We start from the raw sequence: 144179 nt of genomic DNA on the forward strand, positions 1-144179 counted from the left end.
CAGGGGAATGGCCATAATAAAAAAATCAAGAAACAGTAGATGTTGGCATGGATGTGGCTATCAGGGAACATTGCTACACTGCTGGTGGGAATGTAAACTAGTACAGCCACTATGGAAAACAGTGTGGAGATCCCTTAATGAACTAAAAGTAGAACTACCATTTGATCCAGCAATCCCACTACTGGGTATCTACCCAGAGGAAAAGAGGTCATTATTTGAAAAATATACTTGCACACACATGCTTATAGCAGCACAATTCACAATTGCAAAATCGTAGAACCAACCCAAATGTCCATCAGTCGAGTGGATAAAGAAACTGTTATATATATATATACACACACACACATATATATACACACACACATATATACACACACACACACACACATATATATATATATATGATGGAATACTACTCAGCCATAAAAAGGAATGAATTAACAACACTTGCAGTGACCTGGATGAGATTGGAGACTATTATTCTAAGTGAAGTAACTGAGGATTGGAAACCCAAACATCATATGTTCTCACTGATATGTGGGAGCTAAGCTATGAGAACACAAAGGCATAAAAATGATACAACGGACTTTGGAGACTCAAGGGGAAGAGTGGGAGGGGGTCGAGGGATAAAAGACAACAAATATGGTGCAGTGTATACTGCTCAGGTGATGGATGCACCAAAATCTCACAAATCACCACTAAAGAACTTACTCATGTAACCAAATAGCACCTGTACCCCAATAACTTATGGAAAAATAAACTAACAAAAATAAAAATAAATAAACATGACAAAATTATCAATTTTACCATATAAAGATCATTTTAAAAGTTGAATTATGCTCTAAAAGATTAACTGTAATGAGAGGTATCAGCAAGTCCTCTATTACCAGAAAATCATCCTGACATTGCTAAACTCCCTTTAGAAGGATGTGTACGAATACTTTGGAATTTCCTGACATGATTCCCTTTGGGGAATAAGGGAAAGGTCCCTGGAAGCACTTGAGGATATCGCTATGAAGTGACAAACCCCCTGGGGCTTCCTGGTCCATTGAAAGGCAGCTGTGAATGAGAACTAGAGGGGTGAGCACTGGGAACTGAACCTGGGCGGACTTTCTTGGCTAGATTAGGCATGGCCTAAAGACCCCTGGGAAGCCCGTGCAGGAGTCTTGGTTAGTATTGCATCATCACCTAAAGCGCTACTGCCCTGTTCTGTGTGGAACTCATTCCAACAGCGCCACCGTGTGATTGCAAGAAGCAGACGCAAGAGTGAACCGAGAAGGTTCATGCGCTATGGCCGCTTGGATGTGGAAGCCGTTAACCCTTTGGGGACTGCATTGAGCCTTAAAGTTGTTGGACGATTCCAGAAGTAGGGAAGAGCTTACAGGCAGGAGATTCTGGACTTCTGCTAATTATTCATATGGGTATACACAAAATTGTTAGGAAAAATAAGAGAGATAACAGTGCGTGTACCTTGAATTTGTGAAGCATTTTCTATTGGATGTTATTATCACAAATAGCACAGCTGTACGGTAATTTTACACTTTATATATCTCTATAGTTGAACTTATATGGGAATTTGTATTCGTTTTCTGTTGCTACCGCAACCTTAGTGGTTTCAACAACACAAACTTATTACCTTACAGTTCGGTACGTCAGAACTGACATGGGTCTCACCAGGCTAAAATCAAGTCATTGGCGGGACTGTTCCTTTCTGGAAACCCTAGTGGAGAACACACTTCCTTGTTCATTTGAATTTCTGATATAATTCAGTTTCTTGTATTGTGGAACTGAGATGGTTTCTGGCCGTCGGCTGAGAGTTATTCCCAGAGTCTAGAGGTCACACACATTTTTATATTTTTTATTTTATTTTTGAGACTGAGTCTCCTCTATCGCCCAGGCTAGAGTGCAGTGGCACAATCTCGGTTCACTGCAACCTCCGCCTCAGCAATTCTCGTGCCTCAGCCTCCCAAATTACAGGCGCCTACCACCATGCCCGGCTAATTTTTGTATTTTTAGTGGAGACAAGGTTTCACCATGTTGGCCAGGCTGGTCTAGAACTCCTGACCTCAAGTGATCCGCCCGCCTCGGCCTCCCAAAGTTCTGGGATCACAGGAGTTAGCTACGGCACCCGGCCCACATTTCTTCCTCTGCCTCAAAGTCGCAGTGTTGCGTCCAGTCCTACTCACATAGAATCTCTCTTACCTCTTATACCCTGTTTCCACTTTTAAGGATTCATGTGATTAGATTCTAGACCCTCCCAGATAAACCAGGATAATGTCTCCATCTCAAGGTCCTTAACCTTGATCATATTTGCAAAGTTTTTGACATGTTAGGTAATATATTCACAGGGGATTAAGTTGGGGACATCTTTGGGAGTCCATTATTCTCCTTATTTTGAGGTTTTTTTAATATTTAAAAATATAGTCTTTAAAAAAAAACTCCAGTGAACAAATGTTTATTTAGAAGGATTTTTACAGACAAGAGTCTTACTTTCAAAAAGCAGAGGAACCACTTTTATATTTTTATTTTTTATATGTAAAAATATAGTCTTTGTTGGAGAGTACATGGAGAAAAGGGAAACTTGCACGCTGTTGATAAGAATATAAATTAGTACAGCCATTATGGAAAAGAGTCTGGAGGCTTCCCAAAAAATTGAAAATAGAACTACCATATGATCCAGCAATCCCACTACTCTGCATGCTTCCAAGGGATATGAAATCAGTATGTCAAAGAGGTATCTGCACTCCAATGTTCATTAACAGCGTTTTTCACAATAGCCAAGTTATGAAATCAACCTAAGTGTCCATAAACAGATAAGTGGATAGAGAAAATATAGTATCTATACACAATGGGACACTATTCAGTCTTTAAAAATAAGGAAATTCAGCCATTTTCAACAACATGAATGAACCTGGAAAACACAATGTTAAGTAAAATAAGCCAGGAAAGAATGACAAATACCACATGATCTTACATAGTATATGTGAAATTTTAAAAAGTTGAACTCATAGAAGTAGATAGTAGAATGGTGGTTGCCAGAGGTGGGGTATTAGGAGATGTTGGTCAAAGGATACAAAATTCCAATTAAATAGGAGGAATAAGTTCAAGAGATCTATCGTACACATAGTGACTACAGTTAATAATGTATTGCGTTCTTGAAAATTGCTAAGAGAAGTAGATTCTCAGTGGTCCCACCACAAAAGAAAAAAGTGTGAATTAGCTCAATTTAATAAAAAAAAAAGCTAGTTAACTCAATTTAATCATTCCACAATGTATACATAATTTAAAACAACTGTTGTAGATTAATATCTGCAATCTTTTCTATTAAAAAACCTCAAAAAATTATATAATTATATATCCAATTTATATAAATTCAGATATCAATATAGGTATGTTACTATATAATTTATATATATAATTATGTTATATATAAATATTAAATATATATTATATATTAGTTATATATTAATAATTAACAATCTGTTAACTAAATATATATATTTATAAACATAAATGTTGATTTATATTAATTATATAAATATAACTATGTTTTTATATTAATTATATAAATCTATTTATATTTAATTATATATATATATATAAAAAGAGAGAGAGAGCGATTGAGTCTTTATAGCGCCTTGACTTTTCTATTAGAAAGAAACCAAACTTTTTAGGATAATATTTATCCAACCATTCCTAACATTTTCTTCAGCGTGGTTCCTTATTCATCCTGGGGTCAAAGAAGTGGTTTCAATAAACCCCCTGAAGTAGTATGCAAAAGTTCATGTGTATGCTTATTTTGGGGGACAAAAAAGGTCCAGAGCTTAGATCAGATTATCAAAAGTACTCTGAAAAAGACCCTCCTCTGAAGGAAAAAGGAAAAAAAGACAGTTTGTAAATAGATGTGTTGCTTCCACACAACACACATTTTTATGCTTCCACGTCTTTATGCACCTGGTGCCATGAGATTCGGTGGCGTATTGGAAAGAGGATAGGTTTTGATCTTCCAGACTTCTGACTCAAGCTAAACTGGCTAAGTAGTAATGACATTTATGGAAATAAGACATAGTAAATTTTTACTGATAGAGACATACTGACATAGGAGCAATTCAAGATGTATGAAAATTGATGAAGCTTAAGGACAGCCCCCATAGAGGTCAATTTCATTAAGAAGCTGAAAGAAGGAAAGATGGTCACACTGTCCATAATAAAAAGTATAGATATTGTAAAAAGTTACTGTAAAGACAGACAACAAAATAGGGGGGGAATTGTCTCACACAGCAGATTAAGTATTAACAAGAAAAAGTCAACTCCATATGACAGAAATTTCGATTTTCACAAAAAAAGTGCAAACTCAAATGCAAAACAGCTCGATTATTCCCACTGGCCAAAAACGTTGTCCATGCATAGATGCATCTCAAAAGCATTATGCCAAACGAAAGTTGCCGAGCACAAGATCCCATTGACATGGAAGAGGGAGTAGACTGACTGCGGAGGGACACCAGGGAACTTTATTGGTGATGGAAACGTTCCATACTTGGTTACATGATGTATATTTGCCAAGCTCAAACTACACACTTAAAATAGATGAATTTTGTTGAATTTAAATTATATCTAACAGATTTTTCAAAATATGTAAGGATACACACTCGGTTATTAACATGGATTGGAAGGGATGTGATAGGGAAGAAGAGAAAACCAGGCAAAAAGGTAAAAAATAAAACTACTCTAAACATTGTTTATATAATCCCATTTATGCACTTATGAAAAAGCTGTATGCATAAAAAAAAACTTTTGCCAAATACTTAATACTGCAATCCAATACTTCTATCTTTGGCATGTTCAAATTCAGGGGCGGAACAGGTGATAAAAGCCAGATGATAATGGATCATGGGAGAGGAGGTGGAGGAAGTGGGACAATGAGTTCCTTTAAATTGAGTCATTTCCCCTTGGAGCAGCGATGAAAGATGAAGGGCATGTTAGACCTGCTGTAAATGCTGTAAACTGGCCTATTTCCAAAAGAGTAAGTCCTAGCATGTCCATTACACATGCTCATGTTTCAGGGATAATCTACACATAGTGAAAGAGCAGCAGCTCTTGGGGTGTTGGGTAACATTAGCCTTTCTGGAAGGAACCAATCTTGGTCCAGATGATTGTGCTTCAAAGGTGGCCCACAGGAGCAAACAGGCCCATGTGAGCAAATACGCAGCAAGTCTGGGTGGTTAAGGAAACTCCAGCTTTGACAGAAATCAGTCTGGGTCTCACCATGAGTATACAATTGTTCATACTAAAATAGAGATAATCCCACCTGGCTTGTTTTATGAATTATCGTACACAGGACATGGCACAAAACAGCCAATTAGCAATGGCTGTATTATTCCTTTGCCTAGAAAAGACTCTGGAGCACACTATGCAATCACTGAACAGCTGCTCGACGGACAAATGGCTGGACGAATGGATGGATGGATGAATAAACTGGGAATACCAAATTCCAGTGAGCTACTTTTCCTGACTTGAGCTAAAATACTGTCTCCTTTGGGAAGTACCTCTATTTCAAGCTACACTCCCATTTTCTCACTTACTAGTGTAGGTTTTAGAGCCAAGTTGCCTGTGCTTGAATCTTGGCTGCTATTTACTGTCTTTGGGGCAACTCACATAAACTCTCAATTCTGCTTCCTCAACTATAAACTGGTGCTTAACAATAAGGTTTCCATAAGGATTAAAAGAGTTAATACGAAAACATCTTTATTAGACTGGCTGCCCACAGTAAGCATTCAATAAATATTAGCAATTATTAAAATACTGCACTACCACATCTTACAAATTACTTACCTGTGTAAACACTGACTTTAAGCTCTATGAGAGGAAGAACTTTTGTGTTTCATTCACTGCCTAAAACTGTGCCCTACCATCTAGCAGGCATTTAATAGTTGTTGAATGAATACCTACCTAACCTGAAACAATAAAAGAGCCAAAATTGCAAACACACACCCCTTCCAAAATTAAGGCCAGGGCCTTGCATTTAATAGGTGCTCAATAGATGTTTGTTGACTGAAGAAATGAATGGAGATGATCAGATAGAAAGTGATTCAGAAAACTGACAGTGGTATATGATGGAAGTAAAAAAGAGATTTAGGAATATTCCAGTTTATTTTTATAAACTTTTTATTTAAAAAATAAAATTATAAACAAAATACAGAAAAATATTGACACCTGTGATAACAAAGAAATGACTCTTAAGGGCCGTTTGTTGTCCTGGGAGGAAAAATCGTAAGTGTTATAAAGAAATATTACTGTGCAAAGGAGGAATGTAATATTTAAGGTTCATTTACAACAGGTATTTGGCATCGACAGAAGAAGTCTTTCTATGTATACATTCAACATTTTGCAGCCTATTTACATTCAAGTTACATTTCCAAATTCTATGCCAAATACAGTCTAACTCACCATCAAAAATCCCTCAGATATTACTAAAATCCTGTTTATTTGGTAGGAGTGCAATATTATCTTATTAGAAAATAATTTTATGTTCCTACTAAGTCACCTGTATTTTTACTACTTCAACAAAATTCACTGACATTTTCATCCCAGTTGAAGTCAAGTCTCTTTTAGCCGAATACTAACTCAAATATTGCCAGTTATAAAATTATATAATAATCTTTTCCTCTCTCCTTAGAGACAGTATTAAAACTTTCAGTGAAAGGACACCAGCTATGACAGATTATTTTCTTTTATAGGAGTTAGGATGTATTACAGATACAAGTTCCAGAATTTTAACTTGTTTTCAAAAGATGGCTGAAGCACTTTTCCCTTTCAGTTGTTACCAAATTCCTCATCAAAATAAAACACATTCAGAAATCTACATAGTAGTTTTTTGAAAACTTTTCTCCGTTGTCCCCACACATTTCTCAAATCAGACTGCTTACTCACTAACAACTGGAGAATCTCTTGCTTAGTTTTTCTAAATTACACTACAGTAGCTATCCTAATTTCCTGACAACCTTCCCATTTCATTTTTTAAATTATGATTTTATTAAAATCAACATAAATTACAAAGGTTCCATCTTTGCTACAGTTCTTTTAAAAATTTATCTTAACTTACTGAAGGGTCAAGATCCCACAGGGCCTGTCTAGAACAGGCAAACAAAATGTCAAGATTAGAAAATTCTCATGCCTCCAAAAGACTCCAGGCAAATAAAATCTACTCAATTCTTCCTTATTTATCTCAAGTTCAATTTTAAGTCTAAGAAGATAATGACAAAATAACAGAGATTGATGAATTTCATTTAGTTGAACTCTTTTTTCCTAATTTTCCTCAGGTTGTAACTTCGCCTTCAGTACATGATGACTGGCAGTTGGTAGTAGGTTGCTGAGATGACACCACTTCTAAGTCAGATTCACGAACAAAAACCACTGCATCACCACTTACATTTATAAGACACTGTGCCTATAAGAACAATAAACAGGACAGGTTCAGTTATACTCAACACATTCATACTCTTCTGTTACACAAGGGGCAGTGCTGTACAGCCAAAAAAGCACAGGCTTCTAAATTTTAGGATAAAGATAGACAATCCAACAGAAAAATGAGAAAAGGGCAAGAGGGCAATTCACAGGAAAGAAAACTCAAGGAGCTCCTGTGAACATATGAAAACATATTCAAGCCCTCTATTAGAGATACATAATTAAAATGACGACGAGACACCACTTCATATATATTGGCAAAAAATGTAAAAGTTGGATGTTACCAAGTGTTAACAAAGACACGGGACAACAGCAACATACTTAACACTGCAGTGGGAAGTGCAACCATCCTGAAAAGAACCATCTCCTAAAGCAGAAAAAGAACACACTGCATGATCCATTAAATCCATGTATATGTGTTCCCTAGAGAAATCTTGGACATGTATGCAACAAAGATTAATAAGTGACTTTTCACTGCATCATGTTTAGCAAAACACTAGAAACAAACTAAATGCCCATCAAAAGGGAAATGAAAATAAACTGTGGAATATTCATATCTGAAATACTATATGGAAGTGAAAAATGACCTAAAGCTCAATCAATATGGGTAAATATTATGATGAATTAACAAAAGCAATTTGCAAAATGACATATACAATATAAAATCATTTACATAACTATATATATCCTTATATATTTATATAAAGTGCAAAATATCTCAATGAAGGGGAACTTTGGAAATCTCCATGAAAATTACAAAGGTACTACTTTTGACCTAGCAATTCTGTTTTAAGAAATTTTCCCTACAGAGATGCTCACACTTGTGCTAATCACTTATGTATCACATTGTTTTTGTAGCACTGTATGTATTAGCACAACATTTACTGAAAACAACCTAAATGTTTATCAGTAGGGGACTAATTAAAGAAATTCCGATCGACATATACCATGGAGTGTTATGTGGTTGTAACAAACATAAAGGTAATCTTTATGTCCTGAAATGAAAACCTTGCCAAGAAAAATCAGCTGAAAGAGCAAGCTGAGAAGCAGTATGTACTGTAAAGCTATCACTTATATTAAACCGGAAAATAAAAGAATATATATTTGCTTGTATGTATAAAATCTCTCTGGTTACATAGTTTGGAGTGTTACATCTCTAGAAGTTACCAAAAAGAAAAATTTGGTTGCATGTGGGGAGGAAAACTGACTGGCTGGAACAGCAGACAAGGAGAGACTCTTCCATTCATACCTTTTTGAATTTTTAATCATGTACTATCTATTCAAAAATATATTAAAACATTTTAGATACAAAATAAGACTACAATTAATTTTTTTAAGATATAAAAGCATGCATAGGAATGACAAAATTAAGATAGTTCATTCAGTATGAAGAGGAAATAGGCCCACTGAGGCTTCAACCATATTTTTAAGACTTTATTTCTTAAGCTGTGGGTTGTAAGAATGTCTGTGTGCAGTTCTCTACATTTTTTGTGTACATGCAAGATCTCACATAAAAGTGGGGGGAGAAGCTAATGACATAAATCATGGCACCTGATATGATGTGTGCACCTCAGTGGTAATCAGCCGTTGATAGTTATCATTTAGGTACAGAGGAAGAGGGCTGGTAGTGGAAAATCTGGGTATATTCTAGCTTTTCTATTTATAGCCTCAAACCAAACTTGTTTTTTAACCCTCAGTTTTTTCACCTACAAAATGGAGTTAATATCACCACTACAAAGTACCAGAAATGGGAGAAAAAAAAAAAAAAAAAAAGCACAGTTCATTTGGAAAACCAAACAATTCAATCTACGTCTTGGGTATGTTAGGAGAGGTGAGGGGGGCAACAGATGAGTCTGAAAAGGTAGAAGACCTGAGAACGTGGAAGACCTTGTAGGACATATTAAGAAGCATGACTTTGTCTTGTGAGAAATCATTGAAGACAAACATTTAAAAGATAATAGTAACAACCTTTACAGTGCTTACTATCCACCAGGCACAAAGCACATTACATATATTAACTCATGATTTCCCCAATTTTTATCCCAATGTCATAGATGAGAAAACTGAGGCACAGATAGAAGTTTTGTTCTGGATAAGCTGATTTTGAGGCATTTGTTAAGGTGCTAATTAAGTCAGTGAACAAGTTGTATAAATTTAACACTGGGAAAAACCCAAAACTACAAATCTCATTCTCAAATACAAAGTAATGAAGCAAAAAAGGATTCTTAAACTAGGGAAAATCCTCTTATATCAAATAAATTATTACAAAGAAGTACCCAGTTGAATATAATTTCAAGATCTAATAGATGCTTTCTTTATGACCAGATAATACCAAATTGTATCAAACACTCCTGCTCAGGATGTGCCTGGTTTCCATTCTACTTCCACTTTCAAATGATCTGTGTATAGGTAGTTCTCAGCGCTCCTGGTTTTCCTTCTGCCTTTCTCACTGTTCCTTTCTCAATCTTTCTTCTCCCCATGTACCCCTTTTGACCACTCCACACAATCTCCTTCACTCCAGATCTTATCAATAAGCTGGTTGCAAATCCAGAACTGCAGTAGCCTCACTGAGCTTTAGATATGCCCCAATTATCTACCAAAAATCCTCCTAGGATGTTTCATAACTTCCCTTCTCCCTCTAACGTGCCTTAGCCATTGCCAAAATTTATCAGAAGGTTGTCTCATAGTTTTGTTTATCACTATTTTTCTTCAACATCTTCTTAATGAAGTTTAACATACCATGAGTTATGAAAATGTGTAAACTATCAAGAAAACCTGAAAAGAACTTAGTAAATGAAGTACCCTTCTGAAGAAATTGATTAAACTTCATGACTTCAAAATAAAACTAAAACCAGTCAGGTGTGGTGCCATGTGCCAGTAGTCCCAGCCACTAGGGAAGCTGAGATGGGAAGATCGCTTGAGCTCAGGAGTTCGAGTTTAGCCTGGGTAATATGGCAAAACTCTATCTCTTAAATAAAGCTAAAACAATTTTGCATTTCCATAATGTCTTATCAAACTGCTTTTATATTTATGACAACAACTCACTTTCACTGTAAGATAATTTTATTAATGAAAAAAACAATGATACTAAGAATTTAAATGATTTGTCTTTGGTTACAATTATCCAGATGTACAGGTAGGGCAAAAAATATATATATATACACACACATCTATTCATTTTTACTCCTGCTTAGATGATAAGTAATTAGTCTATATTAGAGCTTCTTAAGCTCTGTGTCTGCCAAGATATTGATCCCCTCTGCTCTCAGGGGAGTAACCTGGGTCAGAAACCCAGGGCCAATTACCAGCAGCCACATACAGCTTCATGCATTTACCACAGTATACCAGTGGACCACAGAAATAGGATTTTTGATGTGTGCCAAGAGAAGCAGGTTGGGAAGAACTGCGTTTAAGGTATTTCACACTATTTAGTATAGTTAATTAATTTTTTAAAAATTTTAACAATTTTAAGTGAGTTATTATCTTAACACAAAATTTAGAAATTTATTTTAAGATTTAAACTAACTGCTTTCATCCCCATTAACAGAATACACTACTTATTAGAAATAAGCAAGCACTTTGGTCTCACTATGATATACTCTTCATTAGTAAGGCAGCTAAAACTGGACAGCATCATAGTCCAAACTAAAGGACATCTTTAGCTCTCCTCAGTTAGCTATCACTGTATTCCAAACACTTACCAAAAAGAGGGTGGAGACAGTAACTCAGGAGGACAAATTCCAGACGTGATTAATAATAATACCTAGTTACCTGAAATGCCGAAATAGCATGTATTGACTTGTGACTATGTATGACCATGGTTATTAAGAAATTCATTAAAATGTCTTACACATCTAGACTCAAAGGGTTCTAAAGAGCAATTCTCTTTTGGAGGGGGTTAGGGGTAGGAAGCCATGGAAGAAATTCTCAGGTTCCCGCCAATCAGGAATTTTTAACTGCATCTTACCTGGTTTTTATTTGGATTCTCCATGAAGACACACTGCTTCATTATGTAGGAGACAACAGCATTCCCTCCTAACGCAGCAACATGAGCTCTCACCATTGCAAACACTTCAGCAATAAAAGCATGGAGAAAACCACTGACTCCTCCTTCCTAAATAATAACACACAGGAAAATCATACCATAGATACACGTGTATGGATATAGGAATATATGCAAAATGTCAAAGAATATATATTAAAACATCCTAAATTATCTTAATATACCAAATAACTTAAACTTCCCTCACAATGGGGATTTACTGAATGAACAAACTTGACTGAACACATGTCCAGGCAAGGATTTACTACATTTACTTTACAGATGATAAAACTGAAGCCCGGAGAATTTGTAACTTGCCCATGACTAGCTATGATCAAACAGCTAGTAAGTAAATGGCAGGGCAAGAATTCAAATTGTGCCTCCACCTTCAACATCTCCATTAAATCATGCTCATCATCATTAAAACAAATTGATGATAAGCCTAAACAATAAAACTTACCTGCTATCCATATCTCTCATTCTGAACCTGAACCATGTTCAATCAAACTTGCCTTTTTTTCAGTTTCTCAAATGCACAAGCACTTTTCCTACCTCAGGCTCACTGGCACATGTTGCTCCTGAAGACTTTTCACTCAGGGTTTTTTTTGTTTTTTCCACAGAACAACTCATTCACTCCTTGGTCCCAATTTACCTATAATGTCTTCAGAGATACCTTCTCTGACTGTGAACTATAAGTTGAATTCCTCTGTTACATTCTCTGATAGCCTCTGTTCAATTTCTTTATATTACTTACTCTCCCTAGTAATTAGATACTAATTATATGATTATTTGTTTTTATCTACCATGCTCCAGTTCTACTAGATTGTAAGTTCCATTAGGTCAGGGACTGTATCTGTTTTGCATACAACTATATGCTAACATCTAGTTCAACAGGTGCATATAATAAGAATTCTATACATAACTGTTAGGAAATAAAATCCAGTAGTTCAGGGTACTTTTTCCATATTCAAAAACAAGGAAAACAGAAATCAAAGGCTAGTCAATAGCTTAAAATGCTTTTCAACCTAGGTTTCCACAAATTCTATTGTACTTATTTACAGTCTAGGAGGAAATTTCCAACTTTAAACTGGAAGGGGAAAAATCCCTCTTTCTGAAAAGCCTGAGGATGCTACATATAGTTTTGTAAAGATATCTCTTGTTGTAGTTAAGGAATTAAGGGAGTTGCTTCAGCCTGCCTCCAACTCAATCATAGTTCAGTATATTTTTCTTTGACTTTTATCAATTTCCTCCTGTTTATTAAATCAAAACATTCTGATGACACAGTAGCTCTGTAGAGGATTAATTTAAAAAATATTAATTAACTGTAAGGAAACAACTCAGGCAATTAACACATTTGGAATATTGTGCTACACAGTTAATATTATAAGTTTCTGTTGATGGAAAATCCACCAAGAAGCAACATTTTGAGGTATGGGAGCTTAAGTATCAAGAAGGCTTAGGAAATAAAATTTTATGGATTCAAAATAGTGTAATATCCATGTGCTACCAAGATCAAGTAGAAAGGTTAATTCATAATACATGCCAGCTTTTCGCACCAAATCTTTGTCAAATGTAAATGGATGTAGAGAAGTATCATCTATTTTAATTCTCTATCAAAAGGTTTTTGAGAATATCTTGATAGTTTATTTTTCATCTTAACATAATTAAGAGTGATATAAAAACTAATTTATCTTTTTTTGGGGGAGGAGAGAGTCTCACTCTGTCACCTAGGCTGGAGTGCAATGGTGCAATCTCAGCTCACTGCAACCTCCACCTCTCATGTTCAAGCAATTCTTGTACCTCAGCCTCCCGAGCAGCTGGGATTACAGGCATGTGACACCACGCCTGGCTAATTTTTCTATTTTTAGTAGAGAAGGGGTTTTGTCATGTTGGCCAGGCTGGTCTCGAACTGCTGGCCTCAAGCAATCTACCCGCCTCGGCCTCCCAAAGTGGTGAGATTACAGGCGTGAGCCACCATGCCTGGCCTAATTTACCTCAAAGAAAACATCCATCTAAGTAATTAAATAATCTGTCAGAAGCTATTCATTTACACAAAACATATTGTGTTTACTCTGTGCCAGCTACTGTGCTAGGCGCAGGATGGTATGTTATTAAAGATAGCGTGCAGGCTGTTATTCCTAAGAAAGTATAGAAACACTGCTGGTGAAAAAGGGCACAGCTAAGTGTGCCTTATTCGTCTTTATAATGAATATACTTTTTAAAAATACAAACTGCAGCTAAAGTAAAATTTGAAAAGATTATTGGACGTCACACTTCAGTAATTAAAAAATTTCCCTATTCACAATATTAATTTGCTTGGTAGCCCCTGTTCCTTAACATATGACATTATATAATTTTTTTAAGTTTAAATTCCTGTGTTATAAAAGATATAACAGGCTGACTCTGATTCTGAACTTTTTCCACATCAAGTAAAATATTACAACTTGTTATTTAAAAACCAAATTAAAGTTTAATGATACTCAGTGTGAGATAAGATTGAAGAAATGTCATCCTCATACACTAATGGAGAGAGTAAAAGATGAGCAGCTTCATTCCTTTCTCAGTAGGAAGAAACAGCAGAGCTAAATTACATAAAGTATCTCTTTAGACATATATCCATAATAGAGTCCTCTATTATTTCTAAATGTGATCTGTCAAAAGTTGCTAAATTACTGAGAAAATGAAGCTGTTCTTTCAGGGCTATTTTAAACCTCTATTTGAACACAGATATTTGTTTTATTTACTATATGATAAGGTTCTAAGATTTTTAACAATAAATAGGTTTAAAACTAACACAATTCTTGTGATAATTCTAGCTGCTAAATGAAATAAACTCTAGACTCAATCCAGATAAATTATTAAAATATAAATAAATATTTGTAAGTTATTTTTGGCAAAACAACAATTTGAAACTTGTCTGGTTTTGTTACTAAATCTTCAATCAGAGAAAACTCAAAAAAACAATGAAATAACTTCTATAAAATTACCTCCCGAAGAGAAGTAGTCTCTCGAATAAAAAACATGTTAATTATCCCAAGATACTTAGTTATTTTTGCTCCAGGAATAAAAGAAAGAGGTGTCATCTTAACAACCCCAACTGTGGAATTTGCACAAGGTGGAGCAGAACGATTCCGGAAATTTCCATCACCCACTGGACTTGCTTTTTCAACTGTCACGGCTAAAATTGGAGAAAGAGGAGAAAACATTCAGAACAGACGCTGGTAACACAATTATTCCCTGAGGTTTCCAAATAAGTGGTGACAACATTCAGCTGTCTGTGAGGCTAAGCCATGTCATGAAAGAAAAGAAATTATCATGCACTGCATGCAATTAAAAAAGAGAGACAGAAAAACATGAGAGGAAATGCTGGAATGGAATTCTTTTGGAAGAAAAATGGCATTCCTGCAAAAGAAAATGTTGATGCAGTATAGCTACACACACAATGATTGGTTATAAAGTGAAGAAAAAGAAAAAGCGGCAGAGCATTAAAATTATCTGCTGTAGGAACAAATTATTACAAGGAGAGTGTGAAAGTTGTTATATTTCCCAGCGCAATTTTTCCATCTTTTTCAGACGACTTCATCATTGTCAACTTGTAGATAAACCTTATGTTATCTAATTGTAAGATATTTGCTTTTTCCAAACCTTTTTGAAAACCAACTCATAGTTTTAAAAGCTTAACACAATGACCTCTGCTAGCTAAAAGCTGGTTGTTTATAAAGTAAAAAAAAAAAAAAAAAAAAAAAAAAACCAATAGCTACCACTTATTAAATAACTGCCATAAGACAGACATATATATATCTAATCCTTACAACAACCCAGAAACATAGGCTATCATCATCATCCCCATTTTATGCATGAGGAAATGGAAGCTTAGAGAAGTTAAGTAACTTGCCCAAGGTCTGATAGCTATTAAAATGGCACTTCTAGGATTCAGAACCAGATCTGGCTGGTTTCACATCCTATGTTATTTCCTGTGAAATGTAGTTTTTTCCCCTTCTAATATACAGTAAGCTCTTTCACTCAAATACATTTACCTCAAAATTTACCAAAACACATGGGGTAAAGATAACATATAAGTAATGATTCTGATTCTAGCAGTAAGGTAATAACTACTTTCTCTCCAGAAATTCTTTATTCGTTTAGCCCTCTGCATATCACACTTAATAAACCAACAGATGCCACATACTAAATAGTACCTTGGGTCCTGGAAGAATGTCTCTTCAATAAGAGAGTTGGTAATTTATTTTCAACTAGAACAATATAATATCTATTTATATACTTTTAAAAATGCCTGCACAAAAAGGAAAATTTTAAAAACACAATTCTATAGGTAAAACTAATAAATCTAAAGGCCTTTCAAAAGCTTTTCCTAAATGACCCTTAGAGTCTGCAGCTTTCACACTCTAATACATGATGGATTGGCAATGTTATTACTGGGTAGTAAGGTCTAGCTTTTACCACTGGGAAATCAGGGATATGTTTCTCAGATTATCATAATGTGGTAGAAACATCCGCCTACTTGTCTTAATTGATCCACGCCTTATGGTCTGAGCTTTCAGTTTAATGAGCTCTATCCAGCTGCTGCATCTGTCTGCAAAGGAACTGTAATCAACTGACGTTGCTGAAAACACAGACAGAAAACAAAAGAAAAAACAAAGAAAAAAATATGGATGATGTCTCTTACTCGTCTTAACACTCCTTTCGATGATGTAATTTAACTGTAACTCAGAAAAAGAACGGTCCTTTTCAAGTCAGATAAGAGAGAGAGTAAAGAGTCAAGCTTTAGACACTGATTTGTCCAAAACCAAGTTCTCAGTTAGCAGGCTGAGCATTTTTGGTGATGTCATAGTTGTGTGGTCTCTTAGGGAGAGCCTGATTGGGGTCTAACATAAATATCAGTGAAAGGACCACAAACTGCATTTTAACTAACTTTATTTCCTACTCTTCTTAATTTATAATATTTCAGTTGTTCCTATTTTATAATCAAAACTTTGTGAATAATTCATTTCCCTAGTTTTACCCTAAAATTTAAAAAAAGAGAGAATCAAATGTTGAAGAACACATTTAAAAAAGTTACTAGTTGACTTATCTGTTATTAAAATATCTTCTACAGTTAGTAAGAGGAAAACCAAAGGGCCATTTTTGTTAATGTTTTGTTTCCATGTCTGATTTTGGGCAATGAAGCCTCTGATAATACGGGGTTGGGGCAGGTGTGAGCCTCACAAGTTCCCCCTTTTTAAAAGAATAACTTTTACTACTGCTAAGCTGGGAAGAAATTTTAAGGAGCTAAAATTTTATGCTTAGAAACTGGGAAACCATTAACATACTAAAAAATTTAAATATTAGTTTAATTGATGTTTTTTAAAAGAACATATTCTACCTACAAAAAAAAAAAAGAAAGCCAGATTTTGGTGTCTATGCCATATTGTCCAGTGCATTTCTTTGATGTCTATAATTTCATGCACCACCAAACTAGAATTTTACACCTTTGGTGACTATTTGCTTAATTAGACAAACTCACCTCTCTGTGCAGCTGGTATACCTGAGTTAGAACTTGCACTCTCCAGGTGTTCTAATAAGACAATATGAACAACATTAGCTCGGATGCTAAGTACAAGCCAGTACCTCTTCTTTGTTATTTGTTAATACCTCTATAAGCCAGAAGAATAGGAGGAAATCTTTATGGCTTCATTGCAAAAGCAAACCAAATAAAAGCATTTAGGTTTAAAATGCAGTTTCTATTGACACATGAAAACTAGCTCAGTTCATAAATACCATGCCAAAGGAGACTACTTGCTTACTATAACACAAAAAAAGTTTCAGAAACTTCATAGTCACAAGAAAATATAAACATAGTAACAAATGTGAGTATGATGAAAGCAGGATGTGAGACCTGGCAGAGAAAAGGGCCAATGTGTTGGGAAGAATAGCTGAAATGAAACATAGAGGGGAAATGTTTGCTGTGGGGGAGAGCCTGTAAGATTAAAAATTACAGACAAGATAATGATTATGCTTCATAGATCAGCATAAGCTGCTCCCTAGTCTTAACTCTCCTCACCACCACCTTCTTCATTCAAGGACTTCGATATCAACAGCTCCCTCTGGTGGTATCAAGACTTTGCAAAACTAAAAAATGAGTTATCACAGAGATAACTAGGAATCCCAGGCAGTATCACTCCCTTTCCAGTAACCTCATAACAGTAGCATCCAGAATTTTCCCTGATATTTTTTATTACAGGTATTTAAGGTATTGTACAAATTTAAATAGCACTATAAAAAAACTTCATAATTTTTAATGCTCATGTTCTACCCACATTAGAATATTTAAAGTTTTGTTTGAAAGAATTTTACAACTAAAAGAATAGTGTTGCCAATTGAGAAATAACTCATGAAAAGCACTGAGAATAATTTCGGTTGGCCAGTTTAAGTATAGATAAATTGATAGATACAATTTTTTAATTTCTACTTAATGTGTTGATTTGATAACATGCTGAAATTTAAAAAACTTTTCAAAACATTATTTGTACAGAATGTTTCTACCATAGAATATTGCTGCTAATTGAAAATCCAATGCAAGTATCTCACCACGACCCACCAACACAATTTTTTTTTTTTTTTGAGACGGACTTTTAGTCTTGTTGCCCAGGTGGGAGGGTAGTGGCACGGTCTCAGCTCACTGCAACCTCCACCTCCCAGATTCAAGTGATTCTCCGGCCTCAGCCTCCCAAGTAGCTGGGATTACAGGCGCCCACCACCACACCCGGCTAATTTTTTTATATTTTTAGTAGAGATGGGTTTTACCATGTTGGCCAGGCTGGTCTCGAACTCCTGACCTCAGGTAATCCGCCTGCCTCGGCCTCCCAAAGTGGTGGGATTATAGGTGTGAGCCACCACACCTGGCCCACAGTTTTTATAAAGCAATTGACCACTAGCTAATACTGCAGCATATACAGAACTGATAAATAAAAGGGATCACCAGGTGGAGTTCACGAAAGGCCTGTGAGGATACCACGCTGTGGACATGCCCTGACCATCATGCTCGCTGACTGGAGATCTAGATAGGAAAAGTCCTCCTGATTCAGGATCTTGAGGGACTTTGGAAGTCTAGATGAGACCTACAGAAAGACCAGCACAGAGCTGACACTCAGAGGCTTACCTGATCTGCAGGGACACTCAGCACAGAAATAGACTCAATTGAGAGACTGGGACACCAACTGTCCTACCCCTAACTTACATATCCCGAGAGGGTCCTGAGGCTCTCATATGTCTTGTGCAGTATAGATTTGGTTGGTGTAGAATTACAGAACATATAGCTGGTATTAGGAATTCCGTGCATTTTTTTAAACTGCAGGGGAAAGAGGAATGGCTTAAAAATTTCTGAAAAATCACTAAAACTAAAATCTTTTGTATACCTTGATATTATCTGAGTAATATCGAATTCCCTAGTAGGAACTGCGTATATTTTAATGGCAAATGTACAAAGAAAGAGCTTACCTGAGTATGTATTAAGTATCTGTTCCCATCTCTAATATCAAGTGGAAAAAACAAGGTACACAATGATATGTAAAATACTTGTGTTTTTTAAAAAGGATGAATAGAGTATCTTTGAAAGACAGACAGCAAACTGTTAAAAGTAGTTGCCTCTTGGGGAAGAAAATGGAGAAGGGAGCTTTATTCTGGACTATATGATTTTTGTAGTATTTGAATTTTTCGCGATATACATGTATTACTTTTACCCCACAAAATTTATAAAGGGTGAAGAGGGAAAAAAGGGAGGGAAAATGTTTATTCCCTGCCCTCAAATATGAATGTATCTGAATAAAAATCTGAAAACCAAAGTTTTTAAGGGAGAAGATTTTGATTTCACTTAGGGAGAGCAGGTTCATCTTTTAACATGCTTGCTATCTTGCTATCTCCCAGAAAAAAAAGGCCCAAGAGGCCCAAGGCCAGCTGGTCCCAGCAGCAGATAGACATCAGCACCTTGGACTGGTTTGAATACCTCAAATGTCTGATGACCTCAAACTCCCAGGCCCTCTGCTCCTCCTGATCAGAGTTTGGCTTCTCAGGTGACAGGCTTTTCAAAAGAGAAGGTACTGCAGATACATGCAGTCTGGCTCACTGACAAACTGGGAGTTCTGATTTAAAAGAAATAAAACAATATGCAATCTCTAGGCTAATACTAATTTAAAAACAACATATTTCATTATTCAAGGGTAGAAATCTCCTCAAGTCTTTCAGACTTTGTTGAGTTGTGCTCACTTGTGTGCCATTTGTAGATCTATATGGAAGAGTCTGAAACAAATGCTTTTCATGTCAGATCTCCCTTCTAGCTGCAGAGTCTCAAGCCACACAACAGTCCACTTCTCTTATAATTTGGTTTCCCATTTAATACAAGAAGAAGATTATTTTGCATTTTTTTTAAAGTCACCATTAAGTGATAACCCTGCAAGCCCCAAATAAATGACCCTAGAAACTTAGCAAAGCAAAACAGGGCTATGGTTTATTATTCCCCTAGTGCACTCTAGCAATATTTAACAAGCCCTGTGTCTAGTGGTGTGAGAGGGAAACTAACCCAGGTTGAAAGCAATTTAGTGGAAATGAGCATATTATTGACAAAAATGATTCTTCCTCCCTCAAACAGACAATCTCCAGTGCATCTAAAGTCTGAGACTTTTCCATTCTTCTAAATAACTTGTCGTAATCAATGGCAAAGGTATTTGTTAGCTGCAGTAATTATTTGAATGTATGTGCCCTCCAAAACTCGTTGAAATTTAACTGTCATTGTAACAGTACTAAGAAGTAGAACATTCTGGCCAGGGGCAGTGTACCTGAAATCCCAGCAATTTGGGAAACTGAAGTGGGCAGGTACGTTGAGCTCAGGAGCTCAAGGCCAGCCTGGGCAACATGTTGAAACCCCATCACTACGATAAAATATAAACATTAGAAAGGCGAGGGGGTGCTAGTGGTCCCAGCTACTCAGGAGGCTGAGGTGGGAGGATCGCTTGAGCCCAGGAGGTAAAGGCTGCAGTGAGCCAAGATCGCAGCACTGCACTCCAGCGTGCGGGACAGAGTGACACCCTGTCTCAAAAAAAAAAAAAAGGCCGGACGGTGGCTCATGCCTGTAATCCCAGCACTTTGGGAGGCCAAGGCAGGTGGATCACTTGAGGTCAGGAGTTCGAGACCAGCCTGGTCAATATGGTGAAACCCTGTCTCTACTAAAAATACAAAAAAAAAAAAAAAAAAAAAAATTAGCCAGGCATGGTGGCAGGCACCTATAATCCCAGCTACTTGGGAGGCTGAGGCAGGAGAATCACTTGAACCCGGGAGGCAAAGGTTGCAGTGAACTGAGATTGTGCCTCTGCACTCCAACCTTCGCGATAGAGGGAGACTCCATCTCAAAAAAAAAAAAAAAAAAGAAAGAAAAAAAAAAAGTAGGACATTTAAGGCCTGATTAGGCCAGATCTCCACCCTCGTGGATGGGATTAGTGCCATTATAAAAAGGGAGGTTTGACCTCCTCGTGCTCTCTTTTTGCCCTTCTGCCCTGTGATAACGCAGCAAGAAGGCCCCAGCCAGATGCTGGTACCTTGATATTGGACTTCCAACCTCCAAAACTGAGAGCCAATAAATGCCTGTTCTTTATAAATTACACAGTCTCAAGTGTTTTGTCACAGTAGTACCAAACAAAGATAAATACAGTAATAAATTTCTATACTGATCAGTACCTTTTCTGACTACTCACTTTATATCATTAGAATTTACAGATCATCTTTGCTCTAAATAATTAAAAAATATTTGAGAAAATCTTATCTGAATGTCTTTTAAAAATTATTAAAACTAAAAAAGTTACTATAAATGATTAACTAGTTACTACAAAAGTTAACTACAGTTACTACAAATGATTCTCTGGCAGATTAAAATTGAGAGTCATTATAATTTATGTTTTATTTTCCTATTTAAACATTCTCAGTTTTATTATGATCAAACCTGGGTTTTATGTTTCTTTAGGAATTTCCATCAATCGATACTGCATTGATTAGTTATGCTTTATAAGTATAAAATCTAACTTCATGACTGGGGTAGACAAATGATATACCTAAACATTCAGTATCAACCTGATCTATAACAATACTCAAATATTGACGAATTGATAAGGAAACTGCCATATTACAGTTACAAATTACTAAGGCATACCTAAAGATAAAACTAGCTTCAATTTGGACAGTTTACAAGGGAAAAATTCAACTGTGATACCTCGGTAGTACATATATTAGATAACAAAGACAATTAACTTCCCTATTTGGGTCATTTAAGTTTCTAATTAAAGGTGTACGACATCCTAAACCACTTGTCTTTCTTCTTCAATCTGCTTCTTACATTTTCCTGCTTCCATTTCCAAGCATGCAATCCCCCTCTCACTCCTATCTTTTATAGCTTCTCTTCCACATAATCCGTTTTCTGTCAGTAACTCAATGCAATTTTTCTTTGCTTTTTACTCCCTCTTCCTCTAACCATGGATTTCACTGTCCTCAAGCTGCCTTGAAGAAGCTACTGAGATAAAGATTCTTTATTCCTACTTCTCCATCAATTTTTTTCCTTCCTTCCTTACCTTTCCTTTCCTTTCTCCTCTCCCTCCCCTCCCCTCCCTTCCCTTCCCTTCCTTTCCATCCTTCCTTTCCTTCCTTCCTTCCCATTTCTTGGATGAGTTTTTCACACATTTTCCTCTAGTTAGTTTCTGGTTTCTGCATTTTCTTCCCCCGAGCATCTCTTTCCTTTTAAAACTTGCCATTGATTATTTGGCCATCCAATAACATCAAGAATTTTAGCAGCTTTTTATTGTTGCTGACACTTGGTCATAGTGACAAAATGTATTTTTTTTTTAAATAGTAACAACAGACATGCAATGGACTATTAATATATAAAAATGCTTTTAATTAGTATAAGGAATTATATATAGTCATAAGAATTCAAACTATTAGTTGGTAGGAAAAGTAAAAGATAACTTCTGTATTTTTTACAAATGTACACTTCTAATTGCTAGTTTAAAATAATGTGAGCAAGACATTAAATTCAAACAGTTAAACTATTTTAAAATCAAATCTGTGAGAGAGACTGTCTCTAAAAAGAAAAAAATCTAATTTGGTTTAACAAAGAAAAAGTAACTCTTCTAGCCTACAATAAAAAACTTCTGATGTAGACACCTAATTTTGAAGTACAATGTATTGTGGGTATAAGCCAACTTGTTTTCTTTTATATTGAAATCCAAATTCTAACCTATGCTTGCCACAGCAGTCAGCAGCTAATGTAATGAATAGAGTATTCCTGCTAGCCTATAGCTTATGCCACTGAACATGAGGAAAGTACTCTAGTAAAAGCAAAAGGAAAGCAGGAAACAAGATGGGTATTTAAAAATATATACATATCTTCTATACAGTTTCACTCAACGGTATTTAAAACTAAAATTGACTTAATTAAACCTTTTTAATTTTTAAACGATCAGTGTTTTATGAAAACTATTATCCTACCTTAGGTAATATTTTTTTAAGAACTTGAAATATATTTAAAGTGGTATATGATTTATACACACTTGTCTAATCTAAGTTCTTAAGCCCTACAATACAGCAACTAATAGCTCAAGATATAAGCCTTTAGATATTTCTCTGAAGTAATATGCTAACCTTTTATAAAAATTACATGTATAAAATTCTGGAGATAAACTGAAATCTATGAGACAAATCTTGCCGATTTTTTTTACTCTTCTCCCAGATTACCTCAACCCAGACTCCCCCCATTTTGCTCATTCTTTTTTTCTTTCTATCTATCTATCTATCCATCCATACATACATACATTATTTTTAAAGTCTCTTGAAAATCATTTCAGAGAAAAACTCAGGTTTGGATATCAATGATGAGAAAAAAACATGAAAATTGTATTAAAAGTTTGCTATAGCTATCATTTTTCTCATATCACACTCTTGTATAAACATAAATAATTTATGTTGATATCATATCATCTATCCTTTAATAAATTATTTAAGCTCAGCACCAGTTAATATATCAAATCAGAAAAATCAAGATAACCAGCAAGGTAACACCAAATCAACCATAAATTTGAGACATACATCAAACTACTTTGTTACCTTTAAAAACAAAACCAAATATAATAAATGATGGAAAGAAAAAATTGAACATGGATGGACAATTCAGGCCGAGGCTTACTCTACACAGTGAAATAAGATACACATTATCGAACATTTCTTTACATGACATTCACCCATTTTCAATAACACAAAAAGACAATGAAAGGTTTATCTACAAGTAAAAAGATGGAAGTATTAATAAACACACTATGCTTAGACTAATCCCCTAGCCAATATAAAAGGAAATAAAAAATTTTAACAATCATCCTATTTGTGATTAAAAACATGAAATATACTCTGGAATTCAAAGTTACTGAAAGTAAAAAAAAAAAAGCTATCAGCTTATTCAACTTAACAAAACAATTTAAAAACTATACTTTTATTTATCAGCATTAGTAATTGACTTTTAAGCCTCTTATGGATGCATATTTTATAAAGCAGACAAATCTTCTGAGCATTTATCCTTAACACTCTTACCTTCCTCTCTTCCTGCCTATTTCCACTAAATGGCAATGCTTAAATTTTTCCAGACATTGCCTTCTGTCATGTTACAACACTCGATTACTCCATTTTTAAGACTCTATTATATTTTTCAGGCCTTTTCAAAACCTATCTTACTCTCAAATTTTCCAAAACATTTTGAGATAACTTTAAAAACTATATTTAGCCCATGTCCTCCTGAAAAGACTTGAGGAAGCACAAGACAATAAATAAGCATGGAACACAAACCACAATTCACAAAACTACAGAAATATTGACAGAAAGGTACAGATATACTTTTAAGTGTTTACTGATGATTTTACAATGCAATATTCAAGGAAAAGCACATAGGTTTTACAGTTAAGCACTTAGTATAAAAAGTTTTACATATATTAGTATTAGATGTGATGGTCTGATGATGATGATGATGACAATAAAGGGTGGCATGATCAATCAATGGTTTTCAAACTTTTTGAGACCCTTTCTTCAAGTGAAATCACATACGGAAGATGGATATAAAAACACATGGAATCAAAGCTGCTGTTTCAGAAAAGTAGGGGATCCAGACACCTACCCTCAATCCCATCCTTCTCTGCTCCCTTTCACCCTGCCTCCTGGAAGGCCATGAGGTACCTCTGACAAACCTCTATGGTTCAGAGGAGCAGAATTTAAAATTAAAATTATTGGTTTAATTGATTAAAAGTTATTTGAAATCATTATTTATTTATTTATTTATTTTTTCTTGAGACAGGGTCACTCTGTCGCCCAGGCTGGAGTGCAGTGGCACAATCACAGCTTACTGTAGCCTCAACCTCCCTGGGTTCAGGTGATTCTACCACCCAGCTTCCTCGGTAGCTAGGACCACAGGCACATCACCATGCATGACTAATTTTTGTATTTTTTGTAGAGAAGAGACTCCTAGGCTCAAGCAATCCGCCTGCTTCGGCCTCCCAAAGTGCTGGGATTACAGGTATGAGTCACCGCACCCAGCTGAACACATGTAAATTACAGAAGCTCAGTGTGACCTTGAGGACTAATTTAGCTTTTGATTTACTTTTCAAAAATGGGAATATGTTAATAATTGAAGAACCATAAACTACAGAAACCCAAGGAATTTTAAAGGTTAGAGAGAATCTTAATCTTTTCACATTTTACACATGAGGAGCTGAGGCTCAAAGAGGTTAAGCAATTGGTCCAAGTTCTCACACCTAATCCACAGCAGAACTGAGAGAAAAACACAGGTCGGTTGCTTTTCCAACCTACCTCATGGTCCCTCTCCATTCTCCCTAAAATGAGTTGCAAATATTTTAGGTACTGTTCAAATAGGACTTACTATACTCAAATTCTTATTTTCTTGTTTTTTAGTTCACAAAGTATCATTTTGCATACCACATACTAACGATCACATAAGCACCAGTTATAATTCCTTTGAAAACATTTTGAAAGCTACTGCAGAAGTGGAAAGTTGTCTTTATAGATAAGTCAAACTTAGAAAGCTTAAATCTAATCTTCTGCAAAATTCAGTAGGTATTAACAATATAGTAAAACAGAGTTAACAGGGACCCCAAGTCCACAAATACCTTTTCCTACAGAATAACAATCAATCAAACCTTTGTTGATTAGGTTTTAGGTTTTTTTGTTTTTGGGGGGTTTTTCTGGCCCCTATTGCAGGGTAAGGATGTAAGGATAAATGAAATTATACCTAGAAGTGATATGGAACTAACCATGAACAAAAACAAATTTCTGTATAAAGTAGATGTTAAAGAAAAAAAAAAAACTTGCTGTATAGTGAGTTCAAGAAAGACTTTTCTTCTTTTTGAGAGAGGGTCTCCCCCTATCTCCCAGGCTGGAGTACTGTGGCACAATCACAGCTCACTGTAGCCTTAACCTCCTGGGATCAAGCAATCCTCCCACCTCATCCTCCTTCGTAGCTAGGATCACAGGTGTACACCACCACATGCAGCTAATTATTTATTTTTTGTAGAGTTGGGGTCTCACTATGTTGCCCAGGCTGGTCTTAAACTCCTGGATTCAAGCAATGTTCTCGCCTCAGCCTCTCAAAGTGCTGGGATTACAGGTATGAGCCAACAGGCCTGGCCCAAGGAAGACTCTTGACAGTTCTGCTTTCTGCCTGGAGGCTGTATTTAATTCATAAATCTGAACTCACATTCCCTTTGAATTTGATTTTTCCTCTCTATTCTTTCAAGGATATTGAGATATGCTACAATTCTCTATGGAGTTCTAAATCAGAATTTTAGGTGATGACAGAAAGGAAAAAGGATCACAGTTACCACGTTACAAAGTTCAGAATCTGGAAGCAGCTTATTTTTCATCTTCGAAATATAAGACAAGTTCTATTTATCTACTAAACAGACTTTGTACTGATTTAATAAAGATTCTGTTGACATATACGTAAAGTGAATATAAAACTATTCTGTATTATACATAATTTGGTATCAAATAACGAGTAGGAATCATAAAATAATATCCATTGTATTATAAGACATAAAAGTTGAATAGCTGATTTCAAATAACTATATCATTTCTCAAAACAAACTTAGTGAAAAACACATACTATATTTATCTAATACATAATGCTACAAAATAAGGTATAGTAATTTTAATTTTTTTGTAATAAAAATTATACTAAAATCAGATGAGAAAGGAAAACAATACCTCCCACTTTTCTCCAAAGATTATGCAGATCAAAATAGATTTATTGCTATTAAAGTAAGGAGCTATCAATTTGCACCGGAAAAAAAAAATTGCAGTGTCTTATATAAGTACATAACAATGTTCTTCAATTATCGCCACAGCAAAGACCGGAAGCTCATCCCTTTCTCACTTGTACTACTCCCACTCAAAACCTCTTCATATATCCTCTGAAAAAAAAAGCATTCTGTTGTCCAGGAAAATCCAAAACTTTTTGTGAAGGTTTAATTGTTGCTGGAAAAAACTTACCAAATATAATATAAATATCAAGTATTCTATGTGTGAATAGTTACAGTGGGAAATCCAAACCTTTGAAAATAAAGCTTTAACACATTAAGGTATGAGAATGGAATATCACAGGAAAAATTACCTTAATACCTTATAATGAAATTACTTGAGAAATTAAAATAAGAGGAACATTAATTTATCCCCTTTATGAATATGAAGAAACATATAATGAGGGAATGAAGGATACATTTTCACCTCAAGGTAGTAAGATTGTCTATAATGAAGAAGCAGTGAAAGGAACTAGAAACTAGGATTTGTGTTTGCTTTTTCCCTTACTTAACCAACCTTTAACTGGTGGAAAAGGATGAGAATGAAGTGAATCTGAACACAGTTCCAGTGGAAACTGTAAAAGTTCTTCATTATCTGTAGAGGCTAGAAAGGCAAGAAAAATACCAGTTATTTAGTAATGATCTATTATTAATTTTTTTAAATTAAGAATCTGTGACAACATACATATACATATTCTCAGCTCCACCTTCCCGCCCCAATTTATTCTGGTCATTTTCTCCCTGATTTCTCCCATGGAAATCCTTCATCTACATGATGCTGAGACTGGTGCTATCTTCCCTGGTATGACTATTGTGAGGCTTTAAGAAATTAATATCTGTAAGTAATTTAGCACAGTGCTTTGCAAATAATAAATGCTAGATAATAATAATTAATATCCTACACTTTGTCCATTACTAGTTTTTAGGCCACTTAAACTGGTTACATGTCTTCTTTGACAAATATCGGAACACATAATCATTTAATACATCTACCTGACATTAACTCACTGCTCAAATCTTATCAATGCTATATATGTAGAATGTAATCAACTTTTAAAAGTTTAGGACTAATCATGAATATTTCATTTAGCCAGTAAGTCATTCGAACTATACAAGAAAGTATAGTATCCCTCATTATGTGTTTTTCAGAACACATAGTTTCCAGTAATTTGGATTTCTTCAGAATATATTACGAATACTACTTTCTAAATTTTACTGGATTAAGGCCACCTCTGTGAATCTGTTGAACACTATGGAACTTGTCCTGAAAATAATACACAGGCACACAATTGTGCTTACTACATCAGTAGGTCCTCAGATGCCTTGAAGACCTTGCCAGAGATCGTAGTACAGAAACCCTTATATTACTGCAGAATTAGTATGCTATAATTTAAGTCTAAAAAACCCAGCAGCATTCCCTATGTAAATATCAGTCAAATACCACCTAGTCATGTATGAAAAATATCAAGTCAGCCATATGCTTATCCACACAGTTATCTTCACAAAGATGAACAGAAAAAGCAGCAAATATTCTTCAAGGAACAAGTAATTTACTGAATCCACCTGTCCTGTATATTTTATCACTGAACCATAACACAGACAAACACAAACTGAACTTCCTATCCAGTAAAGATTTACCTCTTTGCAACGACTTTTCAACAGGGGTTTTTGTGGTTTGTAAAGCCTGATTTTTGTCAAAAGTTATTGCAACTGCCGTGACTGTAACCTAGAATTATAGAAACAATATGGTTAGCAAAATAATCACTGCCAAAACTAAGTTTCTTACATATTTTTTTCAGTACCATGGTACAACCTATACCAAATACCTTTCCTGGTTAAAATCCTCAACCAGAATTATATATAAATTCAGATACACAAACTACAACTATGCCAAACAGTTACACCTAAATCTCGATATTCCAGAAAGAGCTGAAGAACCTTCTCTAAAAAATGGGAACTGGTAAAATCCCACATGATGGGTACAGATCCTACTGTACACATGCTGGAGCATACGTGCACTTACTCCCTCAGATAACTAAAGTTCAGAAAAAGAAACACACATGGCCTAATGCATACTAACATATATTTTGTAATACTCTGAGGTAAACTAGTATAAGTTACTTAATTATGGCAAAATTATGATAATGAAATAGATAATAAAAATAATAGATCAGATAAAGACTATTCTTTAATAATGGACTAAATCTTAATTACCTGAATTAATTCATCTTCAGGCAGAGATACTGTAAAATTTACATGGCAAAGGCAGCAGGGGATCATAGATCGTAGTTTAAAGTACAGGCTCTACACAATAGAAAATATTAGTAATGTCACCTTTTTTATTTAAAAATTTATAAAAGCTGATTTTCTTAATGTACATTATATTATAGTAAATGGAGAGTTAAAAAAAATTACAACAAAACTGGTCCACTTTTTTTTGTGTATTTTTACACTAAGGATATACTTTTTAATATTTAAGTAGACAATAAGATTTAATCATTTGTCAGTAAGTCACAAAAAACAATATAGTAAGTTTTTTTTAATGTACACATATACACTAGATTTTTATGGAAGTTAAAGCTATTAACTAACAAACTATTTCTTTTATAGTATGATAGAGTAAGGGGGACAGGACAACTTTAGTATCTCACCTGCTGACAGAGGTAAGATAAGGAGGTAGGAGTGATTCAGCCCACAACTTTGTAAAGTATTACAGGTAATACAGCAATATAGACACTTTTAAAGTTTCATTATCTTAGACGCATGAAATAAAATTTAGTCAGAAGGTTCCTACCTTGAGCAAATTTTCACAGAGATCATTAAAGTTCTTATTGAGAGCTTGATTAGTCAGGTTGAGGCTGCTTAATCTGATTACTCTTACTGAAGTGAACATCTAAATGTGGGGTGACAGAACATGTCATTTTATTATTTTTAACTAAATATTTTAACAGTTGATAAATTGCCAAATAATGAACAATATTAACTAACGTAGTAGAATAAGGATAGTATTTTAATTGCAATAAGGAGGTTAAAAAAAAAAAACAAAACAAATATTTAGATGGAACTTATTAAGATAACTTATGTGTTATTTGCTTAAAATTAAGAAAAAAAGGTTTACCTGTATTTCAGATGTCCAATTATTTATACCGGGCATAATTTCTGTATTACAACTATAAAAGCCTGTCAAAATAAATTATAATCAAAATATATGATAATATTTCATTGATTTTTGTGTTAAATGACATTTTTCAATTATTACATGAAGTTCTAACTATAAAACCCTTCATTTTTTTTCTTCTAAAATTATACCTGCAGGAGACTTTAAACCATCCTAATAAATTATCATAGGTTTTTTTTTCCATGTATAAATATAAAAGGACTAAAAATCACTTCCACCTAAGTTATGTTTTCTACCTTGGAGTAGCAAAGTACATGACAAGCTGTGACACTGTGGTAAGTCCTTCCTTTAAAGTAAAATTAGTACTGTAACAATTATGAGCTAAAACATTTATATATAAAACTAGTTTCATCTCAAAGGTAATTTTTTTGTTCACCTGAAGGAGGAGGAACATCAGTAAGTAGAGAATGGACATCTTCCATGGCATCTGTGTCATCAATCTTAAAATAGAGAATAAAACTATTATATATGTAGTAAATGCATAATTATTTCACATTAAAAAGACTATTTATTAATAGAGTCAAGAAAAAGCAGAGTCATTTTTCCCTAAGGAAAAATATGTAACAAGAAAATTCTAGTATCAGTAAATTCCTCCACAGTAATAACCACGAATACTTCTAAGTGAAATATTTTACATACAAAGTACACTAAGTTAAAAAAGAAAACTAGCTCTTTCTCAAACCTTTATAAGAATATGTTTGCAAAGACTTACAAAGATGTCATAAGCAATCATTATTCCAATTTGTTTAAATTAATAAAGTGTAATCAAATCCTTTGACTAAATGCAGAACTGCTTTACAATGGAATTAGGCAGAGATAAATTTAAAGACATATTTAATAATAGGTCTAAATTCTATTTTTCTAATAAAATAAATAGGTCTAAATTCTATTTTTCTTATATCACCGTATTCCACTGTGAATAATAAACAGGGAAACTACCCAGCTGGACAGGTGCTGACATTCATCTGCATCTCAGTTTCTAAGTCCTAATCTGCAGACTTGCTAAGCTTCTTCTTCCCACATCACCCTCAAGACTTCAAGAACCACTTTCACTTCCACCTCACGTGGCTACCCACAGTCACAGTCATACCTCAACCCACTATTCCCCAAAATGCTCCACACCCAGGATCTCGAGCATTCTCCAACTACAGTCCTGTCTCTTTGTCCTCTCTTACTGGATCTTCTACTTGCCCTCTGTCCTCTGCCCATGTTTGAAGCACTTTGTTCTCATGTGCCTCTCTACTTAGCCAGGATCCCAAGATCAGACATATCAATAATGCCCTAGATCAAACTTCAGGTAATGTTTGACATCACCTGGAAAGTTTGTTAAACAGATTCCTGGGTTCCACGTTTAAATTCTCATCTACTAGGTCTGAGGTAGGGGCCCAAGAATTTGCATTTCTTACAAGCTCCCAGGTAGAGCTGACGCCACAAGTAGTTACATCACACTTTGAGCAGCATTGTTCTAAATAGTACCCTGGAACTTTTAGCCTCCTTGACCTGGCATATTTTCCATAACATATTTTCCATTCTCAGACTGTAGAGAAATGTGGGGAAAAAGTGGGGGACAAATAACCATATATGTTGGGTTTTCTACAAATTGACACTCTCACCTTAGTTAGGCCTGTGCGTCTCTCATAGATCCTTGTTACAGCCACTGGCACTGTTCCTGACTCTTTAAACCTCCAGTCCCATCCCAACACTATTCTACCACCAGCTTCCTGCTACACTGAGATCAAAGCATCTGATTTTTTTTTTCTCTCAATTTACATCTTACTCATTTATTTTTCCTGTCCTTCGATATGAAAAAGAAAAATCTCTCTCTTTGGGAGCCAACCATTCTACAGGGGAGTGCAGAGGAGGCAGATCTAGGAGGAAGGAGTCTCCATCAACTTTTCGTGTGATATTTACTCTTTGGGAAAGTTCCTAAAGTGTTCTGAGTATCTTTTCATAAAGATGGGTCAATTATACCTTTTGAATTCGGTAAGAAAATACTACACTCAGAATTCACAGTGTTTATATTAAAAAATGTTCTAACTACAGTAACATACAAAAAAAGTAATAATTATAGTAAGTTAAAGAATGACACTTTAATTTCTTATTTAAATTCATTCAAGTTTATGAAAATAACTTCAAAGGTTTAATACTATTGTATCATTATTTCAACCCATACATTAACTTTTTCAGAACCATCTGCATTATTGTATCAGTCACCTGGTATTGAACAAACATATGTTACCAAGTTCTGTTATTTTCAAGTTTGTTGTAATTTATATACTAATTTTTAAAATATTTATAACAGTTGCAATGATATAAAAGTATATTAATTTAGCATCTGAAAAATGTGTATCTTAGCTTCCAAAACCTTTAAGAAATTAGTCCAATGTGACATTACCTCCAAAACAAAAGCATCTTTTTTCCCATGTGAAAGGTCTAATTCTGTAACTTCATCCGAGCTTTCTGATTGAGATCTCAGAAGTCTTGAGCGTTGCCTAGGTTCTGGGATGGGTGATCCTATAATCTCTTCAGATATCTCCTAAAAGAAATATAATTGTTTCATATTAAATGAGATTGTCTTTTCCAGTTTAAATTTTATATCTTTATATTAGTAGACACCTAGCTGTGGAGAAAAAGCCTGTAAACTATACTCAGTGAAGTCTGTACTTAAGTATAACCTTTATAACTAAACTTTTATAGAGGATATGGCAGCCTTAATGATACGAGGATATGGCAGCCTTAATGATACACGAATCAGAAAAGTATATGTAACTGTCACAGACATAACAAGACAAAACTGACATCCAGTGTACACACAGGACACTACAATGTGTATGGAATTGGCAGTCCTTACAGCCCAGAAATCCAGTACTCCTGGGTGTGCATATTTTCTATTCAGCATTATGAAAGTCCTAATAGGCCATAAAAATGTAAAGACTTACGTTCCTAGAAAGATTTCTAATCTTTTATATCTTTTCTTATCCACTGGTAATTTTTCAAAGCTCCACATAGCAAAACGTGGAATATGATCAATGTATGAGTATGAATATATATATACATATACTATGCACGTATTTGTTATTTATTAAGCTAAATAAACTTTGGTAGTTACAATAATGATCCTTTTAAGGTCAATGTATGGTGCAATACTGTATGGCTTAGTGAGCTTTTTGCTGTTACATAGCCAAAGATCGCTAGAGGTTCTAAGCACCTGTTGGCCACAATGAATGCTGGAAGAATGTGAATATGTGAAAACAAAAGCAAAAGGCATAGCCTATTGCTGATGCAACAGAGTTGTCTTTTTAATAAACAAGGAAATTGTACATAAAGTTCTTCAAAAATATATAGTTTTAAATGTTCATTGCTAGTACATACCTTAGATAAAAGGCTACCACTGCACAATTTCACAATGTAATGATCTATGGAGCGCTTTCACATCCATTTATCTTATTTGTACTCCAAATTAATCTGCCCTCTATAAAGTTAACATTATAATGACTACAAAATGGAAAAGAGCTGTAATTCAGAAGTAAATTAGTAGTCTGCCTAGATCTGAAAACTAGAAAGTGTAGAGCCAGTCTAGATCAGTCTTTTGATACACAGTGCAACGTTATTCCCATTAGATACCACACAACTTTTTATAATTTTACAGTAGTTTTAAATTCTGTTATGCCTTTGTTCACAATGCCACAGACTTAATAAATATAACTGTCTGGTATTTAATATGTTCTACACTCATACTGAAATTTCATCACTAGTACTGTTATTCCAAGAGATATGCATCTTATTTTGATATCTTTGATTATCTACAGAAAGCTTAAGTGGTACTACACCTCTGTATTAGAAACATTTTTTAATGTATTGAGAAAAAATTCAAACAGCAGCATTTATTTCATTGAGGGCTATCATCCCAAGAGAAGGAACACCCTGATCCACATATTCAGGGTGGACATAACACAACACTGTAATGTATATAGTGGCCTGGTAATCAACCCTGTATACTGACTGTCAAACAAATGCTGAGAGATTATGCTAAAAGACTATAATGTAGTCAGTATCTACAATAAGGAAAGACATATTAGAAGATTCATAAACTGATGAGTACTGTTGTGAAAATACAGTCATCCTCAACACATGAAATTCATATATACTAAAATTTTTTAAATCATAATAGATTCACTCCCTCCTTCTAAATGTAAACTGTGTGACACACAGTAGCAGCTCAGTAAGTACTGAATGGATGAAGTAACTTAATTCATATTCTTATTAAAATACATCCCTGTCTCCAAAGACCTTACATTACAGTAAAGGAAGACAGATATATAAAAACTAAGTATAATAATATGTAACAGTTTCTATACAAGTACATACAGGTACAACAAGTACACAATGGAGGAAGAGTCCACTCTCCCTGTGGGAGGTCAGGATGGATTTACAGAGGTAAGAAACACTATTAAGTAAAAGAGTTCAGCTCATATCATTAGAAATAATAAATGAAGAATATATGAAACCCTAACACAAAGTTTTACAAATCACTTTTCCCAAGTGGCAGACTATAAACAGATGTTCAAATATCAAAATATAACTATCAAATAAAAATAATGTACTATAAAAATAAGCAGTCAGTAAAGTGGTGCACAAAGAACTTTTACAGTCTATTTTTCAAATATAAATATGTTAACACATCAACATTTGTATTCATTTTAAAGAAGCCCTAAGTCAGTACTGTTCAATACAAATATAAAGCAAGCCACATACATAATAAAGTAAAAAGAAATAGATAAAATCAATTTTAATAAAACATTTTATTTCATTCAGTATATCCAAAATATTAAATTTTTGACACATAATCAATACAAAAATATTCATATTTTACACAGTTTTTTCACACTAAATCTTTAAAATCCAGTGTATATTTTATACTTACTACACATTTCAATTCAGACTAGTCACAAGTGCTCAAAAGTCACATGTGGCCAGTGGCTCCCACAGTGAATAATGAACAGTGCAGCTCTAGGTCATATCCTTAAAATTCCTCCCAAATTAACAACTATACTAGAATAATACGATGAAAGCTATACTTGTGATGCAACAATCCAGACACACTGTTCCGGAAGATCAGCCAGTTAGGTAAGACATTTAAAATAAAAACAACAACGATGTTATAATTCCCTTTTGTGAAAGTATTTTATTATCAGAGACTCATAAAAACAAAAAGTTTCATTCTAACTCCAACACATTTTTCTTTCAATTCAGACTACTGCCATTAGGCATCCACAGAGGAGGAAGCATTGTGATATTTATTGCAAAGTTGGTAAAAAGACTGATTAAAGGAAATGACTGGGAGCAAAATTGTAAAAAAAGAAACTGTAACTGAAAAACTGTATTCTTTCACATTTTTACCACCGATAAGAATCTCTTTTTACTAACAAAGAACATTTTAAACCATTTATTTCATCACTCAACAAATACTAAGAGACTAATACCAAGAGAAACTTTTCTAGGCAATAGAAATAAAGCCCTCATGGAGCTTCATTCTACTGGTACTAACAGGCAATAGACCAATAAAACACACACACACACAAACACAAACACACTCACAAAGATAAGAGCTACAGAAAACAATAAAAGAGGGAAAGGTGATAGGAAGTGCCAAAAATGAAGTCGTAATTTTTAAATAGAATGGTTAGAGTAGGCTTACCCGAAAAGGAGACAGTTGAGCAAAGACATAAAGGGAGGTGAAAGAATGAGTAATAAGGAAAGCTAATCTAAACAGTGAAAAAAAAAATCTTATGTCCTCAATAAGATAACCTAAAAATATACTAATAAATAATAACTAATATATTCACAATGTAGGTTTGTTTTACTTACTGGAGGATTGATTTCATATAACTCTTTGTTTTTAGCAATTGTGTCATTTATCTTCTTCTGCATATGAGAGATGTGTTGTTCATATGAGCCATCATTAGGAGTCTTCCCGGCAATCTGAATACCACCAGGAGTTGGTAAAGCTGCTAAATATACACCTGTGGCAGACTTGTAAAAAATAATGGCGAAATAATCAGAAAAAATATCTACAGAATAACAGTCCTTACGTTTTCATATTTAAGAATGTGGTCAACAGCTGGGTGCAGTGGCTCACACCTGTAATCCCAGTACTTTGGGAGGCTGAGGCAGGCAGATTACTTGAGGTCAGGAGTTCAAGACCAGCCTGGCCAACATGGTGAAACCCCATCTCTACTGAAAATACAAAAATTAGCTGGGTGTAGTGGTGTGCACCCATAATCCCTGCTACTCAGGAGGCTGAGGCAGGAGAATCACTTGAACCCGGAAGGCAGAGGTTGCGGTGAATCAAGATCATGCCTCTGCACTCCAGCCCGGGCAACAGAGCAAGACCGTCTCAAAACAAGAAAAAACAAACAAACAAACAAAAACCAAGAATGTGGTATAAGGAAGAATATAATCAGCATCAGGGTATATATAGGACATCTCTGGAAAGGCACACAAAAACAACTGGTAACAAGGGTTGGTTTCTTTTGGGGAGGCCCCTGGGTAGGTGGGAGACAGTTATGAAATGGGGATTTACTTTTCACTACATACCCAATTATATTTTTTATGTTTCTACCTCACAATCTTTTTTTTTTTTTTTTTTTTTTGAGACCAAGTCCCACTCTTACGCCCAGGCTGGAGTGTAGTGGCACGATCCTAACTCACTGCAACCTCCACCTCCCGGGTTCAAGCGACTCTTCTGCCTCAGCCTCCCGAGTGGCTAGGATTACAGGCGCCCACCATCACACTCAACTAATTTTTGTATTTTTAGTAGAGATGGGTTTTCACCATGTTGGCCAGGCTGGTCTCCAACTCCTGACCTCAACTGATCCACCTGCCTCAGCCTCCTAAAGTGCTAGGATTACAGGTGTGAGCCACTGGGCCCTGACCTACCTCATCATTTTTAAAAATACAATTAGAATTAAAAATAGCAAAAAAATATTAAAGGTTGCTAAAAAACAAATTTTTCATGAATGAGCAGACGCTCTATCTTTAAAGGTGGCAAAAGTAAAGAGGAAACTTTTGCAAGGCAAGAGACTGAAATTCAGAAAGGACAGGGAACTTACTCAAGTCAAGTCAGTAAATGTGGACAAACGATTTAAATTGAGTGTTTCTCACTTCAAAACCCAAACTTATTTCACTATATTGCCCTACCTTCCTAATTAGCAGAGAAAATTTTTTACTTGATACAGATTTATTTTAAATATCATCTAATTAAATTACTATTTAATATCTGACTCTGAAACAGTACTACATATGATTACTACTGGAAAACTATTATGAGAAATACAAAACAAGGTAACATTTATATATATCCTTATGTGCACTTATGTGTAAATATGCTAATACAAGCAAAGCAAAAAAATAGAAGTATAAACATCAAATTGTTAACGTCAACAGGGTGGAATGGGAAAGATAAAAGACAACTCTTTTAACTCAACACCAATCCTAAAAAGGGATTGATGAAGAAGTCTGCATAGTAGATGAAATTGTTCCTCAAGAGTGCTTACTCCTGGTTTGTTCATTAGTGTCCATCACTGTATACATGACCAAGTCTCTAATACTCAACCAGGGAACGCCCCTTCGCCATGCCATATGAAGCCTTAGTCCACCACTTCTAATGCGTTTTAACTCCTCATTAATGAAGCAACAGCCCTGAACGGCTGAGAACACAGACTCTGGCATCAGATAGGCCTGGATTTGAAATCCAGTTCTAACATATGTAACCACATCACTTTATAGTCTCAACCTATCACAGCACACATTTTCTCCCCCTGTAAAGTGAAGATAATATCACATTCCTTCTGGAATAGCACAGTGCCGAACATCTAGTCGGCACTCATCAGAGATCACCCCATAAAGAAGCTACTCTTGAGACTTCACGATTTAAGTGCACAAACTATAACAAAGCACAAAGATGAAATGTCAAACCGTGGTGGTGAATAGCACCAGTGATCAAGAAGGAAAAGATTAGTATGAATCAGAAAAGCAATACTGGAGGCAAGTCTTGAATTACATCAGTGTCATAAACTAGTTTCCTGCGACTCAATCATCAAAAATGTTTGCTATAGCTAGCAAAATGTTTTTTAAACCCCTCAATCTGAATCCAGCTCTTAATTGACATGCATAGGCACCCACCAATCATTACAGTCTTGCATCAAGCACAAATTATACATTTATGTAATGTCCTCACTAAGCATACAAATTTTTAGACCACTGAATTAAAATAACTACTTTTCCCCAAGTTACTCTAAGTATAAAAGAGAATTTTTTTTTTTTAGACAGGGTCTCGCTCTGTCCCCAGACTGGAGGGCAGTGGCACGATCATGGCTCACTGCAGCCTCAAGCTCCCAGGCTCAGCTGATTCTCCCACCTCAGCCTCCCAAGTCGCTGGAACTATAGGCACAAGCTGCCACGCCTGGGTAATTTTTGTATTTTTAGTAGAGATAGGGTTTCGCCATGTTACCCAGGCTGGTCTCAGACTTCTGGGCTTGAGCGACCTACTCACCTCAGCCTCTCAAAGTGCTGGGATTACAGACATGAGTCACCATGCCCAGCCTAAATATCAAATATTTTAACATGAACCAAGTTACTTATTACAAATTTCTGTTGTTAGAAAACTGTTAATACCTAATTAGTTTATCGTCATCATACAATTATCCTCTACGTACAAAAATTTACATATTTGCTCTTAGAGAAAGATGAAACAGGGAACAAATGTGCATTCGACCTGCAAATGTATAGGGACAAAAAAGCCAAATTCCATAAATTTCTTAAAATTAAATGTCTATGTGTTCTCAAAAAGATGGCAAGAGAATTTAAATTTGAAAACTGCCAGTAACACAGACAAAATGCTGGTTAGCAAAGTACCTAGAAAATGAGAGAATTTCCATAAACATAGTTCATCAGATTCCATATGATCAATACACATTTTGCAGGCACCTGGTTCTCTGAGTCCTACACTACTTATAGAAGCAGCACTGGCTTTCCTCATTATCATCTTTCCAGTCTGAATTTATTTGCTAACAAGCCAAAATGAACCTTAAGCTAAGACACAGCTGTTTCTTCTTCTCTTGTATTTCATCAGCACTTAAGAAACACACCGTTTTTTGTTTGTTTGTTTTTTGTTTTTGTTTTAGACAGAGTCTCACTCTATCGCCTCGGTTGGAGTGCAGTGAAATGATCAGGGCTCACTACAGCCTCAACCTCCCAGGACTCAAGTGATCCTCCCACCTGAGCTTCCTGCCAGCACACCTGGTTAATTTTTAGTATTTTTTATAGAGAAAGTAGTCTCACCCAGGCTGGTCTAACTTCTGGGCTCAAGTGATCCTCCCACCACAGCCGCCCAACGTGTTGGAATTATGGGTGTGAGCCAACACACCTGGCCAGAAACACCTGTATTTTATTACACAGTCTACCACTGGCCACAGGTGCACATTTATGATAAAGCTTAATTGTCTGTCTAATAGTGTCTCACATGTTTTGCTTTATCTTCTCCATCAAAACTAAAGATTAATCCACATCCTGGGGTAATTTTGCTCTGCCCACTAAGGGACATTTGGCAATTTCTGAAGACATTCTTGATTGTCACAACTGGGGAGATGCTACTATCTTATAGTGGGGAGTTGCCATGGATGCTGCTAAGCATCCTACAAAGCACAACTCAGTTCCCGGCAACAAAGAGGTATTCTGCCCTGGTACCAAGATGGGGGAACCCTGTTTTAGCAATATGTAAACAATAATAAAGTCCAGAAAAACTGTGGACAACTTATTAAGCAAGTGACAAATGGTAACTTTTAGAAACAGAATTATTAAAGTTATGATCACAGTCCCTTTAAAATATGTGAAAACCTATCACCAGATATTTCACTTCTTAAAATGTCCTCATCCCATAAAGGTCTTAATGTCAAAGTCTTTAGATAAGTCTTTGAAAAGACTCTTTGAATCACATAAAATAGAATCTACTATAATTAAAGAAATCATAAAACAAAACCAAAAACATCTAAACTTACCGCTAAGCCCATCAACATATTTTCACCCACTGTGATCTGAATTCTTAGTCCAAACAAAGCATTCATTCCTTTGAGTTTTAGTTTATTCATTAGCTGAGTATGCACTTCATATTCCATAAATGGCAACAGATTACTGATAGCTGTAGCATTTGCTTCTGCCTGTGCTTTCTTTTTTAAGCGACATAACCTGTAAATGAAAATAAGTCAGTGAACAGTATTCTTGGTACCATCTTTAAAAATGTCAATTTTTAAAACTTTCTAAAAGTGTGCTGAATAAAACATTTACTTGTTTTTAATGGACTTACTGAGTTATATCAATAAACTTTTCTTTTTTTTGTTATTGTATAAATTTGCACTAAAAATCCTATTTCATAATGGGTACAAAAAAAAACAGAAAGAATGAATAAGACCTAGTATTTGATAGCACAACAGGGTGTCTACAGTCAACAATAATTTAATTGTACAAGTTAAAATAACTAAGAGTATAACAGGATTATTTCTAACACAAAGGATAAATGCTTGAGGGGATGGATACCCCATTTTACACGTTGCGATTATTATGCATTGCATGCCTGTATCAAAGTATCTCAGGTATCTCATTAAATATATAGACCTGTTTACCCACAAAAATTAAATATTTTAAAGAACCATATTTCAGTAAACAAAAATAAAAAATCTCAAAATCTCTAAAAATGAAATAATGACCAAAATCAGTAGAGAATATCATTTAAAATCTTAGGTTTTATAACTGCATGTGTTCAATATAAATGGACAGCAGAAGAAAATGTTACTCATTAAAAAAATACAAAAGTCATTTGAGCATCTACTTTGTGCCACATAGGCTATATTCAAAGACTAATAGACTAATAGATTATTTCTCAACAGTAGCAATGAAAGCCAGAAGACAGTGGTGAAAGAGTATCTTCAATGTGTTGTAAAGAAACAGCTGCCAGCCCAAAATATTTTTTAAAGATAAAAGTAAAATAATCACATTTTTCAGACAGACCAAAAAAAAAAATAGTTTACTACCAGCAGATCCATCAGAAGAAATACTAAAGCGCACACTTAAGGCAAAAGGAAAACAATCCCAAATGGAAGGTCTAAGATGCAAGAGGGAAAAAAATAAATGGATTAGAAATACATTTTAGAAGAAAAATCAATGGGCTTTGTAATAAATTTGATGTAGGGAGGTTGAAAAAGAGGATAGTGTCAAAGAATACCAAATTTGGCATGAAGAACTGGATAAAGGTACCATTAAAACAAAAAAGGCTAATAAGAAAAGTGGAGAAAATCAGCAGTTCAACGTGGAACAAGTATGAGATGCCTATGGCTTATCAAAATGGGATAGAAGTAGACAGGTATATAAGTCTAAAGCTCAAAAGAAAGTTCTGGACTAGAGTTATAAATTTGGCAGTCACAGATACATAGATAGCATATAGATCTATATACGTTGATGAGTTCAACTAGGGAGAGAACTTTGAGCAAAGGGTCCAAACCCATGGCTCTCAAAGATCAAGAAATGAGAAGTCAACAAGGAGGCTGAAGATTACACATAAAGGTAGGAAAACATAGAAGGTGTGGCATCATGAAATCAAAGGAATTTCAAGGTGAAAATAATGCTGTCACTATTGCTGAGATGTCAGAACTAAGATGAGGACAGAAGTACCTGATGGATTTGGTAACCTGGCAGCTGCTGTCATGAGTGTCCCAATTAGGATTTTCTACTCCAGTGCATTTTAAAAGGAACTCTTACCAGCTAATTAAAGCAGTAAAAGAAACACTTCATGGCACTATTCTTTAAAAGAAAAAAAGAGAGTCAATTTCTAAAATGTGTTACATATTGAATGTCATTGAAGCAGTCTATACTTAGTCACATCCCTAGCCTTTGGCAGGTTAATAATTCCCAGAATGATAAATATTTGTATAGAATTTAAAAGTTAAAAACTGCTTTTGTATAAAAACTTATTCGAGTTTTACACAGAGGATTTTTTTTTTTTTTACATGCAATAAAATACAAAGTTCCAGCAGAATTGCCCAGTTTGTGCAGGATCAAACAGGTTGGAAACTGTAGAGCTGACACTTGAAAATAGGTTTATCGCTCCATATATCATACTTTTTCAGGGACACCAAATGCTGTTTTCACAAACATACCTTGCTTGAATAAGACAACCTTTTCCAATAACTGTTGCATCTGTTGGGAGGTCTATAGTTGTAAACAGAACATCAGGAACTTTTTGTTTCCTGCAGTTATAGCAATATGTGAGATGAGCTGGAAATGGCATATTCAGTTCATCATATGGTATATGGCAAAACCCACAACGTGTAGACAAATTTTCTTCAAGCCTATATAAATAGATTAAGAAAAAAAAGACATTCTTTAAAAACATACAAATTTTTTCAAAAATAATTATGTAAGTGATATTACATACACAGTACTTGTATACGAACTATCCAACTTCTACCACTGTAGGCTACAAGAGTACCACTATGACTGATAAGAATTAAAAACAACCATGAAATCAGAACCATGCATTTCTCCTATGAGAGAAAAGACTTACCAACTGCAAAGTTACTTTGCACCAATTTATTTGTGTGATGACTTATCACCTGACAAACACCCCTATCACCTCAAAGTTTTTTCTCTGGGATACAACATTTAAAAAAACAAATGGTTAGATGATGATGATGACATTTTCCCACTGGTTGACAAATATAACCACAAAAAAATTCCCAAAGAAAAAAAATATTTTGGTTACCAGAGGCTGGGAAGGGTAGTGGCAGGCTGGAGGGAAGGTGGGGATGGCTAATGGGTACAAAAAAAATAGAAAGAATGAATAAGACCTAGCGTTTGATAGCACAACAGGGTGACTATAATCAATAATTTAATTGTATATTTTCATGTACCCTATAAATATATACCAGCTACTAGGTACCCCCAAAAATTGAAAAATAAAATCCAAGCATAATAGTTTTTAATTTAATGTAAAAAGTATTAAAAAAGAAAAATAGTAAGTCAAAAATAGGCATACTCTAAGATTTCTAATTTCCTGTGATAGTTTTAACTTTTTTGAAAAACCAAAACATCTATTTCATAAATGATATATCATACATAAACCACAAATGAACCATCCACAACCTCCCTACTCATTATAAAATGCTTGTCGTATTATGCTGTTTGTGAATTCATTCTAAAATGATTAAGCATTTTTTTCATTCATTAAATTTGAGCATGTCGGCACAATAAGGATGGAAACAGAGAGAAGCTCCACAAAAAGACTCCACACTTTCACACAACCAGATCCTCCAGAGCTCTGGAAAGATGTGGGTCTCAATGCTCCCTAACTTAAAGGAACCCATTAGAAGCTGAAACTTGGCAACCAGACAGATTTAAAAAGTAAAGGAAAATTCATATTATATATACCAGGAAACAAGACTTTTGCAGATTTTTTACATACTTTTTTTTTTGGATACAGGGTGTTGCTGTCACCCAGGCTGGAGTGTGGTGGTGGTACAATCATAGTTCACTGTAGCCTTCACCTCCTGGGCTCAAGTGATCCTCCTACTTCGGCCTCCCAAGTAACTAGGACTACAGAATTTTTAACTGAATCTTCATAACTCTGTAACTCACATTAGATTACTCCCAGATATTATTCTTTTACTGTGAAGATGCCATTCTGGTATATTACAACTAACAGAGAAGTCAGACATCTGAACCGAACTGTGTGATCCTGAACAAGAAAATTACTTAACCTCTCAGAAACTCCTTTATAAAACTAGAATATGTACCTAGAGAAGTTTGTGGGTTTCTTTAGAGATTAAATAAGAAAACTATAGCTAAACACAGTATAATGTTCACCATATAGCAGCAAATAGTAGTTCCACTTAGCCTGAAACCAACCTGAGATAACTTGCTAAGTCACACTAAGCACTAAGTAGCAGGCCTCATGTTTGAATTTCAGTTTGTTTGAATCCAAAGCCGTGTTATAAGGGGGTATAAAAGGATGAAAACTGAAGCAATTTTTAACTAAACGGCTCACACAAATGTCAACATTAGTGGTATATATAAGGCATAAAAATAAAAGTATTAAAATTTATGAAAGCATTCAAAATATGAAATGTACACAGGGACTGTCCCTGAATAGTGAGATCATAAGGAATCTTTTTTTCCTTCTACTCTCCTACATTCTCTACATTTTTTCTAATAAGCAACAATAATTTCATAGCAGAAAGAAAAGACATTTTCCTTCTTTTTTTTTTTTTTTTTTTTTTTTACAACTAGGGGTGGCACCTATTGTACTGAACTACCATATAAGAGAATGTACTGTATCCATCCAAGCCACAATACAGAAAAAAAACAAGCTACATGAAAAAGGTTATTTGTTAAATTAGGCTTCCTATCAACTTAAGAATGAAATCTACAGACGTGTAAGAACTATATCGTACCACTGGTACAACTCACTGACAAAGAGAGTTTCTCAACACAACATTCTAATTATTTAGTGTGCTTCAAAATGCCCCACCTTCACTTTCCTATTTACAATGACCTTTAAGGCTCTGGAATTTATAATAGTCAATATCCATTTTAATACGGACCAAAGAAACTGACCAAGTTCCTCTAGTGAATACCAGAACTAGAATATCTTAAATGCTTGCAAGTTTATACTAAATTTGACAAGGTACAGAATTTTTTTGCCTTTTTTTTTTTTTCTTTTTAAGATGGGGTCTCGCTCTGTTGCCCAGGTTAGAGAACAGGGGTGCCATCTTGGCTCACTGCAACCTCCGCCTCCCAGGCTCAAGCAATCAATTCTCCTGCCTCAGCCTCCGGAGTATCTGGGATTACAAGCGCCCGCCATCATGCCAGGCTAATTTTTGTATTTTTAGTGAAGATGAGGTTTCACCATGTTGGCCAGGCTGGTCTCAAACTCCTGACCTCAAGTGATCCAACCACCTCAGCCTCCCAAAGTGCTGGGAATACAAGCGTCAGCCACCACACACTTGACCTTTGCTTCCTTTCTTAATATATGCTTAATATATTAATACTGGGCTGGGGGGGGGAAGTAAATAGGCACACTGTGGCATAAGGGGTAATTAAAATCTGTATTATCCAGGTAGACTCTGGTAACAAACTAATAGTTTATATGTGTGTGTGTGTCTATATATATATATGTATATATATTTAAATATACAGTCACCCTTCCGTATCCATGGGTTTGGCATGTATGGATTCAACCAACCACAGGTTGAAATATTCAGGAAAAAAATTAAAAATCCCACAAAATTCTAAAAAGCAAAAAATGAATTTGCCACGTGCTGAGCATTACACTGAATCCATGAAAATGAAATGATGAACAGGTATTGTATCAGGTATTACAAATAATCTAGAGATTATTTAAAGTATAGGGGAGAATATGCATAGGTTACATGCAAATACTATACCATTTTATATAAGGGATTTGAGCATCTGCAGGTTTTGATATCTGCAAGGGGTCCTGTAACCAATTCCCTATGGACAGGGAAGGACCATATATATTATATCTATAGATAATCTTGATAAAATACAGTACTTTTATTATTTTGTAAATTAAGAACTGTTTTTATAAAAATTGTTTCATAACCTCTATTTTTGGAGGTGAGACACAGGGAAATGAAAGGAAGACAAAAATCAAAAGATTAGTTCTATATCATGACAAATCAAAAAAAAATGTACACTTGAAATTCTTCAACTGGCAATCATACATGTCACTTATCAAGATACTAGAAACAATAATGTTTGCCATATAGTACAGAATCCAATACTCCTCTGTTACTACGGGTTAGTTAAAAATTAGTGAAGTGCTTGGTCCTGATTTCTACACTGTACCACTGTAAGCCACCCTACAGAGAAGAATTATACCAACTCTGAGAAAAAAAGTCAACCTCTCCCTTCTCTGCCCTTATGGAAAATAAGCCAGGCTGCCATGACAACCTCTGTTCCAAACAGCCTTCCACGGTGCCATCCTGCAGAAATCTAGGATTCAGTACAGCCGCTGTACCAGATGCAGATAAAATGCAGACCTCTTCACTATAAAGGAAAAAACACAAATAAGTCAACATTTTTCAGACAGTGTAACTTTGGAAAATGCTAACTATCAAAATAATTATAACAGTGACAATTTAAGTTCAAGTTAGACTCTACTAAATATTAATTAATATTTATGAGGTTTAACTCCTAAACCTAGCCTAGAAAACAGAGGTAACTTTATTTGAATGGAGGACAAGAATTCTTCATAAATTAAAAATTGAAATAAAGTATTAATATTAAAGACAGTAACTTCATTTAAAATATGGCAAGGCTGAAAGAATGAAATGTTTCAAAATATATAAGCAGTAATAAATTATATTGCTGAATCTAGAATGAATCAAATTATATTAAAATATTCTTTAAATGTATATGAAGTTTTATTAAAATTATTCTAAAAGCACAACTATTTAAATATCTCTATATAGGTGATTTATATAGCTTAATCTAAATTTAAATCATTATAAAGGTTTCTGAAACAATACATAAAATATACTAAATGAAGCTTAAACTATATCACCATATAACAGAAAACTGATATTCAAAATAATTTTTAAATTCTTTATATGTCACCCAATTTGAAAGCTAAAAAATTAAACAATCAACATAATTATTGAATGAGATAACCTAAACAAATGAGAAAAGTAGCAACCTAGGGATGAACTGCTGAAAACCAGGTATAAATAAAACAGAAGCCTAAGAGAACAGGGAAGGAACAGTCACTCGAACTGTAAATAAACAAAGGGAGACCAGGCTTAAAGCGTAGGTAGGAATTAAGGATGTCAGAAGGAATAACATGAAACCACTGATGCCTTCAAATCAAGAAGTTGTAAGAGCAGAAGTGCATTTCAGAGAGTTTAATCCAGTAATAGAAAGTAGCATGGGCTGGAACAGAAAAGATTAGTAAAAATTTAAATACATAGATGTTTTTGAGGTCTAGAAAGGAAAAAAAGCTTCTGTCAGATGTACTCAAACTTCTAAGTAAATTAACTGAACTCATTTGCAGACTCCTCCAACTGTGACCTATCTTCAGCCATCCTGAGTCTACATTCTGTGGCCTTCTTTTTTTGCTACTCTTTTAAGCGTCGAATGCATCTTGTAAGCTTTGAAACCTCTCCCTATGCCTTTTCTTTTTATTTATATAATTCAATTCATATTCATCCCCCAAAATCCAACTCAAGCATCAGTTACTTCATTGACACTTTCTTCCAATTCTACTTCAAGCTTTCAGCCCTCTAGGATCCCAAAGCATCTATATCTCAATTTTAAAATTTATTTTACATCATAATTATCCAGTAGAATGTAAATCTGATACCAAGAACTATGTCTTCTTTATAAAACCATATTTCTGGTTGGGTACGGTGGCTTACGCCTGTAATCTCAGCACTGTGGGAGGCCGCAGCGGGCAGATCATGAGGTCAGGAGTTTGAGACCAGCCTGGCCAACATGGTGAAACCCCATCTGTACTAAAAATACAAAAATTAGCCAGACATGGTGGCAGGCAGCTGTAATCCCAGCTACTAAGGAAGCTGAGGTGGGAGAATCACTTGAACCGGGGAGGCGGAGGTTGCAGTGAGCCGAAATCACACCATTGCACTCCAGCCTGAGTGAAAGAGTGAAACTCTGTCTCAAAAACAAACAAACAAAAAAATCATTTATCTGAGGCTTGAAAGTTTATGACATTAAATCCATCAATGCGGCAAGACAACCAGGGAGTAAGGCAAGATGAGCATGACAAAGTTAGTAGTTAACAAGAGTAGAACAGCTACTATGGGAATAAACAGTCCAGGAGTATAACACACGATCTGCAAAGGAAAAGAAAAGGCCACAGAAGACTAAATAATATGGCTCTGTAATGCCCACATTTACTACAGTTTAATCATTTTTCCCTAACAATAAGGATCACCACAAGAGCAGAGGATCTGACAGTAAGAATTATCTAAGAATAGATGGTAGAAAAATAAGATAGCAGAAGGTTAAACAATTTCTAGATGATATCAATTGTAAACTTTTGAGGGGGCTGAAAGTAGGGTTCAAGGATGGCAAAAGAACAAGAAAAGCCAGAACCTAAGTAAGGGGCTGAGAAAACAATTGGTTAAGGTACGGTTCAAAACAAACTAGATATAAAAGAGCAAATGATACTGGTAGAAAAACGTTAAGTTGTGATCTGAGAGTAAAATTTTATAGTTTCAAAATTTTAAGGAGGAACAGTATCAAGTGATACTGAGGTCCAAAATATGGTTGAAAGTTAAGTGGGGTCAGAGGACTTGAGAATAAGAAACTATAATGCCAGCTGCTAGAATGAACATAATCACGTGTAACTGGAAGAGAGAACAGAGAAGTAACTAAGATAGGCAAAACAATGCTTTGGAAGTAGATAATGGAACAGTAGAGTGGCATGTACTTTAAAGAAGGAGATTGTCCAAATGAAGGGAAGGAGAAAAAGGAATTGAGAACCAAGAGTATGAAAGCCCCTCCCTAATTTGTCAGTATTAGGAAGAATGATTTGTTAGCAGGAGAAAGTTACATTACAGTAGGTAAAAGAAGGCAGAATGAGTTTGTGGACAAACTTTAAAGGCACATGGCAATTCATTTACAGTAGATTAAGGGTTCCAAAGGTTCCAGTGAAAGAAGTTAATACAGTTACACAGTAGAATAAAGGAAGCCTAGAGTTAATATTTGCTATGTGCCAGTATTATATTCTCATTTAATATTGATTTAAACAATTAATTGATGCGTGGTATTATCTCCATTTTAATGTACAAACTGAGGCTCAGAAGAGTTAAATAACTTTCTCATAATTACACAGTCATTAACTGGCAAAGACGGCACACGAACCTTAATCTAATGTACTCCAAGGCCCATGCTCCTGACCACTTCGCTATTCTCTTTTCTTTTATTTGCATAAAGCTTTTCCCCTTTCAGATGGCAGTCTAAATTAGTGTCTAGAAAATCAAGTTGTTATTATCATTTACCAGATGCTAGTTGATTCACTGTAGCCCACTACAGCATGACAGCCTAATGCTTTAGCATGTGATTTTATTTCTTGTCTGATTTCTGCCCACCATGCATCTCGAGTTTCTGGTTCATCTGAAAAATAAATTTTAAATCAGTTTATTACTCAACAGCACATTATCTATATGAACATGAAATGTTTAAAATAAACATACTATGGGAAGTAAAGAAGTATTATTCTATAATGGATTTTTAAACTTCCCATCTTTAAAATGTTACTTCTCAAAAGGCATAAAATTTAACATTTTAAACTTGATTGCTGGAAAACAAACCACCTATCTGCATTTGCTTTATTACTTTAAGAGATAACTAAAGGAATATATGATTAGATATAATTTTAAATGTAGACCCAGAGTTTCCAAATTCTTATCTTAGCTATGGTTAGAATTTTAGAATTAGACTAAGAGGATATCCTACATCTCACCTCACTGAGTGAACACCTTATGTGTTATATCCATAAATTTAACTTAAATTCTGATTTCATTTCTTGGTACCTATTTTTTATAACTCACTATATTGTGGATTCTTTCCAAGGCAAAGATTTGTCAATGTTAAAAGAGAGAAAGCCATCTGTAAGCCATCCTTCTATAGAGATGTGGGTCTTCAGGCAAAATACAAGAAATTAGAGACTAATTAAAAAAAAAAAAAAAAAAGAAAGCAAACACACTTAAAAAATTAATTCAAATACTTTGGTAATGTATATAAGGAAAAATTTCAGATATAACACTCCATGTATTGGTCTGTAATTTTTAAAAATGATTTAGAATCACAGAATTGTATTTTATTACCAAAGAGAAGTCCAATATTGCTTGTAATGGAGCACTGTAAGTGGAGCATCTGTCATACATATTTCCTAATCACTTGCATTTAGCTGCGAACTACTGGTGACAGCAGCTGCAAATTATAGTAGCTTTTCATGTAGAACGTGTTAAAAACAGAAAGTCTATAATTAGTATATCATAATTTACTTCTTTTTGTGGCCAATTCTCATTTGGGAACAACTTGAGATAGAAAAAAAAAATCAACTCTAAATAGAATGCTAAGCTCTCATCGTAAATTTTCCATTTGAAGACACTAATAAATCTAAAAACCAAAAAATCCAAAGTTTCTATTTTTGAATTGCAGTATATATCTGATTTTCAAAATATGTTTTTCAAAATTAGTAGAATAAGTAGAATTATACTCACTAGTAAAATAGTGAAGACAGCAAAGTAAAGAAAGGTTAAGAGGCGTGTTATAGCTCACATTCCTATGATGAAATTTTTGTTTCCTCCACAGGGAGGAGGATCAGCAAAAGGGAGAATTAAGGAGATAAAAGCCAGAACTACAAATGATGCCAGCCAGTTCTTGAATTAAAGTTTTGGTTCCAAGACAAAGCTACCTTAAAACTTTCTTTCAGAAGAAAGAAATGCAGAATTCAGGAAACTGAGAAAAACATCAAAGTACAAGATAAAATAAGGACGAGAAATAGAAAAGACTACAATATGGTATTAGCAATCAATGTTATAAATTAAGAAATGTGTGAACAATTAAGTGAACCTATTTTACACAAATACTACTTGTGTTAAAGAATTTCTTCATATTCCCAAATGAAGTATATATATTAACAGCAAAAATACACTTTCAAATCCATACTCTCTTTTTCTTCTAAGACATACACACTTACGGACCAATCTGAACATCCATTTAATATCATCCTTTCCTAAAAGAGAATTTTTGTATCATAAGATGAACTATTATTCAAGTGGTTGCTCTAATCTATTAAATTACCTATGATTCTGAGAAAATACTTATCACAAATAACTACAGAAATGTATCTCAGTTTAGAAAATACCTATTTCCCCAAAAAATTGCATGAAATAAAAAGTCTAACTTTTCATAAGCTCACTAATAAAACCTACTTACTTTTTAAACCATTCTAGAAGTTTACAACATTATTTTCTAAAGCAAATAATTATGTACTATGTTTTTATAAGAATAGATTTTTCTCACATTAGGTTTGCCTACATCTGTACCACAAGTAATACATGGTAGCTTTACTGTTTTAAAAATGAACTTTACAGAAAGTAATCCATAAACAGTGTTTTAAAAATTAATAAAAAATGGAGAAAGCTACTTAAGTTCTACATATATTTATTTTTAAAAGGCCAGCATGTCTAAGTGGGAAAGTATATTATAACAATTCCTACGAGATATCACATAGAATACAAAGTTCATTTACATTAAACTTACCTTAGTATAACACATAAAATAATCAAATAATTAAACCAAACACTATGAAAGAATAAATGGCTGATTCAAAAAACAAACAAACAAACAAAAAGCTGAATGCAGCACAAGTGGAGCATTCATATTCTTCTGACAAATTCACAAGCAGCCTTTATTTTAACACATGAGCCACACAATTGCACATGGGGATGCCATTATTGTATTTAATAAAGTATTTACAAGTTTAATACAAAGCTAAAGAGTTACATAACATGGGAGCTAAGGAAGCAAATGGCATATGTCCACACTCCAGAAAACTTGTTAAATTTGGTTTTTGGCTAAAGCAAAAGCTCAAAGAACGAAGGGTTTGCAAAGCAGATTCAGCATACAGGAGCCAGAAACAGTGGATATTTTGGCGCATGCTTGGATCAGGTGACAGTACAGACTGAAAACTATGGCAGCTCACTGAAATGGTTACAGAAAGTAATGGCCCTAAATTCTAGGTGAAAGCAAGGCAAGCATACAGTAGGGAGCACTTAATCACAAACTGGTAATTATACTAACAATTATCTACAACTGTAAGCAAGAGACTAAAGGAAAAATTTTTGGCTACTAAATTTAGGGGGTGTTTAATTAAAACAAAATTAAGATTAATTTGTTTAACAGTAAAGTTAAATTTATCATCAAAGCTTATTTTATACTCATGTCACATGAGCTAGAGAATCTTCAAGTAGTAATTATGATTCCGCCTATTCTATTACCAATAAGAATTCAGAGATATCACAGCATTTAATCCCTACAATAGAATGTTTAAGGTTTAAAAACTGGTAGCTACAGTCTTACAGGAATGTATTGTGTTTTCCTATAAGAAATACACTAATGAATTTGAATTATCTTATTCACCCTACAAAAGTACAAAATTGAGGATACTATACTAACATAAAAGCAAACATGTTTGAATCTGGCTTAAAATTTTGTGGCAACTATATATGCCACACATGAAATGATACTATTTAGTTATTTGAAGGATATACAGCTGAGATGTGAGGTCACATTTAATAAACATTTCAAAGAAGTTAAGAAACAAACCTCTTCACCTTAAACACCATGTTTCTTCTGCTAATCTACAGAATTATTTATAATTATAAAAGTTATTTTAGGAGAATTTAAAATTTAATTATATACAAATTAATATTTTTTAACATATTTTTATACTCAAATTATATATTTTATACATATAAGTTTAATATACAAATTATATTTTATACTATTTTATGTTTTTCTTCTATGGGTCAAAACTCTTTGTAGATAATATCACAAATCTTTTAATATATCCTTTTAATTGCAGGCATGAACTGAGCCCTAAATCAATCCTCCCTGATGTCTCTTTTAGGGGTAATGTCAGCACACTTAGGTTGATATCAGAATTCATTCATTTTTACTATGTTACATTCCTAGAGCACGGCCACAGCTCGATATCTTGCCATCTTTTTAACACTTTGTTTCTGAAGTACAGGTGAAACTGGTAAAATTCTAAAATGGCAGTTTATATCTCAGAAAATAACAATGTGAACAACTCAACATGATATGCCCTTATTAAACTCAACCGCTTTGAGATTTTAGGCAATCACACAATTGGCAACTAAGAAACACCAACTACCTGAAATGTTAAGTTCAGTCCATTTTTATATAGCTCTGGAAGAGAATAACTCTGCCTTGCAGATTCTTTTAATATGGTTAAAAGAAAAAAGAAATTATTCTAATGTTTTAAAGCAGATTCACTATAGTTAACAACACTGTACTGTACATTTCAAAACAGCTATAAGAGAGAACTTGAAATGTTCCCAACACTTAGAAATGATAAATACTCAAGGTGATGGATACTCCACATACCCTGATTTGATCATTACTTATTCTATGCATGTAACAAAATAAAACATGTACCCCATAAATAAAACAAATATTATGTATCAATAAAAAATTATTTTAAAAATGGACAGTTATTCAATCTAATTTATAAATCAACAAAAGGAGATAAAATGTTAGGTTGGATCAAATAAAGGTTAACACAATGATAATCTATCATGTTAACGGACAGTATAAAAAGCTGTATTCCCAAATACCTGAAAGTAACATTCCAACTGCTAACCTCTTGAAGAAGATAAATTTCCCCTAATGAAAAAGAAATTAGAGAGTTCAGGTTCAAAGGAGTATATAACCTCAAACTGGGTGGGGATCAGTAGACTAGGAAGAAGATTCTCATTATAGAGGAAGTCATGTGCAAATACAGAGCAAACATCAAGATGTAGTCACTTGGGATGTTAGGAGGAAACTAAGATATAATCCATGTTGGACCAAACTGGAGTCTTTACTATCTGTAAATTTAGAAAGTCAAATGTGTAGTCTACTCCATCATTGTGAAATTTCACTACACACACGCATGCACACACACACACACACACACAATGTAACTGGATTTTCATTATTCTAAAGTTACTGGTAATATAGAAAAGCTCACATGTCACACATACTGTATTTATGCCATCTTGCATCTTGAACTTATTTATCTACTTCCTGAAAACCTTATTAAAATACTGAAAACCAAAAGCTGTATAACTACTTTAGGTATACTTTGTACATCTGCTTATAAGTATCTCTCAGAGAAAATGATAATTGCTGAGATTATCAGTAGAATTAAAGTTCCAAGACAGCCTACCACCTATCTCCTTTAACCAATACACACATATGCACACACCAAATAGTGTAAGAATTACCCTAGACTGGGTGTGGACAGGATGCCTGCCTGGCTTAACAATTTTGTTCCCAGTACCCAACACAGTGTTCAACACATGGTAGGCACTCCACAAACATCCACCAAAGAAAAACTTAACTGAATTGAAACAAAAAAAAAATTTCATTCAGATGAGCAGATTGATATCTACATTCTGTAAATATATCCTTATATAATCAGCTGACTCACACTTTGTTACCATTAAATATTTTGTAAAGTAATTATCATACTTATTTTTATAGGACATAACTACTCACTTTTGCTCCTAAAATAAATTTTCTAAACAACTATAATTCTGATGGCTAACAAAAAAGACTAATATGTTCTAATTTTGAACCATTAATCCAAAGCTTGCCTTATCACTAGTAGAAGTTTATGAATGAGAAAAACTTAAGTATAATATGTCCTAAGATCTATAATCTGTCTAAAATAAAATCTGTTTAAAACCCTTTTAAAAATATTCTCAAAAACAAACAAAAGGCTATCTAGTGTTAAACAACTTGTTTTACTAACTCAGGACTTAAAATATCAACTCACAAATTTTGTCTACATCCGGAAACTATCTCCAACTAATATATAATTACATTTTGATACCACACTATATAACTACTTTACTTCTTCTTGACACTTCTTGAAAAAAAAAATCTAAGCTGACATGCAATCTCCACAGAGGAAAAAATAGCAAATTATCCACAACTATCAAGATTATCACTGATTTAAAAATTATGTATGTTAGCTACTCAAAAATACTTCTAGTGGTAACTCAAGGGAAAAAAATAAAAGATCATACTCATTTGAAAACTGAGTTAGGACTATTAAAACTTGCTCTGTAAACATTTTCCCATCTCAACGCTCAAATAAACTTGAGTTTCCAAAGGGTAGCACCCAATTGCTATGTATAATTTTAGAGCTGTAGTTATGTGGGATAATTCCCCTTTCTTTCTCTTGTATTGAAAGCAGACAAGAGCCTGCTTCATTTGCCACATTTCACTAGTTACTAGGTCCTGCTATTATTATACTCAAAATATCTCATTAATCTATAATTAAGAGTATAGGTTCTGAAGCCAGAGTACGCAAGTACAAACTGTGACTCAACCACTTTCTAACTATTCACCTTTGGAAAACTACTATTCCACTTTGCTCACCTACAAAACAGGATTAGTGCCGACCTCAGAGATCTGTTTTGAGGATTAAATGGCCTACTATTACAAAACACTTAAAAGACTAGGTGGCACATAATAAGTTATCGATCAATGTAGCTCTCCTATCACCACCAAAACCTAGGTTACCTATTTAGCCAAGGTTACCACACAGTCTACTAATTGGTCTCCCTGTCTATAGTCTTATTGCCTTTAAGCCCATTCTCCACCCTATAGTCAATGATCGAATGCAAATGTGAGCATAGGCTACCCTTATTCTTACACACTTCCAATCCTAGAATGTCACACATAAGATCTGTAATGTAAATGCTGCATTCTGCTTCCTAGCAGCAACACTCACCTGCCTGGCCTTTCTCAAAGTCTGTTACCAAGCCAGAAACATAAGCAGCATGATAAGTAAAGGTAACATATTTTTAAAATAAATTCTAATATTGAGTTCCCTTCTTCCTGCTCTATAAAAACATTTCTAGGGCTGGGTGTGGTGGCTCATGCCTGTAATCCCCACACTGGGAGGCTGAGGCAGACGGATCACTTGAGGTCAGAAGTTCGAGATCAGCCTGGCCAACACGGTGAAACCCCGTGTCTACCAAAAAATAATTAGCTGGGCATGGTGGCACACACCTGTAATTCCAGCTACTTGGGAGGCTGAGGCACGAAAATCACTTGAACTTGGGAGGCGGAGGTTGCAGTGAGCTGAGATCACGCCACTGAACTCCAGGCAATAGAGCAAGACTTCATCTCCAAAAAAAAAAAAAAAATTCTAACACTGTAGTTAACACAAACTATGGTAGCAAAGCAGGAGAAAAGGAGACAGAAAAAAAAGCTAAACTAACCAAGATATTTTGTACTCTGTGGTAAGCAACCTAGTAAGCATGAACTAACTATGTAAACATCATCAAATGAGTACTGGCTAGGACATTGTTTTGCAAATGCTAGAAGTTTCAGAACCACACTCAAAGTATATATAAACATGGGTACCGAAATATAAATCTATGTGATTCTTCCATCTATCCTTCAAATCTGAGCTCAAGAATTACAACTTCTGTAAGTTTCCCTCATACAGAGTTAATCAAGCCTTCTTCTTTAACCTTTATATTGTATCACACCATACTACACAGTAAATTATTTAATGTTTTTCTATCCTCCAAGAATATGAGCTTCATGAAGGCAGAGGGACTGGCAATCTTTCCACCCTAACACCTAGCAAATTGCATGGCACAAAATAAATTCTGATATAAGCTTGCATGACCTGTCATATTTTATACAACATTACTGTATAATAATCTTCCCGTATCTTTCCATATTTTAATGTTTCTGAAATAAGAATGTCTAATAATTAATTATATTTAATATGGTGGTGTATATTTTCTCTTGGAAGGCTGTTATTAAAATGATAATGCTTCATGTAATACATGGTACAAAGAAGCCAGGAAATACAGTGTGAATGAGCAATTCTAGCCCTAATAAAAATGGTATCAACAATTCTTTTCCTACCACGGTTAGTTCTTGATTTTCTACATAGGAGAGCAATGGCTAAATATTCTCAAATTACAGAGAAGAATACATAAATGATTTGCATATATTTACCTATATCAAATTTTTCTTCAGAATTATCAAGTTATTTTTCCTAAACGAGTATGAAAATCAGTTGTTTCTGAATATATACTAGGTCTTACCAGAAAGATTCTAATTAATCAGAAGCATACTACGAGGTGTCATCATTTATGTTAACATTCTATAACTTATATCCACCTTTTTTCTTCATACACTTTCTACCTGACATTATTTTGAAGTGATGGCAAGATATACTGCTTCCTCAACCATGTTTCTCTTTGCCAAACCAAAATTCTGCTTTTGTGGGACAATATCCTTACTATGTCTATAAGATTTAATTATTGCCATTTCCATTTCCAAGATTGTTCTATGATTTGACCAACACACATCTCATCCTAAACATCTTTGCCCTGACAAGATTTCAGTTCCCTACATTATTAATGATGAATATGCTCTCAATGTCCTTTTTCTATATATCTTTCCACTATACTAATCTGCCTATGTTTTAAAAGTTCTTATTTTTAAGAAATTAACCTAGCAAGGTATTTTTCAATTTCTCACTAAAAACCAATTATAAAATATTACACTAACAAATGATCATTTTAATTCTAATCAGTGACAGCATGCTGGTAAAAACTTGGATAGGAAATTTCCCTACGGATTATCGATTGATATCAATCTGCATCTGTAAATGTTGGACTTATCATATGGTTTACCAGACTGAATTTAGGTAAATCTACATGATGAATATTATTTACTTTATAGTCAAACGTGCATTACTTACATCAAAACTTATATCTTGAACTCCTAAGAACAAAAAAAGTTTACAATATTGAAAAGATTCTGAGATATTATCTAAAATTCTGAACCCCTTGGTGCTTTGCTTTTCTGTAAGATATACTTTCTGAGACAAATAACTGAAAAGTTTCTTTAGGCAACATACCAGCTTCTGACTGAATCAAAATGGTTGTATTATTTCATTCTAAAAAATATAAACAATTAGAAATGTACATTATTATGTTTTTATCAAAAAGAAAAATTGCTTTTAACTCTAAAACACATCATCAGCTGTAAAACTTGCTATCTTAGTCTGGTTTATTTAAAAGCTACAAACTACATTCATATGTAAAATTACTTTTTAAAAATTATATTCACATGTGGAAAGGGAAGGAGGAAAGTTTAAGAAAGCTGTTAATCCCCCAAGTCTGTTCTTAGTTATCTATTTTGGAACACTTCTAGAATTATAAATAAAAATGCTAACAGTTACACTTTTACAGTATCCTACAGAACACTAAATATATTCTATTCAAATCTAAATGTGCATTTAAATATACTTTATTTTTAATTTATGAAACATTAAATACTTATATTTAACAAACACTTGCTTAATCTTAAAGCTAAAGCCTACATCATTTACCTGATATAGAAAACCATCCAAAACGTAATAAATATAATTTTAAATGATCATTCTGAAGTTAATTACCTAAGAAAAGTCATTGATAATTTATAGTATTTCTATGGCTTTCATTAATTCATTTTAGTTAACACATTTTTATATTTGCATTTCCACTGAAATTACAAGAGTTATTACATATGTAGCACAGAATATATCTGTATAACTGAATTGACCTTAAACTTACTTCATCTAGAACATTTCTAAAAACTTCACTGAGCTGCCATAATTTTTGTCAGCATATGTAGTACTGAATGACCATTAAAATACCTGAATTGAAACTATTCCAGTCTAGCAGTTTGTAAGATCTTGTGTTACCCATAATTCCGACAAAGGCTGAGTTCAAAACAGCAAATTAGTAGATCAGTTTTAGGTGCAGAATAGTAGGAATAAAACAAAAAACACTACAAACAAGAACGCAATTGACAACACCACTCGACAGGAACTGGAAAGACACAGACAGCAGAGTTAATAAGAACTAGAAATAGAAAAGGGGAAAGGAGCATGCTATAGTAATCTAACATTAACTAATCTAATTATTGAATTACCTTGATTTTTAAAACCACCCCATTCTTTCCCTTGTTGCAGTCACCTGTTTGCTCAAATTTTACCAAAGGAGGATGTTCTTTAAAAAAGCCTCCAAAATAAAAATCCATAGTTAGCAGGTGGTAGTGGTTTTAAAATAAGATTTTTTCCCTTCTATAGTGAGAATGAAACAAAAATTTCCCATATTCACTAGTCAAAAAATAGCTGCAAAATTCATTTGAGAATGCAAACACAGCATTTTTAACATTAGCACATGCATCTCAATCCATCGTTTCTCTCAGCAGAGTAACTGTCACAAAATTAAAACATCATCATTATGGTAGATGTTAATCTAGAGTTTTGTTTTGTTTCAACATTCAGCTTTTCTTCAATATATTAAAATTTCTTCATAAATAATTACTTAAAAGGTCTGGAGATTAGTAAATGTTCTTAAGAAAATGTTCCTTTTTAGTGTATAATAATACATAAAACAATCCAAAGAATGTGACATTTTATTTTTTGAGATGGAGTCTCCCTCTGTCACCTACGCTGGAGTGCAGTGGCATGATCTCGGCTTACTGCAACCTCCATCTCTAGGGTTCAAGTGATCCTGCTGCCTCAGCCTCCCAAGTATTTAGGACCACAGACGTGTGCTAACACGCCCAGATAATTTTTGTATTTTTGGTAGAGAGAGGGTTTCACCATGCTGCCCAGGCTGGTCTCAAATTCCCGAGCTCAAGCGATCTGCCCGCCTTGGCCTCCCAAAATGCTGGGATTACAGGTGTAAGTGACCATGCCCAGTCAGAATGTGATACTTTAAATCAAAATAATATAATATTGGAACCATTAGAATAATCACATGTATTTAACTAAAAATAAACCAAACTGAAAATGTAACTCATACACCATTTGAAAGCACTTATATGTATATGTCCATGACCTTTTGGGAAATAATCCATTAATAACTGAGAATTTCTACATGTGAGCTGAAAAAATACTCTAAACTGGGAGGAAAGGCAGAGAATGGGTGAGCTGGTAGTTACAATACCCAAAAGACATTCTGTAATAAGAATTACTCTTTTCTTCCCTGCGCCTGGATTCTTACATTTCTTGCACAGTTAGCATGAACTGGCAGGTAAAATAAACCCCAAAATGCAGTTAGTTTTTTTTTTTAAGTAGTGACACTTTAAATACAGCTCTCTACTTAAACTTATTTAAGTAAACTTCACTTGTTCTCCCAGACTCTATAGCTTACTCAGAGTACATGGAAGCAAGAAAATAAAATCAAAATGTTTTTCTTTTTCTTTCTTTTTTTTTTTTTTTGAGACAGAGTCTCATTCTGTCGCCCAGGCTGGAGTGCAGTGGCACGATCTCAGCTCACTGCAACCTCCACCTACCGGTTTCAAGCAATTCTGTCTCAGACTCCCGAGTAGCTGGGACTACAGGCGCCTGCCACCAGGCCTGGCTAATTTTTGTATTTTTAGTAGAGACAGGGTTTCACCTTGTTGGTCGGGCTGGTCTCAAAACTCCTGACCTCAAGTGATCCACCCGCCTCAAAGTGGCTTCCCAAAGTGTTGGGATTACAGGCGTGAGCCACTGCATCCAGCCCAAAATGTTTTTCAGTAAGCAGAAGATATCCAGTAATTAAATATATTCCTGAAACCATGTTTCGAACTATTAGATCAGTGGGTGCCATCTATTAAAATATTTGAGTCAATGGTCCATAGAAACACAGGTAACTGGCCTTGGGTCACAAGGTTGATGTCAGGTATGTTAACTCGGTACTTCCTTGCATTTTCCAAATAATTCAAGTTCCTTAACACAAAGATGTAGAATTTGGCATAGTCTTCAAGATCCCAATACATTAAACTGGCATCAGTCTGAATTTTTCTTTAAGTACTGTACACAAATACCACAATGGAGAAAACATTTTATATTGACCACAAAAATAAGAAACAGGGGGGAAAAAAAACTAAAGAAGGGAAAAAAAAGAGAAAACCAGTGCTTAAAAGATGTATTTGCCCAGTTTTAGAGTTAAATGATCCTGACTTGCACTGTTTTTCTGAAATCTCATTCAAGGTCCAGAGAATTCTAGTCTTCTCTGAAATAAACTCAAATGACATCAAACTACAGGGCATAAACTTTTAAAAAAATTTTTAAAATAGTAATGCTCTGTATCCTCAAAAATAGTCATTATTTACAATGTTTTGGTCCAATAACTTCAAAGCATTTTACCCTTCTTTTTTTCTTTTCTTTTTTTTTTTTTTTTTTTTTGAGACAGAGCTTCGCTCTTGTCGCCCAGGCTGGAGTGCAATGGAGTGATCTTGGCTCACTGCAACCTCCACCTCCCGGGTTCAAGCAATTCTCTGCCTCAGCTTCCTGAGTAGCTGGGATTACAGGCGCCTGCCACCATGCTCAGCCAATTTTTGTATTTTTAGTATTTTATAGGTGTGAGCCACCGTGCCCGGCCACCCTTCTTTTTATAGCTGTCAATACAAGCCTCACAAAGAGGTCACTGGATGTGACAATTTAAAATTTTCAAAAATATATACGTCTATATGCCAAATAAGAATACTAATATAACTTCAGGTTCAATGTATGTTGATTGAGCATCTAGTCAACGAGAGATATAAGAACACATTCCATATGGAAAGTTCCCACTATTTATCATTCTTATTTTAGACACAGAAAAATCACCAGAGTATTTCTGATCCAAGGGCCTGAATCCAGTAGGACTTTGATGCCTACTTGCTTTTAATTATGTTCCTATGTTTTAAAGAAGTAACCTACTATTCCTACTCGTTTGCTTAAACAGAACAAATAGCTACATAAAAGAAACTGAGGGACCAGATGTTAGTTTGTCTGTCTGTTTTTCAATTCTTAGCTACTCTAGACAAAGTCTACAATTACTTTGTAGCCCATGCTGGATTCCACCACCAATGACAGAGTGGAATCCCAGCACAGTGCTGGGATCTGGGTTCTGTGTCTCTTAAATGCTGCCTGGGCAGGCTGGAGGGGACAGGTGGCCATGGTCAAAGACAGTCCCAGTGTGTTCAAGTTACACAATGAACTCTCAGAAATGACAGCTCCAGTCGCCTGCTCAGGAAGAGGGTCTCTGACCCATGGACTCATCTGGTTCCCTCTGCTACTTATCTGTTCCTATGACACCCACAGGGCTTACACAGGTCTTGTTGTGTTGCCCAGGCTGTTGCCCAGGTCTGGCTATGTAGCCCTGGGCTCAAGCGATCCTCCTTGCCTCGGCCTCCTGAGTAGCTGGGACTACAGCCACATGTTACTGTGCCCAGCTTTACCATTATATTTTTTAAAATATCTGTTTTAAGAAAAATGAAAATAAGCAATCTATAAAGAGCTACTGCTAATGAAAAGAACTCACATCTTAAACTAATGGCCATAATGGTCAATTTATAAAAATGTTTATCTCCCCTGGGTCAAAGAAAAGTTATTTAAGGATTTCCTTAAAGTGATATTGTGACCAAAAATAAATTAAGATTTGTTTTTTACAGAAAAGTAACTAAAATACACTTAGTTTATTTATAATTAAGATCACTACAAATATATTAAAGTAACATGCTAGTTTATACTTTCTTTTCATTTCTCTTTTCAGATAGATTTGGCTTTAAAAAATCATGAAAATCAATTTTAATAACCACAATTTAAATAAAGGAAACATTGAAACTTTTTAAGAACATACCAGGATTGTGGATGCGATCCAAAAGCTTCACAGAACGTGCACTAACTACACCCCCAACGTGTACAAGGAATCCAGGAGGAAATGCCGTCAAGGTGAAAAATGGAAATTCCTAGTGGAAAGAATAGGGGAAAAATAAACTTACCGTGTGTAAAGTGTAAAAAATTTGCTGATTAAAAAGCTTGTCATAAGCAAATGTATTACATCCCTTGAAATAAAAGGCCACCCATTCTACATTACACATGCTTTGTAATTAAAAATTTTATTAAATGTTTAGAGTTTCAAATCCATTTCCCCATATATACAATGTTATACAGAATCCAAAGACCCATTTCGTCAGTTCTCAATGAGGAAAAAAAAAGTGTTCTTTCAATTTAAGATATCTAAAACATACTCTTCCTTCCTCTGAATCTCCAACTCTGATGGAACTTCTCAATGAGATGAGGGAACTGCCCTATCACTCTACCCCATTATCTATTTCTCAGTGGTATAGACACCCCCTTCACATGAACACCCAGTATAAGACACTGGTAAAGACTCTAAAAACCTGGGGCCAAGAGATCTAAATGAAAGTGGGACCAAGGGAGGGTAAGTGAGAGGCTAAGCAGTGTGGGTTAAGAGAAAGAGGATAGGGGCAAATATCAAGTTGAGGTGGTTAAAGAATCATTGCCTGAGGTTACTCTATCAACACCAATGTGGCAGGAACAAATACAAGAGCATAAAGGTACATTAAGGAAAGGTGACAGGTACATAGATAACAGGAAGGCAATAAAACTCCACAAGTTCTTGCACGCTTTATTCTCTCCTTCTCTCTTAAAGACATAAAATTCATCAACTTAGAGACAAAGAGAAACACAAGAAAGAGAAATGAAAAAGCCGAGAAAGGAAATTCATTGAAATAGCACCCAATAAGAAAACAGAACTCCTGTGGAAACATGGAGGCCCCTCACATTATACAAATTGGATGCAAGTAAGGATAACTTGATGTTTGACCTGTCTGGCTGCAAGATTAATGTAGCTCACTTAACTGGAATCACTTACCAGTAGCCTCAGCTATTTAGAACATAATTAAGCATAATTGAGAAAAATAAGCAAAACGGGGCTCTCAACAGTCAAAAGAACTGTTACCGTCTCAAGCACTAACGCTCATATACTTTATTCATAGGAGACTCCCACAGATCATATTCATACTATATTATAGTAGTTATAAATTTTTATCTTAAGAACAAACAATTCTAAAATTTATCATGATCTTATTTTCAAGACCACCACAGATTAAATGCAACAAATAAAAGTTGGTAAAGAGATACAGAATACCACCAGAAGCAGGCACATTAAAAGCAGCAAGAATTATTCACTGGCTGCTTCAAGCATGGAAAATACAAACTCACAAAAGCATGATCACAAAGCACAGCAACTTGGAATCATTTAGCACAAAAGCAATCAGTCCTGTGCAACTCAGTAACCCATGAAGGTTGAGTATAAAAAAACATGTACACACACACACATATTTAGAAATAAATTCAGTTCAAATTTAGAAGTAATCTTTAAACAAGAGAAAGAAAAATCTAGGCTACGTAAGAAAAGCGTAAAAAAACTACTCTATGGAAGTGGTTAGGTTTGGCCCAGCAGACAGGTAGAGGGAAGATAAGGAAGAGGATGGAAGGAGAGTACGTCACTTATAATAAATGTATTATAATATGTTTAGTCAAAATGCATCCTTATTTCCATTTAAACTTCTTTTTCTGTCCTCCAAGTTTTCTTCCTGGAAATCTAATAAAAACTGTGCAAACTAGAAGATTACCTCATAATGAATTCATATTTATTGTTAAGAAATTTGAATGTAAATGAAGTTTTGAGTCATAAAAATATTTGAATGGATTTATTGTTAGGCACAGCACACACAGGGGTAATTACACAATAATATAAGTGTTAAGAAAGAAGTTGGGAAAACAGTTTGGTAGTCACTGAGCAAGTCCATTTGAATTTTATAAATGTGAGTTTTAAATGAGAAATGTATAGGTAAGCTTATATTATTAATAATGTAGTTAGGTTCAGTGTTAGGATCACTTACATTTTAATACTTCCTCAAAATATCTGAGGCATGTGGTGGTCTCACAGAATAAAAAATCACTTTATATGTAATCTTTCTACTTAAATCTTTCAAATATCTAGACAAGAGATACTGAAAGTAACATTTTTGTAAGCTAAATGGAAGACAGTACTTTCTTTTCCCTTCTAAAGAAATTAAATAGGTACATTATATATTAGAAAACATTTTCATATAAGATTTTATATAAGTATGAATAAATGAACCTAAATGACTTTTCAATTCAGGGTTCATTCTCCCCAAAGTTCTTTGTTTGGGGTAAAGAAATGAGGGGAAGCATCGTAGTGGAGCTGGTCAGAAAGAAACACACAGGGCAATGGCTGCCCAAAGAGGCCACAACTCACTCTCCACCTTACATGTCCCCAATTCACTTACTCGGCACACCAATTCATTCTAAAACACAAAATTAAACCTATAATAAATAAAAAATCTCATTGTTATTTAACCAAAACTCTGTCTTCATACAATTCTTATTAGAAGAGCTACTGCTGAAATCTATAGCAGATTGTTAAGTACCTATCATCACCACCATAACTAGCAACTACTGTCAAGTACTTCCAAGTGCCAGGCCCTGTAGTCTGTGCTTTATAACCCTTCCCATATGAGGGAAGTACTATTATCTCCATTTTTTATATGAAAAACTGAACTCAAGAGGGCCTTGTATTCCTAGATTCTTTGTGAGCAACAAACTTTATCATCTGGTTTCACTGTCATTTAGAGTTAAGGATTTGATTTTATTACACCTGATGAATTTATAGATTTTTCTTCTGTTTAAAAGAATAGTTTTCGCTGGGCACAGTGGCTCACGCCTGTAATCCCAGCACTTTGGGAGGCTGAGGTGCGTGGATCACCTGAGGTCAGGAGTTCAAGAACAGCCTGGTCAACATAGTGAAACCCTGTCTCTACTAAAAATACAAAAATTAGCCAGGCATGGTGGCAGATGCCTGTAATCCCAGCTACTCGAGAGGCTGAAGCAGGAGAATTGCTTGAATCCTGGAGGCAGAGGTTGCAGTGAGCCAAGATCACGCCATTGCCCTCCAGCCTGGGCAAGAAGAGCAAAACTTCGTCTCAATTAAAAAAAAAAAAAAAAAGAATAGCTTCCTGAAGATCAGCCCAAGCACATCCTGCTTTCAACGCCTAGATGTGAATTTCAGGAACTGCAAAAGAAATTTCTTCAGAAAGTCTTCATATTTAAAGTAGCTTTCCCTGTGGTACCTAGATAAAGTTACATGCTGATGATCTGACATAAGCCAAGGGCAGGCAGCATAAACATATTTAATAGTGTGTGCTCAAAGACAGGTTAGTTGAAAAATCATGAGAGCACAATGGGAGTATTCTTTTAAAAAGAGATTTAAATAGGATTTTTCTTAGGAGATATTTAAATAGTTTATTCTTTAAATCAAATACTCTTTTTATTATTGCAAAAGACTAAACTTTCTAGATATAAAATCAATAACAGATTTCTACCATGATTTATTGTACAATTTTACTCTCACTTCTAAAAAGATCAAAATTCTTCAAGAGTTTACCTTATATCAATGTTTCCCAAAATGCATTCCTCACTAACAGGTATTTTAAAAGGAAAGTTCTAATAAAATGTACTTGGGAAATCCTAGGTTAAACTAAGTTAACTAGGTTTCTTGACTGAAGGAACTAAAAAAGTACTCCCATATTTTCTCACAGGTAAAATAAAAGTCTTATTGAAAAACATCTGGCAGAGCACAGTGGCTCATGCCTCTAATCCCAGCACTCTAAGAGGCTGAGATGGGAGGATCACTTGAGCCCAGAAGTTCGAAACCAGCCTGGGCATCATAAAGACAGCCTCTCTCCTAATTAAGTAATTAAATATCTATTTACTTTACATCAAAAAATTCATAGGTGGAAGTTAAATCTAAACAAAACTTTTATCTCTATTTCTCATCTACCAAAAACCCGGCAATGCTTCTGTGAGAATAAAGAATAACACTTTTAATTTTGATAACTACTACTTGAATAATCCGTAAAAGAGATTGGGCAAATAAAGTTTCTCTTTCCTCAAGGAAAAAAAAAAAAAAAGCCATATAATTTATTAAGGGTTGTTTACCAAGAGATAGAAATGAATATGAAACATCATATAAGTAGATCATGTCAGTGACATATCTAGTTTTCAGGTTAGCAGAATTAAGTCATATCTGAACACATATGGGGAGAATTCTTCATAATTCTTGTTTTTCCCAAAACAAAAGCCATACTAATGGCAGTCACAAGTGAATAGGAAAGCCAAAGATGATAATGCTTTTGCTGCTTACTTTGTACACAAGGTAGAGAAGTAGTTTCATAAACCTAAGTAACTGCTACTTCGAGGTTAGACGATGTAGATGTACTGCCAACTCAGGACTGACAAAGTTGTAAATGAAACTATAGTTCTCTACACCTTTGCTGTTAACTCCATGAAGATTATTTAGTAATCTATGTCCAATGAATAAATGTGTCCAAAATTTTAAGAATGTTTAAATGCATATTTGAAAACACAAATTTTATCCAAACCAAATTCAAAATGGTTTTCATTGCTTAATATTGTTTTCCCTTAAAGTGAGATGGTTTTTAAAGATTCTTGGTACAGACAGTAAAGTCACAGGCACAACATACAAGTAAAATCTTATTATATAGAATTTCAAGGGAACCCACATTTTTCTGTTACTGTGAATTCTGGAATGGTAATTTGATTATAAGCAAGCATATTCCTATTGTGAAAAACTCTGTAGAGAACATAATAATGGAACAGGGAAAAAGATAAGAGCATTCTGGCCAAAAAAAATGGTAAGTGAATGCACACACACACCTTCACTCTGACCCTCTTCAATGTTTTCAGTCTTTTGTTACATTTGGTTTTAATAGTTGATTTGAATGTTTAGGTGGGCCTTTTGGTGGCAGTTGTAGGTTTGCCTGCAAGGTGCAAGAGTAGCTGGAAGGTAACTGCTGCTTGATAGAGCATGAAGCAAAAAATGAGCTAAAGCCTCATCATTGCTTAGTTCAGCTCTGCTCTCTCCAGCCTTGTCTAAGTAAACAGTGCATACACAGATACTGTCAGCATAAGGAGGGAAAAGTCTAGAAAACAAATTGTACCAACCTCTAGAGGAGAAATAGTTTAGTTTTATGAAATGTATCCTTTTACAGGTATTTACTCTTTCACCTTTTTTCCCCCAAATGCTAGTGTAATATAGAACATGTAAAAGAAAATTCTGTGAATGCTTATAGCTTCCAAATCAGACATAATGAAAGCTATAGAACTATGTCTTAAAATTATTGACATGACATATATAACATGCACCATATTAGTTAGTAGAAAAAAGAACATGAGCCTCACAGTGCTATTAAATTTAAAAAGAAAAAAAACTTTGCATCATGAAAAGACAAATGCTGTCAACATTTGCTAAAAGCTTAAATAAAACTTAAAAGACCAAGATTAAAACTAGAAAAGCTATCAATACAAGAAATAGGCTCTCACACATTTTTCGGAAACATACCCGCCTTCTACAGAACCTATGAGGCGATCCTCCCTTAGCAATGAAGTTTATTAAAAAAAAAAAGAGAGAGAGAAATCATCCAAAAACTGTAACTGCTTATTTTCCCAATCAACAAACATAGCTAAATATCAAACTTACAATAACTAAAATAGATGCATTATAATGAATAACCACATTATATTAATCTTTAGAAATACAGAATCTGTACATTTCTCATTCCTAAGAGATTGGCCAATGATAAAAGTAATCTCAGCAAACAAATGTATTTATATACTAAGGAACTATTTTTAATATAATAAAATGCTACTGGAATACTTTTTTCTGCAAAAATGTTTACCATCGCCTTTCCAATAATAAATGTAATGGAAAATTACTTCAGCATTCAATAGGTATTCTCAAAAATAGTATTTCTGATAAAAGATTAAATGACAAAACAAAAATTATTATTATGCAATTATTCCAAATCAAAGGTAATTATCCATAAACAAATTACTTTGACATCTTAAATCCATTTTGGACTTCAAAACTGCAATATTATAGATGTGTAACTAAAACAGTTCATGAAAACATGTAAGTACATGGAAGCATAAGATAACAAAGTCATATTAACAGTGTAAGAATAAAGAATATCAAGTGAATCTTACCCTTTGTTCCAAAGCTGATTGAGTCTGTTGTCTTAAAAGAGCTTTAAAGGGCCCCCCTTCTTTTCCAGCACTACCACTTCCCATTCCTACAGAACATCAGTACATAAATAACAACCAAAAAAAAACAACTATAGAAACAAAGTTTAATTGCATTCATCTTCATAAACATCATGAGTTGAAATGTGATAAAATGATCGAAACATTTAAAGCACTGGGGATGACAACTAAAGCACATATTTTACTCTACTTTTATTCACAAAGTTTTCTTTAGATGCAAGATGTCAGAGCCCTAGGGACCCCAGCTAGTTTTGGACTTAATTTTTTCTGAAAATTATAAGAAAAATTATGTTAAGGTGATGAAACTTTCCATAATATTCCATTTTAAAAGCTGAGTCTTTTAATTAATTAAAATAATCAAGATAATAACAATTACTATGCTAACAATTTAGGAATACTAAAAAATGAGAAATATAATATGTCTGATTAAATGTAAATATAGAGACAAAAGCACTACTTGTGCTCACTTAAAATATTCCAAAATTCTCTAAAAAACATAAAATTTAGGTGATTTTGAAATATAGTCAAATCTATTTTCTTATAACTTCCCATTTCTAAACATATCATGACAAAACAGTATTAATTTCATACTTGTCAATACTCATTCACAAAAATCAACATAAACTTTTTTTAAATAAACAAAAAACCACGGACATGTAATAGACACATCACAAATGTACATAGTTATGAATGAAAGAAGTACCTTTCCCAAGCTCTTAGATATATTTTTTATGGCTTCATTTTAAATTTCTTTCCCTACCTTATTTTATTGTTCTGACCATGCCAATAGATCAACTATGGTCAAAGAATCACAGAAAGCAGGGGACAGGTAAGAAGCCAGTGCTCTACAGACTAGAGTTAATCCCATCCCTTTCAAAACTGAAGATGCATACAGCCAAATTTACTACAATGACTTAAAAAGAAACTAACTTTTACATTTTTAGCTGTTCTTGGATAAGGAAACAAAGGTTAGCATATGTATAGTCCCATTCTGTTCTTAAAAAAAAAAAAAAAAAAAGATTTTTCTTATAGTAATCTGAACATTATTTTTAGAGACTATACAATACTAAACATAGAAATGAAACTAAGATCTTTATATGAAGCATATTAAAAGCCAGAAAATAAAATGTAAATTTGTAGTGATAAGTGAAATATCAGAAAATATATCAGAAAAATTTAATAATTAATGTGACAGAAAAAAAAAGATAACGAAAGAATACCACCAAAATGAGACTTAAACTGATTCAAACAGAATAATTTACTAATGTAACCAACTGGTTTAGCAACATGATGATACAGGTCCAATGTGAATGGAGTTGGTATGAAGAGAAAGAAAGTAAAGCATCTAAAACAGAAACTGTAGTAATAAGAATCTAATAATATTAGAAATACCCAGATCTATGTCCTCAGACATATAATCTTTTAATATATAAAATAATTTGGCAGAATATTCATGATTAGCCATCAAGTAATCCTCAATTATATCCTTATAATTCCAATTATTTAACTGTCTACCAGTAATAAAAATAATAGAAAGGCATCTTGTATAAAATATCCAATAATTCTTTACAGCATGAAAAATAAAGGGATTAAAAAGCTGACATAATGTGATCCTACCAGAAGCAGCCAGGAACAGCTCTTCACTGAAAGAAACACTTTTCCTCAGAACTGGGCTGACAAGGCTAGAATGATGAGGGGTAAGGCTAGATTCCGAGAGGAGGAGACAGGACTTTTTAAGATGAAGGGAACCACAAGAGAGAGAGGGGGAGCTGGGACACAGGTAAATCCTAGGTCCCTGTGGGTAAGGTGCTGTGGAGGAAAGTAGCAGAGAAAAGATGCAGATTCAGAAGATGATCAAAAAATGCAAGCTAAGGAAAGCAATGATGAGGCAAAATATAACAATAAAAATGAACTTTAAAATGTACAGACAAATTACACTAAGCAAATGAAAAGTCACTAGCAAGACCATCTATCCCACATAATGTAAATAAAAGGCATAGTCTAAAACTTAACAAAACCTTTACAAACTTCACATTCACTAAAATTTTTTAAATCACTAACTTAGGATTTTATGTGATTCTAATAACTTTTAATTGACGTCTTCAAAATACTTAACTTGCCTGCCCTTTTTGGCTCAAGAATTTGTAAGATTAAAATATACCACATTTTCAAATGTTTAGAGCCAGACTTGCTGCCTAAAATATAAACACTTATTTAAAGTTATAAAGGTGCAGTACTTCAAATGTTACTAACTTTAGATAGCATTTATGGGCACTTTAATTGAATACCCATAAAAAATATTCAGTACTGGATTACGTAAACAGTTGTCAGTATTAATTTTAATATTAACTTCTTTCTGTCCAGTTTTGAGATACATATTAATGCTTTTCTTTTTCCTCTAAAATGTTTAATACTTTACTCTGATCATAGTATTATTTGCATTTACTGAGATTTGAGTACCCTAAGGGTCAAACACCCTCTGTAAAAACTATACATAGTTAAAAGACTGGCTAAAAATATTAGCTAAAATCAGGTATCAAATCAATATTCTAACACTAGTAAATCTAAAATTCCACTATTAAATACTTGGGAAAAAATACAAAAATAAAACCTTGTAAATGTCAAAATTAGTATCTAGAGAAATAAACATAAAAGTTTTTAAAAGAGACCTACCAGAAAAAGATAATGTAGCTTGAACTACAAACAGGAAAAAAAAAAAAAAAAAAAATTCTGTCTAAATGTCATTTATTCTACTTTTGGATTCCCAAATAAATTATAATCAGCTTATGTCTGTCCATTATTTCTCAAGACACTGATTCTGATATAGGTAAATTAGAAGGCAGAAAATCATGAAATACAGGCTGAAATTTTAGTTTTAGAACTTTTATAACAATCACAATTTTTCCATTTGAAGTCTCCATGAGATAGGAGTGTTCCTCAGGACAATTCAGAGAGATTCAGGGACTCACAATATAAGGCCAAGGGACTGAAAATTGCTAATGTTATATAAAAAAGCTATTGAAGTAATAAATAATTTTAGGAAAAACAAAACTATTTAGAAGCAGCTTATAAATACAGGAATACATGGGAATAACACCCCATTTGTAAATAAAAATTTTTAAACTAAAAATTTGGAACCAGAAGATAAAATATGAAAAGTTCATTAATAATTATTACTTGACAATCTTCTTTAGGCTTGGCCTTTTTGGTGAATTTAAAAAAAAAAAAAAAAGAAAAAAGAAACAGAAAGACCAAGGAAATGCTTTCCAAATTGTATCTATGGTATGGCAAAAAAATAAAAAATAATAATAATAATAAATAAATAAAGGCTTGGAATATGCAGTCAGTGGACCACAGTCTCAAAAATATTTTTTAAACTTATTACTCAAATAGTAATGTAAGTCTTTGTCTTGATTGTCATGAATTTTAAGGCCAGAGTCTTTTACGCTTTATCTGAAAAAAAAAAATCTTTTTTCACTACAGTCTGGATGGTTCAGTTTTTACGGCATAAACCTGGTAAGGTGCCAAATTCCAAAGCATATATTACTATCAAATAACTATATTATGTGTAGACATTATTCATAATTATCTAGAAAGATGAAGCTGTTATCTTCAAGAAAACAGGTGTTTATCTTTATATTTTATGACTTCATTTATAAAAACAGAAATTAAATCTACAGCCTTTTTAAAAAATGATCTTTCCTTAGAAGTAGCACTGCTTTGGATTTAGACTTCTTTTCCTTGTTTTCACAAAATCTAGGATTGTTTTATAAATTTCTAACATACAAATAGGGCTATCAAAAAATATTAATTAAAAATAACATAACTTTTAATCATCTGATGGGAAAACTGTCAGACAAAAATACTATTTATAAAAATTTCACACCATTAAGTTTTAAGTTTAATTTATTTTAAATTTTTCTAAACAATAATACTTTAATGATTTAAATAAGTTAATTCTATTCTAAGGTATAAGGAACTAATCTGATTTTTTCATCAACTTTTTATCATAAAACATTTTCATAAAAACCCAGAAATCATTCATCAAAATACAATAGAAAAGAAAAAGACATAAATTTAATAAACAGAAAAATTTAAGAATAAGTAAAAATGCTATTTTCTAACCTAGAAAGACTAGTAAAACCAAACATTTTAAATATCCAGTTAATAGATAGATGTACTCTAATACAACCATTTCAGTGGTTAAAAGTTTTTTCATAATAAAATCTTAGAATTATATTCATTAATAGGCAGAAATAATAAATTCAAAAATGCTTGTATGCAACTGATTACAATCTACTAGTGTTACTTTTTAGTCAAATGTTTTAAGATGTTATTCCTCTTAATTTGAGCATAAAATAAAAAATGTCTATATGCCAAAATAAATCGTGGACTTTGATATCTACACTATGATTAAATCAATGAAATGTAGACAAGATAATTTCTGAATTATACAAAATTTTCATATTTTAATTGCAGTAACTGAAAATGGTCAGTATTCACATTTTCTTTTTAACTTAAGTGCCAAAAACAAGAGGAAAGATTTGGATGGAAAGCTAATAAGAAATAGAAACAAATTTTTTAAAAAAGAAAAAACAAAAGGTGGGTGGAAGCGCCTTACCAGTTTTGGGTGTCAAACTCAAATCTGTGTCAGAAGAAGAGGACTGTCGACTGTAGGACTTGGAAGGTGAAAAGGAATAGGTTTGGTTTTTCAGAGGGGTTGAGGGTCCTGATGAGTGAGTATTGGGATTGGGATCTTCATTGAAGGGAATCCTGCCAGAAGAAGGTGGAGAAATATTAAGTAATCATGTGCCAAAGGGCTTGACGGGTGGCAGCATGATCCAAACACCAGGAAAGAATTGGGACAGGGCCAGCAGTCATTTCTTACGTGTGGAGCTGGGAATGAGGCCAAAGACAACCAATTGCTGTTTAACCATTCATCACTCTCCAGATAAATATTATCTGCATTGAAACAGTTAATAAGCCAAGTGAAAAAGCAAAAAAGCATGAAATGACAGACTAAGGGGATAAAAAATATCAAAAGGAGAAATAAAAAGAATATATGACAAAATATTTTCAAATAATGCTGTAAGTTACAAAAGAAAAATGGTAACTACAAGCAGTGTGTGTAAATATTCATAATTGTTTTTATATTTGCACACACAGAGATATCCTCAAAATAAAAAATGTTTCCTTATCCTATAGCAGCAAGAGTGCCACAGCTAAAAACACAGCAGAGAGAAAAATGAATACAGCTACACAGAAACATTGCCTTTAATGCAGAATAGTTGCTTACCTGTTCTCCAATAGCTCTCTTCCACAGAATGAAATAGAACCTACTGTAGTAGGTTTTGTATATAAAGAAAATAAGCAAATTGGAAGCTTTGGCAGCTACTTCATTTAGAATCTAATCATCAATTTTATTTTTAAGCAAATGAAGAAATAATTATAAAATATGTATGGGAGGATTCGCCTCAAAACTCACAGTACACATACACAAAATAGCATTATTTGAGGATCTGTGGAAGAGACTTTGGAAGCTGGAAAAATACCTTCACTTCCATATAGTTAGAGACTCTGTGGCAGCTAAATACAGAAGTTCCTCACTGCAGCTGGATTTCGAGTAAGAAAAGGATGAAGCAAAGACTTGTGGTACCTGCCTACACTACCTGCCTGCCTGCCTCTGCAGCCACTCTGCCCGTGGCCTGCATCTCCCCAGCTCTGGAGTCTGAGCAGTCTCGTACCAGTATAGATGAGAGTGGGAACAGACACAGAGAAGTTCTGAGTAAGTCGTGAGCCAGTAGCAGTGTGAATTGGGCTGTTGTGAGTCGAGCGGCATCCATGGCTTGGAGGATGAACCAGCGGAGACCTGAGGGAATTTGCGGTCAAAGTGGAAGAAAAGAAAACAATACATACAACAGATTGCAGAGTTATGTTAAAATAATTTCAAAGGAGCTTTAGTTAGGGAAGAGAACTTATTTTTTTTAATCCCTAGCATGCAAAAAACAAGTTGAAATTGAAAAATAGCTCAATATTAATTTGTTAGGATATAGTCATAGTTTTAAAGTATCCGATTAATAAATTAATTGCGATTAATTTATTAATTGTGAATAAGAAAATGGCAAGCAGAATAGTCAATGAAATTAAGTGAGAACAAGACTAAGATCTGTATTTTAAGTTTCCTTAACATATTTGTTATTATTTTCATCACAACAGAACTCACTATGCACTATTTATGGGGAGGGACACCCATAAAAGTAAAAAATCAAATATGAAGTTCTTATATTACCTTTGAAACTGAGATATGAATTGCTGATATAATTAATTATATTTTCTATAAAGAAAGTTAAATAACTGTCTAGGTTACTAAGATGGGGTACTTAAGAATATGAGAGATGACGGCATAAAGAGAAATGAGTGAACTGAACGCATATATGCAGATAAACATATTCCAGTATTTCTATACACCAAATATATAGCTTAAAATCAGGTTACACTGGAAGCAAAACAAGGGGACCTTGCTTTTAAAGACACCTTCATAAAACAACGTCAATAACTTTGGCTCTCATACAGAATATATTATATAAACTATATTCCAAATCAAAATTTTCTAAGATATCAACTTACATCCTATAATAAACCATATCTATGTGTGTGTATATTTGGAGCAGTTATACGAGAATACATTGATATATAACATTTTAAATTTTTAAGAAAAAATTTGGCTAAAAGGATTACACTGAATGTTGTAAAAAGGTATATTACATAAATAAGAATCCTGAATTTAATATCAGCAATTATTTCATTGTGCAATGCCTTTGCTTACACACAATGAGGGAAACAGAACCATATGAATCATAAGTGAGTACACTCTGAAAAACTATCATCCCCACTTTAAAGGCAGGCCAAGAGCCCAACTTTACCTGACCTTTTTTTTCTTTTCCATTGCTATATTACTGACTGCCCAAGAACAATCCCCAATTCACAATTTGTCAAGGTTCAAACATGAGCTATCACTAATTGATCATAATAGTCCTTCCTAAGGTCTACAGACTACTTTCGGAAAATATTACTGATTCTACAATAGCAGAAATGTTTCTACTTTTGTTGCTAATAGAAATTAAAAGATATTTACTACAATGGATAAAAATCAAACAATTCATTGGTGATCTACTTTTACACAAAAAAATGGGTAAGGTTTTGTTTTTGTTTTTATTTCTCTGCTGAAGTGAGAAAAAGTGTAAGAATTCTCAAAAAGAATTTAAAAATCCAAGACTTAAAAATAAACAAAGCTATATTTATTATAATCAGTATTATACACAGGAGAATTTGTCTCTCAGCACTTTTCTTAAGTAAAGAAGCAATAACTCATACTTAAAAGCACTTTCTATCGTCAAGAGAGTTAAGCTGGAAAACACCAAAGGGATTTATAGTGTGCATGACACTAAACATCTAAAAGAAAAAAACAAATTTAGGAAGTAGAACACACCATTAATATAGGTAACATAAAATGAAAAACTAAAATGAACAGTGTAAAATGTTCAAATTATGGCATCAAATTAAAATTCAAATGCACTGGAACATCACCATAATGTATTCTTGGAGTTTTCTAATTCGATCAGTGTCTCTGCATGAAAGGATGCCTCATAATAATAACCTGTGGTATTTATAATATTAATATTCCTTTCCAGTCAGTCAATAACATAATCTAGACAACCTTTTATCAAATTCCTGTCTAGAATTAACAATATTACATGATAATTAAATACCAGAATAGTTATAATCAGCTGAATCATAAAATAGGCTTTGAAATAGAACCCAAATTGCTTCATTATCAAAAATACAATGAAGCTAGTTGAAATAAAACAGCCTGAGTATTGAGGGTTTTTTCAAAATAACCTGACTTTATTAGTAAGATGCCTTTCAGAAAATCCTAAGGAAGGAACTTAGGTTCATCATGAGGCTACAACAAGATTAGAAAAGGAGAAGACACATACAATCCCAGAAGATTTACGCTAATAGAACTCTTCCTGAATGCATGCAAAACATATACCCCTGCTATCCTTATTTCTAAGAAAGCAACAGGTAATATAGCTTTCTCATTCTCTTTCAACTAAGTAACTTACTTAAATTGGCTTAAACTTTCACTTTAATTTGCTACTAAATATTTACTTAAATTTGCTACAGAGAGAGGGAAAAACAATCTGAATCCCTCAAAAAGCTAAACCTGCAATCTGACTCTACTGCTGGCAGCTGGCAATTCCTATCTTTCTAGGAGATATTTCAAATGGAATATAAAGCAAATTCATTCTTCAATTTATTTAAAACAATTATTTCATTTGCCAATGTGTTTCCAAATAAAATTATGCAGTATGTAACACTGTGCTTCCTCTTATGAATAAAATTCAACCCAAATGACTAATAGCCAGCAGAAACAAAATGGCTAAACAAAAAGAATGCACTTAAGATGAAAATTTCATTTTAAAAGAGATTGTGAAAAAACATGTTTTTTCATACTACGATACCTTTCTATTCAACCCCTCCTGACTCTACTGCTGAACTGCGGAACATTTTAGGTTTCCTGACTATACAACTCTGACTCCCTGATTATCTAGGACAGGAGTCCCCACACTACAGACTGCAGGCCGAATGTGTCCTGCCATCTGTTTTGTAAGTAAGTTTTATTTGAACACAGTCACACTGTATTCATTTGCATACTGTTTATGTTTGCCTTTGTGCTACAATGGCAGTTATGAAGCAACATCGGCAAAAACTGAATTATTTACCTGTACATTTTGTCATTCACAGACAAAGTTTGCCAACCCCTGACTTAGAAGAATCTCTAGATGAGTGATCTTCAACCGAAGTTCTAAAGGCATTTAGGATGGAACAAATCTTCATTGTATAGGGTTGTCCCTTGCTTTGCAGAATAGTCAGTCTCTCTAGTCCCCAACAGGACCTAGCCCCCTAATCATTATGACAGAAAAATCTTGTTCCAAACATTCTGTATTGACAGTCACCACTATCATCATGCTGAAAATCTCTGCCTCTGACACAGTGATGACACACACAGGCCAAATCAAGTCAACAGAAGTGTTTTGCAGGATCACACATAGATTTTCTAAAATGTATGACTCTAAATTTCTTTAGATTAGGGATCAGCAAACTCCCTTTTTTGTAAATAAAGACAAGAGATCATATGGGCAGACCCTAAAATATTGGCCTTTCCCAAAAAAAGTTTGCCAACCTTGGCTTTGCAGGCAGTAGTATACTCTATTTAATTACACTCGGTTAGTTTATTCATATAAATTCCCTGGCCTCTGGACATTTGAGTTTAAGACTTCCACACAAATCAATTTTTCCTGCTTTATATACTATGTGGCCATTAATAAGTATAATTGGATTATCTGGTAGAGGGTTTTAAGCATTCCTCAGAAAATAAAGTGCCACAGAATGCATGAATATTCATTTTATGCTTCATATATGCAGTGTCTAAATATCTGGAATGTTTAATTTTATATTACTTAATTTGTTTCATAGTAAGATGGTATAGGTTGGGCACAGTGGCTCACACCTGTAAATCCCAGCATTTTGGGAGTTCAAGGCAGGTAGATCAGGAGTTTGAGACCAGCCTGGGCAACATGGCAAAATCCCATCTCTACTAAAAATACAAAAATTAGCTGGGCATGCAGGCGTGCCCTTGTAGTCCCAGCTACTCAGGAGGCTGAGGTGGGAGGATCACCTGAGCTTGGAAGGTCAAGGCTGCAGTGAGCCAAGACTGTGCCACTGAACTCCAGCCTGAGCAACAGAGCAAGACCCTGTCTCAAAAAATAAAAATACAAATAAATAAGATGGTATAAATAAAATATTAGGAATATTTAAATATTTTTAAGTTTTAAATTTTGACAGTCATTGCCAATAAAAATCATCACAGAGAAAATGTTGAACCACCCTACTAAAATGTTTCAAATCAAATGAAAAAGCATAGATAAAAGATAAAAATCTTAGCAAGAACAATTTCATTGATTCATACTTACTCCTTCATTTCTTTGGATGGGGAATTACATGCAGGAAGGAATGCTGCTGGGCTACTTAATTTATCCAGAGTACACGCCGTTCCTATGGCTCTCACCACTAACCCAGATTCGCCCTCCAGATCGAAACACTGTAAGTACCCCACAACTGCATTTCCTCTCATTTCAAGTACTTTCAAGCCAATCTTCCTCTGCAGTTCACCTACAAAAAGTGGGAAATCTCATTCTTGCTTCTCTTTACATTACATACTATAAGACTGGATATGGTAGTGGTAAAAAAAAAAAAAAAAAAAAAAAGTCCAAGAAAATCACAGATTTTCAGAACTTGAAGGAAACTTAAAAGATAATCTGGTTTAGCTTCTACGGAATACAGAACATAATTCTATTATAATATAGCATAATTATAAAATATAATATATACTTATACAGCACAAATATATAGAACAAAAACAAATATACATATTTACTATATAAATAGAACACTGATACTTTGTGTGAAACATATGTATGCATATATATTCATGCATATACATATATAACTCTTAATATAAATATAAACTTTAAATAAAATGGTAAACAAGTTTTTCAAAGAAAAATTTAAAAAGGGAAGGAGGTCAGAGTGGCAGGGAAAGTGGTCAAATGGGTAGAGGGAACTACACTACCCAGGGAAGAACTGTGAAAAGGCAACATTTGAACAGAAAGTATGAGAGACAGAAGAAGGTGATTTGCTTAAGCTCTGACAAATAAATGGTAGAGGGAGGAAAACTAGAATCCAGGTTCCCATTCAGGGTTCCTTCCTGAACCCCCCTTGTTCAGTGCTCTTTCCACTACACTACCTCATCAACACAATTTCCTTTTACTACAAGCTTCTGATTTGCATTTCCACTTGTTAAAAGAAGGCAATGCAAGTGTGTTCAGGAAGGCTGGGTCGGGGAAGGCATTCAGTCACTGCTAATTCATACCCTTCATTGTAAAAGTTGAGGTAGCATGGCAAAGGAAAGTGAAAAATTTAAGAGTATTAAATCAGTCAGTAATAAAGTTATTTTTTTTAAATACCTGACATTAACGAAATGAGTCTCTGTCTGGCCTCATTCGATGCCCTTGGTGTGCGAATTCGATCAATCCACTGATATTCTGGGTCTTCATTGACCACAAGTTCTTCTACAAATCCATGAATTATCACAGCTCTATAGCACTTTGGAATAGATGTTGCTGTTAAAACAAATTATTATGCTTCTGTTTATCAAAAGGTAAAACTCAGCTTTTAAAAACTGTTCATCTCAGTTTTCTGACCTTTAGATACATAATATAAGAACATCTTTTACTGTAATATTCTCAATGTAATTATAATAATACTTCCAATCAGTCTTCTAAGATCTATTTCATTTTTAGAAATAATTATTTTCTTTCATGGAGCCTCTCACCTTTCTCACGTAAGCAAAGTAAATATAAATTGTATTTGTATAAATTGGAAAACAGCTATAGACGACCTAAAACAGAATTCAATACAAAGTTTAAAAAATCAAAATTTAGGTCAGCTAGCTAATTATTACATAAATAGGTAGAAAGCAGATAATGAATTTTTTTAAATCTTCAATTATTCAAAGCCCTTTGTGAAAGCACTTCTATACACCACATAGCACAGTTTCAAAAATCAAACCACTACCTTTCTGACATAACCTGAGGAGTCAAGTTCAGATTCAAAAAGGAGAGAACCTGAATACATCTGCACCAAATTAGCTTCTTAAAATAAACATTAGTGCACTGAAGCTAAGTCAGCTAGTTAGGGATTTCAATCCTACTATTGCAGGCTGGCTGTGAGTCACCAAGATCTGCCCATTTCAGACCCATATATTTCATGGAGTTCCCTAGACCCAATAACCATAGAAGCCTGTGTATTTTGGGACAGCACCACAGTGCTTAGCCGTAGTGTTCTGCTCCTTTCTTTCAGTGTCCTATACTACAGTAAAATGTCACTGGATTTTTCTAATAAAACTTTCTATAAATGTTCAAAAACTAGATACCATTTATACTCAAATCAGAACTACTGTAACTATTCTAGAAAATTAACAATTTTCTCTTTGGCATTAAAACCAAGTATAATACCCTTTCTACTTGCCTTCTGAAATGCTAACTTGATTTCTCATATTTAACAGTTAATTACATTTCCTGTTGAGTAACAGAATGTGTTTACTTACTGCAAAAGAATTTGACTCCACATGATGACTGCCTAAATCGATTTAAATCATTGAAGAGGTCTACTTTGACAACTACATTGATTTCCCCACGGATACCTATAAATTTAAAAAGAAAATCAAGTTTCTACCTTAAGAAAGTAATGTACAATTAAATAATGAAGCAAATTACTGCTAAATAATGATTTTAAAATACAATGATTTAACTTACAATTTTTTGAACTTTACCAGGGTGCAAAACCATTCTGTTTTTCACTTTCAGTCCAGAATTCAATGAATTACATGAGATGTTCAATACTTTATTTAAAAACTAGTCTTTGTTTTAGTTGATTCTGTCCAACTGTCGGCTAATATAAGTGTTCTGTGCACATTTGAGATAGGCTAGGCTAAGCTACAATGTTTAGTTGATTAGATATATTAAATGCATTTTCAACTTAGGATGAATTTATCGGGATATAACCCCATCACAAATCAAGGTGCATCTGTAATGTGTTGATCATGATAGTAATGGCAGCTTTGTTTCCTAATTATTTTCATTCTCAGTAGTTTCTGTATATTTTCTGAAGCACAACATGTATGCATTAGAAAATGAGTAATTTTCATTTTCACCACAAGTTTCCACTTTGACCCAAGACGAATTAGAAAGGAGTCCCATTTGAATTGATGATGATGTAATGATTATGGTGACAACATTTGCTGAGCAGTGAAAGAGGATATACTAAATGTTTTACAGGTAGTATCTCAGAGTGGTCACATTAACCCAATAAGGTAGCATCATCCTCATTTTACAAAGGAAGAAATTAATATTTAATAAAAATGAAGGAATTAACATAGTGTCAACAGCTGTTAAGTGGCAGATCCAGGATTAAAATTCAGATCTTTATGATCCCAGATTATATATTCTTAACAAGTAATGCAAGAATCTGATTTAAAACAAAAGAAGTTTTATTCATTTCAATGAATATAAGTTAAAGTAAGCTAACTAAAAAATTCCAAGCTAGGAGTAGTGGCTCATGCCTGTAACGGGAAGCAAGGCAGGAGGACAGCTTGGGCTCAGGGGTTTGAGACCAGCCTGGACAACATAGCAAGAAAAAAATTAAGTAAATAAAAATTTCCAAGAATACGGGTTTTCAAAACATGCTCTGATAAATAAGAATGACCCAGCTCTTATCTCTAAACATTTACTAAATATTTTCATTTGACTGTCCTGACTTCATGTCAAATTCATACTTATGGTGGAAGACCTAAGAAAACTGACTCAATAATTTACCTACTAAAATATTAAGAAAGCAAATCTCAACACTCTGGGAAGCTGAGGCAGACCTGAGCTCTGGAGTTAAGGCCAGCTTAGCCAATATGGCAAAACCGTGTCTCTACAAAAAAATTTAAAAATCAGCCAAGTGTCACGGCATGTGCCTGTAATCCCAACTGCCCAGAAGGTCCTGCTTCAGGCAACAAAAAACTTTTAAATAATTTGTAAGCACAAAAATCAGTATTAATCAGTTTGAAAATGTGTTTTAGAAACACAGTATCAACACTAGATCAGTTTTAAATCATGCATTTACTTACCATACTGTACAAATTTAGCAAGCATTATCTCAAATTATGTTGAGAAGCAACAATTTTACTAACAATAATTTACTATTATTTGTTTATTTTTAAAAAGGCATCATCTTAAGATATATATATATATACACACACACATACACACATATATGTATATATGGTTTTTTTTTTTTTTTTTTTAAACTGTCTCGCTCTTGTTGCACAGAACGTGATCTCGGCTCACCGCAACCTCCGCCTCCCGGGTTCAAGCGATTCTCCTGCCTCAGCCTCCCAAGTAGCTGGGATTACAGGCATGCGCCACCACGCCCAGCTAATTTTGTATTTTTAGTAGAAACGAGGTTTCTCCATGTTGGCCAGGCTGATCTCAAACTCCTGACCTCGGGTGATCCACCCGCCTCGGCCTCCCAAAGTGCTGGGATTACAGGCAAGAGCCACCGCACCTAGCCTAAAGATACTTATTTTAAACCACCAAATATAGCACAAATGTCTTTAAAGACAAGTAAAAAAGATTAAGATTGTTATTTTTAATACTTTCTTATTATTCCTTACCATGTATGGTGTCATAAATTGGAAACCATCCTGAGATGACTGTTGCAGCTTCACTATACAGTAAAGGATCAATATCAATGTACACTTTACCAATGGCATCATTTGCACTGTAAGTATCATGGTCAAGAACTGTGATCTGTAAAGGTTCATCTTGTAAGTCTTCATCATCCACCTAAAAGCATACCTTAAAATTAAATCTCACATAGTTTTTAAATCTTAATTACCACAAATGTACACCTATATCAAATGAAAAGGATGACCATCTGCAAATAAAATCTTACAGATTTCTAAGCACCAAAGTAGAGAAAAGAATTAACACACAAAAAGTTATAGCTCCTTTTCCTACACAATATCCCATCTTTCTAAAGAAAAAAAGTTTATCTCTCAGCACAAGAGTGGGATGACTAACAACAAAAAAAGTTATATCTCAATTTTTGTACATATCATTCTGTGTTTTACAGCTTTGCCTATGATATACAGCAAAAGTGCCTAAGGAATGTCATATTAGAGTTCATGTAGTATCTATAGAGAGAAGAATGCTAATTGAGTACAATGACACCACAATTTCTAAGGGTGATTTCAGAGAACAAAACCATAAGGAAAACTAACATTATGTGTAAGAAACATTATGTGTAAGAAACTAACATTATGTGTAAGTTATGTGTAGTTACACATAACTAACATTATGTGTAACAAATTCACAAATTAAGTAAGTTCACAAATTAAGTTCATGATATAAACGTCTACCCTTTCCCCTTTTATTTAGTCATTATCGAGTTATTATCATATGCCAAACACTGTGCCCAACGGAGGGATTTACAATGGAGAACAGTGCAAAACGATTTCTCCCTCACGGAAGACACGTTCACTATTTTGGCTGCCACCGTCTGGATATCATGCCATTATTTAATTTGCCAGCCCCCTTCATCAAATATAGTGGCCAGAAGGGAACATATTATAGACAGTATTAAGACTGGGACAGAATGCAAAAGGATTATTTTCTATAATAAGAAAATTACACTTTTAAAATGCAGTCTATGGATGTTCTTCTTTACATCAGACATACCATACTATTAAGATTGAGTCTGTGGTTGGCTACAATCTCTGTATCACTCTTACATATGCTTTGGTCAAGTGATAACTCTACAACCCGTATACTTCGGTTGGTTTTTTAAACTTGGATATGAAACATTATGCCTTTCCCTATTCCCTATTTAATTTCTTGTTCATGTTAAGCTAATAATCCAGCCTCTGAAGATTATTTTAAGAATTAAAGTACATTAAGGAATTACTGATATCATTAGTGTGATAATGTGATACGGTTTTATTTATTTATAAGGGGTCCTTCTTTATAAGAGGTATATAATTTGGAATTTATAGATGAAATCATACAACATCTCAAATTTGCCTTAAAATATCCCCACTAGAGGGAAAACTGGGGTGGGCGGGAGTTAAAAAGACAAAACAAGAACAGTAAAATGTAGACAGCTGTTAAAGGTAGGTGAGGTTCAATATACTAATCTACCTTTATGCATGCTTGAAATTTTCCATAATGAAATGTTAAAATAAAATGATCATTTTGAATCCCAACCCATTCCGAATTATCTGTCATCCAATGGCATTCTCTCCAGTACTATTCTGTTATGTATACATTTAATAAAAGAGAAAGAATCATAAAACAAACCACTAACCATTACTCCAAGACATTTCTCCCCATTTCTAACTCCACTAAAAATACTCTCTGTATATACTTATTTAACCACCTGTACATTCACCCCTGAGTATTATCATTTTTTCTCATGGTACACTAAGGTATCCCTTCCCTGACATTAGGGGGCGCTAAACTAACAACTAAGTGACTAAATATAGCTTGTGATACATACATAGATAGCTAATAATATGACTAATATGAATAGGGAAATTCAAGAATTAATTATAATGAAGTAATTAAGAATATTTAGTAGAGTAAATGGAGCCTCTCTGGAATCCCAAAATATAAATTAGGACTTTCTGAGAGATGTTTTAAATGTTTAAATTAGCAATATGCACTGCTAAAATACTGCATTTCTTAGCCTCCCTTGCAACTAAATGTGATACAAGCATAAATCATTACATAGAGTTTGGTAGGGAGGGTGCAAACTTGTTAAAGAAGGCTTGCTCATCTGAAAGTGTTATGATAACTCATCAGCTCCTCCTCCTGGACTCCCCTTCACTCTAGCTCCTTCTGCCAGCCTGGAATACTCATGTGCTCACTGGAACTCCAGGTGCTAAACTGGAGCCAAAAGGACCTTGAATCATTTTAAGAGAAGCCACAAGCTATGTATAGATAACGGAGTCCAAAATGACTGCGTGGAGCAACCATACTACCCTTACACTGCCTAGTACAACATTCCTTTCATGTAAGATAAAAACATCTATTTTGCTTAAGACATTTATTTGAGTGCTATATATATATATAGATCTCCACACAACTGTATATATATACTGTATATATAAACACAGTTGTGTATATATAGTTGTGTATATATATAACTGTACATATATACACAGTTGTATATATATAGTTGTGTATATATAACTGTATAATACAACTGTATACATATGTATATGTATATACAACTGTATATACACAACTGTATACACTGTATATATATACATACACAACTGTGTATATAAACTATATATATACACAACTGTGTGTGTATATATCTACACAACTGAATATATATATATATAAAACTGAATGCAATTAACAACTGATAAACAGGGTTTTAAAAAGGGTTTAAAAAGTACTACATAATCAATGTTAACTGTAAACACAAAGTTTTAAACATTTTTCACAGCATACACATTATTCAGGAAGACTAGTCAAAACAATAACTTACTAAATGTCTTTTTTTTTTTTTAAGACGGAGTCTCACTCTGTCACCCAGGCTGGAGTGCAATGGTGTGATCTTGACTCACTGCAACCTCTGCCTCCCAGGTTCAACCGATTCTCAGGCCTCGGCCTCCCACATAGCTGGGATTACAGATGCGCACCACCACACCTGGCTAATTTTTGTATTTTAGTAGAGACGGGGTTTTACCATGTTGCCCAGGTTGGACTTGAACTCTAGATCTCAGGTGATTCACCTGCCTCGGCTTCCCAAAGTGCCGAGATAAGGCGTGAGCTACTGCACCCAGCCACTAACTTACTAAATTTTAAGGGAACTGCCTGGTAAATCCCTTATTTCAGAAAATAAATATATTATTTTTCAAATTGTTAAGTAAGCTGCTTGAGTACTCATTGGCTTTAAAAAATATCAGTTTATTACCATCATCATTAAAATGAAATATCACTTTTTTAATATTTCCTAGTATCATGAAAATTACTCCGACATATGAAGCTTGCCTCCTCCCACCATTTCAATAACAATGTAATTAAAACTATTTGTTTTTAACAATTTCTAGGTTATAGTTGGGGGAAAGGCATCAAAATAAACTATATAAACATTCCAGTGTATTGCTTGGGTAATGAAAATAGACTCTGTAATTCTAATTCCATCTGAAATCATACAAGGAAGGTACTCCAATTATTTTTTGACTCATATATTCCACACCTTTAATAATGTAGTTTAAAATGTCACAATAGACTGAATACATGTGCAACGGGTCTTTCAAAATACATAGTGGCATTTTAGAAACAGCTAAAAGAAAAATCTGTACATAACATAAAAGAAAATGAGAAGAGAATCAAAATATTTCATGATGAAAATATCAACTAAAAATATAAACTTGTAGGACTCTCACATCCGGATTTCAAAACTCACTACAAAGCTATAGTAATCAAAACAGTATGGTAATAGTATAAAGACAGACATATAGACCAATGGAATGGAATTGAGAGTCCAGAAATAAATCCTCACATCTATGTCCAACTGATTTTTTTTTAACTCGCCTCAAAGGTAAAGTCCTAAAAAATTTACTGACCTCCAGTTCAATGTTCTAGCAGATAACATGGAAGTCCAGTTTAAAAGAGGAGGAGTTTACAGAAACCAGGAATTATCTTCCTTAGAGAGATCCATCTGCTTGGAAACCTTTCGGTGAAAGCTACTGGGAGGTTAAGAATAACAGTTTCTATAACTGAGTCCTTTTGGTAGAAGACTGAGAGACAGCCAAGCTACTCTGATGAGGTAGTAATTTTGAGAAACACAGTTATATTCCACAGAGATAATAAATAAAAGCTGTCACTGCCCATAAATGCTCTGAGTCTACAGATGAGGTACACCTTTCTTATACAAACTGAGATTAAGTTTGGTAACAAAATCTTTTCAAACTGCAGTTCTATTTTTTTAGCACACCTACGCCACTCAGACTAACTAAACTATACATTAACGAAAGAACAGAAGATATACCCCAAAATGCTAATATTCAAACCCACTTTCTGCCAAACACCGAATGCCTATCCAAAATGCTGAGTGATTTAAAAATATTATTCCTGGGCCGCACACAGTGGCTCACGCCCGTAATCCCAGCACTTTGGGAGGTCGAGGCGGGTGGATCACCTGAGGTCGTGAGTTTGAGAACAGCCTGACCAACATGGAGAAACCCCGTCTCTACTAAAAATACAAAATTAGCAGGATGTGGTGGCTCATGAGTGTTAATTCCAGCTACTCGAGAGGCTGAGGAAGGAGAATCGCTTGAACCCGGGAGGCAGAGTTTGCAGTGAGCCAAGATCGCACCACTGCCCTCCAGCCTGGGCAACAAGAGGGAAATTCCATCTCAAAAACAAAAACAAAACAAATATATATATATACATATATATATACACACATACACATACACAAAAATCTCTTTTTTTTGACTAGTGCAACTTATATTAACATACAACATGCTTCATAGCCACCTCTATACTACTCTGGAAAGGATTCACATTTGAAAAAAACAGAGGCTCCAAATGGTAAGGCTGTCTGAGGTCATCTGCAAATTAGCAGGCACCAGAAATAGAATGTGTTTTCTCTTAATCCAGACCTTTAAGCTTTTCCAATAGAGGGCTGCTACTCAGTATCCCAACCACTACTGAATGTGCCTTCCAACACTAAAAGAAAGATCACGGTCCTAACATAAACCATAAGCAAAGCAGTGCCTAAACATCCTAGTGTTATTTCTTCCATCTTCAGGTATGAGTTTGGCAGGTTCCCCAGCATGATCAAAGCGTCTTTCAAGCAACCCAATACTTTTCTTCCCTTGTTCTCTTTCACTGAAGAATGACACCTTACCCTGCAAGAGCTAAACTTTACCCAGGCTCCATAATGGTTATGAAAGAGGCCTCAGAAAAGGCACAGCAGCCACAGTGCTGCCCAATATAAGGGCTGGCATGAAATAGCAGGGGAGGAAAAACCAAACTGGTCCTCACAAGGTTCTTAAGTAGTCCAAAGAAAATTCCAAAGAAGAAAATTTCTCTTGCAGCTGAGAGGTGAAGGAAGTGGTTATCAGAGAAATGGGCAATATGTGTAGCAAATATTTACTGAAAGCCTATTACATGCTCTTCTGGGGGTTGAGGATATAGTAGTGAAGAAGAATTTAAAAAGCAGGGAAAACACTGCTGGCACAGGGAACAATAACTGACAAGGATGTTTAATTTGGGAAGGGGAGTGGGTAGAAAGGGAGAATGTAAGATGGAGGTGTGGTGATCTGGTAATAGCTTTGGAGTCAGGCCGACTTCGGTCTGAATCCTTACTCTACCACTTAGCTAGCTCTGGGTTGGACTTCTGAGTCATCTTAAAATAAAAGGTGCCAGCCGGGCGTGGTGGCTCACACCTGTAAACCCAGCGCTTTGGGGAGCCGAGGCAGGTGGATCACGAGGTCAGGAGATCGAGACCATCCTGGCTAGCACAGTGAAACCCTGTCTCTACTAAAAAACACAAAAACTTAGCTGGGCGTGGTGGCAGGTGCCTGTAGTCCCAGCTACTCGGGAGGCTGAGGCAGGAGAATGGCGTGAATCCGGAAGGCAGAGCTTGCAGTGAGCCGAGATCACGCCACTGCACTCCAGCCTGGGTGACAGGGTGAGACTCCATCTCAAAAATAAATAAGTAAATAAAGGTGCCTTCACGGCATTGTGAGAACTGAATGAGGTTAACACATGTAAAGCACTTCACCAGTGCCTGGGCTATAATAAGCAGTCTGTAAGTGAGAATTGTATCTCCTTTTGTATGTCACCTCGTTGATCCCAAAGCCTAGTAAAGTCCCTATAATCTCTTGGAGGATCGGGGCATGCCGACAGACCAAATCAATGCATGAAAAAATAAACAGATATAGCGAGAAAGAGAGCAGAAACTGCAGGGAGGTGGCTGGGTGCAACATAAAACAGACATTCTAACAGTAACACAATGGACTTCCTAAGAAGAGCACAAGAGGAAAACATGAGTGATAGGGACCTCTACGTTCAAGTGTCTCAAGGAAGGAAGCACAAGTGGGAAGATGGGAGGAATGAAAAGAGACCTGGGTGAGGAGATGGGAGGCTCCCCTTTTGGAGAAATCCCCTCAGATCACCAGGCCACGAGCCATTTGAACATAACCACCTCCTGTCTCTGTGTGGACTACCAATCAATGGGGAAATAACAGTCTCTTCAACAAATGTGCCCAAACAACTGAATTTCTACATGTATGAATTTCGACATACATGAATGAAGTTGGGGCCAGGCGTAGTGGCTAACACCTGTAATCCTAGTACTTTGGGAGGCCAAGGCAGGCAGATCACTTGAGGTCAGGAGTTCGAAACCAGCCAGGCCAAAAGGGTGAAACGCCATCTCTACTAAAAATACAAAAAAATTAGCCAGGCATGATGGCACATGCCTGTAATTCCAGCTACTAGGGAGGCTAAGGCAGGAGAATCACCCGAACCTAGCAGGCGGAGGTTGCAGTGAGCCAAGATCACGCCTCTACACTCCAGCCTGGGCAACAGAGTAAGACTCTGTCTTTAAAAAAAAAGGAATGAAGCTGGCCTCTTACCTCACACCATTATAAAAAGTAACTCCAAATGAATCCATGACCTATACATAAAAACTAAAACCATAAAACTCTTACAAAAACCATAGGGGTAATCTTCATGACCTGAGAGTTGACAATGGATTCTTTCATTTCACACCAAAACAAAAATAAATATATTGGACTTCATCAAAATTAAAAACTTCTGTGCATCAAATAAAATTATCAAGAAAGTAAAAAGACAACCTACTGAATGAGTGAAAATATTTGCAAATTATATATCTGATAATAAGTTAATATTTAGAATATATAAAGAACTTTTACAACTCAACAACAAAAATAACTCAATTAGAAAATAAAATGTGGCATACATATACGATGGGATATTATTCAGCCATAAGAAGGAATAAAATTCTGATACATACAGTGTGGATGAACCCTGAAAACATTATGCTGAGTAAAAGAAAGCAGATACAACAGGACAAGTATTATATGATTCCATTTATATGAAATATCTAGCATAAGCAAATTCAAAGAAACAGAAAGTAGATTAGAGGTTACCAGAGTCTAGGGAGAGGAGGGAATGGGAAGTTATTGGTTAGTGGGTACACAATTTCAATTTAGGGTAAAGTAAAAGTTCTGGAAATAGTGGTGATGGTAGCAAAACACTGTGAATGTAATTAATGCTACCAAACTGTACACTTACAAATGATTTAAATGGCAATATTCACAATATATAGTACTATAATTTTTAAAAATTTATTTTAATCCATATATTATTCTTAAGTCATTTTTGGTATATGCTAAAATTTAGAGAAAACTACAATAATAATAATAATATAATACATTTGAGGACTTTTGTTCATGTGTTATCATATACTATATTTTCTTAAATGTAATATAACATTTTTATACTCAATATTCCTAGGTAAGCAGAAAAGAAAATATTTTTATGATGTAGAAATACTACTATGCCTGAAATAAAAGGTTCTCATTATTCCTGAGGGAAAAGATTCACCTCAAAAAAATACACTAAAAAATGTTGACATTTAAAAACTTACCTCAAATTTAAACCACTCCGAGTTCCACTGAGGGTTGAGTGACTTAAGGTACACATCTGTTTTAAAGGTGGTATTACCAAATTTTACCTAAAAATGAATAAGAAATTATTCACATATAAATATCAAAAATGTGAATAAAAGTAAATGTTAATGTCAGCCAACCAATAGAAGGATTAACCATAAAGGGGACAAAAGACTATTATCCTCTGAGACAAAGGGAAGAAAGTACAGACGGATCCAGGTAAGCTTGTAGACTATACGCACAACAAGGGATTACCCACTGTTCTGCTTGACCAGCTCCACACATCACAAAGAACTAACTTCCCCCATTTCTAAAGAGCACGTACAGAGCGGTAAAAGATCAACCACCCAATAGAAAAAACAGGCAAAGGATATGATCAGACAAGTCACAGAAATGGAAATACAGCTGTCTTTAACCACATCAAAAGATGATCAACCTCATTCACACTAAGAAATACAAACTAAAATATTTTTACTTATCAGGCTGGCAAAGATCAAAAGGTTTGAACACAGAATTCGTGAGGTACTGTCATACTTTGCTGGTAGGAGTGTAGAAAAATCTCTACAGAGAACAACTTGACAACATATACCAAAATTTTAAATGCCTTAAATCCCTTTTAAGCTAGCAATTCTATTTCTTAGAATTTATCCCACAGAGGTACACAATGGCATATATCAGCAGCATTACTGTAGCAAAAGCTTGGAAACAAGCTAAATATCTATTAATATGGAACTAACTAAATTTATGGTAAAGCAACACAATGTAGCACTAAATAGAATAAAGCAGTTCTCTATGCACTGATAAGGAACAACTTCCAAGATACACCTTTCTACTGCAGATATATGGCATTCTTCAGCAAAAAAAAAAAAAAAGGACAGAATTTATATAATAAGTATATGTCTATATATGTGCACATTATTTCTAGAAGTATATACAAGAAATAGTAACAGTGGTCACTAGAAAGAGCAGAGGAAAGGCTGGGAGAGAGAAGCTGACTCATTTTGTACCTTTTGAATTTTGAACCATGCATGATACTACCTATTTTAAATGCATTATTTTAAAATTAAAAAACAGCAAAAATTAAAATTCAAATGGCAATAACTTTATGTTCATTCAAATTGCAGAATCCTAGATTTGCTTCCAGGAATTTTAACCTACAGAAGTACTTTCACATAAGCCCCCCCCCCCCACCAAAAATATAGTCATTCAGCAGGAAAGTGACTGAATAAATCATGTGGCCATAAAGAATGGAGTCGATTATACATACTGTCATGAGAAGATATTAATTACACAATAACTGAAAAAACAAGTAGCAGAATATATAAAGTAGGATTATATTTGTTTCTAAAAATGCAATATAGATATACAAGTATTTTTTTAAGGGGATGAAGAAAAGATTAACATAAACCAAAGAACTGACAGCAATTATCTCTGTAGAAGGGACTGATCGGGTGTAGGGAATAGAGTACAGTGTTGTAAGAAGAAAGTAAGGGGTTTTCAAGTTATATTTGAGTGTTTGAATCTTTTTTAATGGGTAGCATTCAAGTATTACTTGCATAATTTTTAAAATCACAACAATAAAGAAATGAAACTTAATAAGGAAAAACTTAGGGAGAATAGAGGTTCTTGCTTAATTACTAATTTAATTTTCATTCCATTTCAATATTCAAGGCATGATGGAAATACTTACTGTCTAATTTATCTAAAGTTGCTTTATATGAAGTAAAATACTGTTAGGATTTATAAAAACATTCAAAATCATTCAAAAGCCAAATATACTTAAGGGTTTTGGCTCAACTGCCAAAAGTAGCACATGATTTTTTAAGTGACAAATTTAAAGCACTCTACAGTTTTGTCCCACTATAACAGTTTCGCTATACTGTGCCTTTTTGTTGTTGTGCAACTGTTCATTCTAAATAAAGATCTGATAGTCCACAAACTGCATTAAACAAACAAAAAAGACTTTAGAAAAAAGGAAAAGGCATCAGCCAGGCAGGGTGGTGTGTGCCTGCAGTCCCAGCTACTCAGGAAGCTAAGGCAAGAGGACTGCTTCAAGTCAGGAGTTCAAGGCGGCTGCATTCAGGCCTGAGTGACAGAGCAAGACCCAGTCTCTCAAACAAGTAAATAAAGGACAAGAAACAAAAAGAAAAAGGCTGGAGTGTGTATTTTGCCAACATTAGATGATTTTCATTCTGGCACAGGAGAATCTCGGTTCACTTAGTCTTATTTAATTAAAAGGACATTTTATTACTCAGCAATTAAATGAATGCCTTATAACTTTGTTAAAGAACATCAGGGATTTTAATGGAGATCTTCCCCAGTAAAGTAAAGCATTCTCTTTACCTACTCATTAGCTAAATTACCTTGAGAAAGTTATTAATCTGTTATTTAAATTGGCTTCTTCCTCTGAAAAGTGGGATTGTTAAGTGAGCATTACATGATATAACACATGTAGAGACCTAGCAAAATGTATGTACGCAGGAAATATTCATTAAATATTTATTTTCCTCTCCCTGTTCCCTCAAAGGTTCCTAGAAAAACACAAGATGACAATGCAGTTTGGCCAAACAATTGGTAACACACGTTAATATTGAGATATATTTCCATTAATACTTCCCTTATACAGAACCCCATCTCACTCTAGAGATTCCTGCAAGACTAATCATCTTTAAGTATTACTTGGTCTTCGCTGGGTCCCTACACTCCTGACATCATATATAGTGGAAATTCTCTCAATCAATGCAACCAGGACCAATACTTGATCAATTAATCAAATAACTTGGTTAAATTAGAGGATCACTAAAAATAATACAAACTAAACATTTTAAGATAAAGCATATAAACAAACATTCATTCCTGTCTTTTAATTTAAGGCTAAGACTTCTTCTTTGCGTAAAAGTCAACCGTTTAGTCATCTTTTTTGCATAAGCCACAGTCATCTCTGATTTCCAGTTTGGGAAATAAAATACTTTAAAAAGCATGAACAAAGAATACTCTATTTTTTACAATCTTTTCTCCACCTAATTCAAGAGTAATTTTTAGTGACCATTTTCATGTCTTTACATTCACTAATCCTCTATTTTTTACAATCTTTTCTCCACCTAATTCAAGAGCAATTTTTAGTGACCATTTCCATGTCTTTACATTCACTGATTTATATAAGCTTTAAATAAAATATAGTAACAAATACAGTTGACATAAGCAGATTTGGGAATAAACACAACTGCCTCTTGGTAAAGTATATCAGCCAACTGATGGGAAACTCCAGGCACACTAGAGTAGTCTTACCCGGAGGAGTATTTATGAATACGCTTTATGGAAGGAATGCAGAGCACTGAGGATTGCAATGAGTCAGTTAATGGAAGTTGTTAAGAGAGCTTCAACTGTATAGACTTCTCCTCCTAATTTTTGGACTATTCAGTAATCTGCATCCCCCTTTCCTAGCCAGATTTATTTCCCACTTCTGTTCAACAAGAATCCTCCTTCCGATTACATATGAATGAAATTCATTCAATTGAAATACATTCAATTACATCGATACATACCCTATTTCTTCTTTTGCTTTTATCAAGTTTGTGCTAGTCACCTGAAAATTTTTTCTTCCTTTTTCTCTCTGCCTTTGGAAATTTTACCATCCTCCAGGCCCAGGATAAAGCTTTCTCATGACTAGCCCATGCTTCATTATCTCCCTCTTCTATGAACTTAGTCTATATCAAGCATTTTTCCCTTTATCATATTGTAATCCTTCATTATCCCCCTTTTCCTGCATTAATTTTTCCCCTTTCTACGAGATTATTCCTATTAGCACACAAATAGTTTCTGTATCTTTTCATTTATTTTTTAAGTACTAAAACTACTTCTTAAATACCACACTATTTTTCCTCCCCCCTTCATAGCCATACACCTTGAAACAGTTGCCTATTCATGCTCTTTCTACTTCCTCACTTCCCATGTACTTTAATTCTCTTTAAATCACTACAGGATGGGATTCCATCCTCATCATGCCTCTTGTCACACCCCCATGTTGTCCAATCCAATAATTTTTCTATCTTCTTATTTGACCCCAGTAACATCTGACAGTTGAGCTTCCTCTTTAAAGAAACTTCCTCTTTTGCCTTCTAAGACATTATGTTCCCCATTTTTCTCCCACCCACTGGCTCACAATCTCAGTTTCCTTCCCCTAGTCCTCCTCCTCTAATAAACCTCTTAATAACAAGTTTTTTCAAGGATTCATCCTGTTTCTCTCCCTTCCCCTAAGTCACGGGTTTGCAAAAAAGACAGAACCAACTCCTAAAGAAGCTTTAGAAATTTCTAGCAGTGTTTTTGCGGAAAATAGTAATTGCATTAAGTGAAGAAGGGCCAGAAATGCTAGGTATTCTTCAATGCAAGTGAGTTCCCAACAATGAAGACTTTTACCATGTCATGATTTTCAAATGTCCCACTAGACAATCACATGGGTAAGAAACCTACCTAGAAGGCCGGGTGCGGTGGCCCATGCCTGTAATCCCCGCACTTTGGGAGGCCAAGGCGGGTAGATCACCTGAGGTCAGGTGTTCAAGACCAGTCTGTACAACATGGTGAAACCCTGCCTCTACAAAAATACAAAAAATTAGCCAGGCATGGTGGTGTACCAGTAGTCCTAGCTACTCAGGAGGCTGAGGCAGGAAGATCGCTTGAACCTGGGAGGCGGAGGTTACAGTGAGCTGAGACAGCGCCATTGCATTCCAACCTGGGCAACAAGAGCAAAGCTCTGTCTCAAAAAAAAAAAAAAAAGAAAAAGAAAAAAAAGAAACCTACCTAGAACCTCAGTTTTACAGATAAAAGTATTACAATCAGGTTTCAGTGTACATAATTGTCAAGAACTACAACCATCATGTAAATCAAGAGGCAACTCTGCTTTTTCCCATGAGTTGACTATTTTGAAAAATCAGATAACCAATGGCAATGAAGATCTGAGATGCCAAAACTACACAACTGTCTCGCTCTGTTTGAGAAGCAGTTATATTCACGTGATTTTCACATAGGCGCTGCACTGCCTATTCCGTGTCCCAGCTTTATTTTCTCCATATGGGGCATTTCTCAACATCCAGCATACTATATCTTTTATTTACTTACCTTATTTGTGAACTCTCTCCTCCCACTAAAATGTAAGTTCCATGACTCAAGTTTTTATAATTTATTGCTATAGCCCCAGTATCCAGTACAGTGTCTAATACATACAAAGGTCAAATAAATATTCATTGATCCAGTATACTATATCTTTTACTTAATTACCTTATTTATGAACTCTCTTCTCCACTAAAATGTAAGTTCCATGACTGAAGTTCTTTTAAATTTACTGCCATAGCCCCAGCATCCAGTAGTGTCTAATACATACAAAGGCTGAATAAATATTCATTGATTCATCTGATTACCTCATGTTTTCTATTATGGTCATGAAAAAGTACCTCCATATTAACATAATAACAACAGGCCGGGCACAGTGGCTCACACTTGTAATCCCAGAACTTTGGGAGACCCAGGCAGGTGGATCATCTGAGGTCAGGAGTTTGAGACCAGCCTGGCCAACATGGCAAAACCCCGTCTCTACTAAAAAATACAAAAATTAGCAGGGCGTGGTGGCGAGCGCCTGTAATCCCAGCTACTCTGGAGGCTGAGACAGGAGAATCACTTGAACCCAGGAGACAGAGGTTGCAGTGAGTCAAGATCACACCACTGCACTCCAGCCTAGGTGAAAGAGCAAGACTGTCTCAAAAAAATAATAATGATAACAACAACAACAACTTCTATTTCTCTGTCATAGTTAGACCATGGTACTGGTTTGTTTTTAATTGTAAGAATACACAGGATATATTAACTAAAAAATATCATGCAGGATAGAAAGGGTAAAATACCGGCTATCTAAAGGGAGTCCTGGGTCTCACAGGACTTGAGAAACACTGGCTCGTGTCCTCATTTTTACTCAGACCTTTTTTTTTGAATGCCACAGTCATAAATCACTTCCTTAACATCTCCAATTAAAGGCCCTACAGACATCACAAACCTAACATGCTGAAATGGAAAATGATCCACCTCAATCTTTACCATCTCCATGGAGTTTCAGAAAACCCAATACTTCAGAAAGCTAGGAGTCATCTTTTAATCTATCTTCAAAATACACCTGGAATTCATCCACTTGTCTGCATTATCAAATCCATCACCTTGGCCCATATCACCTGTTATTTGAACTATTACAGAATCTCCTAACTGCCTGATTTCTACTCTTTCCCCTTCAATCCATTCTCCATATAACAACAGTGCTCATCTTAACAAGGGCTTTTCAATGAATTTAGGGTAAAATTCAAACTGTTAATCATGGCCTTAGTCCTTGCAAGACTGGCTCTTTGATTAACTCTCCAACTTTATCTTATACTACTCTTCCCTTCACTAACTATGTGCCAGCCACAGGCATCTTCTTCACTTCCTAAAACACACCAAATCTCGACATGAGATATCCGGGTTGCCTTCTGTCCACCCACTCCCCTACACACACAAATATGCTCCCTCAGCAGCAGGCTCCTTCTCATCCACTAGATTCTGGGTTGACAAACACTTTTCTCAGGGACCTCCCCTGATAACTCAACCTAAAGTAGGTGTTCCCTGTTGTTCTCTTTCTATTGTTCTCTTTCATGGCACCCATCCCAATTTGTAACTATATATTTAATAATTTATTTACCTTTTTATTTAAATAATTTTAAATACATTTAAAATTTATTTACCTTATTTACCTTTAAATTTATCTGTCTCTCCTACTAAAATATAAGCTGCATTAAGAGCAGGAACCAAGTCTGTCTTACTCACCATGTTTATCCATTGGCTAGACCAGTGACTAGCCCAGAGCCTGGCAAACAGCCGACACTCAATTTGTTCAAAGAAGGAAGTAGTAAGTAACCTGTGAATCAGCCCCTTCATCACCAGCAAAATCCACGTAACTATCAAGGCCTGACAATTTTAACCTAAGAAATGTCCCACAAATCTTCATGTTCAAATCCATTCCTATGCACATTCCCACATATTACCTGGATAATTTTACCACCTTCTTAACCGATCTCCCTGCCTCACTTCCCATCTGTCTAGTCAATCAATAGCATCCCCATTCAGGCCATCCTATAAAGAAACAAACTAATACAAACATGATCTTATTTTATTTCTGCTTTAAAAACTCCCCTGGCCAGGTGTGGTGGCTCAGGTCCATAATCCCAGCACTTTGGGAGGCTGAAGGGGGAGAGGCAGGAGGGTGGCTTGAGGCCGGGAGTTGGAGGCTGCAGTGAGCTGCATTCCAGCCTGGGCAACAGAATAAAACTTGTCTTTAAAAAAGAAAGAAAGAAAAAAAAAAAAAGCTTCCTTATTCCTCCTTATAAATACTACAGAAAAGGAGGTTTTATAGAAAATAGGGCTTTCCAGCCTCATCCTTAACAAGCTCCACTACCCACATCTCTCATACCCTTTCCTCCAGACACATACCAAACTAAGGCAGTTTCCTGAACTTACTATATATCCCATCCTATGCCTGCCTTTGATGTTCCCTTTGCCCGGTAAAATCCTGGGTGTCCTTCAAGGCCAATTTCAAATGTCACTTTCACAGCAAGCCTTTCTCAACCTTCAGAGACAATTGTTTCCATATTCTAATACAATACTCATCACTTTGTCTGGTGAGGCTGTATTAGCAGAGCGGTTAAGAGAACAAACTGTCAGGCTATGGAGGTTTGCAAGCTATGTAACCTTAAGCAAATTATTTACCCTTCCTGGGCCTCAGTTACCTCAACCGTAACATGGGACAATAACAATACTCCTATAGTAGGACTGTTGTGAAAACTAAGAATTTAAAAGTACTTAGCACAGATCAGGCAATTATTAAATTCAACACGTTACCTATTAATTATTAAATAGGCTGTGTGGGTCGATGTCTGAACTACCGGAAAGCAAACACTATGCGCTTCAGTTATTTGTGGATTCCTATTACCTAACATCTGGCACAACAGCACTCAAAAACTTTCTCCAATGAAGTGATGAAGAATCACCATGACAATGAGGAGGGGCAGTGAACTGCAATTATTAGGTTAGAGAACACTTAGGAAACATCAGGAATATTGAGATGAAATCGGGCTATATATTATGATATATCTATCCATCAACTCTAAGCACTAATAGCCCAAATGATTACTGCTCTAATGCTCTGGCTCACCACGCCAATTTTTATTACAATCTTCACTTGGCTTCTTTCAGACTCTGGGTTATTACCTTCCCGGCCCTAGGCCTTTACTAATTTGCATGACTTTTAAACTAATCATTAGACTTAAAAAGCAATTTTGCAATTTAAGTCCATGGCAATTAATTGACTTCCTACCTCAAGGCGCTAAATTACTCTGAAACACCTCATCAGACCTACCAGTCTATGCAAGAGCAATAAGTGTTACAGTTGTGTTTTAGAACGTGCATGGCAGATTCACAAAATGTTAGGCATGTGGGACGCACTGTGGGACTCCAAGTGTCCATAAAGGGATTCACGCACCTTCTTAAACATGATGTCCACCACTCTGGCCATCCCTTCCAAGGGGGTGTGTGTCTCTGTGTGTGTGTGTGTTTCAGTGGCTGTGGGGTCACACTTTGAGATCTCCTGAGTGGCAGGTGGCCTGTTAATGAGTCCTGACATCAGAGTCACCCCGGCATTCGTGTGTGTGTGTGTGTGTGTGTGTGTGTGTGTGTCGGTGGCTGCGCGGCCACGCCTTGGGATCTCCTGAGTGGCAGGTGGCCTGTTAATGAGTCCTGACATCAGGGTCACCCCCGCATGCAGAACAGTACAAGCCTCCCCGCGCAGCGGACTGTGCCGCGGACGCCTGCAAGCCGTGCACCCATCGCACGCACTGAAGTCTCGGCGGTCATCCCTCGTGGGACAGCTGGACAATCACGGCCGACGGGAGGGCAGTCGAGGGGGGAATAGGCTGAGGGGCTGGGGGCGAGGTGGGTAGATCCTTCACAGGGCTTGGCGCTCCCTGTGTTTTGAGGGGCAGGACCCCGCACCAACCTCCACGAAGGCATCAGTCAGGTCACTTGCACGGTCCATCACTGGCAAATGGCGCCCAGCCACGATTTTCACCTTCAGCTTCCCAGGCATGGTCTCGGTTTCGGCCTCTTCTTGGGCTCCTGCAGAAACAAACAAACGAGTCTGCGCCGAGCGCGAGGCCGGCGGGAGAGGGGCGGAGGCGCGCGGGGTAACTGACAGCGAAGCGGCGCGCGGGGGCGCGCGGGGGCGCGCGGCAGTCGCGCCGCAAGTCGCCACTCACTCAGGCAGGAGGAAGGGTGATGTCCCACGCGGGTGCTGAGACCTCATTCCGGAGAGGCGGCCGGAGGAAGGGCTTTGATGGGTTCTTCTGCCCCGGCCCCACAGGGCTGGGACGAGAAGCAAAACCCAGTCAGCATCCCATTGAGCCTGTGCCGCCGCTGCTTGTTTCTCTTCCCCCGCCCTCAAAAATGGCGGCTCTCAGGGCACTGAAGAAAGCATCGATCGTTCGGCGCTCTGCCCACTTGGCGGGGCGAAACTAAACTCGCCGAGGAAAGATAAGGGGCGGGGCTAACTTTGAGAAAGCTGGAGGGCAGGGAAATGGGCCGAGTCCTGCATCATCCACCGAGTCGAGGCTGTGCATAGGTGCGGCGCTGCTTCCCTGGAGGGAAACGCTCCATCTTGCGGGCTGAAGCGCGAGTGCGGCTCTGTGACTTAGCTTCCGGCCGCGGCCTTCCCAGCTGCCAACGCCGCTTTTCGGATGGGCTGTGACAGATGGAGTAGCAGCGAAGACTGCTAGAAGAGCGTTTTCAGTCGGCGTTTAGTGACCCCTTTAGTGATTCGTAAAACCAAATTAGCTGGTTTCTACTTGGAAGGGGTACAGTTGCGTGTGGTGGTTTCAGTTTTCTATGAAATAGAGTTAGATGGCGGGGCGCAGTGGCTCACGTCTGTAATCCCAGCACTTTGGGATGCGAGGCGGGCGGATCACCTGAGGTCAGGAGTTCCATACCAGCCTGGACAACATGGCGAAACCCCGACTCTACTAAAAATGCAAAAATTAGCTGGGCGTCATGGCAAGTGCCTCTAATTCCAGCTACTCAGGAAGCTGAGGCAGGAAAATCGCTTGAACCTGGGAGGCGGAGGTTGCAGTGAGCCTAGATCACTCCTCTGTCTCCAGGAAAAAAAAAGAAAAGAAAGAAATAGAGATACCAGGCACATCTCGAATAGTGAAATAAATATTATTTGGTGAAATTTTGTATTCAGTCATAGGCACTTGTATTGTTTACTGGGTCACAGATATTACTGTGGGCGGGGTGGGGGAGGTCACCTTGAAATCCAAAGTCGCCTCTTGAAATAAAGTTTCTGCTGGTGGGTGCGGTGGCTCAGACTTGTAATCCCAGCACTGTGGGAGGCTGAGGCAGGAGGATTGATTGAGGCCAGGAGTTCGAGACCAGCCACATGGAGAAGGGGCAACATAGTAAGACCCCTTCTCTACAAGAAATGCAAAAATTAGCTGGGCCAGTGGTTCCTCTGTGGTCTCAGCTACCTAGGAAGCTGAGGTGGGAGAATCTGGGAGAATTGCTTGAGCCCAGGAGTTTGAGGCTGCAGTGAGCTGTCATCTCACCACTGCATCCCAACCTGGGCAACAGAGTGAAACCATGTCTCTTAAAAGAAACTTTTTTAATTAAAAAAAAAAAGGTTTGCCCTGCACTCTTAGATCGTCACAGTGTTTTTCTTAAGCATCCGCAAGCCTAAAGATAAGACCTACAGTAGTAGCAGAAGTTCAGTACTTCCTACCATGGAAAGTATAGTCAAGCACAAGAAATGAACCCGGAGAGCATTAAACATCTTGAAGCATTGACTCAACTAGACATAAAGTAAGGTGTTATCTACAGGCTCAGACTACATTAGGGAAATGGAGGCACACACAGGATATAACATAAACCAGTACTTACCAAATATCAAAATCAGCATTAACAGTATACCCAGTATCAACAAAATCAGAGCTCATGCCGGCTGAAAGATTATAACCTTTCATTCCTAAGTGAAGATATCTGTATGATCTTTTTAACTTCAAAAATACTCAATAGAGTAGATTAAATACTCCAAACAGTAGTGATCCCGAATTATCTTTTCATGACAAAAATTCCTTCTATGACAGGAATATTGTTCACATAAGTGAGAAGTTGAACTCCTACAGAGAAAACGACTTCCTCAAAATAAAAATCTAAAAACATCGCTTGCTTTTTGGACTAGAGAAACTTTTATCAATTCGAACTATGTCAAAGGATAGGGGTCATAGGTCCCATGCAAATTTCCTTAGGTCCACCTGCAGCTTTTTCTGGAGTCTGACTCTACCCTTAAAATACCCTTGCCAAAATTCTGAAGGTTGGCTACACTGTGTGATCAAGGTTATTTATTTATTTTGAGACAAGGTCTCTGTCACCCAGCCTGGAGTGCAGTGACAGGATCATAGCTCACTACAGCCTCAATCTTCTGGGCCAAGCGATCCTCCCCTCAGCCCACCAAGTTCCTGGGACTACATGCACACACCACCTTGCTCTGCTAGTTTTTTTAATTTTTTGTAGAGATGGAGTCTCCCTGTATTGCCCAGGCTGGTCTCAATCCTGGCTTAAGCCATCCTCCTGCCTTGGCCTCACAAAGTGCTGGGATTACAGGCATGAGCCATCTTGCCCGGCATGATCAGTGTTGTTTGTTGTATTTGGTGGTAGGGTTGAAACGGTTTTTGTGATAAAATCGAAGTATTACCATATTACCAACTCATTTTTAAAAATATGAAATGTATAAAGAAAAAAACTAGAAAAATGAAGTTTAGCACCAATATTAATGGAAAATAATGCATTGCGTTACAAAATGTAATGTAAAAAAAATTTGCAAATTGCACAATTAGAGGTTAGCAATCTCAGCCTCCTAATTAGATACTTGTACATACTTGTTGCCTTAGGCTTCATCAACAAGAGATTATAATTAAGATGCTTCCTGAAAACTATTTTTAGTAGACTTAAGCCTGACTTCAGTTGAACTGTTTCCTAATAATTGTTCTCGTTTGTTTTAATTAATGCTGGGAACAGTGCTAACTTTCCTGACAAATCTACCATAATGTGACTCCTGATTACCTTCTTTAGCTTCATACCCTGCCACTCTTTGCATTTTAAATTAACAATAACAAGAGTTAACATGTATTATTGGCTTGCTGCATGCTAGCTACTGAATTCAGTTTCACAGCTTTTAAGGCTCTCTAAAATCCTGAGGTAGGAATTATCAGCCTTCATTTTATAAATGAGAAAATTGTGGGTTTTCAAAGCTGTGGTGATTACCCAAGGTCACAAAGCTGCTAATGATAGAGGCAGGTTTTAAATCTAGACAATGTGATTCCAAGAACCCACCTCTTTAAAGATTACATATAGTTTTCCAAAAAACTATACTTTTCCTTCTTCCTGGAGTATCTCTCTCATAGTCATCCTACCAAACACGTATGAATTCATAACTCAGTTCAAAAGTCAATCCTCTGTTTCTTTTTAGAGCGTATAAATCTTTTGCCTTTTACAGAAGTCACTTCTACGTCTTCTCTGATCTCCTTCCTAATAAATATGCTCTTCACTCTCACCTATGCTACTACTAAATCTAATACATTGATTATTATACTTTCCATGCAATAATTATGTATCCATCTCTCCCCCCCACCCACTAAACCACGAGCACTCTGAGGGAAGGGATTGCTTCTTACTCATCTCTCAATTCTCAGTTCTTTGCCTTGTGCCCTTCATGTGATCAACAAATTATTGTGGAATTAAATTAACAGTTAATATGCATGCTATTACTACTTGGATCGCTCTTCTTTACTGGCTTCCTGAAATGTTCCTGTTAATCTTTCCCATTCTTTCAAGGTTAAATTTCTCAAGGGTTGTCAGTACTTAATGCCCTCTCCTCACTTCCTAAGCACTCCAAAAACTATTAATATCTGGGTTTAGCCACCACCATTCTACAAAAGCAGCTTTCACTAATGCCATCAATAACCTCTGGTTGCTAAATGCAATGGACACTTTTTAGTTTTAAGTTTTTGTTTTTGAGATGGGGTCTTGCTATGTTGCCCAGACTGGTCTCAAACCCTTGGGCTCACGCAGTCCTTCTGCCTCAGCCTCCCAGGTTGCTGAGACTACAGGCACGTGCTACCATGCCTGGCTTCAGTTTTTTATTTACATGACTCTCAGTAGCATTTGATGCTGTTGACCACGCTCTCCTTAAAATAATCTTCCTTTTGGTATTCAGAAACCAAGCTTCTCTTACCTATTCTGGTTTATACATCTGTCTTCTCAGCCTACTCCCTGTCCTTAACTATTAAATATGTGTTTTTCTCAGGTTCAGTTTTTGTCTCTATTCTCTTCCAACTGTACTCTCTCCCTAGGTGATCTCATCCATGCTCATAATTTTAATTTCCATCTGTTTAGCCAAGGACTCTCAAATCGTTATCTTTAGTCTATAACTCACTTCTGGGATCTTGACCCATATATGCAACTGCCAAGTTACTATTTCCATTTGTAGTATCAAAGTGACCTCAAATGTCAAGATGTCCAAAACTGACCTGATTTTCTTTGCCTTTCCCATAACCACAACCACCACAATGACAACAACAACAACAACAAAAGACCTGGTGGTCTTCTACTAAACAGCAACACCAACTACATAGTCAATTGCTCAAGCCAGAAACTCACTGATTTTAAGTTTGAAGGTGGGCTGGGATTAGAAGTATAATTATACAAATGACAACTTGGGCTCAGTTCAGTTACTTTCGCTTTGATTTTTTTTTTCCTTTGGGACAGGGGCCCACTCTGTTACCAAGGCTAGAGTGCAGTGGCAAGATCACAGTTCACCGCAGCCTCAATCTCCCAGGCTCCCAGCCTCAATCCTCCCAGGAGGATCCTCCAGCCTTAGCCTCCTGAGTAGCTGAGACTATAGGCGCACACCACCACATCTGGCTAATTTTTATATTTTGGTAGAGATGAGGCCTCCCCATGTTGCCTAGGCTGATCTCAAACTCTTGGGCTCAAGTGATCCGCCTGCCTCATCCTCCCAAAGTGCTAGGAATGCATGTGTGAGCCACCGTGTGGCCCACTTTTGCTTTGATTAAGGAGTAAAAATGAGATAAGTAGGCATCTAGGTAAACTCATCATCTTGTTAGTTCCCTTATATCTCATGAGGGCATACCTAATGCACCATGGGCATAAGGACCACATCAAGTAAAATATTCTCTAAATTGGAAGATTATTACAGTGAAAGACATTGCTTTTTTTAGGAGTTTTGCTCTTGTTGCCCAGGCTGGAGTGTGGTGGCACAATCTCTGCTCAATGCCACCTCTGCCTCCCAGGTTCAAGTGATTCTCCTGCCTCAGCCTCCCAAGTAACTGGGATTACAGGCACCTGCCACCACACCCAGCTAATTTTTGTATTTTTAGTAGAGACGGGGTTTCACCATGTTGGTCAGGCTAATCTCAAACTCCTGACCTCAGGTGATCCACCCAACTTGGCCTCCCAAAGTGCTGGGATTACAGGCGTGAGCCACCACACCCGGCCCACATTGCTTTTTATCAGTGCCTATCAATGCACTCAGTGAGTTATGGTACTGAGATATAAATAGGCAGACACTTCCTTATTGTGTTAGCACCAAAACAAGTTCCCCTTATTCATGCTGGTACTGCAAAGCCTGCAGGTTTTCCATTTATGTCTACATAAGGGCTTTGTGGAAACTCTAGTCTGAACTGACACTTAACCTTTGACTCTTCCTCACCCCTGACCAATTACTCCTGTACTCCCAGCACTTTGGGAGGCCATGGCGGGTGGATCGCTTGAGATCAGGAGTTCAAGACCATCTTGACCAACATGGCAAAACCCCGTCTCTACTAAAAATACAAAAATTAGCCAGACATGGTGGTAGGCACCTGTAATCCCAGCTACTCAGGAGGTTGAGGTACGAGAATCATTTGAGCTCAGGAGGTGGAGGCTGCAGTTAGCTGAGATTGCGCCACTGCACTCCAGCCTGGAAAACAGAGTGAGACTGTCTCAAAAAAACTTAAAAATAAAATTAAAATTAAACTCTATGGCTTCTCCACCTTGTGTTAGCTTATCACCTAGTGCTAGATTGTTCCATTTTAATTAAACATTATCTACAAACTTAAGGAGGTCCCAGTTCACCTCAGTTCATGGGATCCAGGTTGTACTCCTGACTCTTAAAATTTTTAACCCCAAAATTTTAATCCAACACTACATATTTTCTCTTATGCACACCCCTTTCCCTTTGCCAATTAGATGGCACTAATAATTAGAGTTTTTATAGTCCTATAAGCCATTATCTTCACAGAGGCACTAACTGTAACGTTAATTAGATTAATTAAATTGACATGTAATTTCCCAACCCACTTGTTAACTTCCAGTCTTTCCCTGTTGTTAGAGGAGCAATCTAATAACATGCCCAATGTACCTTGAAAAGAAAAGCTAGATATATTTGCTAAATCTGTAAAGACTAGGATACCGTGACCCTTCAGCTGAACTCGCTATGCACTAGCGTCATTTAAAGGAGTGCTGACAAGTGGGCAGTTACAAATTACTGCAACTGATGGGAAGAGCAAGTGAGCTGAATCCATGGCTAATGTCCCTATACAGCCCACGCAATATGGCACCTATCCAGTTTGTTCCAGACAGCTGCAGAAGAGAATTCTAAACTTGCTACAGGTTGTGTTGCTTCCCACAGAAGGAGTAGCTTCACACATTACAGGTCACACATCATGCAGGCAGCTCCTGCAGTTCAGATGAGGTGAAGTGGAAATTTTAGCTCTAAGTAGCAATACTTATGGGAAACATATTAGAATGAGAAAAATCAATACAGGTCTTCTAATTCTAAAGCTATTGGGGCTTTAGTATCTTTAATACTAAAGATGCATACCCTGGAACTTTAGTCATTACTTCTGCCCCTTGCGGCTTGGTTACCGGGCCCTCAGTGTCTTGCCTCATATTTGAGCAAATAAACCTACAATCCCCAGCTAAAGGAGATTTGCTCAAACATCCCCTGATACATACTGCCTAGCTTGAAACTCTTCAGTGGCTGTCTACTGCTATTAAGATAAAAACCAGAATTTCCAGGGTAGACCATAAGACTCTATGATCTGGTCCCTATCTACTTTATTAGCTTTATTTCACAGGACTCTCCAACTGCCCTATTCCAACTATATTGGTCTTATTTCAATTGCATAAAAACCACCATATTCCATTTCTTAATCATTGACGTTGGGATAACTGGATAGCTAGATGAAAAAATGAAAAATTGAATGTTACTCATAATATTTGGAACTTATATCACAGAAAAAGAATTAATATATAAAGGGCTGATATATAAAGAGCTTCTAAAAGAGCTAAAAATCCTTTTGAAAGATAGACAAGAAATATAAACAGGTGAGTCACAGAAAAAGAAAGTCAAATGGTCCTTTACCATGTAAAGAGATGCCATAATAAAAGAGATGCAAATTGATCTTATAACGTTGTATATTTTTTGCATATTAGGTACAAATCCAAACATTTGACAACATACTCTGTTGAAAAGGCTGTGGAGAAATACACACCCTCATATGTTTCAGCTCAGCATGCAAATGATACAACCCCTATAGAGGAGAATTTGCCAATATCTAGCCCAATTAGGTATGGATTTGTGCCTGATCCAATAATTCTACTTCCAGGAATCTATCCCAAAGAAACACCAGCAAAAACACAAAAAGTTGTGTGCACAGGGGTATTAATGGCAGCACTCTTTGACATAGCAAAAAGACTAGGAACAATGCATATGCCTACCATAAAAAGATTGGTTGAATAAACCGTGATTTTGCATATTTGAATAATATTCAGCCATAAAATAAATATCTACATATGACTATGGTGTAATCACCAGGGTTTACTAGGTAAACATTAAAAAACAAGCTTATTTAGAGAAAAAAAAGCATCTTTTATCTAAGAAAGGAGTGGACAAATAATATAGAGAAATCTACTTGTATGTATTATTTTTAAATGAAGGATAAACAAAAATGGTTATCTATGGGGGGCAGAGAGGACAGAGGGAGTAAAAAAGTAATGAAGCTAAACTTTTCTAAATGTACCTTGTTCGATCATATGTATCAAACATATTTGGAAGCATGTAAGTGATTTATAGCATTTGATATGGTTTGGATTTGTGTCCCTGCCCAGATCTCATGATGAATTGTAATCCCCAGTATTGGGGGAGGGGTCTGGTGAGAGGTGATGGGATCATGGGGGCAGCTTTCCCCCATGCTGATCTCATGATAGTGAATGAGTTCTCACGAGATCTGGTTGTTTAAAAGTGTGTGGCACCACCCTGCCTTCACTCTCTTCCTCCTTCTCTGATCATGTGAGGCGTGCTCCTTTCTCTTTGCCTTTTGCCATGATTGAAAGTTTCCTAGGACCTCCCCAGCCATGCTTCCTGTACAGCCTGCATAACCATGAGCCAATTAAACCTCTTCTCTTTATAAATTACCCAGTTGCAGATAGTTCTTTATGGCAATGCGAGAACAGACTAATGCATCATTATAAAGTAAAATAAATGAAAATAAAATTTTAATTGAAAATAAAATTTTAATTGAAAACAAAATGAAATAAACTTAACAAGGTAGAGATATGGAAAATTAACCATACAGAAAAGAATTATTTTAAGTTATTTTGCAATATAGGAATTTATCTATACATCCCTACTGGGAAATAGCCTAAGGACAAAAGTAACTACAAAAAAAAACTTAAACTGTTTTTTTTTAATCATACTGCTAGTAATAATGCCAGTATTATATATCTGTAATTTTAAATATATATATATATGTATGTATATATATAGAGAAAGAGTGTTCACACAATTATTTCAATCTTATCAGGAACCAAGATTTTCAGGGTTAGAAAAAAAGAGATACCATATAAAAATTAAATAAATACAGTCATCCTAATTCACAGTTAGAAATAACATTATGAACAGTATGAATTTATAATATATTTTCTCTTTTCTTTTTCTTTTTTTCTCCTTTTGTGGCCGGTCTTGCCTTGTCACCCAGACTGGAGTACAGTAGTGCAGTGGTACAATCACAGCTCACTGCAGTTTCAACCTTCTGGGCTCAAGTGATCCTCCCAGCTTAGCCTCCCAAGTAGCTGGAACAACAGACACACACCACCACACCCAGCTAACTTTAAAAAAAAAAATGGGATCTTACCATGTTGCCCAGGCTGGTATGGAACTCCTGGGCTCAAGCAATCCTCCTGCCTTGGCTTCCCAAAATGCTGGGATTATAGGCATGATGTTTTATTTATGTATTTAAGTTTTTTCTAATGGTATTCATGGAAATGTCTTAAAATATTTACCGAGAAGTAAATGAATTCACCCAGTGAGGAGATTGTGGCCTCTACAATAAATGCTATTTCCTACATAAAAGAACCAAGACATGTCTGTAGAGAAAAGGCTAATTGGAAGACTAGAGCAAGATGAGTTGATTATACTGGAAAGCAAGGAATCTATCCAAGACTAATAGGGTCACAACAAAGGAACACAGGAGCCAATAAAAGAGGCTCCCAGTGTCCAGAGATGGAGCAATTTGAGCATCAAGAAGATCAATACCTGCAATGAATTGGAACATGTCAAATTGGTAATAATCCAGAGTTCATAATGATATTAACAACAACTACTACTACAGACATTATTGGGGGAACCCACCCCCAACATTTCAATGTAGGTTCTTTCTATTTTCCATAAGTGTTGGCCAGCTGAGAAATAAAGAGAGATAGTACAAAGAGAGGAATTTGACAGCTGGGCCACCGGGGGTGACATCACATATTGGTAGGACCGTGATGCCCACCTGAGCCTCAAAACCAGCAAGTTTTTATTAAGGATTTCAAAAGGGGAGGGGGTGTAAGAACAGGGAGTAGGTACAAAGATCACATGCTTCAAAGGGCAAAGAGCAGAACTACTAACAAGGTTCTAACAAAGATTACATGTTTTGAAGGAACAGGACAAAGGGCAAAAGCAGAACTAATAAGGGTGCAACAAAGATCTCAAGGCAAAGGGCAAAAGCAGAACTACTGATAAGGGTCTATGTTCAGCAGTGCAAGTATTGCCTTGATAAATGTCTTAAATAACAGAAAACAGGGTTTGAGAGCAGAGAACCAGTCTGACCACAAATTTACCAGGGCGGAGTTTTTCCCCACCCTAGTATGCCTAAGGGTACTGCAGGAGACCAGGGCGTATCTCAGTCCTTATCTCAACCGCATAAGACAGACATTACCAGAGCGGCCATTTATACACCTCCCCCCAGGAATGCATTCCTTTCCCAGGGTATTAATATTAATATTCCTTGCTCAGAAAATAATTTAGTAATTTAGTGATATCTTCCCTACTTGCATGTCCATTTATAGGCTCTTTGCAAGAAGAAAAATATGGCTCTTTTTGCCCGACCCCCCCAGGCAGTCTTCCCTTGTTCCTTAAAAATCACTGTTATTCTGTTCTTTTTCAAGGTGCACTGATTTCATATTGTTCAAACATACATGTTTTACAATCAATTTGTACAGTTAACACAATTATCACAGTGGTCCTGAGGTGACGTACATCCTCAGCTTACAAAGATAACAGGATTAAGAGATTAAAGACAAGCGTAAAAAATTATGAAAGTATTATTTGGGAACTGACAAATGTCCATATTAAAATGAAATCTTCACAATTTATGTTCCTCTGCTGCAGCTCCAGCCGGTCCTTCCTTTCAGGGTCCCTGACTTCCCGCAACAAGAAATGACCAACAAGCCAGAGATGGTGGCTCACGCCTGTAATCCCAGCACTTTAGGAGGCCAAGATGGGTGGATCACGAGGTCAGGAGATTGAGACCATCCTGGCTAACACGGTGAAACCCCATCTCTACCAAAAATGCAAAAATATTAGCCAGGCATGGTGGCGGGTACCTGTAGTCCCAGCTACTCGAGAGGCTGAGGCAGGAGAATGGCGTGAACCTGGGAAGCGGAGCTTGCAGTGAGCTGAAATCACATCACTGCACTCCAGCCTGGGTGACAAAGCGAGACACCATCTCAAAAAAAAGAAAAAAAAAAAAAAAGAAATGACAAACAAAACTTATTGATCCCTTTGGAGAATGCCGGGAAACCAATACATTATTCTAAAAACAGAAACAACAAAAAGAATGAATCAAGTGTTTATCTTGCCCTTCCTGGAAGAACTGCACCTCAGGGTAACCTAAGGAAATAGTTGATGAGAGAAAGTTTTTCTATATAGAAATATTGTACTTAATAAATGAAGAAGAATTGGTAAAATTAAAATATCACATGTCTGCAACCCCTAATGAAATATTGGGTTCAGCCAATGGTGATTAGTGGTTGTTGACATCACAGAAACAGAACCAAGCTTATGTGTCTCCTGACTTGATGCAATAGTACAAACACAATACTTCCCATGATGTATTCCTTCTTTAAAAAAAAAAAAATTGAAACTGAATTGAATCAAACCTCATACCTATTTGCCAATTTTATTAAAAATACAGTAGACAGAGGAGCATGTTAAATAACACCATTGGGATGCAATCCGGAAGATCTAAAATAAAGACAATTCTGTAAACAAATTCATGTTTCTTCAACAAATACATTGCAAGAAAAATAAAGAACTGGATAAACGTTTTATATTTTAAAAGATTTAAGACATAGTTCAACCAAAGACAATGTTTGAATCCTGATTGGATCCTTCTGTTAACAAACCATAAGATAATTTCTGAGACAATCAGGGAAATTTTAATCTTGCCTGGATATTTGATAATATTTATTGTTAAGTTTTTAGGCATAGCATCTGTGTTGTAAAGTGACAATTGTGGCCACAGGAAAAGTACCTACAGCCTCTAGTTGCTGAGAGGAATTCCTAGCTGATAGCCAGCAAGGAAATGGGACATCCGTTCCACAACCACAAGGGACTGAATTGTGATAAGTGTACCACTGAACTTGGAAGCAGATATTTTTCTCCAGAGCCACCAGATAAAAACCCAGTCTGACTAACACCTGACTTAAGCTTGTAATACCCTAAGCAGGTGACCCAGTCACACCATGCCAGACTATTAAAACAGTTGGTGGGTTATAGGATGGGAGAGAAACAGGTGATTGTGTAATGACTTCTCCCTTTGAGAATCAGCATACTGAAATTACACTGTTAAATTAGGTGTTGTGGTCTGAATGTGTCCCTCCAAAAATCATATGTTGAAACTTAATCTCTGATGTGATAATATTAAGAGATGGGGCCATTGTAGTGATGTGGAACCCTCACGAATGGGATTAGTACCCCTATAAAAGAGGCCCCCAACAACTATCTTGCCCTTCCACCTCAAGTGCACAGAGAGAAGATGTCATTCTGTGAACCAGGAAGGAGGCCCTCACTAGATATCAAATCTGCCAGTGCCTTGAGGCTTCCCAGCCTCCAGAACCATAATAAATAAATATCATTTATAAGTTACCCAGTTTATGATATTTTGTTATATCAGCTGAATGGAGTGAGACATAGAGCATTACAAAGACTCACAACAAAAGGAAAATAGGAATAAAATGTCATGTGTTCCTGACTTGTGTTTGAGTCATATTCAACAGTAGCAGGCCAAGTACAGTCCCACTCAATTCACCACTGTCATGAATAAAAACTTCTCATAGCTAGCACATATGTCATTTCTAAGTATGTGTCTTACTATGTAAAAAACATATAAGCCTATGTTAAACTTCAGGTTTTCTTTTCTTCTTCTTCTTCTTCTTTTTTTTTTGAAACAGAGTCTCTCTCTGTTACCCAGGCTAGAGTACAGTGGTGTGATCTCGGCTCACTGCAACCTCTGCCTCCCAGGTTCAAGCAATTCTCCTACCTCAGCCTCACCCGAATAGCTGTGATTACAGGCCTGCACCACCACACCCAGCTAATTTTTGTATTTTTAGAGACACGGTGTCACCATGTTGGCCAGGTTGGTTTTGAACTCCTGATCTCAGGTAATCCACCTCGGCCTCCTAAAGTGCTGGGATTACAGGCGTACACCACCACACCCAGCTAATTTTTGTATTTTTAGAGACAGGGTGTCACCACGTTGGCCCGGTTAGTTTTGAACTCCTGATCTCAGGTAATCCGCCTCAGCCTCCTAAAGTGCTGGGATTACAGGCGTACACCACCACACCCAGCTAATTTTTGTATTTTTAGAGACAGGGTGTCACCATGTTGGCCAGGTTGGTTTTGAACTCCTGATCTCAGGTAATCCACCTCGGCCTCCTAAAGTGCTGGGATTACAGGCGTACACCACCACACCCAGCTAATTTTTGTATTTTTAGAGACAGGTGTCACCACTTTGGCCAGGCTGGTCTTGAACTCCTCACCTCAGGTAATCCTCCTCGGCCTCCTAAAGTGCTGGGATTACTGGCATAAGCCACTGTGCCCGGCCCAGAATTTCTTAATTACTTTACCCTCTCTTGTTTTATTGCTTCATTTGCTTCTCTGAAGAAAGTAGGTTTCTCATTACTGTCAAGGTAACTGCTTCCCCCTGCAGTGTTCATGGGATTCTTAGAAAAAAGCCCACTCTGTGTCCTTTATGTTTTTATTTTTTCTTAACAGGAAGGCAAATTTGGTTGCATTTTAAGCTTAATAGTCATCATTTTAAACATAATTGTAGTATAAACACACAATCCAAACCCTCTTTGACTGAGAAATCACATTTATTTATTCACTCAACAAATGTCTGTTGAGCTCCAACTGTGTATCTTTAAGTAAAGTTCTGAGGATACAAAAGAACGAGATCCCAGTCAAAGGAACTTACCACCTAGAGGTAGAGATGGGCTCATAACCAGGAAATGCAATGCAACACAGCGAGTGCTGAGTAAGAGGCAAGAACAGGAAATTGTGGGAACATTTGGGAAGAGCATCTAATATAATTTGAGGGGACCAGGAAAGGCATTCCAGAGGAAGTGTATTAATTTCCCATTGCTGCTGTAACAAATTACCAGAAATTTAATGACTTAAAATAACACAAATGTATTAACTTGCAGCTCTGGACATTGAAAGTCCAAGATCAAGGTGTCAGTAGGGCTGCATTCTTTCTGGAGGCTGTAAGCAATAGTGTGTTCTTTGCCTTTTCTGACTTCCAGAGGCTGCCTACATTCCTCATGGCCCCCTGCCAGCAATGGCATCACTCTGACCTCTCTGCTTCCATCATCGTATCTTCTCTCTCACTCTGATCTCCCTGTCTAACTCTTGTAAGGGCCTTTGTAATTACAATGGGTCCATTCAGATAATACAAGGATAACTTTCCTATCTCAAATTCTGAACCTAATCACAACTGCGAAATCATTTTACCATGTTAGGTAACAGGTTCCAGGGATTGGGATGTGAATGCCTTAGGGGAGCCACTAATCCACCTACTGCAGGAAGTAACCACAGCAGGAGAATGGAGAGTTTTCCAAGGAGGGGAAATGTAGAAAAGCATAAAAAGATTTAGGGGAAGGGAACTGTGAAACTTTATAGCTTAGTGACTGACGTGGTTTGGATGTGTGTCCACTCCAAATCTCATGCTGAAGTGTGATCCCTAATGTTGGAGATGGACCTAGGGGGAGGCATTTGGGTTATGGGAGCAGATCCCTCATGAATGTCTTGGTGCTGTCCTCATGGTAGTGACTGCGTTCTCTATGAGTTCACGTGAGAGCTGGTTGTTTTTAAAAGAGCATGGCATGACACTTACCTCTCTCTCTGTCTCTTGTTCCCTCTCTTGCCATATGGTATGGCAGCTCCCCCTCTGCCTTCCACCATGATTGTGAGCTTCCTGAGGTCTCACTAGAAGCTGTGCAGATGTTGATACCATGCTTGCACAACCTGCAGAATTGTAAGCCAAATAAATTTCTTTCTAAAATAAATTCCCAACCTCAGGTAACCCTTTATAGCAATGTCTTTGGCTATAAAATAATATAGAAATAATATAATAGCATCTATATCACCTCATCATATAGAATGAAATAATACATGGGAAGCTCTAAGAACATTATGTGTTCATTCTGTGTCTGTACATAATGTTAGCCATGGCAATGACATATATAGGAAAAAGAGGAAATCCAAAATAGAGACTGAAATAGAAAGCAGGGACCAGAACAAGATTGATCTTGGTGAGGTCTCGTTGAATTAACCTGAGGGGAATACTTTGATGAATTTTAAGCAGGAATGTGGCATGATTACTTACGTATTTTATTTGACTGGCTGCCTGGCTAAATGGAAAACAGATTGAGGGAGACAAGACTGGAGGGAGGAGAAGGGCTAGGACAAAAGTGAAGTGAGGACAGCACTTGCTTTTTGTGCACACCTTAAGGAGGCACCAAACTATTTGGGTATCAAGATAAATGAAATTTTAATGCAATATTTTACAAAATCAAATTAACACAAAAATCAATGATGAACAATTTAGGAAAATTTAAATAAAGCAGGATTATTAGGGAGCTCATTGAAAGGAAGTTCTAATAATCCAAGTCAGAGATGATGAGAGCCTAAAGTAGAGGGGTAGCACTGGATACGAAGATAGTCGGACAGACTAAGGAAACCTATGGAAGGAGTTGGGTAAGGAGAGGGGCTGGTAATATCTTTTACTGAGAGAGTTACACAAAAGCAGGAAGAAGTTTACCTGGCAGCATGGGCAGAATGTGTCAAGGAGGAAATTCAGTTCTATTTTGCGCATCTTGAGCTTAAGAAGCCTCTGATTCATTCAGCTGGAGATTCTAGTCAGCAGTTGAAATATATAACCACAATGAAGCAAAACCTGGAACCTATAAACATCTCCAGCTTTTCTATTTCTTATATGTTAACCTCTAAATTTCTTCACTAATGTTTTCTTCCCAGTTCCTGACCGGTTCTTTGGGAGGAAAGAAAAGGATCTTAAAGGACCTAAGTCCTTGGGGTATAGAAGCAAAAGTTGGGAGCTAATTTTTGGAAGGGAGAGGACAAGAGAGTGTCAGGCATGAGTTAAAGTGACTGATCTTCCCTTTGTCCCTGAACCATTTCCAGATCATTACATTTTTACTGTCATTGTTTCTTTATGTTCATAACATCAGCTGTGTCAACCTCTAATCTCTATCGGTGCTGTCACTTACTGACAATGTGGCCATTTTCTCTTTCTCATCAAAGACTTTGACCCCTTGGATGTGCCACACACTACATCGTAAAATTGCCTAAACTCTTTCACTCTTACGTCATACGTTCAAACATGCCTCTCTAGGACTTTAATGTTCCAACTCTTCCCTCAATTATTCCTATTATATTGGTTCCTTGAGCTCATAAACACTTAATAGAGCTGGGCGCAGTGGCCGGTAATCCCAGAACTTTGGGAGGCCGAAGTGGGTGGATCACCTGAGGTCAGGAGTTCGAGACCAGCTTGGCCAACATGGTGAAATCCCGTTTCTACTAAAAATAGAAAAATTAGCTGGGTGTGGTGGCAGGTGCCTATAATCCCAGCTACTGTGGAGGCGGAGGCAGGATAATTGCTTGAACCCGGTAGGCGGAGGTTGCAGTGAGTCATCTCACCATTGCACACCAGCCTGGGCAACCAGAGCCAAGAGCAAGACTCCATCTCAAAAAATAAAAAAATAAAAAAAATACTTAATGGCCCTTGATCCCCTTGACTGGATGTCTATCAGCACCTTTCCGCCTTACCTCCCACCCCTATTCAGATAACACTAAAGTGACCTGTCTTTTCAACCATTTTTGTGCCAATATCCTCACTTTCCATGCTGTATCTGAAACAACCATCTTTTGGGGGTCTGATAGATCCCCAAATCTGAAAGCATAAGAGCAGTTTGTGCACTGCACAAAAGCACCCAGCAAAGGGGACAAATGGAAAAAAAACTAAAGCTTTGTTCAGAGTCCTGGGGTAGATCTGTCCTGAGCAGGTACCTTTCTCTAATTTGCCCCAAAGTTTAGGGCAAAGGTTTACAAACTACGGACCCCACAGACCAATCAACCTACTGCCTATTTTTGTATGGCCCAGAAGCTAAGAATTGTTTTTATGTTTTTAAACAGTTGAAAAAAATCAGTGAAAGAGTAATGTTTTGTGACATAAAATGTCATGCCACAAAATTCAGATTTCAGTGAATATAAGTGTTACTGGAACACAGCCATGCTCATTTGTTTATATATTATCTATAGCTGATTTTATACTACAAAGGTAGAGTTGAATAGCTGTGATTGAAACTGTATAGCCTGCAAATCCTAAAATATGTACTATCTGGCTCTTTACAGGAGAAGTTTGCCTACTTCTGGTCTAGCAGGTTTATTGTCTACTTTCTCTGTACTAATACCTGGGCTCTTAAATATTTGCTAGAGAAAATCCATCAATCATATAGATTGGTGCCACAATACATTCATAATTTCTAACCCCACCTGGCAAGTCAACATTACCTGGAAACCCTCTAATTTTCCTCGTTAGCTCTCTCTCCTCATTTCTTCAGCCTTTCACGTTTCCTACTCTTCTAAGCCTCCGAAACACTTCACCCCCTCATTTCAAAAGAAGCTTCACTCCTACTTCAAAGTGAAAATAGAAACTATCAGATTGACACTCCCTCAGTTCCTGCTACTGCACCTACAAATTTGCCCACAACTGCCTTCATCCTTTATTTACTACCTCTTGTTTCAGAAGTGGGAACTTTTCACTCATTTAAAGCAATTTCTTCAACCAGTGCCATGAGTCAACTTGACTGGTTAATTGATACCCAAATAGCTGATAAAACATTTCTGGGTGTGTCTGCGAAGGTGAAAAGAGATTAGCATTTGGCTCAGCAGACCCAGTAAAGATTATCCACCCTTGCCAATGTAAGCAGGCACCATCCAATCCCTTGAGGGCCCAGATAGAACAAAAAGGCAAAGAAAAGGCAAATTCTCCCTGTCTTGTGTAGCCGAAAAAACCATCATCCCCTGCCTTGGCATATCAGAGTTCCAGGCTCTCAGGACTCATACCAGCAACCCCGATACACATACCCTACTTGTCCCCGGCTTTTAGGCTTTTGAACTGAGAGTTACAGTGTTGGCTCCCCTGATTCTCAGGCTTTTAGATTCAGACTGAATTACACTATTAGCTTTCTTGGTTCTCCAGCTTGCAAAACAGCATATCATTCTACTTCTTGTCCTCCATAATCACATGAGCCAATTCCCATAATAAATCCTCTCATATGTCTATCTTTCTATGTATCCTATTAGTTGTAATTCTCTAGAGAACCTTAACTAATACGGATTTTATTAACAAGAGTGATTCTAGATAAATAAAATTTTAAAAATGAGTTTTCTGAATTGGTTTTGGGGTTTCTGGAACTGGCTCTTAAATCTGTTTAGATCTAAAAATGCTAAGGATCTCATTTCCATAGTAAAGAAAGCACTAATAGTCCATGTTGTGAACTATTTATAGAAATATGCAAAATATCTGCATTGGATACTCCTAATCAACCCCTTACAAGAGGCAAGGAGGTGAGTAACTCTGTATGTGATAGTTTCAAATATTGTTGTAAAACTGAAAAATATAATGATGTTGATTGGTTGCTACTAATGCCACTGGATAAAGTAATGAAAGAAAATGATGAGCTCAGGAATTTAAATTCCTGGGTCAAGCACAGCGTAAATGACCTAAGAGCTTCTAGGTGTGCCATAAGGGACAGGCTTATTTCCTATAGTGTAGGGTATCTACTGTCAAAGTATAGGCACTGACTGGGAAATAATGAGATCCTGTAAGTTGGAATGGGGACATGTGGGAAGACCCTGATGAACGTGGGGACCTTGAGTCCCTAAATTCTGATTAGTCCTCTTTGCCGGTAGATGAGGTCTTCTCACCCTCAGCAAAGGCTTCCCCAACCCAAATGGACTAAGACAAGTGCCCTGGATGCCTTCCTCTTCTCCAGTGTCCTACAGCCCTATTAGCCCTACTGTCTCTTGAAGCTCAACAAGCTCAACATTTCGCTGTCTATTGGTCCCTTGTCATTAGCATTTTTTTTTAGACCAGTATCTGGAGTGAAGTAGTGCAATTATGGCTCACTGCAGCCTTGACCTCCTGGGCTCAAGCGATCCTCCCATCTCAGCCTCCCAAGTAGCTGGGACCACAGGAGTGTGCCACGGCACCAAGCTAGTTTTTTTATTATTTACAGAGATAAGGTCTTGCTATGTTTCTCAGGCTGGTCTCAAACTCCCGGGCTCAAGCGATCCTTACTCCCTGGCCTCCCAAATTGCTGGAATTACAGGCGTGAGCCACCTGACCTGGTCTTCCTCACCATTAGTATTCTGATGATGCTATTATCAGATGACACAGTTAGTCTCACACTCTCCTCCTTGAAACAAGTTGTTCACTTGGTTTCCAGGATATCCCATTTCCAGTTTTCCTGCTTCCTCAATGGGCCACTCCTCCACTGTCTCATTTACTGGTTTCTTCTCATGTCTCCTGCCTACAAACCAGTAGTTTTCAACCTTTTTGGTGCCAAGACCCCATTTCCATTCTTAAAAACTATTAAAGCTCTCAAAGAGCTTTTGGTTATGTGGCTTTTATCTATCAATTATTACTGTATCATACATTAAAGTTGAGACTTAAAAAGAATTATTGATTAATTTGTTTAAACATGATCATTAGAAACCTACTACATATTAACAGAAATACATTTTTTATGAAAAAATAGCTATATTTTCGAAACCTACATACAATTTTTATGGAAAAAACTGTTTTTCAAAACAAATTAGTAAGAAAACTGGTATTGTTTTATAGTTTTAAAAATATCTTTACTGCCTAGTGTGGGGCTAGGTTCTGCAAACTACAGCCTATTGGACAAATTCGGACCACTGCTTATTTTTATAAATATTTATTGGAATACAGCCATGTTCATTAACTTACATAGTATTTGTGGCAGCTTTCTCACTACAATGAAAGAGCTGCATATTTGTGACAAAGAGAAACTATATGGCAGGTAAATCCTAAAATATCGAGTATTTGGACTTTCATGGAAAAGATTTGCCCACTCCTAGTCTAGTTTAAAAGAAGACAGCTGGAGTGTCATTTCTCCTTCTAATTCAATCTATTCTAATGCATTGTTTGGGTTGAAGCATATGAACAAAATCTGACCTAACTTAGATAATATATTTGGAAAAAGGAAGAGTATTTTAATAGCCTTTTGAAATAATTTTGGATGTTTCCCTTTGATTTTGTACCTAACTCCAAGTGTTAGTTTCTTGAAGGTTAATTGTGAAGTGCAGTCTAAAACTCTATCAGTAAATGTTTTGTACTCAGTTATGTGAAAATCTATTGTCAATCCTGCACTTTAAATGGCGTTTTTACCCATTCATGATTTTGTAACATTATGCATTAGTCAATGGGAAAATATTAGTTCCCTGAATTATGCAGATTATTCAAATGTTGACATGTCTCATTATATAATATCAAAAAATCACATTTCCTAATATCACTACTGACCTCACCTGACAATATTGGGAAGCTGTCAAGCTTACAGAGGCAAATTTTCCAAAATTTTTGCTTGAAAGTTCAAATGTTATCACTGGCAACAAAGACAGTCAGTTGTTTTCTTTAAACTGACAATGTCACTTGGTTTATTTTCAAGAAAATGTCTGCCAAAAACCCAAGTTTGAATAAACCTAATTTTTCTGTTAGTTGATTTTCGGATAAAAAATGTGTTCCCTAAAGAAAGTCATTCAGCCTGCAATTCAAACAATGGCACAAGTGTCTTTCCTTGAGCCAATTTCACTTTGGACCGGAAGTAGTTTATGAGAAGTTTCCATGTTTTTATACAGAATGTTAATATTTCTACGTTTTTATACAGAATGTTGTTAATAAATAGATGTGTAATAAGTGGTCATCAGGAATGGTTACCCTCTCCTCAAGGGCATTCTTACATTTTCATTTTAAACTACAAGAGCAATAGTTGGCATTTCATTTTAAACTACAAGAGCAACAGTGGTGAAGCATATAATTAACTTCTAATTGAGTTTAGTACCACTGTCTTCGATTTATGCTAAAGTGACAGCAATTTACCCACCATTGTTTTTGTATTTCAATGCAATTGTCAATACAGTAAAAAAAAAAAAAAAAAAAAAAAAAGGCAGATAATGTCTTTGTATGATTATGAAAATGTAGTTTTGATCTTCAGGGTTCCAGGTAAGAGTGTTAGGGAACCCCATGGGACCACAGATCATACTTTGAGAACAGATTCTCTAAACATTCAAGTGTCTGTCTCAGAATTTAGTTACTGGATCTTCTCTTCTCAATTTGCTCTAAATCCCTAGAAAATTCCATCTAGCCTCGTGGCTTTCAATCTTATTTATATACTCACAGCTCTTAAGTTTATAGCTCATATATAAATCCTGAATCATTGTCCTGCAGACTAGATGTCTACAGGTATTTCTAACTTAACATTCCTGAACAGAATCCCTGACGTTATTGTCTTCCCCTACCTTACAAAAAGAGTTTTGCGCTCTTTCTCATGTTATCATCTGACAAAAAATCCATGAGCCTTCTGATTCTCTTTCTTTCACTTCACATTCAATCTATCAACAAACTTTCTCTTAATTTAGAACCCAGATTCTGACCATTTCTCACCATCTGCACTGCTACTACCCAACTGCCACCATCATGTCTCATCTAGCTCACTGTATCACCTTGCCAAATTGTCTCCCTCCTTTCTTTAGTTACCTATGTTGTTGTTGTTGTTTTTTTGTTTTTTTTTTTTTTTTTTTTCCCCCAACATAGCAACCAGAGTAATCTTCTTGAAAGGTCAGATCATGTCTGACTCTGGCTCAAAATATTCGAATGTCTTCCCATGTCACTCAAAATAAAAACCAAAATTATTACAATGGTATATTAATTACCTATTGCTGCACAAAAAAATCAACCCCAAAACTTAGTGCCTTGAAACACCATCCCTTTTATTTGCTTAAAATTTTATGGGCCAGTGCAATTTGAGCTGGACTCGAGTGAGATATTCTTCTATTGGTTTTGCTGGGAATTACTCATGTGACTGAAATTGTGAGGTAGCTTGACTGGGGCTAGATTGTCTGAAAAACGCACTTACATGCCTGGCGGTTAGTGCTGCTGTTGGTTGTGTCAAATGACTCCAGCATGAAGGCTACTAGCTCAGGCTTTTTCATATGGCAACCTCAAGGCTATAAAAGAGGGCAAAGCAAATCACAGGGCCAAGCCTGGAGTCAATGTCGTGTTGCAGGATACTTTCTTGACCCCTTTGCAGGACTTGCAACAGAAGTGCCCCATTAACTCAGTCCACCCCACTCAACCCCTCACAGGTGGGAGAACTTAGGTGCCGGCGGGAGCAAGCTCCACTCACTCAGGTCTGCTGTGCTGCAATCCTCAGGGGAGGGAGTGCTCAGGCGAGCAAGTGTAGGAACCAGCTGCTTTAGTACCAGCAGGAGCAAACTCCACGCAGGCCCCATGGCAGCATCCAGGTTTGGGTGCCTGTGACTCCAAGGCCCCAGAGGGTGTGTTACAATGCTCCCTTAGTTCCACTGTCCACGAACAGCAGTGTCACATGGGGCAGCTGCCCTCCACCAGTGAGGGCGAAGGGCCAGTATGACAGCTTTTTGTGGGTACCCATGCTTAGTGTATCCCGAATTCTTTTCTGGTGCCCAAAAGGAATGAGGTCATACAGACGAACTGAAGCATGGTGAATGTGTAGAATTTTATTGAGTGATGAAAGCAACTCTCAGTGGAGAGGGGAGCTGGAAAGGGGATGGGAAGGGCAGGTCGCTCTCCCTTAAGGTTAAGTCACCTCTCTGCTTCTTTCTTCTGAAGTCAAATTGCCTCTTTCTGACATCCAGCTGCTTTCTCTGAAGTCAACTTGCTTCTTCCCAACATAAGCCACTTCTCTCCTCTGCCAGCTAAGTCTGGAATCTTTACAGACATAGGATGAGGTGGGGAAAGCCATAGACAGTTTTGGAAAAGGCAACATTCAATTGGTAGAAAGACATTATTCAGAAAGAACCAATAGGAAGGAAAAGAGTAGGCACACAGGGATGGAAGTTCTCACTTTGGGCACTGGATTTCAGGCTTTTCAGCTGGAAGGTGGGGTTTTGCCAGAGACCCGCCCCGTCTGCCTAGAATTTCTCTTCTTCCAACCTCTATCATTGGATCAGTGGGAGGGACTAACAAGATATGAACCAGTGGTATGCCAAGGGTGGGACCATGAGAGCAGCCTATCCTAAGGCCAGGCACTAAGCAGATGTATTGTCCATTGAGAATCTTGAAACAGTACTAAAACCTACTGAAAATTACTTTTATTTTTATTAGCATAGTGAGCCATTAATTCTAGATAATGGCAATGATAACATACTCCTTCCTGAAAAATTATTTTGTTGGTTTAGTTTTAATAATTGTTGCAGATACTATTACATTTTATTTTATTTTATTTTATTATTTTTTATGAGACGGAGTCTTGCTCTGTTGCCCAGGCTGGAATGCAGTGGCATGATCTCGGCTCACTGCAATCTCTGCCTCCCAGGTTCAAGGGATTCTCCTGCCTCGGCCTCCCAAGTAGCTGGGATTACAGACGCTCACCACCATGCCCCACTAATTTTTTGTATTTTTAGTAGAGACGGGGTTTTACCATGTTGGACAGACTGGTTTTGAACTCCTGACCTCAAGTGATCCACCTGCCTTGGCCTCCCAAAGTGCTAATATTACAGGCATGAGCCACTAGGCGTGAGGTTGAGAAGTGACTTAACCTCAGGGGAGAGCAACCTGCCCTTCCCATCCCCTTGAAGCTCCCCTCTCCACTGAGAGTTGTTTTCATCACTCACCCAGCCACATTTTTATTACTTTTTAAATAAACATTTTATTCTACATGGTAGCTAATTCAGAGAACTTTCAATTATATAGTTGCCTCCAACATACATAGATTCAGCTACCTGTGTTGGTTGCAAGATTACATTTGCAACATTTATGAATAAATTGAGCTCCCTTGGATCCTGTCTCCAATCTCCATAGCACTACCTATTCCTGAATTTATACAGTAGATTCTAAATTGGAAATCAGGCTGGGCACAGTGACTCATGCCTGTAATCCCAGCATTTTGGGAGGCTGAGGTAGGAGGATTGCTTGAGCCAAAGGGTCAAAGTTCAAATGGTTAGGCAGACAGAAAAGCCATTAAATAAGTCATTGTGCTTTTTAGTATATATTTGCTCTTTATTTTTTATTGGCAGTATTATATAAAAGTTGAATAGAAGAACATTTTTAGTATGTTTCTTTTATGGTCATTATTATGATTCATTTTATTTTATGATTATTTCTAAGAATAGTTTTTTCATGTCAAAGAGGGAGTTGTTAAAAATTATCTGCAAGATGAAAAATTTCTGGAAATAGATGCTAGTTATGGTTGCCAACAATGTAAATGTATTTAATGACACTGAATTGCACACGTAAAAGAGGCTAAAATGACAAATTGTATGCCATGTATATTTTACCACAATTTTTTAAAAAAATACTTGCTTGGGCCACACTGCAGAGTATTCAATTGGTATCTCTGGGGGTGGGACCTGAGTATCTTTTATATTTGTTATTTGTAAGTTTGCTTTGAAAGTAGTAAAGAACAGAATAAGTACAGAGAAAATGGGATTTGTGATAGAGAGGGCAGATCTGAGAATTTTCTAAAAAAAGAAAAGTCAACAAAAACAGATCAAAATAATGAGAAAGGAGATGATAAAGATAGAGAAGAGTAAAAAAAAAAAAAAAATCCCATTTAATAAGTATAGGATTGCCTGAGAAGCAAATGAGAACAACGGGAACAGAAACAAAAATCAAAGATGTAATTGAGGAAAATGTTGCTGAGAGAAAAATAAAAAGAAAACAACCAATTTGAGCCTATAAATTAGAAAAGTTTCCTGTATTTCAGGTAAAGCCAGTAACAAGGGACGCATACCTTTATAGAGTCTAAAGAGAATGACAGTTTATTTTGCATTACCAATAAATTTTGTTTAAAAAATTGTTCTGTGGGTCAACTGTACTAGGTATACCACCGGTATGTATACAAGGTAGCATAATTCACTTGGAACAATTATGGAAACAATCTACCAGAAAGCCTTATGACATAGGTGACCACAGGTGGAACGCAGTGGCTCACCTCTGTAATCCCAGCACTTTGGGAGGCTGAGGTGGGCAAATGACCTGAGCCCAGGAGTTCGAGACCAGCCTGGGCAACCTGACAAAACAACGTATCTACAAAAAATACAAAAATTAGCTGGCCATGGTGACATGGACTTGTAGTCTCAGCTACTTGGGAGGCTGAGGTGGGAGGATCACCTGAGCCTGGGGGAGATCAAGACTGCAGTGAGCCATGATTGCACCACTGCACTCCAGCCTGGGTGACAGAGTGAGACTGTGTCTAAAAAAAAAAAAAAAAAAGTGACCACATATCCTACTGCCTGCTCACTTTAGCATCTTCCTGGATTTTTCATTTTAAATAAAATATGATTATCATTTTAAATAAAATATTATAATGCAATAGATGCATTTTAATAATCTGAGATGATTTTGGTAAGCCTTCACTTTCTATTTCCAACTTCTGTCATGGTCTCTTCTAGTAGTATGTGAGATGTAAGGGCATCAAACAGAGACTTCAGCTACACACATGTTAAATCTGAAATATGATCAGGTTATCACTCTTTCCCCAGCCCTTTCCAGACATAGAATAACTTATGCTCCATTTTGAAGATACCCATTCAGGGAATCTGTGAATATAAAAAAGTTCACTTGGACATGAGCGGTGAGGGTCAGCTGAATTTGGTCTCAGGTGGCAGTGAGTGAAGTTATTAATTAACACAGCTGTTCCTTCCAGCCACTTAGTTGATCAGCCAGTTGTGCCATGACCTGTGACTGGCATGTGTTTTAGCTTCCAAGATGCAAATATCCACCAGTCTGCCAGTCCCTGGAGATGAGTGAGAAATATAATAAATTGTTGGTTAGAAGTACATTAGTTAGAAGTACAGGAGATACATGCAGGGAATAAAGGCGGCACAGTCCTACTATAAAAGTGTATTGAGAAGTCTGGGAATTTTTTTTTCTTTGGAATGAAGTTTTGCTTTTTTTGCCCAGGCTGAAGTGCAATGCTGCAATCTAGGCTCACTGCAACCTCCGCCTCCTGAGTTCAAGCAATTCTTCTGCCTCAGTCTCCTGAGTAGCTGAGACTACAGGCATGCGTGGCCATGCCGGGCTAATTTTGTATTTTTAGTAGAGATGGGGCTTCTCCATCTTGGTCAGGCTGGTCTTGAACTCCTGACCTGAGGTGATCCGCCCACCGCAGCCTCCCAAAGTGCTGGGATTACAGGCATGAGCCACCACGCCTGGCCAGGAATTTTTAGTACTATATTTTGTCATTCATTGCACAATTCACATATAAAATAACTTACTTATGCTATTGAGTGGTAATGCGTTTTTATTTTATAATAAGCCTTTTTAACAATAATGTACTTAAAAATAATGTAAGCTCATTGTATTAGTCTGTTAAGGTTGCGATAACAAAGTACCCTCAATTGTGGGTTGCTTAAAGCACTTAAATTCATTGTCTCACAGTTCTGAAGGCTGGAAGTCCAAAATCAAGGTGTCAGTGGGATTGGTTCCTTCTGAGGGCTATGAAAGAGAATCTGTTCCATGCCTCTACCCTAGCTTCTAGTGAATTGCTGGCAAACTTTGGCATTCCATGGCTTGCAAAAATATCACCCCAATTCTCTGTCATTATTTTCACATGGTATTTCCCTTGTATTCATGTCTGTGTCCCAATTTCTCCCTTTTTATAAGGACACCGTCACATTGGATTAGAGGCCACTCTACTCCAGTATTACCTCATCTTAACTAATTAAGCCTAAAATGACCCTATTCCCAAATAAGATCATATTCTGCAGTACTGGTGCTAGGACTTTAATATACACATTTGTGGGGGTGGGGTGGGGCATAATTCAACCCATAACATACATGTTTAATGAAAAAATGACTGTGTTTCCATTTCTTAAGAACATTAATGGTGGACATGTTATTTGAACAGCACGTTTGCCACTATTTACATCTACCATAGGGACCGTGGTAGTATCACCGACTGCTGAAAATCCGAAATAAACAAATCAGTTAAAGAAACATTGGCTTCTACTTTAAAAGTGAATACTTAATTTTAAAAGACTGTACCCAGAGACAAAAATTTAAAATACGAAGATGTAGAAAGCCTATTTACATATCACTTTGTGAAGCACACCTTTGAATTAGATCAATGTTTCAATTAATTTTGCCCGTTTTTATTGAAACTTCTTTTGTGCACTTATGAAAAGTGGAGCAATAGCTATTAAGGTGTTGGCTCCATTAGCAGAAGGAAAGGCTTTGCAAACAGTTCAATGGTGGCTGTTTTTTTTTTTTTTTTTCTCCCAGTGTTATCAGATGCTTAAAATAGAATATCAGTTAATTTCAGTAATAGAGTTTCTTCATTTGATTCTTCATTTATAGAATCAAAACAAATCTTTTGGAAGGTCATTTTTCTGTCTAAAGTGAATTACCTAACATTATTGTAAAGGCTCATCTCTTTACAATTAAAGAGATGAGGTAGGGACCTCATCTCTACAAACAATTAAAAAATTAGCCAGGAATGGTGGTGTGCACCTATAGTCTCAGCTACTTGGGAGGCTGAAATGGGAGGATCACTTGAGCTAGGGAGGTTGAGGCTGCAGTGAGCCATGGTTACGCTACTGCACTCCAGCCTGGGCTGCAGAGCAAGACCCGGTCTCAAAAATTAAACAAATAAACAAACAAACACCCTCCCCCCAAAAAAAACGAATTAGTATTGAATGGTGGCACAGCTGCTGCAGCCTGTGGGGTAAAAGGAGTACGTGGAGCAGCTAGTAGGATGCCACCTCTTGCCCTGGGTGGCTCACCCCCTCTGCCACCCATTCTGGCCACAACTCTGGCATTGACCCCAATGGGCATAACTAGAAGAAGGAAGCACATTAAATATTGCTGTTAATAATTACTTATTGCCAGTAAAAAGAGTAACAGGTGAAGATTTTTGGGTTCTTTCTAGAATTTTAAATAGTTAACTAGCCTGGATGCAGTGGTTCATGCCTGTAATCTTAGAAATTTGGGAGGCCAAGGCAGGATAATCACTTGAGCCCAGGGGTTCAAGGCTTCAGTGAACTATGATAGTGCCACTGCATAATCTTAATTCCTTTTTTTTTTTTAAGAATCCGTTATATATTAAGAGTTTGGATGTTAGATACAACCTCATAAGTGATGTTGACACATACTATAGTGTAAAACTGCTTCAGAAATAACTTAATCTCATTTACTTAAACCTTATGTTTGATGATACTGGGCCTGAAGGAGGAGTGTTTTTTTGTTTTGTTTTGTTTTGTTTTAAACAGAGTTTCACTCTGTTGCCCAGGCTGGAGTGTAGTGGTACAATCTTGGCTCACTGCAACCTCCACCTCCCAGGTTCAAGCAATTCTCCTGCCTTAGCCTCCCGAGTAGCTGGGATTACAGGCATGCGCCACCATCCCTGGCTAATTTTTATATTTTTAGTAGAAACAGGGTTTCATCATGCTGGCCAGGCTGGTATCAAACTCCTGACCTTAGGTGATCCACCTGCCTCGGCCTCACAAAGTGCTGGGATCACAGGCGTGAGCCACTGCATTCAGCCAAGGTGGAAAATTGATTGGCAAAGCAGTAAATAAGAACAGAACTCTGAAATACTTAAGAATGACTGGAAACAAGATTAAAAATAAGAGTGGAACATTTTTTGCTGCAATGCTGCAAATTAATTCATCCTTAGAGAAAGTAGGTCTGGGTTACTGTGATCTGGGAATGCAAAGTCTGATAGCATTTGCTACAGTACTAACTAAAAACAAAGCCATTAAGGGAATAAACCTAAACTGACCTGTGCAGTATGGCAAACAGAAAGAGTCCACGGCCCACCTAGGCCATATGTTGAAAGAAAATAACTTCCTTGTTCAACTACACATGTGTAAGCATAATATAAAAAACTGTAGTATACAACATTTACATGTTATTCACTGTATCTGAACAGTAGCCTATGCTGCCTTGATATCAGCTGCAATCAAATAACTCAGGATGGAATTATGTATCTGGCTGATGTAAAAACAATATTACCCTAGATGGAGTAGATTTTTCTTTTAACAGAACAGAAATTGCAGGAGCAAAGTATCTCCATGAAATTCTTACTTCACACACTGGGAGTTTTAAAGCATTGTCAGTAGTCAGCAACAACGTAGAGGAGGACCTGCACTTTCACAATCAATGAAGACAAATCCCACATTTTCTAATATCTACATTTGGGGAAACAAATTTAGCCTGGGCAACATAGTGAGACCCCATCTCTACCAAAAAATTACAAAAATTAGCTGGCCATGGTGTTACGTGCCTGTAGTCCTAGCTACTTGGGTGGCTGAGTTGGTAGGATCACCTGAGCCCAGGGAGGTCAAGGTTGGAAGTGAGCTGTGATGGTGCTGCTCCACTCCAGACTGAGCAACGTGAGACCCTGTCTCAAAAACAAAACAGAACAAAAGGAAAACAAATTTGATGAGGCTACATGTGTATTATGTTCAGACATAATTCAAATAGGCCATCTAGAAACAGACAATAGGCCAGGTGCACTGGTTCATGCCTGTAATCCCAGCACTTTGGGAGGCCAAGACAGGCAGATCACTTGAGGCCAGGGGTTCGAGACCAGCCTGGCCAATATGGGGAAACTCTGTCTCTACTGAAAATACAAAAATTAGCTGATCATGGTGGCACACGCCTGTAGTCCCACCTACCTACTCGGGAGGCTTAGGCACAAGAATTGCTTGAACCCAGGAGGCGGAGGTTGCAGTGAGTCGAGATCACGCCAGTGCACTCCAGCTGGGTGACAGAGCAAGACTCTTTCTCATATATAAATAAATAAACAAAAGCAGACAACACAAATGTGGAGTTATTTGTGGTGGATGGGTGCTCACAGAAGTCTCCAATGACCTTAAAAAACATTATTATTGAACACCAACTTATGGAGAAGTTTAGAGCCTCTCATCTAATGCAGATTTTGCTCTTGTTCCAGTAAGTCAACATGTGTGAAAAAGAAGATATAAAATCTTTTTTGTTGTTGTTGTTGTGGGGGATAGACTCTTGCTCTGTCGCCCAGGCTGGAGTGCAGTGGCGTGATCTCGGCTCACTGCAACCTCTGCCGCCCAGGTTTAAGCGATTCTCCTGCCTCGGTCTTTTGACTAGCTGGGATTACAGGCGTGCGCCACCATGCTCCGCTAACTAAAATCGTTTTTATACATTTGTCTTATTGCTTTCACAGAGATTTTTATAGTTTATTAAATTTTTCTTTCATAAATTAAAACAAGTTACTTTTATCAATTGTATAAAAGGTAATCACTATATTAAACTTTGTATAACTGTCCATTGTGGGAAAAAGAAAGCTTTCAGCCCTGAAACATAATTTTTGCAAAAATTACTCATCCAAACACAGATGCTGGTGAGTCACAGAATGATGGTAAAGACAATGATCCTAATGAATTAAGAAATCTGTGGAGCAAAATGTACTAAGAATTGGTTTTGGTGCACAAAATTATGAATTTTATGCAGACATGCAGTTCATAAAAAGAGCTAAAGATGCAAATAAGCACATGAAAAGATGTTCAATATCATTAATCACTAGAGAAGTACAAATGAAAACCACAGTGAGATACCACTATACAATCTGTACTAGTCTGCTTGGCTATCATAACAGAATACCACAGAATGGACTGCAACAGGAATTTATTTTCTCACATTTCTGGAGGCTGGAAGTCCAAAATTAAGGTACCAGCATGTTGGTTTCTGGGGAGGCCTCTTTTCCTGGCTTACAGGTGGTGCCTTCTTGTTGTGGTCTCACATGGCCTTTCCCCTGTGCATGTGTATTCCTGGTGTTTCTTGCTCTTATAAAGATGCCAGTTCTGTTGGATTACAGCCCCACCCATGTGATGTCATTTAACCTAAATTACCTCCTGAAAGGCCCTATCTCTAAATACAGTCACATTGAGGGTTAAGATTTCAGCATATGAATTTTGGGGAGGACAAAATTGAGTTCATAAGAACACCTATTATAAAGACTAAAATTTAAAAAAAAGTGAGAATATAAAATGTTGGCTAAAATACAGAGCAACTTGAACTCCCATACATTGCTAATGGAGATCCAAATAATACAACCATTTTGGAAAACAGTTTGGCAGTTTCTTATGAAACTAAATATACTGTTAACATATAACCCAGCAATGCCAGTCCCATGTGATTACCCAAAATAAATGAAAACTTATATTTATACAAAGACGTCTGCATGAATATTTACAGCACCTTTATTTATAGTAGCCGCAACTTGGAAATAACCCAAATGTCCTTTGGCTTGTGAATAAAAATAATAATAATTATATATATGTATACACACACACATACACACACATATATATGGCATACTACTTAATAAAAAGAAACAGGCCGGGCGCGGTGGCTCACGCCTGTAATCCTAGCACTTTGGGAGGCCAAGACGGGCGGATCATGAGCTCAGGAGATCGAGACCATCCTGGCTAACACGGTGAAACCCCGTCTCTACTAAAAAAATACAAAAAAAACCTAGCCGGGCGAGTTGGCGGGCGCCTGTAGTCCCAGCTACTCCGGAGGCTGAGGCAGGAGAATGGCGTGAACCCGGGAGGCGCAGCTTGCAGTGAGCCGAGATCCGGTCACTGCACTCCAGCCTGGGCGACAAAGCGAGACTCCGTTTCAAAAAAAATAAATAAATAAATAAATAAATAAAATAAATAAAAAGAAACAAATTTGTTTGTCCATTCACCTATTGATAGACATTTGGGTTGGATTCAGGTTGGGGCTACTATAAATAAAGTTGCTATAAATACTCAGATTTAAATTATTATGTGGATATGTGTTTTCATTTCCTTTGGATAAATGCCTAGGAGTGGAATTGCTGGGTTGAACTATATGTTTAACTTTAAAGAAATTGTTAAACTATTTTCCAAAATTCCCATACCATTTGCGTTCCCATCAGCAATCCATGAGTCCTGGTAGGTTCACGTTCTCTCCAACATTTGATGTTAGCAGTCTTTTTAGTATTAGCCATTCTAATGGATGGGCAGTGGTTATCTTATTGTGATTTAAATTTGCATTTGTATGATGACTTAAGATAATGGACTTTTTTTGTTTTCTTTTTTTGCTATTCATATATTTTCTTTTGTAAAGTGCCTTTTCAAATCTTTTGCTCATTTTTTTTTTAAAGGTGGAATCTTACTATACTGCCCAGGCTGGAGTGCAATAGTTATTCACAGGTGTGAGGATCGTGCACTAAAACCTCAAACTCCCAGCCTTACGTGATCCCCAACCTCAGCCTCCTGAGCAGCTGGGACTACGGGCGTGTGCTACCATGCCTGGCTTTTTGCTCAGTTTTAAGAACTGGCTTCTTTGTCTTTGTGAATTGTAAGAGTTTTGGATGTAAGCTCTTTATCAGTATATACGTGTATGACAAATATTTTCTCTATGACTCACCTTTCATTTTCTTGATTGTATTTTTCAGAGCAAGAGTTCTCATTTCGATAAAGTCCTACGTATTCATTTACTTCTTTTATAGCCCATGCTTTTTATGTACCATCTAAAAAGTCTTTACCTATGCCAAGGTCACAGATTTTTATAACTTTTAACATTTACATATAATTCTGTGACCCATTTCAAGTTAAGTTTTGTGAAATGAAAATTAAGGATTAAGCTTCATTTTTTTTTCCCTCTTGTCTTAATCTGTTTTGTGCTGCTGTGAAGAAATACCTGAGACCAGGAAATTTATAAAGAAAAGAGGTTTATTTTGCTTATGGTTCTGCAGGCTGTACAAGAAACATGGCACCAACATCTGCATCTGGTGTGGACCTCAGGCTACTTCCATCCATGGTGGAAGGTGAGGGGGAGCTGGTGTTGCGGAAATCACACAGAAAGAGAGGAGGAAAGAGCAAGAGGGATGAGGTACCAGGCTCTCTTTAACAACCAGCTCGCTTAGGAACTAACAGAGTGAGAACTCACTTACCCCCAGGAAGGGCACTAATCCATTCAAGAGGGATCTGCCCCATGACTCAAACACTTCCCATTAGGCCACCTCCAACCTTGGGATCAAATTTCAACGTAAGATTTGCTGGGGACAAACAACCCATATCCAAACTATAGCACTTCTGAATAACCAGTTCTTCCTGTACCATTTGCTGAAAAAGATTATTCCTTTCACATTGAAATACTTTGGCATCTTTGTCAAAAATCAATTGGCCGTGTATGTGTACAGTTCTATTTCTGCCTTTTATTCTGTTTACATCTATATTCCATATATAAAAATACATAATTTATATAAATATATGGAATATATATAGAATATATGTATATATATGCATGCCATATACGGAGTATATATAGAATATATGTGTATATTCTATATGTGTATATATATGCATATATGTATGTATGCATGCCATATATGTATATATTCTATATATATTCCATACACATACATATTTATTTTATATATATTCCATATATTCATATAATGAAGGTCAAGACTTACTATAAAGCTACAAAAATTAAGGAAGTGTGCATGCCAGTACACACTTTCTTAATTTTTGTAGCTTTATAGTAAGTCTTGCAATCAATAAGTGTAAGTCCTACAAATTTGTTCTTCTAGACCATAATATTTTTAATACAGAAAATATTCCCTCTACAGATTCTGAGGTACTTGGGAAATTCAGAGAAAATTCTGCTAAATGGAAGATATTATAAATTTTATTTCATTTGTATTGATATGTAAAATACTTTGGGCTCAAATATTTTCAGAAGTAAAGATTTTTAACCTCCATTCATATTATCTTTTGTGTATGTGTGTGTGTGTATGTGTGTGTGTGTGTGTGTGTGTGTGTAGAGATGGAGTCTCACTATGTTGCCCAGGCTGGTATGAGATTTCTGGCCTCAGGCAATTCTCTTGCCTTGGCCTTCCAAAGTGCTGGGGATTACAGGCATGAGCCACCATGCCTGATCCATAGTATCTTTTTTTAAAAAAGATTTTTTTCAAGATAGACCTTCTTAATTTGTCTCTAGGGTTTGTAAGAATAATTAATCAAATGTAGCTGTGGTAAAACTATTAGATTTATCAATTTCATTCTTTTCATTATAAAATATATTCAAAGAATGAACCTATTATGATGGAATTCAATTTTTGTTAATTTTACATTCTCGTTAAATGTTCTACTTTTTCTTTGCTTTCATAGAGGTAATTTTAATGTCTTCCTGGTTGAAAGTTTAGTTTTAATAATCAGAATTTCCTAAAAACTTAAAAAGCTGAAGTCTTTTGATTCTCCAATGTTTTAATTAAATTTTGCAACTGATTTTGAACAAAATTAAACCCAAATATAGTGTACTAGTTTGCAAAACGTTCAATACCATTATAAAACACTTAGATTGGTTCACAAAGTAATTATTAAAAGGCTCATTTAAAAAATCTTATTCATATTTGAGAACAAAGAGAAAGTATGTACTGTAATGCTAAAATTTTTGATTGCTGTATTCAACCTCAGCTTTATTTTTATTTTTTTATCTTGCTCTGTCACCCAGGCTGTAGTGCACTGGTGCGATCTCGGCTCACTGCAACCTCTGCCTCCCAGGTTCAAGCAAATCTCATTGCTCAGCCTCCCAGGTAGCTAGGAAAACAGTCATGTGTCACCATGCCTGGCTAATGTTTGTATTTTTAGTAGAGATGGGTTTTCACCATGCTGGCTAGACTGCTCTCGAACTCCTGGCCTCAGGTGATCCTCCTGCCTCGGCTGGAATTATAGACATGACTCACTGCAACTGGCCCAATATCAACTTTATAACAAAAGTTTTTTTGTTTTGTTTTGTTTTTCTTTTTTTGAGACAGAGTCTGACTCTATCGTCCAGGCTGGAGTGCAATGGCGCGATCTCGGCTCACTGCAACCTCCAACCTCCCAGATTCAAGCAATTCTCCTGTTTCAGCCTCCCGATAACAAAAGTTTTGTAGTCAGTTTTTCTGAATGGATAGACAGAGAGAGAGATGGATAGATGGATCGGTGGACAGATAAATATAGATATTTATCTTTTATAACTACAATAAAAAATAGAAATAGAGACGATATCTCACTATGTTGCTCACATTGGTTTCAAACTTCTAAGCTAAAGTGATCCTTCTGCCGTGGCCTCCCAAAGTGCCAGGATTACAGGCATGAACCACCACACCCAGACATTAACTACAATTTTTTGATAACTACATATTTCTATTGGTAGAATATAGCAACTTGTTTGTACACAATTATTAATTATGTATGTATTGCAACCAATTTCAAGTACGTTTATACCTCATAAGTTTCTTAATTTAGTAACCACCATTTTTTCCTTAGTGCTATGCTTCTTTTAGACAGATACACACACATACATATACATATATTATTAAAGTCAGGTTTATTGAAGTAAAATTTACACCCAGTAAAAATCATCCTTTTTAGGTATATGGTTATATGAGACTTTATAAATGTATGTAGTTATGTAATGCCCATCACTTTGAAGATTTGGAATATTTTTACCACTGCTAAAGAACTTGAATCAGAATATGTGTAGCTGTTTTATTCGTAGCAGCTAGAAACTGGATCCAACCCACATGTCCATTAATAGGTAAATGGATAAACAAACTGTAGTGTGACATAGTCATTCAAAGTAACACTATTCAGAAATAAAAAGGAATTATGGATACACGTCTCAACATGGATGAATCACAAAAAAATTTTGCTGAACAAAAGACCAGACACAAAAGAGTACATATTATATGATTATACATTGTCTAGATAAGGTGCAGTTGATGAAGTCAACAACTCTAAATTAAATAATTAAATGCAGCCCTCAAAAAGATTACAGAAAAATGTTATGAAAAATATACTAAAACACCATGTTAGAAAAAAACACATTCTTCACAAAAGCACCAGTCACACTATATAAGAGACAGAGGGCTGAGCACAGTGGCTCACACCTGTAATCTCAGCACTTTGGGAGGCCAAGGTAGGTAATCACTTGAGGTCAGGAGTTCCAGACCAGCCTGGCCAACATAGTGAAACTCCATCTCTACTAAAAATGCCTACAGTCTCAGCTACGATCTTGTATTTAATAATAAAGGCATGTTAATTGCATAAGTGCAAAAGGGCTATACCAGGTCAGGCGCAATGGCTCACACCTGTAATCTCAGCACTTTGGGAGGCCGAAGCAAGAGGATCACCTGAGGTCAGGAGTTTGAGACCAGCCTGACCAACATGGCAAAACCCCATCTCTACTAAAAAACACAAAAATTAGCTGGGTGTGGTGGCAGGTGCCTGTAATCCCAGCTACTCAGAAGGTTGCGGCTGTGAGGCTAGAGAATTGCTTGAACTCTGGAGGCAGAAGTTGCAATAAGCCGAGTTCGTGCCACTGCACTCCAACCAGGGCAACTGAGCGAGACTCCATCAAAAAAAAAAGGAGGGGAGGGCTATACCATTGACCCTTGAAAAATGGGAGTTGGTGCATTAACCCCACTTGCAGTTGAAAATCTATGTATAACTCCCCTAAAACTTAACTACTAATAGCCTACTGTTGGCCAGAAGCCTTACTGATAACATAAACAGTTAATTAACACATTTTTTACATGTTATATGTATTATACACTGTATTCTTACAATAAAGTAAGATAGAGAAAAAAACAAAGAAAGTCATAGGAAAGAGAAAATATGTTTACTGTGCATAATATTAAGTAGAAGTCGATCATCATTAAGGTCTTCAGCTTGGTTGTGTTCACATTGGGTAAGGAGTAGGTGGAAGAGGAGGAGTTGGTCTTGCTGTCTCAGAGGTGGCAGAAGTGGAAGAAAATCCACATATAAGTGGACCCAGGAAGTTTAAGCCTATGTTGTTCAATCGTATAATGTAAAAACACATAATTTGTAGCAATAGACACTTTTATTCCTGAGATATTTTTCACATCTGTCATAATTTGCTGATAGGAATGAAATTTTCTAATTTTAAATATTTTTCTAATCTTTCTTACATTCCACTTACACATAATTGTTACCACAGAGTTATGTCTTACTGTTCCATTGCATTTGTCCAGAATAAAATTTCAAATTAATTTCCCCCATAGCTCCATGTGAAATAGAGTAATAGCACTGAATCAACACACAAATAGTAGCACTTAAGATGAAGAAGGCAAAGATAAATTCTACTATGTCACCTGGTATGGATTAAGAAATAAGATTTATCTGAGAAATAAAAAATTAAGGGTCAGGCTGGGCATGGTGGTTCACGCCTGTAATCCCAGTAGTTTGGGAGGCCAAGGCAGGCATATCACTTGAGGTCAGGAGTTCGAGACCAGCCTGGTCAACATGGTGAAACCCCATCTCTACTAAAAATACAATAAAATTAGCTGGGTATGGTGGTGCACACCTGTAGTGGCAGTTACTTGGGAGGCTGAGGCAGGAGAATCACTTGAGCCTGGGAGGTGGAGGTTGCAGTGAGCCAAGATCACACCACTGTACTCCAGGCTGGACAACAGATCAAGACTGTCTTTAAAAAAAAAAAAAAAGAAGGATCAGCACAAAGAGACATATATAAACTTTAGGCCCCACAAAATCCTAGATCTACTCCTTCCTGGAGATCTTGGGGCCCATGGGAAATTGTAACCTTCCTGCTAGGGAATAAGAAATCACCAGCCTGTGGATAGCTAAGTTCATTGCATCCCCATCCACTGGGAGAGGGAGCTGTTAATTGTCTGAGAAGCCTACAGTGAGTTCTCTGGGTCACCTTTGGACAATTCTTGAAGTGCAATACTGAAAATGAAAAAATAAAACCCTCTCTCTTTAGCAGTGTATTACTTAAAATGCTTAAACACTCAAATAAAATTTTAGAATTGTAAATTTTAGCTATTAAATTAAATAGAAAAATAAGTCCAAAGAACACACACACACACACACACACACACACACACACACACACACACACACATGATATTCCTTCATTGTATTCCTTTTCAATGAAAGCTGTTGTCAAAGGCATTTGAACCAGAACGATTCCGTCTTGAATAAGGGCTGGGTAACATGAGGCTGAGACCTACTGGGCAGCATTCCCAAGTCAGGCATTCTCAGGTACAGTTAAGGAAACAAGTTAATAATGTTTACCAAACAGACTCAGGAATTAACAGACATAGAAAATAACAAACCTGGGAAATGTCCTGAGGTCCCATATCTCAAGAACAAAAGCATTCTTAGTTTAAGAATAAATTTCACTTTAAAGATAATACAGGCCAGGCGATGGCTCACACCTGTAATACCAGCACTTTGGAAGTCTGAGGAGGGTGGATCACTCGAGCTCAGGAGTTAGAAAGCAGCCTGGACAACGTGACAAAACCCTGTCTTTACCAAAAATGCAAACATTAGCCTGGCATGGTGGCGCACACTTGTGGTCCCAGCTGCTTGTGAGGCTCAGGTGGGAGGATCACTAGAGCCCAAGAGGTAGAGGCTGCAGTGAACCAAGATGGATCCCTACAATGCTGTCTGGGCAACAGAGCAAGGCCCTGACTCAAAAAAAAAAAAAAAGAAAAAGAAAAAGAAAAGATAATATATATTACTGCAGAAGAGAGTAGTTACACAAAGAATAATAATCCTTTGTTACACGCCCTTGTAGGACAGCACATCTCCCCATTGGTGTGCTCCCCATTGTTTTCTTTATTATATTATATTTAAACAAGCCTCTACCTAAGGTGGATGTGTTCCTCCTCTTGCTTTATCTGCTCTTGAATGCCCTGCTCTATGTAGTAACCATTCTTACTATTCTTTTACTTCTTAATAAACTCGCTTTCACTTTGCTCTGTGGACTTGCCCCGAACTCGCTTGTGTGAGATCCAAGAACCCTCTCTTGGGATCTGGATCGAGATCCCTTTTCGGTAACACTGTTACTTAACACTGATGAACTTGATTCATTTTTGTCAAGGACAATATTTTGATGTTCTTGAGAATGACTCAGGAAAATATTACTTGAAGTTATTAAATTCATATTTGATTTATTAATGTTACAAATTCAAAAACCTATTTCTTAAGCTTTTAAGTTATGAATCAAATTATTAATTTATAAATCTGACAAATTTTAACAGTTACTTTTATGAGGCCTTTGATTTATATTTGGTTTCATTTATAATTTTAGTTAAATGTTTAAATTGTCCATTTGACAAAATTTCCCAAGAATGTATATGACTTGTAAATCTGGCAAATTAAATATGTATACATATTAATATTGAATCTCAACTTATTTTAGGGGTTAAAATGCCATTTATATAACTAATAACGTTACCTTATACCTTTCAACTTGAAATTGCAAGCCTGAATAAATGAGACATTTTGTATTGGAATCATAAAAGTAATCTGTAAGATACTAAATATACCAAACTTCTTAAAACATAAAACAGTAAAATATATCAACAACAAACAACTTATTCTCAAACCTACTGCAAAAATATTAATACTATGACTTTTGTCTGCTTCATCATCTTACTATTTCTTTTTTTTTTTGAGATGAAGTCTTGCTCTGTCGCCGGGCTAAAGTGCAGTGGCGTGATCTCAGCTTACTGCAACCTCTGCCTACCAGGTTCAAACAATTCTCCTGCCTAAGGCTCCCAAGTAGCTGGGACTATAGGTGAGCGCCACCACGCAAAGCTAATTTTTGTATTTTTAGTAGAGACGAGGTTTCACCATGTTGGCCAGGATGGTCTCGATCTCTTGACCTCGTGATCCACCCACCTTGGCCTCCCAAAGTGCTGGGATTACAGGCGTGAGCCACCGCCCCCAGCCCTTACTATGTATTTCTTATTAGAATTATGCTGTATTTTGTCATGGAAGGACTATAATTTCTGTGTATATTAATATTAAATGGTATTCTAGTGAATATATTTGTCAGAATTTCGTCTATGATTTACACTTATTATAAGATATCATTTACAATACACTGACATCAAGGCTATTGGAAATTGGTGGAGGGAGGTAGACCCCACCTACATTTAATTGTTAGAAGCTACCAATATTTACAAAAATATTCTGAAAATTGCTAACTGGTGAAATTACGTTTTCTTGCAACACTAACATTGTCTCTTAGCTCCTATCACAGTGTCTGGCACAGCATAGATTTTCAATAAATAGCTGTTGGATAAATCAGTGCTTAAATCAGTCTCTATAGATTACAAGCTTGGTAATTTTTCTGCTACTACATACTCTGGGTTCCCCTTTTCTAGTTTCCAATAATTGCCTCATTGCCTCTCCAGCCTCCTCTAATGCTCTTTTTGCTGTTTCTCCAGTCTTTATTGACAGCCTCCTCACTGCTTTTCCAGCCTCCTCCAACAGTCTCCTGGCATCCTTCCATTCTCTGTCCACCACCTAGTCCAAAAGCCATTGCTGTGTATTTTTAAGTTTTTGTTATGACTGAACTCCACACCCAGTAGCAATTTCTGTCTAAGTTTTCTGCTGCAGAAGATCAGACTCTCCCAAAAAGCAGAGATTAAACAACAACTAAAGGCTGAGATTCATAGAAGGTAATCAAATCACACAATGGCTATTATTCATCATTCTTTTGATTCCAAATGTATTTCATTTTATGCATTAAAAGTTATTCTGGGAGTCCATACACTTAACTAGAAGACCAATGGAGTCCACAGCACAAAAATAACTAAGAATTCTTTTTTTTTTTTGAGACAGAGTTTCACTCTTATTGCCCAAGCTGGAGTGCAATGGCGCGATCTCGGCTCACCACAACCTCCGCCTCCCAGGTTCAAGCAATTCTCCTGCCTCAGCCTCCTGAGTAGCTGGGATTATAGGCATGCACCACCACGCCTGGCTAATTTTGTATTTTTGGTAGAGATCATGTTGAGGCTGGTCTCGAACTCCTGACCTCAGGTGATCTGCCCGCCTTGGTCTCCCAAAATGCTGGCATTACAGGCGTGAGCCACCACGCCCGGCCAAAAATGACTAAGAATTCTTGACTTAGGCAATGGTGAAGAGACAGGATGGAAAAAATCAGGGCCAATTAATGACCATGTAGAGCAGAACCAGCCAGGAAACTTGGTCCAGTAGCCTCAGGATTACATATGAGAAAACTAAATACTTACATTTTAAGTCATTATTTGTTGGAGTATCTTTTCTACAACAGTTTACCTTAAGAAATATACAGGAACCCTCATCAACATAGCAATACCCTGTCTCTACCAAAAAATTGAAAATTAGCTGGGTGTGGTAGCATGCATCTGTAGTCCTAGCTAATCAGGAGGCTGAGGCAGGAGGATTGCTTGAGCCCAGAGATTTGAGGCTGCAGTGAGCTATGATCCCACCACTGCACTCCAGCCTGGGTGACAGAGAGAGATCCTGTCTCTAAAAAATTCTCCTGGGCTCAACTGATCCACCCACCTTAGCCTCATGAGTAGCTGGGACTACAGGTGTGAACCACCACACCTGGCTGATTTTTATATTTCTCATAGAGGCAGGGTTTCACCATGTTGCCCAGGCTGGTCTCGAACTCCTGGCCTCAAGTGATTCACCCACCTCAGCCTCCCAACATGTGGGGATTACAGGCATGAGCCATTGTACCTGGCCTAAAAAAAATTCTTCAATTAAAAGAAAAAAAGGAGTTTGCTCTCCATTCTTAGATCATCTCAGCATGCTTATTAGGCATCCATATACCTGAAGATACCTACACTACTGGTAGAAGTTCAGAACCTCTTTATCTGGATGTTTATTTTTTTCCTTTAAAGCAAAGGAAAAAAGAGAAGAAAATGTATGATGAGATCTACTATTTGAACAGATAATGAATAGGATATTCTAGAATTAAAGAATGTCATAAATCTTGAAAATCATAGTGTACACCAAAGTTTAAAATAAAATAATCTGCACTTAGACCCATCATAGTGAAAGGAAAAATAGATTATTTTAAAAGTAAACAGGCGCAGTTGCTCACACTTGTAATCTCAGCACTTTGTGAGGCCAAGGTGGATGGATCACCTGAGGTCAGGAGTTCAAGACCAGCCTGACCAAAATGGTGACACCCTGTCTCTACTGAAAATACAAAAAACATTAGCCAGGCATGGTGGTGGGTGCCTGTAATCCCAGCTACTTGGGAGGCTGAGGCAGGAGAATCCCTTGACCCTGGGAGACGAAAGTTGCAATGAGCCGAGGTTGCACCATTGCACTCCAGTCTGGGCAACAAGAGCGAAACTCCATCTCAAAAAAAAAAAAAAAAAAAAAAAGTTAAAAAGATATCCAATGTAGCTGAAAACATTTTCTCTAAATATTGATATAAACTTTAAGATAATCTTTTCCTTAAACTTCTACAATTGTTTATTTCTCATGCCATTTAATCACATAGATACCAAAATTGCAAATGTATCATTTCTCTCTCTCTCTCTCACACACACACACACACACACACACACACACACGCATGCATTTTTTTAACTATAGAGACAGGGTTCCCAGGCTGGTCTCAAATCCCTGGCCTCAAGCAATTCTCCTGCCTCGGTCCCCCAAAGTTTTGGGACTATAGGTGTGAGCCTCAATGCCTGGCCTTATTTTAGACTTAATAGTAAACCTATGTCCTACGTATTTCTTTTTTTTTTTTTTTGCCGGGATTGTTGGGGCGCGGGGAGAGAGTCTTTGTCACCCAGACTGGAGTGCAGTGGCATGATCATGGTTCACTGCAGCCTCTTACTTCTGAGCTCAAGCAGTCCTCCTGCCTTAGCCTCCTGAGTGGCTAAAACTGCAGGCACACACCATCACACACAGCTAATTTTTAAATTTGTTGTAGAGATGGGATCTCACTTTGTTGGCCAGGCTTTCCATATATTTCTTAAGGCAAACTAATGTAGAAAAGATGTATTTTTCTTCAATCACACATATTAATAGAACATTTACAAAAAAAAGAGAGCAAAGCCAAAGAAAATAGAAAGAAAAATAATGATAGAAAATAATGAAAGATGATCAAAGGAGACAATAAAAAATTAAGAAACGAATTTAATTTTTAATGACATTTTAATCATTAATAAAAAAGCAGTTTGGAGATTGCTATTTTTAATATAGCAATTGTGTAACATTTGTAAATATGCAAAATAGTACTACACAGTGTTAGTATATACATATATGGTTAAAAAAACACACAAACATGAATGGGAAAATTGTACATATCAGCTTTAGGCTGGAGAAAGAGGAAGGAAAACGATTTAGGAAGGCTCAAATTCTTTTTGTTTTTTTTAGAGAGAGAGAGTCTCACTCTGTCACCCAGGCTGGAGTGCAGTGGCAATATCTCAGTTCCCTGCAGCCTCTTCCTCCTGGGTTCAAGCCATTCTTGTGCCTCAGCCTCCTGAGTAGTTGGGATTACATGTGTGTGCCACCATGCCTGACTAATTTTTATATTAGTATTAATAAATTAGTCTTATTAATTTTAGTAATAAATTAGTAAGACTAATTTTAATCTTTCGGTAGAGATGGGGTTTCACCATGTTGGCCAGGCTGGTCTCAAATTCCTGACTTCAAGTGATCTATCTGCCTGTCTCAGTTTCCCAGAATGTTGGGATTACAGGCATGAGCCACCATGCCTGGCAGAAGGCTCAAGTTCTATAATGTTTTATTTCTTAGGAAAAATGGCTGC

General features: G+C 36.3%; 1 protein-coding gene and 1 pseudogene across 12 annotated transcripts; one reads left to right on the top strand and one right to left on the bottom strand.

Annotated features, from left to right (window-relative positions):
- Positions 1 to 6147: 6147 nt before the first annotated feature.
- C2CD5 (C2 calcium dependent domain containing 5) lies at positions 6148 to 100844 on the bottom strand. Of its 12 annotated transcripts, none has more exons than XM_077953705.1 (28): positions 100638 to 100844; positions 100379 to 100497; positions 91293 to 91379; positions 83266 to 83437; positions 81154 to 81249; positions 80012 to 80167; positions 78959 to 79157; positions 73543 to 73694; positions 70539 to 70730; positions 68865 to 68950; positions 62608 to 62716; positions 49165 to 49279; positions 46097 to 46192; positions 42283 to 42474; positions 40132 to 40318; positions 35942 to 36106; positions 32469 to 32609; positions 30450 to 30513; positions 30014 to 30075; positions 29690 to 29788; positions 29110 to 29199; positions 28534 to 28621; positions 27413 to 27499; positions 17031 to 17081; positions 16029 to 16100; positions 14494 to 14684; positions 11432 to 11578; positions 6148 to 7447 (listed from the first exon to the last, which is right to left on the bottom strand). In XM_077953705.1, the coding sequence occupies exons 2-28, from the start codon at positions 100466 to 100468 to the stop codon at positions 7316 to 7318; spliced, it is 3318 nt and encodes a 1105-aa protein (XP_077809831.1). In that variant the 5' UTR covers positions 100469 to 100497; positions 100638 to 100844; the 3' UTR covers positions 6148 to 7315. The 12 variants fall into 12 exon arrangements, with proteins under 12 accessions (XP_077809831.1, XP_028685148.1, XP_077809835.1 ...); XM_028829315.2 differs by having other exon boundaries at positions 16029 to 16130; XM_077953709.1 differs by lacking the exon at positions 70539 to 70730.
- A 20690-nt stretch (positions 100845 to 121534) lies between these two features.
- On the top strand, positions 121535 to 130535 carry LOC100430703 (leucine-rich repeat-containing protein 34-like; annotated as a pseudogene).
- The last annotated feature ends 13644 nt before the right edge of the window (positions 130536 to 144179 follow it).

This window comes from Macaca mulatta, chromosome 11, assembly GCF_049350105.2.
Source record: "Macaca mulatta isolate MMU2019108-1 chromosome 11, T2T-MMU8v2.0, whole genome shotgun sequence".
Lineage (NCBI taxonomy): Eukaryota > Metazoa > Chordata > Mammalia > Primates > Cercopithecidae > Macaca > Macaca mulatta.

Coding starts and splice junctions, on each gene's coding strand:
- C2CD5 (XM_028829315.2), bottom strand. CDS start 100,468: ATGCCTGGGAAGCTGAAGGTGAAAATCGTGGCTGGGCGCCATTTGCCA. Junction 70,731..73,542: donor GAGTTTGACACCCAAAACTG/GTAAGGCGCTTC, acceptor TTTCCTCCACAG/CACCTTACCCACAGGGACCT. Junction 40,319..42,282: donor GGTTGTCTTATTCAAGCAAG/GTATGTTTGTGA, acceptor TTTCATTTACAG/GTTATGTCGCTTAAAAAAGA.